The sequence below is a fragment of the Phoxinus phoxinus genome (genome assembly GCF_949152265.1).
Source record: "Phoxinus phoxinus genome assembly, chromosome: 13".
NCBI classification, from domain to species: Eukaryota; Metazoa; Chordata; class Actinopteri; order Cypriniformes; family Leuciscidae; genus Phoxinus; species Phoxinus phoxinus.
The window spans coordinates 12,971,655-13,115,833 of record NC_136888.1 but is presented as its reverse complement, the minus strand read 5'-3'; the positions used below and the strand labels follow the sequence as shown (position 1 = coordinate 13,115,833).

The 144,179-nt window shown below is 39.1% G+C and overlaps 4 protein-coding genes across 8 annotated transcripts; 2 read left to right on the top strand and 2 right to left on the bottom strand.

The window, feature by feature from the left end:
* Positions 1-4,943: 4,943 nt before the first annotated feature.
* gpn1 (GPN-loop GTPase 1) lies at positions 4,944-13,930 on the bottom strand. Its single transcript, XM_079632255.1, has 14 exons — positions 13,715-13,930; positions 13,411-13,504; positions 12,678-12,717; positions 12,215-12,281; positions 12,077-12,114; positions 11,897-11,975; positions 11,718-11,812; positions 11,293-11,338; positions 10,719-10,865; positions 7,122-7,204; positions 6,844-6,883; positions 6,538-6,628; positions 5,578-5,682; positions 4,944-5,473 (listed from the first exon to the last, which is right to left on the bottom strand). The coding sequence occupies exons 1-14, from the start codon at positions 13,898-13,900 to the stop codon at positions 5,382-5,384; spliced, it is 1,203 nt and encodes a 400-aa protein (XP_079488381.1). The 5' UTR covers positions 13,901-13,930; the 3' UTR covers positions 4,944-5,381.
* Positions 13,931-94,632: 80,702 nt separating this feature from the next.
* Positions 94,633-125,633, top strand: emilin1b (elastin microfibril interfacer 1b). Its single transcript, XM_079632508.1, has 8 exons — positions 94,633-95,197; positions 112,615-112,737; positions 118,895-119,109; positions 120,207-122,336; positions 122,731-122,847; positions 123,176-123,193; positions 123,575-123,709; positions 123,804-125,633. Exons 1-8 carry the CDS (start codon positions 95,046-95,048, stop codon positions 124,124-124,126), a joined length of 3,213 nt encoding a protein of 1,070 aa, XP_079488634.1. The 5' UTR covers positions 94,633-95,045; the 3' UTR covers positions 124,127-125,633.
* Positions 125,634-128,434: 2,801 nt separating this feature from the next.
* On the bottom strand, positions 128,435-134,669 carry khk (ketohexokinase). Of its 3 annotated transcripts, none has more exons than XM_079633939.1 (8): positions 134,447-134,669; positions 134,172-134,288; positions 132,772-132,906; positions 130,390-130,462; positions 130,103-130,249; positions 129,157-129,245; positions 128,857-129,014; positions 128,435-128,764 (listed from the first exon to the last, which is right to left on the bottom strand). In XM_079633939.1, the coding sequence occupies exons 1-8, from the start codon at positions 134,536-134,538 to the stop codon at positions 128,676-128,678; spliced, it is 900 nt and encodes a 299-aa protein (XP_079490065.1). In that variant the 5' UTR covers positions 134,539-134,669; the 3' UTR covers positions 128,435-128,675. The 3 variants fall into 3 exon arrangements, with proteins under 3 accessions (XP_079490065.1, XP_079490064.1, XP_079490066.1); XM_079633938.1 differs by lacking the exon at positions 132,772-132,906 and adding an exon at positions 132,415-132,549 and having other exon boundaries at positions 128,442-128,764; positions 134,447-134,668; XM_079633940.1 differs by lacking the exon at positions 132,772-132,906 and having other exon boundaries at positions 128,446-128,764; positions 134,447-134,668.
* On the top strand, positions 134,495-142,610 carry ankef1b (ankyrin repeat and EF-hand domain containing 1b). Of its 3 annotated transcripts, none has more exons than XM_079633934.1 (10): positions 134,495-134,615; positions 135,456-135,849; positions 136,798-136,997; positions 138,963-139,112; positions 139,193-139,316; positions 139,924-140,758; positions 141,095-141,321; positions 141,870-142,018; positions 142,091-142,216; positions 142,436-142,610. In XM_079633934.1, exons 2-10 carry the CDS (start codon positions 135,489-135,491, stop codon positions 142,496-142,498), a joined length of 2,235 nt encoding a protein of 744 aa, XP_079490060.1. In that variant the 5' UTR covers positions 134,495-134,615; positions 135,456-135,488; the 3' UTR covers positions 142,499-142,610. The 3 variants fall into 3 exon arrangements, with proteins under 3 accessions (XP_079490060.1, XP_079490061.1, XP_079490062.1); XM_079633935.1 differs by lacking the exon at positions 134,495-134,615 and adding an exon at positions 134,846-134,905 and having other exon boundaries at positions 142,436-142,608; XM_079633936.1 differs by lacking the exon at positions 134,495-134,615 and having other exon boundaries at positions 135,691-135,849; positions 136,851-136,997; positions 142,436-142,584.
* The last annotated feature ends 1,569 nt before the right edge of the window (positions 142,611-144,179 follow it).

Genomic DNA, 144,179 nt, shown 5'->3' with positions numbered 1-144,179 from the left:
TGTGCCTGCATACAGGGTTTTTCACATGGCAACAGAGCAAGAAATGCAGCAAACGAGGTCCTAAAAGTGAATAACAGAGAAATGAAGGACAGAGGGAAAAGGACGTAGGGTGTATAAAGGGAATTGTTTGCAAATGGTGCACTGAAACCGCACCGGAGCAGTAAAGAGAGACTGAGAAGAGAAAGGTGGGGGGGGATGTAGTGAAGGAAAACAATGCGCCTGCAAGGAAAGCCTGATCATCACATAGTAACCCTGCTATGATGTCATTTCCAGCCAATCAGGAGCGGTGCGCTGGATTCTCTAGTCAGAATGATGCAGTTTCCAGATCACATCTGACCTGACAGGTAATGATGATGATGATGATGAAGCTAATTATGCATACAAGCATAAACCTTACTGATGGTTTCCATGTTATTTTGTAATACATTTTTGTATATTTTTGAAGAAAATGTGTTCTAAACAGTTTTGATCATTAGGGAAATGGCATTATATATATTATATACACACACACTACATTTTTAAAATAAATTAATAGCATGGACATATTACATTGATTAAAAGTGGCAGTAAAGACATTTATAATGTTACAAAAGATTTCTATCTCAAAAAAAAAAAAAACTGTCAACAGTTTTCTCGAAAATATAAAGCAACAAAATTGTTTTCAACATTGGTAAGGATAAAATGTTTCTTGAGCAGCAAATCATCATATTAGAATGACTTCTGAAAGATCATGTGACACTGAAGACTGTAATGATGCTGGAAATTCAGCTTTGATCACAGGAATAAATTAATTACAATATACAACAATTACGTATATTAAATTGGAATATTATTTCACAATATTACTGCTATTTTTCTGTATTTTTGATCACATAAATGCAGTCTTGGAGCACATAAGAGACTTCATTCAAAAACATGTGTATATACATGCATATACTGTATATATACTATGCTGTATACTCTATATATAAAGAACTTTTTTAATATATAATTTAAATTTAAATTATTTTCTACTACATTAAGCCTTTTCCTTTTAATAAGGTACAGTTTGTTGTCATTTTAAAAACTACTTTTGTACATCTACCGGTATACCTAGTATAAAATACACAGTAGCCTAAAGCAGAGCTGCAGTTCAGTGGAAAATGTTCTGACATCAGTTACACATCAGTCTAATGGCTTGTGATACTTGTGGCAGAATGACAAATGGACACACTTTCCTTAAGAGGTACATTACGGCATGCCAGATGATTTATATTAGAACATATTGTGATGAGCTCATTCTGACACACCCCTCCTGAATAATACAGTGCGAAACAGTGAATAATTCATAGACACGCATTGTTTTGAGTCGAAAATACACAAAATGCTTGTTTTTGTCCAGGCAGTGATCTTGTATTTTGGTTTCAAAACTGTCCACAATGCCATACATAAAAGTCAACTAATTTGTAGCTGAACTACAATATGTTGTTTTCATGTCAAGTTGATTTATGTTGTGGCAACGTGTCTTAAATGTTTAAATATTATACAGGTTGGTCAAAACATTGTTTTGTAATTCTTCTATTTTGTGTGTGTGTGAGATTTTGGTTTTGTGAATTCCATGTTTTGTTCACATTTTGATTAAAAACTCTATATTTGTTTGTATACTACATACATTTAGTATACACTAAATAACACTACAATACATTTTAAATAGCATATAATACACATAAAATACCAAAGAAAACCAATAATTAACCACATGCACCCCAAATGTGTAATATCAGTGCCTTAAAGGTTAATGCATGTACAGCAATTGATTTTCAAAATTAAATCTAGCTTGAGAAATATTAACGGCGTGACAGCTACAATTTATTTTTGAGGCACTGAAATGCAACTTTTCATTTGAAGTTCCAACATTCAATGCACGTCCAAACACGTCAATGCATTAGGCACCATTTGTAGCTGTAAAGCATTTAGCATTTAAACCCCTGAGCCAAAGCTTTATGTGATCTGATTGTGTATTCTAGGTGTGAAGCGCTCTGGAGAGTGTGATGTGAGAGAGTAGGTCATACTGTATCTGCAGGCTCTAAACTCAGGACATGACATCACTCTAATGGTCGCGTGCTGCATGACTCATAGCTTTTACCTCTGGTCGTCAGTATCTCTCTGGCCGGGACTTACGGTCAAACCAATCCACATGCTTAGACATGCTGTTTACTAGCAATAAACAGAGAACAAAAGATGACATCACATAAAAAGATAAAAACAACAGCTATGTAGCAAATTGAATTCCATGGTACTGCTTATTGGATACTGCATTATGTAGTATCTACTTTTTCAGTCAGTGAAGAAACATGCAATAACACAATAAATGTTATAATAAATAATTATAATAAACATAATAATGTAATTAAGAGTTGTATGCTACTTGTTTTGTCACATGATCTCACTACATTGCGTGTTTGATGTTCAGTATTGGAAGTCAATAATGTTATTCTGCAAGTCGGTATGAAACTGAAGTTGCTATAGTCTTTTCTCCCCTATTGTGACATACATCTAAGTGGAACGGCTACTCTGACAAGAACAAATGTAGGGCGGGACTTGATTTTGTCCATGGGGAATTGATTGGATGGTTGTTGTTTGCTATTGGTCGATTCAATGTGAGTGACAGGTCACCCCGCCCTTGTGCCAGTAAACGCATCATCAGAGATGTGTTATATGATATGTTGCTGCAAGAGGGAGGGGACGTTTTTTTGGTTAAAGATTTTGAGGGTACATGAACTTTAAACAAAAAAAGATAAATAATTTATATAAATACTGCAATATTTCATAAAATGTTTTGATTGCATGGTGACTTTATTTCAATCAGAACAATGAATTGCTAAGTTTGGAAAAGCAGACTACCTAATCTAATTCAGGATTTGTGGTCTAGTTGTCATATCAGACATAAAATCGGTTGTTTTGTATTTGTAATTTCTGTAAAAATCTTAATTTTGGTAGCCTAATTTGATCAAATAAATAAATATCAAATATACTTAATAGTAAGTATGCACAAAATGAGGACATGCAACAATGTTGGACACGATCTTAATCGTTGCATAGCATGTACCACTTCACATTCGGTTTTCTAAAATATTAGGCAGTATTTGCTGTATACAACAACACCTGCACACTGTGCACCGTATACGTACATACTGCATACTGATAAAATAGTATGGTAGTTTGTCACTCAAATTTTTCAATATGCAACAGTAACAGATTTGGTTATTGTCTAGCTCGGAAAGCATCATTTGTTGGCTATAAAAAGCATACAATTTAAATACTAGCATTCAAGCAGTCCTAGTATGAACAAACAGCTCTTTGACCATTAACATCGATAAAACAACCATAGACCGGTAAAAACCAGTTATGACTGACTTTTGGATCTTGCCAGGCAATGTCCTTCCTCCCAGACATGCAATTATAGTAGGCGTCCTGACACTTCCCGCTTCCATTCAACTCATCCTTTCTCCCTTTATGTTTCAAAAGAGCATTTGTGTGTGTGTGTGTGGCGGCAGCAAGAAAGGGTGTTGAGATGTAGCTCTCGTAAACTCAACCACATAGTGACTCACGCTCTGTGAAAATCCAAAGGCATCTGCCAGTTTGCCACACAACCTACACGCTTCAGAATGTGATGAGTCACCCACACAGGGAAAGCGTGCATGTATCGGTTCACGACTACTCGTTTCATGAAACTTACAGAGTGAAGTTAGAGTCGGCAGGACTTGGATGCAAAGAAAATGTAAACCAAAGCAAACACCAATTTTGGATTTGGCTCCGTGTGAATACTGTGTCCAAACATCCGTATATCCACCCAACCATCCTGATAAAATATTTAGGCTTAAATGTGAGATATATATATTTGAATTGCATAAACTTGAATGTAATGGAAATGTAAACCAATGTGAGCTAACACCAATTTTGGATTCAGTGCATAAAGTGTCTGTATATTGATCCTTCCATCCATCCACCTATCCATCCATCACAAACTAACAAGCTTCATAAGTGCCGCATATTTGTCAGTCGTATACAAATGAAACTGGTAAGAAACATACTGTACCAAAGATTTCTGTAATAGTACGAATAAACAATGCGTTTTAAAATAAACACAATTTTAATTTTCACAATACAAAGATTCAAATCAATTTGAATAAAGGCATTTTGAAACTATGATTATTTACATAAAATAAAATAGATGCAAATTGTTAAACTGTGCCATGATTTATTTTTTAGTTTATGTATGACTGACAAAAATGCATAAGTTTATGTTAAAACCGTGTAATCCAAATAGATGGAAATTGTAAATGCAATTCAAATCCACAAAACTTTAAGATCTGCTAAAATGCATTTAGATAGACAATCAAAATACAAAACATTTTTGACTGCATCCATCTAAACAAATTTAAGCAGACTTTAAAGCAAGTGCTTAAACTCAACAGCTGCATGAAATTTCAGTATGAAAACTGATAAATACAAGTCATTCAAGCACCTATACTGTGAAATGACAGAAAATAAATGTTTGAGTCGTTTCCTCCAAAAGGTGAATCTCAATGACATGCTCGCATTCAACTATTGAAAGCTGAAGGTCTTGCAGAGTGGTATTTCACACATGCGAAGGTCTACAAGAAACATAATTCATGAAACGGAGGGGGCTGAAGGCATGATTTTGAATCCCACAGTCTCACTACACCCACTGGATCCCTCTGCCATATGGCTGCATAACCACTACTGCCCACCCACCATCTCAGCACATGAACACGCTCCACGCTTCTTCAAACCGCATTATGAAAAGACAAAGCAGAAAGTTTCAAACAAGGCCCATTTTGTATACTGTATGTATAAAAATATTTTATTTACCATAATAGAAACACAAACTTTATAGGTATAGGAGTCCATTCCTTAAAGAGAAACTTCAGATTTTCGGCTTCTCTTCCAGGTTGTTATGAAGGTTGTTAAGTTTTTATTAACAGACAAATTAAATTGTAGAATGTACATAAATATATTATGCAAAAGAAAAGCCACACGTTATTTTCTTTGTGCAATAACATGCTCATTGGAGACACAAGACAAAATATGCTGATGTTTTGAACTAATGCAGTTCTTGACCTGTGCATGATGCAACAGTTATTACGCTCTAATACAAATGTACTCATTTTGCAATTCTGTGAAATCTCAGCGCAGGCTTTGTTGATGTGGCAGCAGGACGTGCAGGCAGCTACGACTGTAGCGGATTCATTGAAAACGGTCCGTATTAGCCGCCAAAATCTATTTTGGAGTCTTCCAAAGTTAAGAAAGCGGATACGTCAAAGTTCAGGGGTCAAACTCGAATGTGTGACCGAACACTATGCGGACATTTCCTGCCCTCACTTTGACTCCCTGTTGCGCACCTGCACTACTTCTCTTCTCTCCTTCAGAAAGTTCCCGAAAGCACCGGCCTCTTTACTTTCTTCTGTGACTGTTAAAAGAATCAATGGGGGAAAAGAGACATCATTAACAAGGGTGTACAGAGCGGGATGGTGATTATGGTTCTTTAAGGGCCATTTGAAGTATCCTTCTCACCTGTGTGATCGATATCATCAGTATCGCTGTCTGTGTCTTCCTCAGCTTCATCTGGGTTGCCTCGGTTAAAGATGAGGTCGCTAGGCCCACCAAGATCTGGGGCTTCTAAAAAAACAAAACAAAAAAACAATGCATATACATAATTTTTTTTTTAAACAAAGCTAATGAATGATCACCCTCAAAGTCCAGCTGAATGCATACAAATGATATCCAATTAAAAAAAAAAAAAGCAATTCATGTCAAAAACACAATATCGGTCAAATGTTTTGGAGCCAGTAAGATATTTTTCAGAGAAATTAATACTTTTATTCAGCAAAGGATGCATTTAAATGATCAAAAGTCATAATAAAGACATTTGCATGTAACAATTTATTTCCATTTTAAACAAATGCTGCTTTTTTAAACTTTCTATTCAAAGAATCCTGAAAAAAAGTTTCCACAAAAATATTAAGTTGCACTGTTTTCAACCTTAATAATAATAATAATATAAATAAAAGAGCAGCAAATCATCTTAATAAAATGATTTCTGAAGGATCATGTGACACTAAACACTGGAGTAATGATGCTGAAAATTCAGCTTTGATAAAAGGAACATATTACATTTTTAAAATATATTCAAATAGAAAACAATTACTTTAGATTGTAATAATATTTCGAGATAGTACTCTTTTTAATAAATGTTTGGTGAGCAGCATGCATAAGAGACTTCTTTCAAAAACATTTAAAAAAAAATGTGACTGACCCCAAACTTTTGAACAGTAGTGTTCCCACACATCTTACCTCCCACTCTTTTCGAAACGTATTTAAAATACATACTTCATACATAGAACTATTCAGGGCACAGTCATTGTTTTATTCTCATCTAAAGATCGTTATATGTGAAGAGTTCAAAGTTGATTAATGACTTTCAAATATATTTATTTTTGAATGAACAGACGTGACCGTTCTGAATGAATGTACCGGTAGGAGCTGCAGTTTCCATGGAAACTGCTCCCATGTCTTTCCGAAGGCGGTCCAACTGGTCCTGTTGTTTCCGACTCTGAGCTTCAGACTGTGCATGAGATGAAACAATTAATAACAGTCAGACTTGACCTTTTCTCATGGACGTGCTAGTGCAATTTTTATTTGCCTTTCAAATGAAAAAAACAAAAAACAAAAAAGCATAAAAAAAAAAAAAAGTAGTTTAATCAGTGATGGAAGGATATTTGCGAGACATGACCAGTTGATTCATGACTAGTACATCAGCCCACACCAGTGATTACTCACCAGCTCTCTGTGCAGACGTTCATATTCAGGGCGATACTCGCTGTAAAGACAGTAAAACATATCAAATGTTTGTAGAAAAGCATTCTTTTATCTTTTAACGTAAATCTATATTGCCTATACAACACATGCATCGTAATTCACATTAAAACTAAATCTCTGATGGACTCCCTTCTTCGGTAAACGATAACAACACTGGTAGACAAACTAAAGCCATTTCAGTTCTATAGTCTGAGCTTAAGTTTGAATATCATAATTATACAGAGTGTTGGGATACGTACGTTTCGTACTCTTTAGCAGCATCTGCAACCTGTACGAACAGTTCATCAAGCCCAGAACCTGTCACTGCAGACACACCGACAACCTACAGGACACAAAGAAACGTTCCTGCATTAGCACTGGACTGAGAGGAAAAAACTAAAGTCACAAAAGAGTGATTGCAACTGTCACCTTAAAGCCCAACAATACATTTCAGACACTGAGAAAGCCATAAATCTGCGTTCATGTCTTGCTTTTTTTATTGATGGTTCTAGCCAAGGTAAGCTTCACCATTAGCATGGCTCATACTACCTGTCGATTTTACAGCGAAAAACAAAACAAAACTGGAAGCTGTGGTTGTCAGAATAATTCTGTAAAAATAGTCCAAATGTAAACATATTTACAGAACAACCTGTACATTTTAGAATTCAAAAATAACTGACAAAAAACAAAAACAACATTTTAAACTGGTAAATCCAAAAGCCCCTTTCTGCTGAATTAGCAAGGCCATGCTGTTACTAAAATCTGTTTTGTTTAACATCTGTTTAACATATACTGACAACCACCAAACTACATGCACAAAAAGACATGATGAATCATGGATATTATGTAGCCTAAAATTTATAAAATATATATTTTCAAGAATTATTTTTTTTGGTAGGACTTGAAATATTAAAGCCACAGATGAGAATATAGCGCTGGCCATGTACACATGCATAAAAAAAACAAAAAAACTGTGTATTGGGTGGGATTGTCAAAACATTTGGTAACTAAACAGAATTTTATTAAGTTTAGTAACAACATTTTACAATGTTTACATGGTACAACGACTGCTAGGCTGATGTTTTTATTATTGCTTGTCACAAATTTGACGATTTCAATTCAATTCAATTTTTGTGATTTAAATAGCGATTCATTTGGATAAATATTAGGTACAGTATTCAAGAAAAAATAAATCTCACCTAATGATGTAAACATCCAGATAGCCCTGTCAGCTGGTATTTATTATTAAAGATTAAAAATAACAACTCAACTTAAATATAATGCCGCCAATAATAACAATGTTATAATATTTTCATGAAATAATAACAATATATAATAAATATGTAATATAGTCCACATATTTGGCAAAATACTATTATTTTATATAATATATATACATATTCTGGGCTCATCTGCTTTTCTGTACATAGGTATTCATTATTAGCATGGTGTTTACTGAGTTTGATAATACCATGTATTTCTTTTATTATCACTGTCTCTAATCTAATGCATTAAGCCACGTTCAGAACATCCCAGAGGACGTGGGTTTTTTGACATCATCGTGTACAAAAAAGTCCCATTTCATTGGCTATTATATTATATTCAAATTCATTCAAATATAATTAGAATATTTCAAAAAAGAATGATATTCAAACGAATATTAGGCAGCCTTTAATATTCAAACCTGTTATGGGCATTATTTTTTGTAAATGTGTTTGCTTGTAAACGTTGTTCTCAATTCAGATTCCGAGGCATTTTCATACCTGGTGAAGTTGTGAATCGCGAGCTCATTAGCAAGGTTAAGTATGCATACATTCTCTACATGAATCAAGGAAATGATAGCATATTTTCAATTCGAAAAGGAACATTTCTATTGTAAAAAAGTTGTCAAATATTAAAGGGCACCTATTATGACATTTAAAATGTTCCTAATGTTGTTTAGGGAGTCCCCAACAACAGTTTTACATGCATGCAATGACAAAAAACACTTTAGTTGTCGTATAATATGCATTTATTTTTACCTGATTTGCTCACCGACTCCCAAATGAATCGTTCAACGACTCATTTTTTCAAACCCCTCCTTTGCGCGACGCTAATCTGCGTTGATTGGTCAGATGACCCAGCAGTGTTTACAGAGATAATACTTATTGTTTAACACGGAGTACAATGATGCTTTTATCAATTAAATCGTGTTATAATAATGATTATAGTCCACTGCTTTGTAGTTTGTAGTAAAAAACTAAAAATAAGATAAAGAATTTAATGTTATGTTAGCGAGCATAGCCCAGAGTTCATATTGTAAAAGCACAATCAGTCTTTGTTTGCGTTAGCCCGATGCATAAACAACGTTTTTACAAAAAAAAAAATGCTGTTATGTTACTACGAGGTATTACTCTATCATATAAGACAACTCCGAAAACAACGACAAACACTTCACATATCTCAATACAATTGTCATTGAAGACCTAGAAGCTAAACGGTGCTTACACAACAAACAAAATAATTATTAATCATGCTACATAAAACATAAAAGCAACAATTATTAATAACACTTACAGGTTGTGATACGGAGGAGGAAGCTGATGCAAATACACTTGGAAATGAACCTTCCTTCAATATCAGCCGGCTCGCGAATCCAAGTTTGATTGCATTTAAAGCAATCGTCTTCAAAATGGCGCGAACAAAGCACAGACTATACTTCTGTGGTATAGTTGTATATATGAATTGTAGCCACTTAGTCTTCAAATGCTGACTTCACTTGAGTCGCACTTCAGAACACAGCGTCTCGTCGCCATGATATTTTTCCTGGCCTTGGAGCGCAATAAGTGGGCGTATCGTACTCAAATAACTTGACAAGTTGACGTCATCTAGTCAGAGAAAAAGCTTCGGTCTTCTAACGATTCATAAAAATGACTCAGAGTCGACTCTACTTTTGAAAGACAATAACTTTATATACGGTGCACTTTCATATTTCATACTTTGCAGGATTTTTTTGTTCACTTAGATCTATGTTACACACTACATGAAAGGTAAATTTCAAAATTCCATAATAGGTGCCCTTTAAATGTTTATCTTACATTTTACCAGGTATTCATTCACTGTTAACATCCTTCTGTGAACGGTAAGCCCCGGTTTCTTTAATCATTCTGACATTGATGAGCTAGACCGCTGAACTTTTAGTCATCATAACAACAAACAGAGCGGTGCGTAATGGAGTGCATCAAGCAGGTGAGCAGCATCAAGAATATCAAATACATTGCCGTGAATCTCTTATTTGCATCTTAAGTTTATTGCCAATAATAATGACAGGTTTGCGAAAAGTGTAGAACTCTATGAGATCGCGCAAAACATCTTAAGCACAGCGACTCATTTAAACGCCTCTGATTGGCCGGTGCGTTCAACAGACATGTCTGTGATTGGCTACAATGCTCAACACTGCAAAAGCACGTTGCAAGTACCTTTAATGTAAAGGGAAAAATATAAATAAAACTGTAATATGCACTTTTCATGATTAGGTAATCGCGGCAGCTGTAATCTTATCCACATTTGTTTTTCTGATTAATTGTTTTGCTCTATGAGAAAGACAAGGTAACAAAATATTCGGGGCTTTACTAAAAACATTCAGGGCTTAAGCCCCCTTAGCCCAGCCCTAGCGCCGCCCCTTTAATGGTCAAAATATTATTCATAAATATTTGAATATGTATATTACCGGTAATAAACAAACGAACTTCTAATATGATTTTCGGGCAAAAGTCAAAGCTTTGATACGTGAGAGCATGTGAAAAGTGTCAATTGCCTGAGTCTCACGCTGAATGCGTGTGAGCTGGCAGCTAACTGGACCATGGCTTTAAACTCACCCTCAGGTTGGTGTAGAACTCATCCAGGACGAGACTCATAGAGCGGGTCAGGTTACTAACGTAAGACGTCTCCTGATTCAAAGCGTCCTGGAACACCTCAAAGTCCTGCATCCACTCCACCGCAAAACTGTGATCAATGATGTCAGTCTGATAAAGGTGCAGAAAAACAAACAATAACTGATTTGTTCTATTTAAAACATACTGTATTGAAAAAAATATGCTGATGGGCGAGATTGTGTTATCCACCAATAATGATTTTTTGAACAGTGAATTTATTCATATTACATCTATTTACTAACATAAATAGTACCATTAATATTAACAACTTTATTTAAATGTAAACAATAAATATTAGTAATTATGTGTTAATATTTATTTACATATATACATTTATAATTCTATAATAATTAAGAAAATAACTCGATTTTATTTAAGAAATACTACATGCATCAAATTTGCTTGAATGCATAATACAATGTATACATAATGTCGTTCTTCTAAATATCCGTATTTGCAGTTAAATATCCCTATTGATTGACCACTGAAGATTAGGATTAGGACAGCATTTTCTTACCTTGTTCATGGCAACTATGAATGGTAGCTTGGTCTTGTAGAGAATGCTGGAGGAAAAGAGGACATTTCAGTAATATCTACTGAAATCATGACATCACTTTCATGATGCATAATACAGTGTGAATATAATATAACACTGAGAACTCAGCAAGTACACTGAGCTCTGAACTATTCTGCTTTACATTACATTCATTTATCTCAGAGATATTTATGGGAGCTTGTTTCTGCCAAAATAAGAGAAAAAGTAAATTGCAACTTTTTATCTTTTAAGATTTTAAAGATATCTCACAATTCAGACTTTTTTGAGTTTTGATATGAACTCTGAATTGTGAGATATAAAATATTTGTTTTATTCAGTGGTGGAAACAAGCTTCCATAGATATTGCATAACCAATATATATTATTAAATAAGTCTGAGCTGCTGACCTGCAGGCGTACAACATGTTGGACATGAAGGTGACCGGATTCACACTTCGAGACGTATCCAACACATAAATAACCACACAGGGAAAAGAAGAGGCCTGGAAAAGAAACCTTGTGTTTATATTCAAAATGTCCAGATACAAATGCAATATTATGACTAAGTGTGAAAGACAGTGAGGTACCAGTGTTTCAGTTATAATAGTTCCAGATGCCGACCATGTGAACACCTCTATTTGTCCAGGAGTGTCAATCAAAACATACCTGAATACACACACACACACAAAATGATTAACACATGCAATAATAGCACTGAGAAAAAGACACAGATATCATCACATCTAACGTACTGAACACAAACTTACTGGTGATTACTTTGTTTTTTCTCAATAAACTTCATGACCTAAAAGAGGGCACACAGAAATGGTAAATTAGAACAGAAGAATGTGGAAGTGAAAGTGTAAAACAGTGACATCTATTGGATCCTTCAAATGCAGCTCTACCTGGTCAAATCGTGTTGCAAACAGATTCAGAGATGTGACGATTCCTCCATTTGGACCTAAACCATATCTGTATTAGAGTCAAAGACAATCCACTCAGATGAATTAAATTACCGTAGACACTACTACACTTTTTGACCTTGGAATTATGACAGAATTTTCATTTTTGGGTGAACTATCCCTTTAAGAGCAGTGTCTAGCTAAAATAACATTTTAGAGAAGAATATAACTGCATTCTAACAGAAATCACTATGAAAATGTTAATATACCTAACTTTACCAGGAAACCAAAACATAACCTTTTCTCTAATATTTCAAGTTGTGGACAAGTTTGAATCTGTTGTAAAAGTCTATTGTGAGGTTTAAAGGTTTAGTAAAACACTCCAAATAACAGTCCACGCCTGGTGAAAATATGCACGATAATGATGGTAGACAGCACAAGACATATTTTCACACTGAAAGGATACTGTTTCATTACTTCCTTGTAATTGACAGTGTCTCTGATATCTGTAAGGAAAAGCACAATAAGACTTAATCTTTGATATTAATGTAATTAATAAGATGCTGCTAACCAATCATAAATATTTATTCATAACAATAGCGGCCAGTGTTTTAATAAGTAAAATAACCCTGAGTGAAATTTCACTGCTTTTATATATCATGCGGTGCTGGTTCCAGTGTCCGATCCGGAATTCTGTCTGCAAATCAGGAAGTAAATGTATAAATTTGAAACACTTCTTAAAGTTACATTAAACACAGCTTGCGCTGGCATAAAGGCACTGAAATAAATTAACTTTGGAGCTCATGAGTCTTAAAAGTTTTGAGAATGTATTTAACATCCAAACATTATTAGACAAAAAGTGAAAGTCACAAATATTTAAGTAGGTTCTATTAGGTTATAGTGCTAAATAAACACACATAATACGTGTAAACAGACAAAAGCAAGTTGTAAGATCATTAATTGTGAAATTACATTAGTTTGGATTTTTACATTAGTTTTTAAACACGTAAACAACGTCCGTAATGGTATTTTTATTCGTAGGCAAGTTGTGTACTTGCGTAGTCCGTTACGTCATTACTCGGTTCTGAACACAACGCGACCGGCTCGGTTCTGAGAACAAGTTCCCGCGGCACCTGCTCCGCCTCCGGTACGAGAACCAGCACCGTTTCACGGGAATAATAGGGGCAACAGTGACGCACCAATGTTGGCTGGAAAAGGGACCTCATGAACCGCAGGATCGAGATTGATGACATATGGAGGAGTTTTCTTGGAGTGCAGGTAAGCTGTGAGCCTCTGGTACAACAAGATATAAATAGACATTAGTATTCATTAATTCATAATATCCATCTTAAATTGATTCAAGTTAATGTTCAACGGATTTTTTTTTAATGATTTGGTTTCCTAATCAGAATTATCACATATAACACTGAAATAATCTTAAATGAACCAAGTAAATGGTATAATTATATAATTTACTGATGTCTCAACTCAAGTCAGTCTTACCTGCACAAAAGTTGTTTTTCCTGACCCTGCCATGCCTAGAACTATGAGACACACCGGTTTCGCTTCTGTATTCTGTTCATTAGATGAACTCTGACTCGGTGCTGGTTTATCATCTCGATCTTCTTTACATTTATCATCACTTTCATACGAAGGTCCATCTCCTCTGTCTACTGCTGCAGTCGCCATGCTGCTGCTACTGGACACTTACCGTAAAGTAATGTCTACTGGCGTAAAATGACGAAAAACATCCTGTCGCTATTACTATGATCACTAGATGGCAGCAAAAGATTTGTTTGATTTTATCAAAGTGACTGACTGAGAATAGGATTAGTTACTGAGACATTCAAATAGTTATTTAAAAATATGTTTTTAAATGGGTGAATGTGAAAGTTAAATGTCAAACTTATTATTATTATTTTTTACAATTTTCCTGTTACTGCTTTTGTCATTAGCTGAGATACCTGAGTCAGATCAAAAGCATTTGCTGGCACCATTTGTATATGCCAAAAATAGCCTTCATATATCTTGTCTATATCAACACAAACATGGACTTGTGTTTTTTCCACACGGCTCTGCTCTTCCTCATGTCAGTGCTGCATTAACACACTCAGAGTCTTCTGAGGGCAAACAGCTAGTGCTAGCTAGCGTTCAGGGCCTTCAGATGGTTTATACTAGACATTCCTCAATAAGAACACAGCTGTAGGGAGCCAGGTTAACACAGTCTATGTGTATCATTCAATTGTGTGAGCAATTTCTTTACATGAAGGTGTCATGGCTGGTGGCTCTGTGTAAGCTTGCCTCATATTATAGGAGTATGTTTGCTGATGTTACAGTTTTAGAACAACTAATACCCAACCAATCAGAAGTACTGTAAGTAAAAGAGAGAAAAATATTCCAGTGTTTAGAACTGTTGACATTCTCTTTAACAACTGTTGATGGACGAACTTTGCTCACATTTCAGCTGCTTCCTCAGTAATCTTTCTGTGTTATTCTGATGACAGATTTATTGTTGTTTACTGATCTCACCTTTCAAGAGTGTCGGCTCATAATCGTTGTTATTGGGTCTCATGTTGAGAACTCTGATGAACCTCTTGGCCAACATTCAGTATTCGAGTGAAATGTCAAGAACATGACCTAGCATTATCTATGGGATTGTTTTCGCGCTTCATAAATAACCATGTGTTTTTTGCACAATATCTAGAGATATCATTTTTCATTGTTCATGGAGGACAGTTCAGATAAAGGACATTGTCCATACAATATAATGTTACATTTAATAAAAACCAATACAACGCTTTTTCTCTCAGTGTTTTATCTTGTTTTCCAGTAAAATATATAAATATCCATTACTGAATGATGCTAAATGCTAAATTTGCAAACCTTTTACCCATTCTAGTGTATTATTTAGTACACTTTACAATAAGGTCCCGTTAACGTTAGTTAAAGCATTAGCTAACAATGAGCTATATTTATTATTATTTGTTAACATGAATTATTAAAAGTACAACAATTCATTGTTTGTTCATGTTAGCTCAAACCCATTAAGAAATATTAACAGAGACAACTTTTGATTTTAATAATGTATTAGAAAATGCAGTTAACTAATATTAACAAATAGAACCGTATTGTAAAGTGTTACCATTTATTTATTTCACAATATTCCACTTTATATATATATATATATATATATTTATAAACAGTATAAATATCATTTTTTTTATAAATAGTTTCAGGCCGATTTTGTGCTATATCTTGAATGAAGTTAATTTTTCTTAGCTAATTAGTGAATTGTTTTCTTCTTGTTTTAACCATAACCATCACCAAATTTAGTTTTGTTGATAGCAAATTTGGTTTGTTGTTTTAGAGAGTACATCTTTAATTTGTTGAACACACTGAAATCAATTTCCCTTGCACACAAACATGATCCACATTGCATTCAGTATTGATGGTTTTGGAATATCCTCTCTAAACACACCCTAAAATCATAAATACAATAAATGAACGATAAATTTAGCAAGTAATGCATCAATGGCTTTGTTTAAAAGATAATTTGCACTCCAAATGTGCTTTGCAGATGCGCGCGATTACAGACTGACAGATACGGATGGCTCCGTTCAGAGACCCCCCTGGTCTCCAGCCTCTTCCGTAATGCTCTGAGTAATGGAAAATGAAATTGGGCTTGTGGTTTAGATTCATTATGAGCAATCTGGAGTGGGAAGAAGATCCCTCTCGAGTGAATCTGATACGGAATGTTTTATTCCTTTGTTGCTTGTCCATCTATTTCATTCGAGTCTGCTGCATGTAGATAGGCTATGGAAAATGTTATGTGAATGTGACCTGATATTTTTTTAATTTATGCGCAACATTAGTGTGAGAAATAGTAATAGTGATAATTGCTATTGCAAATCTCATTATTATTTGTAGCACCGATGAAATGTGGTTTGAAAAAACCCTGTAACCCTAAGCATAAGCAATAAATCTCGAGTCCGATGCTGAGATGGGTTTGTGGCTGGCATGGCACTCGTGCTGGGTTGACACTGTGGTTACAGGTCGTGAACTTAAACCCCATTTAGGTTATGTCTATGTCCGTTTGATCTTAGAATGATAGCCTCTGAGGGATTCTTCTCGGTGCTCAAAGGTCTTGTCGGTTTAATCAGATTTTGGAGACAGTGACATGTTGTCTAGCGAAGAATCTAAGGGAAAATGAAAAGCTTCTGCCGGTGACCTTTAACCTGTGATCAAAGACCCTAAAAAGACAACAGACGTATATCAACACGTAGTCCGCTAAATGTAAAAACGTGTCACAGACTCAAGCATATTGTAATATTGAGTTATTTTTCTTGTTTGCCAGTAAAAATATTAAAATATCCTTAAAGTGCCCCATTAATCTTTTTTTTATATATATTTCCTTTCATGTAGTGTGTAATATAGCTGTTTTTTTAATGTAAAAGATCTGTAAAGTTTTAAAGATCAAAGTGCACGATAAATATTAGTGTCAGGCAGCCAATGGAGAGGCTGGCATAATGCAAATTTGCTACATAGGTTCATGCAGGAAGTATGACTGAATTACTGTCGACTCGTTTCAGGCAGTTCAGAATCGATTCTTACTCTTAGGAGACAATAACATTGTCTACTTCGACCCTCTCAAACACTGTAGTTGTAGCTGAGGCCTGGAAGAGTTTGGTTTGTGTTGTCACTTTGCATGAACTTCCATTCCATACCGTATTGATACGGTAAAACCGACGCCATCGTTACTGTTTATTATTTAACTGTGTATACAAATGCTGAGAAAGTGCTCCAGATGTGAAATTCAGAATGGACGTTTAGTTTTTCACATGCACTGTAAGCAGTAGACCAATCACAACACAGACTGGGCCATCTGACCAATCAGAGCAGAGTTGGCTCTCGGAAAGGAGTTTTAGAGAGACCGGATCCTTTATCGAACCGTTTCAGACACTGTGAGAAAAGAAGTGGTGCTGCAATGTATATTATGAGACAATTAAAGTGTTTTATGACCTTGGATACAAGTAAACTGACTGTAGAAGGAAATCTCCAAAACACAATTAAGAACCTTTAAAATAGCATAATAGGTGCACTTTAAAACAAGTTAAATTACATTCACTTTTAGCTTATAAGACATGGTTTCAGAGAATATTTTGCACTTTCAATGGATACAGTACAGTTTGGTGTCCCATGACTTAAAGAGAGGACAAATCCCATGTTTTTGTTGTGAGAACTAGCTACAATGAGAGAACTACATTAGATATGTTAGATAACATTGTCTGGTGGTGAACAAAAAAACACCTATTCATTTATACTGAAGGAAGAGTCATATCAAGAAACCCTGAATATCATACAGACTTGAAGGTGGATTCGTCTGGTTCTAGAAGGAACCGCCTAAAAGCCATCAAGAAAACACCTTACTAATTTTTTTTCCTACTAGTTTATATGAGTTCAGCATATGAGTACATTCAGGAACATCAATATTTTCAAATCCGTATTGTGATTTGTGAATTGTTCCCCCACTGGGTATCGTTCAATAATGATGTCAGAGGGGCGATACCAAAAGAAGGCACAAAAAACACCCATTATTATAACCTCAAATATGCTGTATTGAAACAAGTTCATACTTATGTCTGAGGTAGGGGTTTCCAAACTTTCCCAGATATGATGGAAGCACTGAAGTCATTGTCGGCAAACAGCCAAATGCAACTGTAATAGAACTGCAATGAAAAGAAACTGCGATCATTGTATATAGTTAGGCCCTGCACCTTATATAATGCATTTGTCTTCATAGCAACCCTTGTTTTCTGTATAGTGTGCACTCATTTTGTTTGACCTTGAGCGTTTTGAGAAATCACAGCATAAAATATGTCTAATTGCTTCCTTAAGACGTGCCATTTGATACTGGACTCCCCCTATGGTTGCATATCCTTACATGTAAACACGTAATTTCCTCTTGATGGCGGGAGGCACTCGTCCATGGAACAGTAGGTGTCGGATTCATGAGAAACCTGCTCCATTTGTTTTTCTAAAATGTTGTTTTCACATTTCAGAGCAGCTGTTACATTTTTTGTCGTTACACTAATGGATCTGGGAGCATTACATGTCTTTGTCTTAATTCAGCGGATGATATTACTACGAGGTGCTCCAAGGAAAATATTACTAAAATGTATGTTCTAAATCTTACCCTGTCTGATTTCCCTTTATCGAAGCTCTGAAATCTCATTTACTTCCACATTAAAGTGCCCCGTTATATTTTTCAGATATTACCTTTCCTGAAATATAGTTGTTTGTGAATGGAGAAGTTCTGCAAAGGTCAAAGTGCTCAGCAAATGAAGTTATTGTCTCCTAAAAGAAAGAATTTCAGAAATTCCAGTCTCACTTACATACAAACGTAACAATGTAACAAATATGCATAATGCCAGCCTATATACGGTCTTCATTGGCTGCCTGCGAACAATGTCTACTTTGACCTGTAGTCAAAGTAGACTACAAATACTCTAGTTGTTGCTGAGGCCTGGAAGAGTTTGGTTCGTGTTGTCGACATGTCGCACAGGAACTGATACGGAAAAAGCAGACGCCGGTGTTGCTGTTTGTATAACTGCGTATAGGGGCTGAGGAAACCTCCGGAGCTGAAATTCAGATATGGTAATGAGCATTTCACTTCTGACACACACTGGAAGCGGTAGACCAATCACAACAGACTGGCCATCTGACCAATCAGAGCAGAGTAGGCTCTCAGAGAGGTGGAAAGGTGGTCCAAAACAAAATTAGGAACCCTTAAAATAGCATTATAGGGCATAAAATAGCATAAAAAGCATTTGTTGTCATAGCCAAACATGACAAGTGACGCGAGTATGAATATGCCGAATGAAGAATGAAATTTGAAAGCTTAAAGCGGACACATAACAGAAGATATTCAGTGTATACATTGACTTCAGTTTAGTTTTTTTTTTCTCTACAAAGCTATACAATAGGTTCAGTTGACTTAGTTGCTTAATGCTTAGTTAGCATAGACTACTTTTAAATTGCTTTGTGGTGTCCTATTTGGAGCTTGATAGTGGTGGTCAGTGAACTGTTATTGTCACTATGAAATGTGACAGCTAGGTTTACAAAATCCCTGGACAATGAAAGAACTGCAGACTTTCGCAAGTGCCAGATCTCTTTCTAGCTGACTCAGTGGTTTTGTTTAGCAGTAAGCATTTTAATCGGAAACGGCTACAAGAAAAAAAGACTGTAATGATGACACATTTATAGCTCACTGTAGCGGTTGTCAGTTTCACCACGCAGCGTGATTTTAAAATTCCTGCACACACAGGATACGAAACCATAATTCCTTCGCTTCACACAGTTAACCTTTAATCAAACAGGATATTTACAAGTGGTTTTCATTGAAACTACTGCCCACATGTGATGCACAGATAAGGCATGTTATAGAGAAGCTACATGCTTTTCAACATGGCCCTCTACAGCACCTTCACAACATCTTCACGTTTTGCACAATGACAGACAGGAAGCACTCATGATATCCAGACAGATGGTGAGGCAGGGCTGTGGAGTAATGATGCGAACTTCATACACGAGGACCTTTTGTTATTACCAGGGAATTTCCTCACAGCTGCTAGAGAGGGACTTTCTTCACAGCTTAGTGAAAGAAAAACAAGACACTCACCTCACTTTGCCCTACAAGTTTTTTTTTCTTTCCCAAATGGAGTATGTTTAGCGTTAAATTGAAATGTTTTGACGGAGATTTCCCTCGTTTTCTGTCTCAGGGGTTTCTCGGATCTCGTTCTCTGAGATCGGAAGGGCGGGAAATTTTGATTATAACCTAACCTGCACATAGATGCATTTCCAAAGCTTTTCTCACTTTTACACCAGACCCTGATTTATAAAATGTAATTATCTTAGCCCTGAACACATCTGACATCCATGGAACTCCCTTAAAGGTGGTTCAGATTCAATCATGTTTTTTTATTCTACCATCAGATACGGCGATAAGACTTTGTGTATAGTTATTTAAGACTTTCTAATGGCTCTTAAAGGCATAGGTCAGCCAAAAACTAAAAATTCAACAGTTGAAAATTCTGTGAGGGTTTAATGCCCATTTAGTCCAAGTTAGAAACATCTTTAAAAACTAAAACCTCAGTCTGTTCCTTAGAGTGCACAACGACAGATGTCAGAAATGTATTTTACTGTTGGTGAAGGTGATAGTTTTTGATAGAAGGTGACAGTTCCCCAGGTATGTAAAACCTTTCGGATTGTCAGGGTTATGTTCAATTATGTTCAGTTTCACTGTGTTTGGTTTCATTTTCAGTCAGTAACGTTCCCGTTTTGCCTGTGTTCTGTTTCATTTAGTTTCCTTGGTTATTAATTTACGCACCTGTTCTGCTTCCCGTTGATTACTCTCTGTTTGTATTTAAGCCCTCATGTATTCAGTTCAGATCTATGCAGTTTGCGTTTTCTCCTGTGTTTTCATTGGCGTGTTTATTATTCTGAATAAAATACTTTGTTTGCTGAACTCTATCTTTGAGCATGCTACAGATCCATATCGTTACAAGAATATTACGAATCTTGAAATCAGGAGATGGATTTTTTTTCTTTACTTTTTATTGTGATCTTTTTTAAAGCATTAAAGTCTGTTTTCCCCTTAGTTAGAGAAAAAGAAAGAAGAAGAATAGACACAGAACTCTCTGTGAACTGAGAACCAGTGATCCTGATTCACATATCAAATCAGCAGGTTGTGGGAAGTGATATGCGTGTATATGGAAGTGATAGAGGGATGGCTGCCAGGAGGAATCCGAGAACAATAGTTGCTGAAATGTAAGACATCCTCTTCTGCAAAAAAAAAAAGACCACACCTCTGGTGGGAAAGATGCTCAGGTCAGCAGCACTCACACACATTTACCAGTCAAACCAGTCAGGATTCAGTGTGTCCTTGGATAAAAATACTTAAGTCAAAGAGGTTGTGGAACACGTCAACGGATGTCCTCACACAAACCAGAGATCTTGGGAGTTGCTTCCACTTTGTGAAACAGGCTCTGATAACAAAATACAAGGCAATTAACTTCCATCTGGTGTTTTGTTGTGATTTATCGCAAGCACTTCCTGTTGTTCTGGAAGTAATCGTTCTTGACGCATGGCCCCAAATTGATCTCATATGACTCTTTTCATTGACAATTTAGGGATTCTCATTCATTGCAAAAGGCTTTCTTATTCAAAGTCATTATAGGCATATAATGTCATATATTTCTCTGCCTTACTAAATACCACATCATCCGTGTTTAAGAATAGTTAGTTTAAAAAGTGGCTCGCCATATGAAAGGGATAGTTCGTCCAAAAAAAAGTTCTGTTATCATCATATCATATGACATCCTGTCTTCAGATGAACACAAAAGGACATGTATACGCAAGCGGAATATTCAAAGTTCCAGAAAAGACTAAAAAGCATAATAAAGTAATACAAATGATCAGTGTATTTTATGGCAAGTCTTCTAAAGCCATACTATAGTTGAGGATCAGATGAAATCTAAGTTTTAAATATATCAAAATATATCAGAAAATGCACTTTAAAGGGCAAGAAAATAAATGTCCAATTCCAAAATACATTTTGGGTAAATGCAAAATGTTCTTTTTAAATCATATAAATGTATTTAGATTTGAAGATTTATTTAAAAATGTCTCCAAAATATATTATGAAATATTAGTAAATAAAAGTAATTGAAAATATATTTATGGAAATCGATTTTAAAATGATATATTAGCAATATGTTTTGTCATTTTTTTTGTATTTAAAAATATAACAGAAAATATATATACATATATATTTATTTTACTTTACGTTCATGTAATATTGTTCCTAAGTTAACATCTCCTTTTTTTTTTGCTTCAGGACAGAAAATTATGACTGAAATTAATTTTCAGTTGAACTGTTCCTTAATCCTGATCTTTCACTTTTTGGTAAATCATTCCGAAACGTCGTACACCAAGTGGATGAAGGATGGATAGCTTAGTGGTTAAAAATGTGGGTTGGTGACCCAAAGGTTGTAGGTTCAAACTCCACAAGTGGTAAATCATTATCTGCCACTGTTGTGCCCTTGAGCAAAGTAGGCTACTTAATTTTGGGTCGCTCCAGATGGATGTTGTAAAAATGAACTGTATATACTAAAAACTTAAGTAACCTCAATATGCAATATCAGTGTGGCAACTCTCTTACACACACAGTGTTTTATTTCTATTCAATCGCACCATTGTAGTTGCGCCTCTTAACTGCACACCATCGATTTCCCCTAGACTTCCTTTCTCGAGTGATGATGTCAGCAGACCTCCCGGGTTGCCTCATTGTTTATGAGTGGTGGAAATCTTATACTGCCCATTGACGAAGGTCAAACAAAGGACAGGGTCTGTTTATTTTGCTTCCAGCCAGCCTCTCCACATCATCTCAAGAAGCATGGAAGGCACTCGCCCGCTGGGATAGTCGAGAGCGATGCCCCTCTCTAGCAGCCATATGTGGAAAAGGCATTTTAAGCATTTGATAGATGAACAGTTGGCTATAATAATTTTTCATAAATCCATTTCTGCACAAAACTAACAGTAAATTATCAATGCTCTGGACAAACCAGAAGTGTCCATAAAATGGTGTCTCATTTCCATTTACTGTGTGTGTGTGTGTGTGTGTGTGTGTGTGTGTGTGTGTGTGTGTGCATGCAACAAATCGTGGGCTGTGCATAGTGTCAGATTCATTGCTATTGTCAGAATCATGATGAATGGAAGGTTTAGCACATTGCTGAAGCCTTAATCAAAAGCAGCTTTGCCCACAAGTGGCTACATATGAAAGCAGAAGGAGTTTTATGAGTGTCTTTGTTTAAAGGGATAGTCCACCCAAAAAAATATCACCAAACAGTTTCAGGTTCCCACTGACTTCCATTGTATGGGAAAAATATTAGAAGTCAATGGGAACTCGAAACAGTTTGGTTACCAATATTCTTCAAGATATCTTCACTTATGAAAGTCATACAGGTTTAGAACAACATGAGGGAGAGTAAATGACAGAGTTTTCATTTTTGGGTGAATTATCCCTTTAAGGATGCCTACACACTAAAGAAAGCTCTGACGCAGTGTTTGACACAATTCTTAATAAGTTTGTCGAAAGAGAAAGAAAATCCTTCTCACTGTGACCAGAAATCTCAAGTAAAGTTTAAACTGAGTTGACTATTTCCCAATATAGGCTTTTGTTCTTTTTGGTCACAGCTTTTGCATTTTTTCTTCTTCTATCCAGCTCTCATCACATCAATTGTATAAGTGGTGTAATGTTATACCTGAGATGTTAAGGCCTTCACCAGAAACGGGTTTGAGAGTCACATCTGGAGAATAACTCTCTACAGCGTCTAGTGTGGAGTGTGTGTCTAGTGTCTAGTGGTCTAGTGTGGAGTGTGTGTCTGAGGCACTGCTCTGTCAAAGCTATAGGAAAAAAACAAGACTCAGACGTCAAGAGATCTATTTTGAAAACAGCAGCCGCTACTCAACTCCCTGTCTGTGTTTGACATACTGCAAAGGACTTAATATAACCACCCATCATTCCATAAGGCAAAACATTTTTTTCTGGCCCAGAAATATTCTTAACAGATTTTTATGACATATTTAGCATATATATATTATATATATATGTATGTGTGTGTGTGTGTATATATATATATGCTAAATATGTCATAAAAATCTGTTAAATGTATTTAAGAATATTTCTGGGCCAGAAAAAAAATGTTTGCCTTATGGAATGATGGAAATTGATGAAATTGAATAATACATATATACACACACACATATATATATATGTATGTATGTATGTATGTGTGTGTGTGTGTGTGTGTGTGTGTATATATATATATATATATATATATATATATATATATATATATATATATATATATATATATATATATATATATATATATATATATATATATATATATATATGTGTGTGTATATATGTGTTATTACATTTATTTATATATATAAATTGAATAATACATATATACACACACATATATTATGTAAACACAAACTTTATGTTATTCGATTAATCACAATCAATCGATTTGACAGCACTAATATATATTAGACAGTATGTATATATATATGACCATCAAATGCCAAAATGTATTACAAAATACAGAGGCAATACATTTCCAATGTGAAAATACAATATTGGCATATGTATAATTTATATTATTTTCTTATTATGAAATTAGCTTTGTTCAGTTCTCTGTGTTCCTGGTTCTTGCGTCTATTTCCTGTCTTCCTTAGTTGCCTTATGCTGCGTCCGAAATAGTTTTCATTTGGATTAAAACTGGCTTCACGACAAGTTAAAAAGTACATTCTATATGAATGTGTGTAGTATGAATGAATTTCGGTCATACTACATGTCATTATCATGTGACCTATGGTGTCAGTTGCCTCGCTTCACCTGCATTCACAAACCCTCTCCTGTGGCCTCATGGGATAGTAAATTGTCCATCGAATGTGCCTTCAGAATCTCACTGGAATTATTAGGTCATCTTATACTTTCCAGTACTAATGAATACTATAAATTTGGACATACTACTCGGATCATGTACTGATTTTCACCTTCTATGGAGGCACCATCTAGTTTGAAGGCAGTAGTTAACATTTTGTCCTGAATTCTTAATTTGTTTTAAAAAGAAATATATACGCATGTATGCCTGAATGGTTCAATCTAGGCTAGGGGCTCATAGTAGCAATGATTTCCTTGGAGGAAAATAAAAAGAAATGTTTTCCTTTAGTTTGACTGTGTAAAGTTTAAAGCCATCGCTCATAGTGGTCCCTGGTGAGAACTGCCTATTTATCCAGAGGAGATGAAGCACATGGATACAGAAGCAGAGAGAGCGAGAGCGAGAGAGATGAGAGAGAGAGAGATGAGAGAGAGAGAGAGAGATGAGAGAGAGAGAGAGAGAGAGAGAGAGAGACAGAGAGAGAGACAGAGAGAGAGACAGAGAGACAGAGAGAGAGAGAGAGACTGAGAGAGAGAGAGAGACAGAGAGAGACAGAGAGAGCAAGGGTCAAAGAGTTCATTTACAGGGAATAACACGCAGTATTAACCCCTTCTGAGATCATGTAAAGAAACAGGAGGTGGGCATTGTGGGTAAGAGAGTTGTATGGGTGGAGAAGAGGCAGTAGAGTTTAAGTTTTCTCACCAGAAAAGGAGATTAACACTGGCAGAGTCTCACTGTCAATGCGGAGAGAAAAGAAAGAGCTCCCCACTTTTGGCTGAACTCCATTTCATTGTGCGGTTTCAGATTTTCCCAGAGCATATTTCCACCAGGGATATGGACAGACAGGGCAGTCCGAGGATTTGTATAAAATGTTTCATGTTGCGTGTTTTCCGTTAAAGTTCATGGTTTCTATTTGAATGCATTTAAAAATGTTATTTATTCCTGTGATGTCAAAGCTGCATTTTCAGCATCATTACTCCAGATTTCAGTGTAACATGATCCTTTAGAAATCATCCTAATATCTTGATTTGATGCTCAAATAACATTTCTGATCATTTTCATTGTCAATGTTAAAAACAGGTGTGCTGCTTAATATTTTTATGGAAACGGTGATACTTTTTTTCAGGATTCTTTGATGAATAATAATAATTTGTTACATTTATATAGCGCTTTTTCTGAGACCTCAAAGCGCTTCACATAGAAGGGGGGGAATGTTCTCAACCACCACCAATGTGCAGCATACACCTGGATGATGCGACGGCAGCCATATTGCGCCAGAACGCCCACCACACACCAGCTTACTGGTGGAGAGGAGACAGTGATGAAGCCAATCAGTATGGGGATGATTAGGAGGCCATGATAGACAGAGGCCAAGGGGCAAATTTGGCCGGGGTTACACCCCTACTCTTTTTCGAAGGACATCCTGGGATTTTAAATGACCACAGAGAGTCAGGACCTCGGTTTAACGTCTCATCCGAAGGACGGCGCTCTTTTGGCAGTATAGTGTCCCGGTCACTATACCGGGGCGTTAGGACCCACACAGACCACAGGGTGAGCACCCCCTGCTGGCCTCACTAACACCTCTTCCAGCAGCAACCCTGTTTTCCCAGGAGGTCTCCTATCCAAGTACTAACCAGGCTCAGCACCGCTTAGCTTCAGTGGCCAACCAGTCTTGGGCTACAGGGTGATATGGCTGCTGACAGCCATTAAACTAATAAAGTTTGAAAGAACAACATTTATTTTAAATATAATTAACTAATAATCTTACTGACCCCAAACTTTTGAACTGTAGTGTGTGTATATGTTTATGTAACCCATAATACTTCTAGTCACAATAAAAAAGTTTTTATGGCTTTGACCAAATGAGATCATGAAGTGATAGTTTGCATACAACTCAGCGAATCTTCTATGATATCTTCTATCTGCAAATCTGATACGGGAAAGCTATGGAATTGTTCTTTATGTGTATACTGAATAGATGGTGTAGGAGCCATTTATGTTTATTGTTGGGATAATATTTTATTTTGTTTGGATACATTTTTATTAGTATTTTGGACACTCGGTGGCAGTGATCAGATGCACAGAGTTGTATATAGGGTGCATAGGTGACAGGAAGTGGTAGGTACTGGTAGGGGGAGCACACACAGTTCTCACCAGACCACAGACCAGAACACACGCAAACAACTGGAAACAAGATAAGAAATCAACTGGTATGTTCATCTGTTTGTACTATTACTGTAATAAACCACAAACCTCAACTGCAATAATCTCTGGAAAATCTTTGTGTGTCTGCGTAAAAACTTCACTCCTAGCTGTGCACGATGACAAGTATACAAAAACTAAGGCTAGAGGTACAGCAAAGTAAAGATTGCCATTACAGATGGAAATCATCGGCACTCAGCAGAGACAAGTCCACAATGCAAAATGCATGGGTGCAAAGCAATGTTTAATTGGATTTATTGTTATCCTTATCAAAATATCATATTTTTTGTGTAATGTTTTGTATTGCGATATTCCACTAGTTTCACAATGCAAATCCCCATTGTACAGCATCCCCATAGAACAGCATCCCCATAGAAAAGAGAAATTGAGTTTGCATGTGAATTGAATTTATGAGCAGATTCACTTTATCGCCAAATAAGCCGTTTACTGTTGTTGCCAATGAATCTTTTTCGTCAGCACATATGAACAGTTCTTTTAACTTCCATAATAAGTAGTGTACTGGACATCTGGAGGATGATCTGCCTCTTTATGAGATGGTGTCTTTCAAGTTTTATACACATCCGTGAAAGCTTACATCAGAGTGTGAAGGGTTGTGAGTGTTTCCGTCTGCATTGGTTTACAAACGGCTAGCTGCGCTATGACAGTCAAAGCACTATGAAGCTCCTTTTGCTAATATTTAGTGAAGCTGCCCAATTTAGACTGTCACTGTATAGAAAAGGTCTGTTTACATGTTGTACAGGAGACAAATTGTTGGACTTGTTGTCTTGAAATTCAACATGTGGACAATGGTACAAAATGAGTAGATAAGCAGCCATTACTCCAGTCTTCAGCATCACACGATCCTGCAGAAACAATTCTAATATGGTGATTTGCTGTTCAACAAACATTTCTTATTATCATCATGTGACATTTTTTGTTAGAAACTGTGATACATTTGTTTCAGGATTCTTCGATGAACAGAAGATAAAAAAAAAACAGAATTTATTTAAAATAGAATTATTGTCACGGGATGACAAAGAAAAAAATCAGAATGGGACTAAGTTCCTTGCGAAGGCAGTCTGATTGAGAAATCCCCAGTGAACATCCGTCTCTATACACTACAAATTTGTTGCCATGGCAGCGAGGCCAATTGCCTGAGTGACAGCAGGTGTGGGGCAATTACAGGGAACGCTGCGAGAGGGACACATATTCAGATGGGGCTTTAAAAGCAGAGAGAAAACAGACTGAAGGGTGGTTCTCCTCCCCACCTGGGGGTTCTCCTCCCGTGTGAGACTGTGTTTGACAACGGGTTGTTCCTTTTATTGAGGCTGGGCTATGGAGTGGTGAAGATTGAAGCTGAGGAAGAGAAAGGAAGGATTGAAGGATTTGTCAGCGAAAACCTAAGGAATATCGTCAGCAGTGGGAAAGACGCAAGTGATGAGTATTGGATCCGTTGTTTATATGCACTAACACTGAAGTGGTGTTGAGAGTTTGGAAGTGTGTGGCACGAGTGAACTATTACACCGAGTGAATTGTTGATCTGTCTCCAACTTCAGTCCTTTCTTTGCTGAATGTAACAACCGCTGCACCGTTCTTCTGCTTTTCTTGGAGTGAAGTCAAGTCCTGACCAAAGACGAGATTCGACCTGGTGGGAGAAAGACCGGGGGGTGAGTGCTGGCCCTAATGAGCGGTGTGTGAGTGGAATTACAGTGCCTGAAGTGACGATTCACCCGGTTTGTGCTGTGAAGTGAAACTGTTGTGTGGAGAAGTAATAGAAGTCTGCCGTGCACTCTTCCCATACAGTCTTCCACCCGCTGCCTCCAAAGGAAGGTTTTGATAAAGCAAGTGCCCAACTTCCTCCGTGAGCAGACCCGGCTCTGTCAACACTGAGTGCTTCATATATCGCTGAACTGTTAAAACCGTGCTGTGTTTGTTCCAGTGTCCAGCCAAGTGGAGCGTTTCGTTTAAGTGTCCTCCCCGCCTGGTGGTCTCCACACGCCCCTGTTGGAAGCCGTTGCCCTGTTCAGAAGAAGAGAGAGGTATATCAGTTGAGAGCTTCATGTACTGTTGAACTGTTAACGACCTTGCTGTACTGTTCCAGTGCTCAGCCGAAGTGGAGCGTTTCGCCCAAAGTGTCCTCCCCGCCTGGTGGTCCCCACACGCCCTATGGGAAGTCTCTGCCCTGTTCAGGAAGAGAGAAGTGGTCTCCACACGCCCTATGGGAAGCCTCTGTCCTGTTCAAGAAGAAGAGAAGGGACTCGCTGGCCCCCACACCTGAGTACCTACCGAGTGACTTACCTGGACGGCGCGAGGACCTCCCCTGAGCCCCCTTCAACGAGCCCCTGGCCCGCCACGATCGTTTCTCTCCTCCCATCCCAGGAGGTCCAGAGACGCTTGAACTGCCCTGGCGGCAAGAAGAAGTTTTAATTAGGACTTATCCAATTCACCCCTTTTAATTTAATAAAGAACTGTGATTATTTTTATTCTCTTGTCTGTCTGGTCCTTGACCCGTTCCTCGAGGTGGTTCCCGGTTTTCAGGGGTGGGTGCAGTCTGGCTTGGCCCGCCCCGACCTGTGACATTATTTTGTAACATAAATGTCTTTACAGTCACTTTTGATCAATTAAATTTTGCAGGCGCACGCAACTTGCATGATGGTAAAGGTGATTTCGCAGTCTTCAGAATTTTGTTTCCTGGATCTTGACGGACAATCCACTTTGTCAGATGTCCTTATACCAATGTGTCTTGCCACTATTGATCAAACGGGTATAATCGGTCATTAATTAGCCTGAATAATTTGGGTAAATATGTAAACTATGCCTATTTTTTCACATCTTCATGGACACCACAATGATTTCCCTCGTGTGGTAATATTTTTGCTTATATATGTAATTATATATGGTTTGCAAAAATGGGAACTGCTGCGTCTGTGTAGATGAGAGAACCAAAGTGTATGCGGGTTGTGCACACGCTACATTATGGCCAAGCATGCGCCCTTAAAATAGCATCTGAATATAGCCACTGTCTTTAGACTAGGTTTTTTCGGGTCTGTGGCGGAGTTGTTTTCTCAAACTACAAAATAGCACCAGGGAACGTTTGCGCCGGAACACGCCTCCTCTTTTTACTGAAAAAGTCCGCTGTGCGTCGGGTACAAAATAGGAATGATACATGCGTCGGCGTACAAAGTCAATTGCGCTGGGTGCAAGATAGGGCCCTATTATATCAGAAATGCACAATATAAGCTAAGCTACACAATATTATATATAAGAAATATATGCTGCTGTATAAAATGTTTAGCCAAAAAACTAATGCACATTAAAATATCCACTTAATTTAGAATAAGCAATCCCAAAATACATTGCAACAAGCTCAGTGAAAGATTTTTGAAAAGTATTTTTTTTAGTAAATAAACTAACTTTTTTTTGTACTGTAGATTTTTTTTATTTAAAAAACACATCTAAAATACTTTTATATGCTGAGGTCATTAGCTTAGCAACATACTAACATCAGACAGGAACAAAGCTATAGTGTTTTTATTGAACTAATTTCCAATAATTATAACAGTTTTATAATGTCCTTCATAAATAAACATACCTATAAACTGTATATCACATACTTTGAGACAACATGTCACGCCAAACTACAGAAGCAAAGGCTACATGATCGTATAGAGATGCTTTGAGATGCTAATCATTCTTAACTAGTGTCAACATGCAGCGTTGGAATCAGAAATGTTTGGTTAAAGCAGAGTGAGGAGTGGGAAGTTTGTGCTAAGTGGGAATCTCCACGTCCGGGTTCTACAACAGCCAGCTGATGTTATTGGTTTGCAGCTGCTCTGGCACTAAAGTAGCTATAAACATGGACTAAAAGAGCTTAAAGAGGACAGCAGTTAAGCTGGGTTTATTGAGGTTGTAAGACAGACCTCTCATGTCCATTAGCAACAGTATAAGTGACTCTAACAAAGACCATGGGATGTACTTTTCCAGTCTTATATTTCCAGTAATGGAGGTGCATTTCCTTCACGGCTGGAAGTCACTGGTGAATTGACTCTGCCCACTCTACCATGTAAAAGGCAATTTAAAAACAAAACATCTGTAATTTCCTGTTGCACTCAGTAGATAATGTTTTTGTGTTGTATGAAGGTAATGAATGCCTAAAAGATTTGCATGCACAGGGTAAGATTTATGAAAGTGTACATAAGATTGCAAGCGTGAATTAAATTTAGATTTGCAGCATTTTACTGTTATTCGTAAGTAATTCATGTATTGTGAAACTGCAGTTTCATGCTAGCTTAAACTAAAAATGACCTGTATTCTTCTGACTTTCATTTTTCCGCACTTACTCATTTGGCATGCTTTTTTGTTTGCTGTGTTGAACACAAGAGAAGACATTCTAAAGATTGTTGGCAATCAAACAGTTGACGTAGCCATTGACTTCCATAGGGAAGAAAAACAATATGAATGTCAATGGATACCATCAACTGTTTGATACCAACATTCTTCAAAATATCGTCCTTTGTGTTCAACAGAAGAAAGAAACTCATACAGGTTTGAGAGCGAGTAAGTGATGACAAAATGTTCATTTTTGGGACCTTTAAGTCAAGCCTCAGTAAACAACACGCTAGAATTTTATAGACAGATCATGATGTTTATAAATTTTTTCCCCTTTGCGTGAATTTTAGTTTATAGTGACGTAGCAACTCTTAATGTAGCATTTTAGATGTTTATCAACTTGTTTGTTTTTATTTTGCATCAAAATGTTGTGGTATACAGGTGAACATAGCCTGGGAAAACCCTGACGAACTTCCGGCAAATTTGAGATTTGCTCTGCAAGTCCTTCTGGCCAAGAGCCCATTCAAGCCCATTTCCAATTTTTCCAAATCGAGGCACAAATCACAAACGTTGAGGCGGGCTTTACACAATGATGATCGCTCTGATTGGTTTTAGGTCTATCCAATTGCGCCCAGAGGCATTTGAGCGACGTCCGTTGGTGACGCCCCTTTGGAAATGGACTGTGAATGAACCTTTCCCAGACCCACTCTCAGTTACAACTGAGAAGGGTCTGGTGTCAACCAGGCTAAGGTGAACATGCAAAGTGAGATATTTCAAGCCTTTATTTGTTATAATTTTGATGATTATGGCTTTTAAATTCAAAATTAGAATATTGTGAAAAGGTTTTCATAAGCTGTAAGCCATAATCATCAAAATGAAAACAAATAAAGGCTTGAAATATCTCATTTTGCATGTAATGAGTCTATATAATATATTAGTTTCACCTTTTAAGTTGAATTTCTGAAGTAGATGAACTTTTGCACGATATAATTTTTTTTTCGAGTTTCACCTGTATGGCTTTTGTCTTTAAAATCCTATAAGTCAGAATCCCGAATATATCAAATAAATAGCATTTTAGAAACCGATCATGATATTTCTAGTTGTTTCGTCTCACTTTTGAGTGAAAATGTTAATGTATATACACAGTGGCATTTAGTTGAAACACCCAAACTCGTATTTTTTCACAAGCTTTGAAGAATGTATGGGTTTTCCCTGTGGCTGAATGTTGTTTGCCAATGGGTATGAGTATACTTGCATATTTCCGCTGTTATTTAAACTCGAGCGCTGGTGTGTATGTCAGTGTTATGATCTGAACCGTGTGGGGAACGTAGCCAAGGATATTGTGGGGAATAAGAGAGCTGAAAATGACAAAAACACTGGTAGAGGCAAACCAACATACAGAGTCAAAACAGCTGAGAGGATGGTGTGGCTGATTGAGATGGGATTGTCTGAACCACAGATTGACGGCAACAGTTTATATCATCCGTCGACCGATCAGAACTGGCCTTTTTTTGGAACGATTTAACGCGAGTCTCAGACCTCGTGGTCATCCCGCGCTGTGAGATTTGTAAGGTCACTTCCTTTAGCAAAGCCAGAGGAGTCACTGTCTGACCAAACGCCGCCATAAATTATCGGCTTCTGCGCGTGTATGTGCGGTAAAAGTGCATAACCTTGGGAAAAGTGGCTGATGTCATGGAGTGCAATCTTGAAATGCTCAGCAGTTATGTGAATTTACTGCCAGTTGACTCGTCTAAACATGTTTCTAATAAACCACGACCTGCCACAATAGCCGTCGTAAAAGTTGTCATGTCACTTTGCCCCTCTTTCGAATGTGAAAAGGTTAGCGGTCCTCTATAAAACTTGTAGTGGTCATGTCAGTCTCTTGTCCATTAGTAACCATAAAGAAACCTGAGACTAAAGGAAGTGCATGAATGGCACTTTTTTTGTTACCTTGATAAATGATTTTATAAATGAAAAAGGTAAATCTGGAAACTCACACCCGCAAGCTGAACAAAACTGATGGTTTTAGTAGTCCTCTTAGAGGGAAAGCTCATACGAACATAATTCACAGTTTTTCCGATTAATGGTTTTAATCATTAATTCTTTGGGTACCTTATGGAGTTTAGAGTTCAGTTACTTACACTTCCTATTCAAATGTTAAGGGTCAGTACGATTTTTTTTTTGTTTTTGAAAGAAGTCTCACCAAGGCTGCATTAATGTATACAGTAAAAACAAGTCATATTGTGTGATATATTATTACAATTTAAAAGACCTGTTGTCTAAAAGGTTATTTATTGTTGTGATGGCAAAGCTGAATTAGTCTTCAGTATCACATGATCCTTTGAGAAATCATTCTAATATGCTGATTTGCCGCTCAAGAAACATTTCTTATTGTTATCAATGTTGCTGCTTAATATTTTGTCTAAACTGATACATAAAAAAAAAAACCTAATTTCTTTACAATTTTTTTTGTAACACTATGTTAAGTTTTACTGTCACTTTTTATCAATTTATGCATCCTTGCTGAATAAAACTAGTATTTGCTGTAAAAAAATATTTTACTAACCCTAAACTTTTGAGTGGTAGTTTGTGCGAATTCATATTTTTAGTAATGCATGGCATTAACTGGCATCTTATTTTTTTCTAAATCAATCAAGGATTTGTTTGTTTTATAGATACATAAAGTACAAGCACTTAAAAATGAAATAGCGTGCTGACCTTGTCTTTTTGCTGCCAAGTTTGCATGTATATTTGCAAACTTTAATATTCAACAATATTGATCTGACCGTGCTGATGCTTTTGTATGAGAACTGAACTGAGCTGGATGATGACATCTTTTTTTGCAGAACTGCTTCATAGATGAAATTTAATGAAACTAATTTAATAATCGATGATCTTTACAACGGAACTGAATCACACTGAACTGACTTCAGCTAAAGAACAGCCCAAATGCATCACCAAATGCATTATCACTGTAAAGCTGCATTGAATCTGTATTGGAAAGCACTATATAAATACATAAAATGGTGACTTGACAAACTGAACTTCCATAATGTTGCTCTGTTCCTTATATTCCTTATATTTCGCCCAGTACTGACCTGGGATTTGACCCCGCTGTATATGACCTGGTTTATTTCCAAGCTCAAACTGCACCGTTTATCTGCATTCAGCATTCCTATAGCTCCTAACCGCAAGCACTATCAGGAGAAACAAGAGGTGTTGCCTTCCGAATAATTGTTCCCTTGACCTGCTTTGCTGCTTGTCTTTAATGGGACTGATGGCATTGTAAAAGCAGGGAGGGTGCGATTGCTCTACCTAACAATCGGCGGGCCACATTCCAGATTCTCCATATGACAAACAGATGCGTGAGACGCCGTTTAGAAATAATCTGCTTCTTCAATGCATGTAGGCAGAATTACACACATGCACTCAATGCCAATGGAGTGCAGAGCATAAAGTCAACTTTTTTTCTGTCCTATTTGAAGTGAGAAAAAAACGTCTGTCTTCCAGCTGAGAACACTTGGAATAAATAAACACAAATTATTTGTCAGCCTCAAAGAGAATTTACTGGATGAATTTACTTCAGCATGTTTTCTGCACTGTGCAAAAATGGATGTAAGAAAATAAGAATGGGTTAGGACAGGAGAGGTTTATGCGTAAAACCAATGGGGCGGAAAATCTGGCAATGCAACAAGACTACATAAGATTGCTTTAATCGTTTACTCGCCTTCATGTCTTTCAAAACCTGTATCATTTTTCTTTCTTCCATGAAACACAAGTCGGGGAAGATTTTCAGGGAATTGTGACTCAGCCGTGTGAATCACCTTCCATTTTTGATATATGGAAAAGACTCGAACATCCAGCAAAAACATCCATCTACTTTTGTGTCTCACGGACGAAAGACAATCATGCTGGTTTGGATGGAGTAAAAGCTATATAGCTATGAGTTGCTTTGCAAATACATGTCAACTAACTTTCATTAGAGTATTAGCACTGTCTGCTTAATATCTGCTGACACTTTATTTTGATGCTCCCCAAACAGACATTCAACTGACTTTAACTTTGCAAGAACGTCAACTTAATCTGCTAAACCGAACCCTAGCACCTAACCCTAACCTAGCAGTCTACTACAGTCTACTAATACTCTAATGACTAGTTGCAAAGTTGCTTGTTAGTAGAATGTCTAAAGTGGACTATTGAAAATAAAGTGTTCCTAAATACACATAAGTGTTGTTTGCTGTTAAGACATGTCCTCACTACTACTTAATGAATGGCAGGTTTTGTCCCGACCACTTTATAAAGAAATTAAGTTGGTTTATTATAATTGTAAATGTTGTATTATGGCAGATTAGTATCTGGAATCTCTTGCACTCAGATTTACTGCAATACAAGTCATGGACGAACTGACTGACTGACGGACGGACGGACGGACAGAAGGACTGATGGACTAATAGTATTAATTTCTTGAAGGGTAACTAAACCCTAAACCAACTTTTTTTAGTTAATGATCTGTAAGAATGGGGCTTTATTAGTGCTGTTCATTGATTTGAGTAACTTTTTTGACATTTGGGAATAAAGTGTTTTAATTCTACAATAAATGGTGTAAAAATGTCTGAGTGCTGCCCTTTTCAGGTTGAACGGTGGCTACTGCATTTGAATTTTCCTATTGGATGTTTGCGGTAGTACGTGACGAGGTTCCAGCTCACCATGCCCTTGGCAGTATAAAAACCATCTTGTTTCGTCAAAATCACTGTAGCGAGTCAGGAGTTTGAATTGCGAGTATTGAAAACGTACTCGGTTACTAACGTAACCTCGGTTCTCTCTAGGAGAGGGAACGAGTACTGCGTCGATTTAGCGACGCTACGGGAAAGATATTTCTTTGTCGAGATTGAAGCCTAAAAATTAATCCTTAATTTTGTAATATGTAAAACGCTTTTCTGTAGCATACAACCCTAGGCGGAGCAATATCGCTCGCCCATTGGCTGCTCCGCCAGAAAAGCACAGCCTATGCGAGGCCAGTGACGCTGACCAATGAGGGTGCTTCGCGCCCTTCTGCGTCATCTCCCGCCGAAACAGGCGTGGCCTAGGTCTATAAGTACCAAGCATAGCTGCTTCCACTCCGATTTTCGTCACAGAAGCGACACAGCGTGGGCACGCACGGCATGAGACGCAGTACTCGTTCCCTCTCCTAGAGAGAACCGAGGTTACGTTAGTAACCGAGTACGTTCTCTTACGTAGAGTTCTCTCCTACTGCGTCGATTTAGCGACGCTACGGGAACCCCTGTAAGACGCCGTGCGTGTTCTTGGACCGACACAGACACCCAAGGGCGCGCGCACGCGCCCTGGCATGCCAGAGCCTACACCAAGAGTATATAGGGAGAGCGGCTAGAATAGCATCATCCCTTTATAATAGGGCCCCTAAGGGCATAATAACATATATATGTAAATATAGATATATATGGGGGGGTAATAGCATGCTCATGGGACACATTGTCAGTGAGTGATGCTTAAATATTTTAGTGACCTGGGCCGCCGTGCGGGGCAGGAACACTATACCTGGTCTTAGACCGAGAGCAGTTTAGCCTGCAACGCAGGAACCTCTAGGTTATAGAACCTTATAAATGTAGACGGGGAGGCCCAGCCTGCCGCCATACAAATATCTTGCAACGAGATTCCGCTATACCAAGCCCACGACGAGGCCATGCCTCTCGTAGAATGTGCTCTAATGCCCAGGGGGCATTCCAAACCTCTAGATGCGTAGGCTAGCGCAATGGCATCCACTACCCATCGAGATAGGCTCTGTTTCGTCGCAGCACGTCCTTTAGAGCGCCCACTGAACGAAACGAAGAGCTGCTCCGTCTGTCGAAAAACAGCGGAGCGGGACACGTAAGCTCTTAATGCCCTGACCGGGCAAAGGAAGCTATTTCCGTCCTCAGAGGCCGGCAGAGCCGACAGGGAGATGACCTGAGCCCTGAACGGTGTGTTGAGGGACTTAGATACATACCCATGCCTCGGTTTCAACACGACTATAGAGTCGTTGGGCCCGAACTCCATACAAGAGGCTCTTACTGAGAGCGCTTGCAGATCCCCCATACGCTTCACTGAAGCGAGAGCCAAAAGAAACATGGTCTTGAGAGACAGGTGTTTCATGTCAACTGAGTGAATAGGCTCGAAAGGGGCCCCTTTCATAGCGTTTAACACTGTAGAAAAGTCCCAAACGGGGACTGAAGGAGGCCTTGGAGGATTTAACCTTCTGGCTCCTCTAAGGAAACGTACCACCAGGTCGTTTCTGCCCAGTGCATGGCCAAGCGTCGGATTGACGAACGCTGATATGGCTGCCACATAGACTTTGAGCGTGGATGGGGTCCTACCCTTATCCAACAGCTCCTGCAGGAAGGAGAGAACCTCCGTTTCCCCGCACTGAAGAGGTGATAGACCTTGGTCTGAACACCAGTCAGAGAACACCGACCATTTGGAAGCGTAGAGCCGTCTAGTAGACGGGGCCCTAGCCTGCTCGATCGTGTCTAACACTCCTCTTGGGAGTTTAGCGGGTACCCGTTTATGGCCCACACATGAAGGGACCATAGCTCTGGGTGAGGATGCAAAATCGAGCCCCTGGCCTGCGAGAGAAGGTCCCTCCTCACTGGGATCGGCCACGGAGCAGTACTCTTGAGCTGCATCAAGACTGGGAACCAGGGTTGATTCGTCCAGTATGGTGCGACAAGAAGCACTGAGCATCCGCTTTTCCTGATTCGCTCGAGCACTTGGGGCAGGAGCGAGACAGGGGGAAAAGCATAGAGCGGACGGCGGGGCCAGACTTTGGCCAGCGCGTTCGTGCTCTTTGAAAAGAATTCTGGGCAGTGAGCGTTTTCCTGGTTTGCAAACAGGTCTATCTCCGCTCTGCCGAACTTTTTCCACAGCAGACGCACTGTCTGTGTGTGTAGGGACCATTCTCCTGTCGGAACATTGTTCCGTGAGAGTCTGTCTGGTCCTACATTCAGGCGACCAGGCACATGGATCGCTCTCAGCGAGCGCAGGTTGTGCTGGGCCCATACCAGTATGCGTTCCGTCAACCTGTAAAGGTTTCGGGATCTCACGCCACCCTGGCGGTTTATATAGGCTACTACCGACGTGTTGTCCGAACGGACTAGGACGTGGTGTCCCTTTATCCGAGGACAGAAGCGCCTCAGCGCTAAGTCCACTGCCATCATTTCTAGGCAGTTTAAGTGCGGTAGTTCGACTCGTTCTGCCCATTGGCCAAAGAACGGTCTGCCTTCGAGCAGTGCTCCCCAGCCTGAGGTGGACGCGTCCGTGGACACCACCTTCAGGCTCGAGGAAGTCCCCAGGCTTACACCTGACCGGTACCAGTCTGACGCTCTCCATGGTGTCAGGGCTGAAACGCATTCCTGATTGACCTTGAGGCGATAACGACCGTGAACCCATGCTCGGCGCGGTACACGCGCTTTTAGCCAGAACTGCAGTGGGCGCATGCGCAGCAGGCCCAACTGTAGAGCTGTCGATGCTGCGGCCATGAGGCCTAGCATTTTCTGAAATCTCTTGAGCGGCACTATGTGGCCGCTGCGGAAGGATTTCGCCATCCGCAGGGAATTTCGCCTGCGTTGTGATGACAGTCGAGCTGTCATAGACAGCGAGTTCAGCTCCAGTCCTAAAAAGGAGATCCTTTGACTGGGAAACAGTGAACTTTTCTCCCAATTGACTCTCAGACCTAAGCACTCGAGGTGATCGAGAATTAGGGTCTTGTGGCGGATGAGTTCTGAAGGTGATTGAGCTAGAATCAGCCAATCGTCCAAATAATTCAGAATTCGAATGCCGCGGAGTCTCAGGGGTGCCAGCGCCGCGTCCATGCACACTGTAAATGTACGAGGTGCTAGAGACAGGCCGAATGGCAGGACTGTGTACTGATATGCCTGGCCCTCGAAGGCGAATCTCAAAAATCGCCTGTGACGTGACGCAATTTGTATGTGAAAATACGCGTCTTTCAGATCTATTGCCATAAACCAGTCTCCTCGGCGAACCTGCGCGAGGATAGCTCTGGTCGTGAGCATTCTGAACTTTCGCTTTGTCAGCGCTTTGTTCAGATGCCTGAGATCTAAAATGGGTCTGAGACCCCCGTCTTTTTTCGGTACCAGAAAATATCTGCTGTACAGACCCCCTTCGCTCTGAGCTTGAGATAAAGGCTCTATGGCCCCTTTGCTCAATAGCTTCGCTATTTCGGCTCGAAGTAGATGTGCTACTTCTGTTTTCACCGTAGTTTCGACTTTCTCCGTGAAACGGGGAGGGCGTCGATGAAACTGTAGCGAATAGCCTCTTTTTATAGTCTCTAGCACCCATTCTGAGACCCCGGGAAGTCTTTCCCATGCATCTGCACGTGTGACTAGGGGTTGAATGTAATCTGGGCCCTGGTCGCGAAATGGCGGCGACACGAGAGCAACCGTGTGCTGTGACATGGACGCCGTGGCGTGTGAGGCGGGGGACATGTTTAACACAGTATGCATCCCGCGCGCGCTCGGCTCTCTGTGTCGAGAGAGAGCGCGCGGGACGAGTCCCGTTGGGCTCGTTATGTTTGTGAATAAACGTGGGCGCTTGGTGGCGGGCACATTTATAACACCGGGGACACTGTGTTTGTGTACTGACTGACCGTTCGTTAGTTTCGTTTTTACAGAAACCGCGGAACGTGCAGTGTGTAGTGGTTGTGGGCACTTGGTAGTGGGCACGCTTACTACATGTAAAGCACAATCGATCTGAGTCGATTTTATGTGTGCAAACCCTGTGTTGAACGGGGTTGTGTCTGTGTGAATGAATGGGCACTGGGTGGGCATTGCAGTTACACACATTACACCATCGGCCTTGGCCGGGACACCAGAAAATAAACTCTTTTTTAGATTTATCTGGGTCGCCGTGAAAACGGCGTTTGTGTGCAGGCAAACGGGCTTTACGGCCGGTTTGTTGGCTGCTGAGTACACTGGTACAAACACGGAACTTAGGGCTATACAAGCGGGGATTTTGGGTGGAAGTCCGGCCGCAGCGGGACCCGAACACCGTCTTTTTCCTAGCAGGGCTAGGATGGCGCCGAGGCCTCGGGCTTGAGTACGATCTTAGGCCGAGGACCACGCGGTGGCGGGCGGCGTCCGGCGGAGCGAGACCGTGGTCTCTCTCGGGCCTGTTGCTGCTGGGCCGGTGCGGCGGGCGCGGGGCGCTGCTGAGTTCGGGCAGGCGGCTGTTTTGGGCGGCCTGTTGCGGAACTGGAGCGCTTTGGCAGGAAATGTCTCATGGCCTGCGAAGTCTTCTGCACCTCAGCGAATCGGTCCGCGAAGTCCTTCACGGAGGATCCGAAGAGGCCAGTCGGTGAAATGGGAGCGTCGAGGAACGCAGAGCGCTCTGACTCCGCCATTTCAGAGAGAGTCAGCCACAAATGTCTCTCGGAAACAGTAGCTGAGGCCATAATCCTCCCAATGGCGTGTGCGGCGGACTTTGTAGCACGAAGAGCTAGGTCTGTGGCGCTACGTAAGTCCGGAACACTGATCGCGCCCGGGCCTTCCTCGTCTAGCTTGCGGAGGAGGTTGGCCTGGTGGATTTGGAGGACCGCCATGGTGTGCAGCGCCGATGCAGCTTGTCCGGCGGCGGCGTACACGCGGCCGTTCAAAGCTGATGACGTGCGGCAAGCTTTGGATGGTAGCACTCCCTTAGCCCGCCGTCCAGCAGAGGGTGGGCAAAGGTGAGTCGCTACAGCCTCCTCGACCGGAGGGAGAGCATGGTAGCCTCTGTCTCGAGCACCGTCCAAAACGGAGAATGCTGGCGAGGCAGAAGTACGTACTCTAGCAGAGAAGCAGAGAGAGGAGCTAGCGGCGGCGGCGGCGGCGGCGGCGAGCTCCTCGTGGCGGGGGGTTCCGGAACCCGCTGAGCGCGGCGCTTTTTACGGCGCGGCGCTACAGGGGGTGGGTTAGCAGCTTCGGTGAAAGATGCCAGGCGAGTCCACAGAGTCGCGATGGGCATCATTTCGCAATGATGGCAGCCGCCATCACCGAGAGCGACAGCTGCATGATCCTCGCCCAAGCAGGAAACACACAGCTCGTGGTGGTCCCCGTCGATGAGCGCAGCTCGGCAGGAGCCGCAGGAAACACGAGACATCTTAAAAAAGACGCTCGCTGCTCTTTGTGAGAAAAAGTGTGTGACGCAGTAGGCGAACACACACACAAAACACACACAAAGTGATAAAAGGATATATCCACGCCGGAGAAGCGCAGCAGGGAACGGCGGCTGAAGGCGGCGATGACCAGCGGCTTCAGGTAAGGGCTCGTCCTGCTGAGGTGCTGTATCAGACGGCTGTGGTGGCTCGAATCCGGTCCTACGATGCGTGTAGCTTCGTGAAGTAAAGAAAATCGGAGTGGAAGCAGCTATGCTTGGTATTTATAGACCTAGGCCACGCCTGTTTCGGCGGGAGATGACGCAGAAGGGCGCGAAGCACCCTCATTGGTCAGCGTCACTGGCCTCGCATAGGCTGTGCTTTTCTGGCGGAGCAGCCAATGGGCGAGCGATATTGCTCCGCCTAGGGTTGTATGCTACAGAAAAGCGTTTTACATATTACAAAATTAAGGATTAATTTTTAGGCTTCAATCTCGACAAAGAAATATCTTTCCCGTAGCGTCGCTAAATCGACGCAGTAGGAGAGAACTCTACGTAAGAGAACGATCAGTATTTTAGCATCTATTTAGCATAGCATTTATATAGTTATTTAGATTATTTCATGTAGCCTAGGTAGTTAATTAGCATAGTTGTTAGTGTAGTGTTGTTAGAAGCATAGTATTGCATCAGTTAGGATAGCTTCAAGTTAGCGTAGATTTATCTGTATTTGGATGGTACGTAGGTGTAGTGTTGCTGGTTACAACAGGACTGGTTATGCTGGACTGCATAACTTTCCAGTGGTCGATTATGATTTCACTTTTCTAACTTCAGTTAGTGTGTAAGTGTAATGTTGTTGTTTGAGCATAAACAACATCTGCAAAGTTACAAAGCTCAAAGTTCAAAGCAAAGGGAGATATTTGCTTTTAAAGAAATAATCTTTTTAAGGACTACAACAAACTAAAATTGACATAAACCCCGCCCCCGGGACACAGTCCATGTTGAGAAGAGGAAGAGTTGTTGTTGTCGAGCACATTTGTGAGTCTGCTCAAGCTGTCACATCTGTCTTTTCACATGCAATACAATACAGTAAGTTACTCAAATGCAATAGCATGTCACCCTGTAGGCATCTTACAACAGTTCCCACACGAGTGATTTTATAGATTATCATGACAGAATATGCTAATCAAATACTTGAAGATAGTTAACTCCACATCAGCAACATAAATACATCAACTAACCATTCAGAAACGTCCTGTTGCATTCTACATGTTGTCACTTCTTCTTGAGTCTCTCCATCATTGTCCGACTCCAGTTTAAACATAAAAGGCAGAGAACAGTTTCTGACATTTTAGTGCTTGTCTGCGTGAGGTAATCAGAGCTGCTAACACACACACACACACACACACACACACACACACACACACACACACACACACACACACACACGGTGCATTCAAGTCATCCCGTAAAGATCGATGAAGTTTGCAGTGGCTTCATTAATGTTAAAAACATAAAAAAGCATAGCACACCTTATGCACATTTCTTTGTTCTTCATTTTCCATAGCCTATAGAATTTAAGAACCTTGCTGTATTTTTGTGTAATTAATTAAGAGAAAGTACGCCACCATCTTACTCTTACGAAAGTGACTTGAACGCACCTGCAGTCGTAAATACGAACTTCCCAGGAGGACTTGAACGCACCAAATACACACAGGAGCCCTTAAAGCTCCGCCCTCTGTGCCGGGAGCAGCAGCTCATTTGCATTTAAAGGGACACACACAAAGCGTTTTAATGACACTCAAAAGGGACAATTTTAACATGCTGTAAACATTTTATCTGTGGGGTATTTTGAGCTACAACTTCACATACACACTCTGGGGACAACAGAGACGTATTTTACATATGTATTGTGAAAAGGGGAATTATTCCACCCCTTTAAAAAATCTTACTTACCCCTAACTTTTGAGTGGTAGCTTATGTGTGTATTCATATTTTCAGGAATACATGGCACATTTTATTTTTTTCCTAGATTAATCCAGGATGTTTGCTTTAAATAAAGTACAATCACTTAAAATGTTTAGTTCTGTAATACATGGAAGTTATGCTTGTATGTATTTATCAAACACTTACAGTGATTCTGCTGGGGGTCATTGGGTACATGTTTATTTGAAATTACCCCAGCAATTATAATGAGTTTTTTGTACAAATGCTTGATAAAACATCTGCCAACGTTTAGCTTGACCCTCTCCTCTCTGTAGCATACTTTGAAAATGATCTTATTTTCTCTTTACTCTTGCTAACTATTTTACATCTAATTGCTCTTATATTCCAAACAAAACCACACAAACCACATATTTTGGTTGCAAAGTGATGTTTAAACATCAAGAGAGAGAGAGAGAGAGAGAGAGAAAGAGAGCGTGCCTCTGTCCTTTCTGATATGTGCGTGCTGATGTTTTCGCGTGTGCTCGGTGTGTGTGTGTGTGTGTGTGTGTGACTGTGTGTGGTGGGGGGTGGCTGCTGCTCAGCATCTTGTTTGTCAGGCGTGGCTGGGGAATAAAGTGGGCAGAGCTTTAGCATTCCCCGCTGTAGAGGCAATGCACACAGCAGCCAGGAGTGTGACGCACACCGACTGCATTGGGGAGAGACTATCAAACTCACCGCACACAAGATATCTGAACTAACACAACATGAATGTCAAACAGCAAATATAAAATCACACTTGGATCAGTACTTAATTTTTACTTAAAAAAAATTATAATAATAACTTACCATATGGTACTTACCATAGTAATAACAGTAAACTAACCCTCAACCAAATCCTAATCATACCCTAACCCTATAGTAAGTACATGTTGTTTCTTTTTATTACTTAGATGTATAATTACATTGTAACAATGACTCCTTAAAACTTAGTGTACTTACCCAAGAAAGTAATATAAGGTACATGGGTTAAGGTTAGGTTTAGGGGTAGGTTCAGGATTAGTACCTAGTTATTACCTATAGTCTTTGTTATAACCCAGTTATTGTAATTGGTATAATAAATACATAGTAAGCAGAACAGGGCTGTAAAATAAAGTGCTACCGATTTACTATATTAATGCTGAATTTAAAGGACAAGTGCATGATTTGCAAAAGTTTTTAGGTGAAGTAATTGGATTAAATGGAACTATAAAAATGATCATTGTTTTCAAACAGATTTCAAAAACTCCAACCCACAGCCGTCTTTCATCGCTCTAACAAATAGTTTGTCTTTAAGCTACAATTTGTCGTTGAACCACTCAAACAATGACAACGTTATAAATCTCCGCACTTTTCTAATACTAGCACACTTCAAGGTCACAAATCTGGGAGAGCATTATGGATAAAAGTAATAATTTTGGGCAGAATAATATTTGGAATTATTAACCACCTGTTAAATGTGTAAATCTTTCATGAACAGCTGCACATTTTTAAAGCACGGCATTTTTTTTTACTGCACAAAGCTGCTACTGTTCTCATGTAGTGCTTTTACTCTGAGCTCTGAAACTCAAGTCTCAAGTGGCTATTTTTAGCGTGGAAAACATCCCTAAAGTGTACAACACTTTTACGATTTTTCATTCATCTCCAGCCTGTCAGCTTAAAGTGACCAACAGTTCCCATGACGTCATCTATGAAGGGCCAACGGGTAGTGTGTGTCTGTAATGCCACCATTCTGCCAAGTAGTGTTGCGCTTTTGAAATGCGTCTCATCACATTGTTCCAGCCAGTTCTGCGGATATCCACATGTCGTTCCTCAGAGAACTGCTTGCTTTGGGTATAATGTCTGTGAAACATCCCTAAAGTTAGCATAAAACCCATAGCATAGCAGTAACTTATGCAGGAGCAAACACCCCTCACATTTTCATTTTTCAGTGATCTTTTATTATATGTTCCACATGTGCTTCTTCTGGTCTTCTTAATTCCTGAAGAACACAGTGTAAGAAATATGAGTCAGCTTCATATCTAGTGGCCATATGTTCTATATTTTTGCGATTAAGAGTATGGACTTGACACTTGGCGTCTATGCTTGAGATGATCATAAACTGACCTTATAAATCAAAAGCTGTTGGTATGGGGCAATTCGAATAGCTTGCGTTTTATCCCAAGAATCCACCAATTTTTTGATACAATTTATTATTACCAACTCCTAGGATCAAAAGATTTTTTTTAAATGCAGTATTTTTTGCAAACATAAGAAAGGAAATCACAGGGGCATACAAGTACAATGCTACCGGAACAGTCACTTTGTGCAAAAGCAAGAATATTATTATTTTTGTTTGGTTTTGAGGCTTTTATTGCCATAAAGTTTGTTAAATAACAGTCTGTTTAAAATTGACTTTGCTGTCCATCCATTTTTCTTCAGTCCATTGTTTTATCAGGAAACTAGTTATAGCCTCTCGGTTGAAAAGTAAGGATTGGAGAGGGAAGAGATGGTTGAGATGTTTGTAGTGTGATTTAAGGTAGCTCTGAGATGACCTCAGATCAGTTTCTGTTTATTCTGGATCGCCTCATGGTGAGGGCTGGCGGCCACCCACATGTGTGACAGATTTAGTTTGAGCCTGTAGGAATCTCTCGAATATGAGGCGAGAAATGCCATTATTAAAGGCCCGGTCCTCATCCTTGGCCAGATTTTCAATTACATTCACATCATTGACCGTGGCTGGACACTTTTCATCATTGCGGGTTGAAAAAAAAAAACTGAAAAAAAAGAATGTACATTGAAAACTTTATTTAAATAGACTTTAGTCAGGGTAGATACCATATATAATTTGTTTTTACAAATGAAAACAAGACTATGAAGGACTGATGCGCAGTCTGTTGTACTTTCTTGAGGTCCTACACACTGTCACGGCAATTCACAACTATTTTACGTTTTGGTGAATTGGTAGCTAATTCTAATGAATTCGTAAAATCTGGTTTGTACACTTTCATATGATCTGCTTATGCCTCACAGATGGTTAAGTTTAGGGATGAATCTTCATGCTTCCTTCTGAAAAACAATCGTATGCTTTCTTGCAAATCACATCGTACAAATTAATACGAAATTGGCACCAAATGTATGTTTTCTTATGAGAACGGCTTGTCATGTCATGTCCAATTTTCAAAACACATGGTTTTTAATGGGTTTGTTCATCCAAAAATGAAAATGATATCATAATTTACTCACCCTCAAGCCATCCTAGGTGTATATGCCTTTCTTCTTTCTGCCAAACACAATCGGAGTTACATAAAAAAAAAATATCCTGGCTCTTCCCAGCTTTATAATGGGAGTGAATGGTACCACAGATTTTGAAGCCCAAAAAAGTGCATCCATCCATCATAAAAGTAATCCATACAGCTCCAGTAGGTTAATAAAGGCCTTCTAAAGTGATACGTTTATGTAAAAACGTACTTTATAAACTATAATAACTGGCTTCTGGCAACGGCCATATGCGAGTCTAGTTCCGGCGGAAGGGTGACCTCTGACCTGACGTATGACCTAATGACGAACGCGAAAGCTCAGAGGATAGAGCAAAACAAAACACCGGTCACGAATTAGAAGTCGAGAATTTTTAAAGAGAAATGTCGGAGGAGAATAATTGCCCAGCTATATTTGTTTGAACCGCGAGAGGTGACTACTTTCACCTAAGCTTACGCTATACGCCTACATCATACGTCGGGTCAGAGGTCACGACTGTTACTGGAAGCCAGTGATAATAGTTTATAAAGGTATAAATATGGATATTTCTCTTACAAAAACGCATTGCTTTGCTTCAGAAGGCCTTTATTACCCCCCTGGAGCACTTTTATGATGGATGGATGCGCTTTTTTGGGCTTAAAAGTCTCAGTTACAATTCACTCCCATTATAAAGCTTGGAAGAGCCAGGACATTTTTTAATATACTGTAACTCCGATTGTATTCGTCTAAAAGAAGAATGTCATATAAACCTAGGATGGCTTGAGGGTGAGTCAATTCTGGGATCATTTTTAATTTTTGGGTGAAATTACCCTTTAAGAGCTTTTGGTCACCAATAATTGTTTTGGAATGGCATATTTTCAGTGTTGCGCCATTTCAACAATTGACAGCAAAATTACAACCATTAACAGTTAAAACATTACAAACCATTGAACGGACTGTCTGCAGTGTCTTTCACTTTCATTATCCAAAAAAAGAAATAAAAAAAAGTAGTATCTGCTCTAACTAGGTCCTTAGTCACTAAAACTCTTTATTTTTGTCTTTTGTGGAATAAAAATGGGATATTTTTGATATCCTCACAATTTTCTTCATTAAAGTCTGGCTTTAGAGTTGTGTACCATCCCTAACCATTAACAGACCTGAGGATGCCACATAGAGAACGGCCTTTGGAGTGTGAAAAACCGACTAATGGACTGAAGAGTTTCCTGGACGCAGTGCAGTGAAACGGACCACACTGTAAAAAAAGGAAAGCTGGCCTGACCCCCAGAGTCACATTTAGGCTTTCAGTGAATTATTTTCTGGAGTCCAGTTCCAAATTCCCACATTGGCTCTTAATATTTTACCATTGTTTATCAGAACTGAACTATAGCTGATCCCTTTTGAAGGGCATTCTAAATAAAGTCTTGGAAATGAATTAAAAAAAAAAACTTTACTATTTGGCAGAGAGGTTTGGCAGAGAGGCTGGGATATTGTAGCTTTGTACTGGAACAAATCCATTAGAAAAGTTAGAAAAATAAGACGTTATGGTCTTAAAGGTGAATTTGTTCCTTTACAGATTCCTTGACACATTCATTATAATAATTGTTTTTACGCAAAAAAATAAAAAAAATAAAATGGCTTAAAAAGTTAATTTTTCTGTCCTGTGTTGACACATTTTCTGTGTGATTTAGGAGTACGCTAGCATATAGATGACCTCAGCGCCAACCGACATTTACTCCACAACCGAGGGTTCTAAAAGTCGCAAACCTTTATGCTTTTCACATTTAAACCTCTTCATTATTTTTCTCTCAGAGAAAGTGTGCCTTGGCACAAACCTGCTTGGCAAATCTACAGCCCATTTGACTTCATCTGAATTTCTTTATACTCGTCATACACAGTAGGTCAGTATACATCAATGCTCCCTGGATTTAGCAGTTGAGTACGTTCAGAATGGACAACTGCTTCTCGTAATGCAAATGCGCTCGGCTTGACCTTCCATTTCAATTTTGACAAATGCAAGTGTTATCAGCCGCTATTTTTTTCTGCGTTATTTACCAAAAGTTGAAGATTTATTTCTGAGATGATAACTATTTCACAACATGCTAGTGTTCCATTTTCAATATAACCCTTGTTCTGAGAATGGCCAACTCCTTCCCATAATGCAATGCAACTCATCATACAATGTGCTTGACTGTAACAAATGCAACCGAATTTTTATTTTATTTTTAACATTATTTTATTTTCACAATGAAAAGTTTTTGGTCAGTTGAATTTAACCGGATTTATTTATTTCTAAGACGATAACAGTTTAAACAAGTGCGTACTGTTTCACATTCTATTTTTTATATATATATTGGATGGAAATAGTACAGTATGCACTAAGAAGCATACTTGTGTTGCATTTCCAGTATAACTCTCATTTTGAGCTGTCTTGGAGTTGATAGAGGTGCTGTAGACATATGTGAATGTGGATGTCATTTTTATGGGTTGTATCTGTTTCTCATTTGTCCATATATGTTACTAGTGGACAGCATAAGACACAGTCCTCAGGCAAAGTGCACAATACCTAGTTGTGCTGCCATTTTTCTGGCAAATCACTCAAGTAAATGTTGTGAAACTTTGTTCTAGGCTAGCTGCCCGTTATTGGGTTTTTACTGGGGGGTTGTGTTGGATTAAGTCAAAAACTGTGGTTTTACATTTGAACGGGCAGCCGGTGGGGCAGTTTAGTGATGAGTCGTGGCGGAGGGATCGTTTTTAAAGAGACTGGGATGAAATAGGGTCTGAATCGAGCTAACCCTCCCATGACGACTTATGAAACGGATCAAAGCGATGAGTCATTCATTTCCTCTCTGGATGATTTTTCACTCCCTCATTCCCAGGGGTGTGTTCTAGAAGTTTCGTAATATTAAAAGTCTGTTTGCTGGACCCGCTCAGTTTAAGAAGTATGAATGCAATATGCTGCATGTACTTAAGGTGTTCAGCAAAACATTGTATGACAATGTGCTTGGCCTGTACAGTTGTCTCGCTACAGACATGCATGATACATCAACTCAGGCTGCCTGTTCTGAAGAATCTTGGATAAAGCATGATAGACTGGGTAAGTTTCATATCTGAAGCTCTAAGCAGCGCAGGCATAAACCTTTTTCTGTAAAACTGTGAGCATTTGTGCCAACAGAAACAGTCTGAAGTCTCCTGCCAGCAGAACAGTTTTATAGGCCTCTTCTCTAGGTTAAAGTCTGTTGCTTGAGAGGACGTGAGAATTCACACCTACATTTTTTTTCAGGTTGGTTTTGTACAGTATTGAAATGTAACAATAATGGGATGTATCATCACAGTGATATGACAACATTGTGAATAGCCTAGATCAGTAGTTCTCAGTTGGCTTTGTTTTAGAACCCAGATTTTACATTGGAAATCAAAGCACAAAACAAAACCAAGATTGTTTAGAGTAAAGAAATGTTATATATATATATATATATATATATATATATATATATATATATATATATATATATATACAGTATATATATATATATATATATACAGTATATATATATATATATACAGTATATATATATATATATATATATATATATATATATATATATATATATATATATATATATATATATATATATATATATATATTATGAACTCCATAGGGCCAACATTATTAACATAACACGAGTCATTAACATGGCATAAGCTAAGTAAGGCATTTCGGTTTCTAAGTGTCTCTTAAACGTATTATACTCTCAAAAGTCAATAATTCACTACACAAAACATATTGTGGTCGGCACAAACCATGTTTATCCTGGCGAAGGGAACCCCTATTTAATGTAGCCTGGGTTATATTTTATTTTGAGTAGTTTTGCTCATAATTTTAGAGGATAAGGGCATGTCAGATGAATTTGCACCAAAAAAATATAGAGATTAATTGGCCTTTGACATCAACAAGTATAAAGGGGAAGTGTTTTCTCTTCTCTTTTAGCCTATTTTATTTATTTTTCCATCCAAGCATGATTATAATTTCTCTGCCTTTTATTTTTCACATGTTTTGGGGCTGTGTCTCACCATTTGAAAACTACTTAGTTTTGCTTAAGATTATACATACAGATCATACAAAGTAAGCAAAGATATCCTTAAAATCAAACACTGAAATTAATTTGGACCTGCACAAAGTCTCTAGACCCGACAATGTGCAAAATTACATAGGCCACTGTGTAAGACAATTTCAGTCTCTAAATATCTATTTAAAAACTGAAACTGAACTCAAACTCAAGTTTTAATGTTCTCAGCAGTCAATATTTCAACATATTGTGGTCGGCCCAAACCATGCTTATCCTTGCTGAAGTGAACCCATATTATTTAGTGTAGTCATATTGTATTTTAGTTTGCTTAGTTTTATTTGTTTTTGAGGATAAGGGCATGTCATGCAACCTGCCCATGTTAACCTCCAATTTTCAATCTATTTTTGCCATTTATACATATGGTTGTTGTATGTTATTATTCACATTTAACCCGTTTTAGGTCCTACCAGTTGAGAATATCCAATCAAACTGGTTTCAAAATAGTATTTATGTATTATTTGATGATTAGATTTCTACTAATAGTCAATCTAAGCTCAAAGTGTCCTTAAAAGGTAACTCCCCCCCCCCCCCCTTCAGAGCATCTCCAAAGCCACACCTCCTTCAAAACACATGAACACGTACAGCAGGGAGCAAACAAAAGCTTCATGAGAAACGGCGTTAAACTATGTTATGTCTCAAAGCACATTACAATATTAATGAACATAAACAGCTCTGACCTGTACCACCTGACTGCTGCAGATTCATTTCAGCGTTGATAGTGTTTGGGGAGGTATGAAAAATACATGCTTACAGGCAGGTCATCGTAAAATTGCATTCGGAACAAATACACGGAGTGAACGAACATTTTATTGTCCTACACCTTCCACAGACCATATACATGAATATATAAATACATTTAGACCACTTATGGTGATTGCTATCAGGATGTGAAGAGACTTTCAACCAGTATAACAAAAAAAAATCTGGAACAAATCACATACCTAAATGAAAGAGATTAGAATAAAGTGTATGTGACATTGCTATTTTAGGATCATTGAGATATTATAGTTTTATATTTTTTCAATTCACAAGTAATTCTCATTACCGCTCTCTCAAACAAAATATCATATTATTCAGTGCTCTAGCCTTACATAGTCCCTGGAAGACAAAAATAACAATATTCAGTGCTTGTGTAAAGCAGTGCATGGGAGCAGTGTTTGCCATTTAAACATTAGCACTGGCACCGTTTGAAAGGAATCCAATATTTGTTTAATCTGTTATGCTTTTCACAGTTGCCTATCACTAGGTATGCTTATTACAAGTTTGTTATCTAGATGTGGTCCTTGTTTTGTATTTAGAACGAGTGCTTGCTAAACAGAGCTGTAGAAATATGAAAAATATCGTTTTTTTGTTGTTGTTGTTTTTCTTTCTTTCAGTTATCTGAAGAAATGAAATGCATCCACCATTGCTAGACAGATTTCACTTGAAGTAACAACATTCCAGGCACTTCTTGGCAACAAAGTCACATTCATTGCATAAATGAAATGTTTTTTTCAACAGCCCCCTTGAGGCAAAATTGACTGATTAAGATAGCGATGATGATGATATATTTTCTGTCTTTAAAATAAATATCTTCTGCACCACTTTCAGCTTTTTTTCAATCTAGGTTAGGTGTCTCTTTTCTATTTCTGTCATTTGCTCTAAAACCAGCATCCACACGAGAAGATGAGATGAGATCGTCAAGAGCAAGCGATTTTCCCAGGAGATACTAATCCAGACTTTGGTGTCCTTAAACGTTCTGTGCGCCAGCTACTATAAATCCACATTCATAAACTTTTGAAAAAAGCAGAACGAAAGAAACCAGAAAAATGACACTCTCTTGCCAGAGGAGAAACCACACACAAGTTCTGCTTCATGCTGGAATTTAAACATACCTTGGCAGGACAGTTGCTAATAGAGCCTGCCCCCCCCTCGACACATAGCGGCCCCCTCTGTTCTGGCTTTGCACTCTTCACCGTACTCGAGAGACGCCAGTGTAAGCGCACATAAATACGACAGCGCTCTGATTGCGGCTTGGGCCCACCGTTGAGCTGAAACATGTTGTGTAGCTAATCCTCCTCTCTGAGTTATAGCGCTGGCATGCTTGTGTTATTAGCTAGGCCTGATGACAGCTGAGAATGTGACAGGATTTCAGGTTAATGTTCCAGGCGCCCATGTCACGTCGCTGGGATGGTGAGCGTCGTTGAATGATAAAGGACTGGGAGATGAGACTTAGCGAGTCGTCACGGGCTGTTTTTGGCACATATCTGTCAGCTTTCATGTTGCTGCCGCTCGCTGACACAGTTAGCGCGGAGAACAGGAGATAAATATGCTGATTTGTGTGGAAGCGTATGAGATTCGTTTTTGACACCTTGTCTATCATCTATCACCTTGTGAAGGTGAAAAAAAAGAATGTTTGCACTGTAGGAAAATGTGTGTCATTTTTAAGAAAAAGATTAGACGCATGTATCATTCCTATTTTGCACCCGCGCACAGCGGACTTTTCCCTCCACAGACGCACGTCGGTAAATTAGGGAATGAACTTGCGCTCGCGGGGGCGGTTCAGCGCAAAGAGGAGTGTGTTCCGGCGCAAAACTGCCCTGGTGCTATTTTCCAGTTTTAGAAAGCAATTGCGCCATTGACCAGGATAAAAACAGTCTAAAGACAGTGGCGCGTTGCGCGTTAGTGATATGGTATTTTAAGGGCGCGTGCTTGGCCATAATGTAGTGTGTTAACGCGCATCCACTTTGATTCTCTAATAATTATAAACAGACGCAGCAGTTTTCATTTTTGCAAATCATACATTATTACAAGGAAAAATATTAACACACGAGGGAGGTTGTGTCCGTGAAGATGTGAAAAAGATCTATCTAGATTTTTTTTTTTAAATCTAGATTAGGCTACACATTTACCCAAATTATACGCCTGTTTAACCGAAGCTAATTTGAGTGAGTTTCTCCCATCATCCCCAGAGTCACTTCTCTGTGTTTTACGGCCCTGACGAGAACGTCGGCCTCCTCGGATGTGAACCGCTTCTGGCGTGCGCCGGCAAACCCGCCGTTATAATAGCAATCCGCCGTGGAACAAGCGCGCCGGCTCTTAAAGGGTATGTGAGAGGACGCTCTGATTGGTTTATTTCACGTTACGCCCAAACCACACCTATGAATAATGAAGCTACTTCAGACCAACCCCTTTTAGATTTGCGTCGGGCGCAAGAGTCGTTTATCCGCCGGGAAAATAGCAACAGCGCCCGGATCCGCCCACAAAGTTACTTGCGCTTTGCGCTTTGACACTTGCGTTTCAGATCGTTAAAATAGGGCCCATAATGTTATTGTGTTAGTTTGTCTGTATGAGACTAGCAGTAAGCTAGATCAACATTAGAATAACATACTGATAATATTCTAACATTTCATCATGTTGAGCTATATAACATTGATTAGTTTTATGTACATTTGCTCACCTGTCTAATAAAGTACATGCAAGAGCGGCGTCTCTGTCAAGTCGAAGTTAGCCGCGCACGTGGAGCTCCCGACATCTCATAAACACCACGCTGATATTGATCCTCCTGTTAGTTCTACTTTTGTCCCAAAGTCTGCTTGCCATGGTCCATAATGTTTGAACGAAACAACAACTGCGTGAGCGTGCCGCTAGACGTAACGCTGTTGTCCACGTCTGTCACCATGGTTACTATGGCAGTACGAGCGGAAACCAGGGATAACGCGGATATTACGTCATTGACAGGCGACAATGACCAGGGACAAGCCATTATTTAAAATGGGAATTTCTCTGAAATGAAAAATCTTTGGGAACTTTTGGGATATTGTAAGTACACAACTGCAGGATATATGTCACACTATGCAAGTGATTTTTGGATATTTTATTACAAAAATCTTACATATTGTACCTTTAATAAAGTAAGTAATTTTACTTCTCAAGTAAATCAATGAAACGTACCTTGATTTAAGATTGTGTAGGTATTTGTACTGGGAAACAGAATTCACTACATGAAACATCAAACATGATTATGTTTTACAGCAATAATTTGTTTCTTTTCATTTTTGTTATTGAGAGAAAGTACATTACAGTGTTTTGTGTTACATTCTCTGTTATTTAGTTAATTTTGATCACATTATTCTATTGTGTTTTACCCTGATGTTTTGTCCTTGTGTCTCTACGGGTATTGGTCATGTTTTATGTCTCTCTTTTGTACTTGTATATTAAGGTGGCTAATGCTATTAGTACATTTTTATGCATAAAGCAGAATTTGGTTGTTCAGTTAACTTGGTATATTAACATTACATGATATAAGTTATATCATATCCCGTATCCCGTAAAGTCACAGAAACATTGTTGGTGAATATATGACTACAGCTGTGAATTAATTGTAAAGTAATTGAAGGTAAAACTATAGATGGCTTCATTTAGCTTTTTCTCTGCAATAAAAGTACAATGTTAACAGGCAAATAGCGATGACTTTTGTGAATAAAGTCCAATATATAACGAGCTTAATTTTCATCAGTGTTTCATTAGCACATGTTTGTGCTTCAAATATAAATATGTATGGCACAGGACTATTCCAGCAAAGACAGCATTAAACTAGCAAATAAGAGGATCGGTTTTAGTCTAAACTACTGCACACAAACGTGGTGTGACTTGTTTAGTGAATTTACCCTTTTACGGTTGTAACTTAGAATACACAATATTTTTGTGAACTGTCAAGTCAAGTGACAAGTCAAGTCACCTTTATTTATATATAGCGTTTTATACAGACTTGGACACAATGACGATGTCAGAGTTTGAGGAATAACAAATTGGTACGTTTATTAAATGAAGCAGCAGGGACACTATCCAATGCAGAACTGATGAGATGGATAATTAACAACAATGGAATTTTTGAAGATGTTAACTGGTTTTGTCTTATAGGAAATCCGGGCACACACTTGGATGACTTGGAATCGACTTGGAATGAGTAACTGCGTTGCAGAAGATAACTGAAGCTTACGGTAGGATATTCCCTGGTAAGTTTCTAGGTAAGAGAGTCTGTGTTCTCTATGAGGCCAGACAACTTGTGTGTGTATGTGTATGTGTGTGTGTGTGTGATGATGATGATGAGTGGAAGCTATGATTAGGTACTCTGGTGACTGTGAAGACTGAGTGAGTGAGGGAGAGCCTGGCGTGATCGTGACAAACAATACAACACAGATTGTTTCAAAGCAGCTTTACAGTGCATAAACTGGAAAATAATGATCAACTATGGCAGCCATTATAGTTTCTAAATGTTTTTAGGCTGCTAATTTTCATGGCAAATACCATAGTGTGTTTTATAGAAATTAAATGCTGTTTGTGTGCACTATATAATGATCATGGCACCAGTGATTCATAAAACGATGGAGTAAAGCATCATAAAAAGTTGCACACTATACATTGTATGTGCGGTATAGACTACTTCAGCATTTCAGCATGAAACTGAAGTTGCAAAGTTTTCTTCATTATTGTGATGTATATCTAAGTGAAACTGCTTCTTGAACAAGAACAATGTAGGGCGGGTCTTGATTTTATCCACCAGAATTGATTGGATTGTTGGATGGTTCTGGTTTGCTATTGGTCGATCTCATGTGACGTGAGTGACAGGTTGCCACACCAGTAAACGTCATCAGAGACAAGAGAAGTCGCTGTAAGAGGGAGGGAAGTTATGTTTAAAGGGCATATGAAGTGCACAGATACTTTATAATAAATATTGCAATATTCCATTAAAAAAAGACAATCGGAGGCGCATTTCACTCTTAGTGTTACTATACATTTGTGGATGGGTATTTAAATCACATGTAACAGAACACTTAGTTTTAAAGTGAAGTTCTCTGAGTCATCTTTATCTGAACGTTCAGAAAAATAAATTCTGTCTGTCAGTGAAAAGAAAGGGAATTCATCCAGTCTAAACATCTGTCTTGGTGTCGGTGATAAATTCAGAGCGGTGTAACTGCCCCTCAGTTAAATAACTGACGTGGGCCAACTTTTCCAGACAAAAACACTCCGAGCAACCGTGGATATGGAATAAAGATAGTAGCCATCTGGACAGTGTTCAGAAATTCTAATGTGTAACCAGCAAAACTTCCCAAACCAAACACAAATCTTTAGGAGTGTTGGACACGAGTCAGTTCATTATCTCAGCTCTTGAGTTCATACTTATCTACTGGTCTTCCACAAATAGAACTTAATGAAGCAGTTTTTAATGAATATATTTGAACCTGATCAGCATATGTGGAATACATTTAGGCACGTTTACACTGTCTGACCTAAAACTCATTTCCTCCAGAGAGAAGCTCCAGCGTTTAAGGTCTCGGTCGTTCTAACACCAATGGGCGTCCTTGTGATGGATGCCAAACATTTGGAGTGGTTTAACCATCCCGGCTAGAATAACTAATGCTATGCCTATCCGATTCTAACAGAGTGTTTTGGATAGGCTTTATTCCAGATAAGCAGCCAAGATAATGGAACATGTTGCTCAGCTCCAGTATGGGCAGGCTTGAAAAATCTGTTATGACCTGAGAGACTCTATGAAATTATTATACAAATTTAAATGTATGCATACTCTATCTGATCTTGGGAAAAGAAAATGTAATGTACAGATAGTCTTATTTTAAAAAAAACATTTGTGGTAGTAATTTAATAATAATAAAAAAGTTGTTAATTGATTATTAATGTACTTTTTTTAAATTTTAATAAACATTTTGTTTTGTGCTGTTTACAAAAAAATTATAATATATTGTTATATTATACTCCCTATATATACATATATTATTATTTATAATTAAATACAACATATTTCATATACTGTATACGCATATTTAAGATATGTTCATTTCATTTTTCTGGGAACATTTTTTTTTGCTGTCAACAAAAGCTAAAATATATATTTATATATTCGATATTTATATTATATATTATATTATACTCTCTCTATATACACACATATTATGTGTATATGATATATAATATATTACCTAAATGTAATTTAATATTTGTTTACTTTTCTGATTTTGTTGTTGTTGCTGTTAACAAAAAGATGAGTAAATGTTAAAATATTATATTATATAAATAATATTATAGCATAATATATTATACAATTATTTTTAGATTTGTTTCTATTTACTTTTATAAATATAAAAATTTACTTTTTGCTGTTAACTAAAAAACGTATTTTTATGTTTTAAATACCGGTACTGTACAATTTTATATTCCCCATAACACATATAGTTATGTGGTTTATAATTATGAAATAATAATAATAATAAATTCCATTTGCTAAATCATCCTGACAAATAGCTGCTTCCCATTAAATCTTTGTAAAAACATTGCTTATTCACTGCTCGCTTGTTTCTGTGGTGGAATGAGGTGTGGACAGTCTTAAATGTGAGAATGTTTTCCGGAGGGTCTAGGGTAGGTGAGTGTGCTCATGGAGTGCAGGTGCAGTCCTGGGGAAGGTTTGCTGTGGTGATTGATGCTGTGCCGGTGTGCGTGTGTGAAGTGTCAGTCGAGGGTTTTGCTGGGGGTTGTCGGGCTTGCCAGTCTAGTATGGAGGAAATGAAATCCCATAAGTGCCGCAGTGGAGCAGTCACCCAACTGAAGTGCTGGTTCTGCTTTTGGTCAATAAGGAGCAGCTGTGGCCTGATGAACATGCGCCTATGTTGTGGTGGTTACCCAGGGTGAAGTTAATGCGTGCTCAGAGGACTGCCTCATGGTCTCTTTAGATTAAATCAGAGTTGGGCTGTATCTAAAGAAAAGTTCTGGCACATTTGTTGATCTATGAATATTATACTACATAGAATGCATTATCATTTGTAAAACTTTTGTTTTCTTGCATAGGCCTATCTATATTTTTCTGAGAGTATTTATGTTTATATTCTATATATTACCGTGCTTCCCTCCCTCATATCCCCCTGAGACAAGAGATTTATGTATTTTTTGTCTGGAATAAATCCTCAGATGACGCAAAAATCGTCATTTTGCGTCATCGGAGGATATATTGGCCAGAGGCTAGAGACTACAGCCAGTAGAAGGCGCTAGATCCGCATGTTTTCAACCCGCCCATAGAGGGAGGGATCTCACTCACAGAATGTACAAATAGTGTCAGCCACCTTTTATTTGGAAGCTACCATACATCCTTTTTCCCGTACTTGTCCGGCCGTCGAGATCGTCCAAAATGTCCGGGATTCGGCTTTTGTTTTCTGCAGTCGCCATTCATTGTTTACATGCACACCTTTTGTTTCAATCTAACTGAATTCATTACGATTGGTGAATCTGAATGTAGTGTTTACATGAACGCTAAATAAGTGATGGGTTAATGTGCGTTTTAACATTGCTAAGAAAATTCCCGCTCCTCCGTGAGAGATACGAGACTTGTACGTCTCACAGGTGCCGCTCATCAGTAATCACGCCACCGGCCTCACGTCGTTCTCCCGCGTCCGTCAGTCTCGTCCTGCTCGCCACAGTAAACATAATGAATGGCGTCTGTAGAACGCAAAAGCCGAATCCCGGACATTTTGGGCGGTCTCAAAATTTGGGCGGTCTCACAGAGACTCACTAGTAGCCTAGCCTTGTTGTTTAACTGCGCTCTGTTACCGGTAGGCGCGGCCTCGTAGGGCAGTGAAGCAAGTGCATTCTGGGAGTTGTTGTCTTTCATCCACATGAGCCACAAATACATGTTCTGGCTTTTCTCAGTCTAGAAGGCTCCAAATTCAAAAATAATTTCACATTTCTACTACATAAATGACCCATTTTAAATACACATTCATCTTTACAGAGGTGAAGTATCCCTTTAAAGGAACACTCCGACTTTTTGGGACTTTAGCCTATTCACCTTATCCCCCAGAGTTAGATAAGTCCATACATACCTTTTTCATCTCCGTGCGTGCTATAAGTCTGTTTGACGCACCCACCGCTAGCCTAGCTTAGCACAAAGACTGGATGTAAATGGTTGCAGCTAGCATACTAATCCAAATAAGTGACAAAATAACGCAAACATTTTCCTATCTACATGTTGTGATTTGTATAGTCACAGAGTGTACAAAAAACAAAGTCACATGAGACACAGACATATTTTAACTGTATAAATACTGGGAACTATATTATCTGAAGGCGAAGCACTGCTGCTTGGGCGGAGTGATAACCGCAGCACCTGAGACGCGCTCTGAACGAACTCTCTGCTCCTCACCACGGCGCGTCTCAGGTGCTGCGGTTATCAAGTCGGAGTGTTCCTTTAAGGGAGTGTTTACACTTGGCATGTTTGGTTATATTAAAACGAACCCTGGTGCGATTACTAACCCCTAACCCTAACCTGATTTGAATGAGTATGAACCATCTGAACCCTGGTGCGCACCAAACAAGCGGACTGTGACACACATTTTCTTCTCCCCAAATTAACTCGGGAGTAGCTCGAAAATACAAATTTAACATGGACCAAAGAGATCTAAATGAACCAAAACAGGACGTGATGTCACAAGACGCAACCTTAAAGAGTATTGAATACTCAAGCATACCTGGTTCCTCTCGTCAGGAGCTACGTTGCCCATTACAGTTCAGTACAGGCGTCAGAATCATGCAGTCTACTTGCAGGCAGATATTCGTGTGTGTGAGTGTGACGGAGGAATTTCTGCTGCTGTTTTGAATCATTTACACATTTTATAAACTGCTTGTACGCAAATACACCGAGCACATTTTGCCCAGCACACAGCATTGTTTTGGATGTTCGACAAATTCCGTCGCAAAATATACGTCATAAAAGCTGTTTTAGTTCTGTTTTGTATATTTAGGTTCAGAGTTTAAAATGACAGTGTGACACTGAGAGATGATGACAAAGTAAATGTAGGCTATCATTGTTTTTTAGGGGGGGTTCCGGTTAGACCAAATCTGATCCAATTGAAATCAGATTAAGCATGTGTGAACAGCAAAAAATCAAATGAAATGCGTTTTTTTTTTTTTTTTTTTACAAATCCGTTTCGAGCTTCAAAGGCTACTGTCAGGGTTATGTTTGTTTTTGATCTGTTTCCATGTTTTGTTCATGTCTGAGTTTCACATGTTCCTTTGTTCAGTTTCCCGCCTTTGTTCAGTTTCCATGGTTACGTCATTATTAGTTCATTGGTTTCAGCTGTGTGTCATTTATTAGCTTGTTTCAGTTTGTTATTTAAGCCTTACCCCTGCCTTCTCTCTTTTTCCAGTCTCTGTTATGTTGAGATGTGTTCGCACTGCCTGTTTGCTTGCTTTTTGAGTAAGAATTAAACGTATTCGTTTTTTGTGCGAACCTGAGTCTTCTGTCTTCAGCTTCCCTGCATGCATTGTTACAGCTACGTTCAGACTGTCAGTTCAAATACGATTTTTGTGCATATCCGATTGAAATTCGATCAGATTTAGCAAGTGTGAACGGCAAAAAAAAATATCACATGAAATGCTATTTTTACAAAATCCGTTTCAAGCTACATCCATATGGGGTGTGGGGAATGAAACCTTATTCAAATCACATTTCTGGAAATTAATTTCAGTCTGACAGCTCTGATCGGATTTCGCGTAGTTTATGTGACTTTCTTAAACCACTTAAAAGGTATACACGTCAGACGTCGTTATAGGAAACATGCTGAAAGTCACTGCAGAAACAAGGCGGACGATCAAAATTATTAAAGGGGTCATGACATGAGAAACCAAATTTGCCTTGATCTTTTGGTATATAAGAGGTCTTTGTACCATTAAAACGTCCTGCAAGTTTCATAGCTTAAGACGTCCTCCCCATTATAAACGAATCATTTATTTAATCAAGCTCTAAATACAGCTCGTTCTGGATCCATGGTAAGAAGTGACGTCACGGTACGAAGTGACGTACCAGCCTTTGCATATGACCGCCTCCCGCACAAGACAACGTCTCCGGTTACTTTCGTAACCTCGGTTCCCTGAAAGGCAAGGAACGAGACATTACGGATGTCGTATATGGGAACTCCTCTCCTCCTTCACTTCCGCTGAAATCTTATAGGCTAACGCCAGCAAAGCTGGCCAATTGACGCAAATATGCAAATACTGAAACACCGTTGCAGATATAATGCAAGAGCAGCGTCAATTACATCAGAATCGAACAAACGCTAAAATCAATAGCGAACACGGCGGCGAGCGTAATGTCTCGTTCCTTGCCTTTCAGGGAACCGAGGTTACGAAAGTAACCGGAGACGTTCCCTATCAAGGCTACGGAACTCGACATTACGGATGTCGTATATGGGAACTGTATAAAATCCCGCCGTGGTAGCACAGCGACCACTACAACAGAACAACAGAACCCAATACAGAGACCGCCCCCCCCAGAATGCGAGCATCTGATAGGCCGAGATTGACCAATAGCGAATCTCAAACCTCTGATTGGTCCAAAGAGACCAATCACAAGCTCACAAAACACTGCCGGAATTTGCATATCCCGAGCAATTTAAACTAGGGGAAGTTTGCACTGTCGAGCAACAGGGCAACAACAACAGTAATAGAGATCAACGCATGGCGGTGACAACTGCAAAACATACACAATAGCACAAAGAACAACTCATGAGCAAAACGCAGAGCAGCTCATCCAATGCTATAAAAAAATCAACTCACTGAAAGCACCCGAGACGCTACAGAGGGCAAATCCAACTTGTAAAACCTGGCAAACGTGTTCTGAGAAGACCAGCCAGCTGCAAGGCATAAATCCTGGATAGACATACCCTTAGTCCATGCCCATGAGGAAGCGATCGCCCTAGTAGAATGGGCTTTCACGTTAAGGGGGCATTCCTGCCCCAGGCAATCATAAGCCAAAACAATAGCGTCCACAATCCAGTGAGAAAGCCTCTGTTTAGAGACCCCCTGTCCTTTGTTGCACCCACCAAAGCACACAAACAACTGGTCGGACCGTCGAAAAGCGGCCGAGCGAGAAATGTATTCCCGGAGCGCTCTGACTGGGCAAACAGAACCTTGAGCATCCGATCCCTGAGAGGATGAAGGCTCCGCGGACAGGGCAGGCAGTGAAACGATCTGCGCTCTGAACGGGGTATTGAGCGACTTAGGAACGTAACCCGGCCTCGGTCTGAGAGTTACATTACAGTTTCCCGGTCCAAAGCGAATACAATCTTCACTTACAGAGAAAGCCTGTAAATCTCCAACCCGCTTCGCCGAAGCGAGAGCGAGAAGCAGTGCCGTTTTAACCGATAGCTCTTTAATGGCAATCGAGGCTAAAGGCTCGAAAGGCGGTCGTGACAAAGCCTCCAAGACCAAAGCTAAATCCCACGGCGGCACCGAAGGCGGCCGTGCAGGGCATAACCTCCTAGCTCCCTTGAGGAACCGTGTCACCGACGCATGTCTACCGATAGACTGTCCGTCAACAGGGGGGTGAAACGCGGCAATAGCGGCCACATATACCTTCAGAGTGGATGGTAGGCTCCCTTCATCCATCCTGTACTGAAGGAAGCGTAGAATATCCGACACAGAACAGTTCGCTGGGTCTATACCGACATCCTGACACCATTTTGAGAACACACCCCACTTCAGCGCATACAGGCGCCTGGTGGACGGAGCTCGCGCCTCCGCGATGGTATTCAAAACTCGCGAGTGCAGCGCGTCCCGCCCGCTCAGCGACCCTGCAGCGGCCACACATGGAGGCTCCACAGCCCGGGGCTGGGATGCCAGATCGTTCCGCTCGCCTGAGACAGAAGGTCCTTCCTGAGCGGGATCTCCCATGGCTGTCCCGCTAGTAACTCTATCAAATCCGCGAACCAGGGCTGATTCGGCCAGTTCGGGGCTACCAGAGTCACCGCCGCCTTCTCCTCCCTGATTTTGCACAACACTCTGGGCAAAATTTTTACCGGAGGAAAAGCATAGAGACAGACTCTCGGCCATCGTGCAGTCAGCGCGTCCACCTCCCGGGGTGAACGGGACAGCGAGAAGAACATCTGACAATGTGCGTTCTCGCTCGTCGCAAAGAGGTCTACCTCCGCTCTGCCGAAATGTTTCCATATCAGCTGAACCGTCCCGGGGTGAAGTCTCCATTCCCCCTGAGGAATCCCGCCCCTCGAGAGCATATCCGCTCCGCGATTTAGAACACCGGGGATGTGAGCTGCTCTCACCGAGAGGAAAAACCGGTCCGCCCACAGCAGAAGGGATTCCGCCTGTCTGAATAGGGCTCTGGAATGTACACCGCCTTGGCGATTTATGTACGAGACTACGGAAGTGTTGTCTGTCCGAATCAACACATGCCGCTGCTCCAGCTGAGACCGAAAGGTTTCGAGAGCTAGAGAGACCGCTTCCAGTTCCAAGCGATTTATGTGCCACTCCATCTGCTTCTCTGACCACTGGCCCGAGGCGGGCTTGCCCAAGCAGACCGCTCCCCATCCGGTGGACGACGCGTCTGTCAGGACCTCCACTCGCCGCGTCACTATGCCCATAGGGACACCTGAGCTGAAGAGATCCGGGTTCTTCCACGGGGCCAGGGCGCGGGCGCATCCGTGGGTGACCATAATGCGCTTGTGGCCGGAATACCACGCACTCGGGGGGACGCGCGCTTTCAGCCAGTGTTGAAGCGGTCTCATATGTAGCAGCCCCAGATGACACACTGAAGAAGCCGCTGCCATCCGTCCCAACAACCTCTGAAACTCTTTCAGTGGGACGAGCCTGCCAGGTCTGAAGAGACCGAGAGAAGAACTCAGAGCCTCCGCTCGCTCGGGGGAGAGGCGCGCTCTCATTCTCACCGAATCCAAGCACACTCCCAGGAATGTGGTAGTCTGACTCGGTGTGAGCACACTTTTCTGAACGTTCACCCTCAAACCGAGCATCTCTAAGTGTCGAAGGAGGGTTTCCACATGGCTGATTAGCGTTTCTCTCGACTGAGCGAGAATCAGCCAGTCGTCCAGATAGTTCAAGACGCGCATCCCGTTCGACCTGAGGGGTGAAAGTGCCGCGTCTACACATTTTGAAAATGTCCGGGGAGCGAGAGCTAGTCCAAACGGAAGCACCGTGTATTGGTAGACCGAGTTCTCGAACGCAAACCTCAGGAATCGCCTGTGACGCTTTACTATCTGGATGTGAAAGTACGCGTCCTTTAAATCCACCGAAGCGAACCAATCCCCGGGGCGAATTTGCGCCAGGATTTGCTTCAGTGTAGTCATCCTGAAAGCGCGCTTGTGAAGCGCTCTGTTGACAGGTCTCAGATCCAGAATGGGGCGGAGACCCCCTCCCTTCTTCGGTACAACGAAGTAGCGGCTGTAGAACCCGCTCTCCCGCTCGCTCGGGGGGACTGGTTCTATAGCCTTCTTTTCGAGCAAGCTGCACACTTCTTGCCTCAGTACATGGGCGTTTTGGGGCAAAGTTAATGACTGAATTACGCCGCGGAAGCGGGGTGGTCTGCGTTTGAACTGAAGTGTGTACCCGTGCCGAATTATATTCAACACCCACGGCGAAATGCCCGGAATAGCTTCCCACGCTGCCTGAAAACGACTGAGCGTGGGCTGATCTAAACCTGCGGTCATCGCCGCTATGTGAGTGCTGGGAACATTTATTGACCGTGACTCTGCGCTGCTCGAAGGCAGGGCGGGTAACACAGTGTGTGGTGCAAGAGGAGAAAAAAGCTCTATTTGTGAAGTAGTGATTTGTTTTATTTTTGACACATTGACAACATTCACAAAACAACAACTGCACGCGTCGCTCGCAGAACGCTGAGGGACCAAGTGCACTAGAGCGCGCCGCTTGGACGCCGGGCCGACCTGGCGCTCTCTCCTCCTCTTGCCCGAGCGGTCAGGACGACTGCTTGGGCCTCGCAGGGGACGCGGTGGGCTTTCTGCGCGGGCTCCTCTGCGTCCTCTTGCTACCCGCTCCCTGCCACTGGCCGCTACGGCCTCTACGAGCATCCGGTCCCGGGCGGGGCGCTGTCTGTCGTCTGGCAGCAGCCTGGGGTTGGCGGCCTGAAGCTGAAGACGAGCGAGAGCGAGGCTGCTGCGGTGGCGGTGGTGGCGGCGCCCTCCGAGGGATCACGTGGCTCATAGCCTTCGCTTTCTTCTGCGTCTCGGAGTAACGCTCGGTGACCTTCTCCACGGCGTCTCCGAACAGGCCTGCAGGGGAGATCGGTGCATTCAGCAGCGTCTTCCTGTCGGCCTCCTGCACGTCCGATAGGGTGAGCCACAGGTGTCTGTGGAGGACCACCAGGAAACCCATCGAACGGCCAATCGCCTGGGCCGAGCGCTTCGTGGCCAGGAGCGCGAGGTCCGTGGCCGAACGGAGATCCCGGATGGCGTCAGCGTCGATAGAGGCGGCGTCATCCAAAGACTTCAGCTGTTTAGCCTGCAGCACTTGGAGAACGGCCATGGCATGCATCGCAGATACCGCCTCCCCCGCGGCACCGAAGGCCTTGTTAGCCTGGTGGGCCGTAAATCTGCAGGCTCGGGACGGCAGGCTGCGGTCCGAGCCCAGGGCGGGAGCCGACGGGCAGAGGTGTGCGGCGACGGTCTCCTCGACGGGGGGGATGCGGAGGTAGCCGTGGTCCCCCGCCTCGTCCACGGGGGCAAACATGGCCTGGGTGGAAGTGAGGGTGCGCGCCGATTGCGGGGCCGCCCACGACTTCACCACGTGCTCATGCACGTCAGGAAAAAACGGTGTTCCTCTTTTCGAAGCGGCCTGACGGCGGCTCGATTGGAGGAACCACGTATCCAGCTTGCTCTTTGAAGGTTCATCGGGAGCTTTCCACGAGAGGTCCAGTTCCTCGACGGCCTTCGAGAGAATACGGAAGAGCTCGTCCTGTAGGTCCGCCGGGGTGTCTTGCTCCGCGGCCGCCAGAGGTGCGGCCTCCGCACCCCAGTCGTTCTCGGAGGCCGACAGAGACATGGAGTCGTCTTCCTCGCTGGCCCCGAAGGACACGAAGTCAGCGACCTCGCGAGGGGGTTGAAAGGTGGGGTCGGGGAAGCTCACCGGGGGACGGACCTCGACTCTGCGGTTGGGGGGGGCTACCAGCGGCTCGGTGGCGGCGGCAGGCCCAATCCCCGCTGCTGCGCGAGCTTCCTCTCTCCTGGCTTGGAGGGCTCGGAGAGACATATCCGCGCAGAGGTCGCAGGACCCTCCGTCCCTGAGGGCTGACTCAGCATGGGCCAGCCCCATGCACGCGACGCAAAACAGGTGCGTGTCGGGAGGGACGATGGGGCCCAAGCACAAGTTGCAAATAGTTGCCATCGGATGCAGGAGACAGTGCGAGTATCTCCGATGCAACTTCAACGACGGCGAAAAAATCCAAGTTGTAGTATCAGCTTTCTAGCACACGATTTGAGCGTGAAGAGAGAGATTCTGATGTAATTGACGCTGCTCTTGCATTATATCTGCAACGGTGTTTCAGTATTTGCATATTTGCGTCAATTGGCCAGCTTTGCTGGCGTTAGCCTATAAGATTTCAGCGGAAGTGAAGGAGGAGAGGAGTTCCCATATACGACATCCGTAATGTCGAGTTCCGTAGCCTTGATAGGGAACTACGCTTTCAGCGCAAGGCAGCTACGCTCATTTCGTATCATCGTCGCGCCCGCGCGCTGCGCGCCTCACAAGTGTTCAGTCGACGGACAGCGAGTGTGGGTCTGTGTACAGGGAAAGTACGATGCCGCAGATGTGCTGTTCCTGGCTGTGGACAAACAACATCTTTGAATACGCTGCGAAAGATCCAGTCGTCAGGGGAAAATGGATGCACTTTATTTTTTGCGGACGTCTCAGTCACGGCAGTGTTAGTTTAAGCGTTTGTTCTGTACATTTTAAGGATGACTGTTTTGAGCTTTGCCAGAAAACTGTTGCTCAAAGATAAGTCCGTGCCGACTATTCTTGGCTCAACATCGACGACGCAAACTGTAAGTAATGTATTTAAAACTTTAAACTACTTTTTAAATACGCTGAAAGATCCAGTCGTCAGGGAAAAATGGATGCACTTTATTTTTTGCGGACGTCCCAGTCACGACAGTGTTCTATACATTATAAGGATGACTGTTTTGAGGAAAAAATCCCAATATGATGCTTGGCTTTGCCAGAAAACTGTTGCTCAAAGATAAGTCCGTGCCGAATATTCTGGGCTCAACAACGACGACGCAAACTTACTTTTTACCATGGCTAATATAAACACATTTGTATAAGAGAATCTTGAAAATATGTCGCCTTTCTAGTAGGCCTACATGTGATAGAAAATTAAAAATGTTGCCTTTATCAATGCTGCATCTTCAAATATGGCCTGTGCATGCATTTTTGTCCGTGGTACACCCTATCATTTCATTGTTAGTATTAATTAGTTAAATAATGTTAAACTGTTAGCAAATTAAGCTATAGGAAAATTATGTAACAATAATCCGTTTTCAAGTGTCTCGGGTTAATTTTTTTTTATTAATTCAAAATAGTTTCACTTTCCATGTGGACACTGGCTGATCCAGTCTTCGTTGTTGTGGTGATCGTTCATTTTCCTCTGATTCCGGCTCAAACATAATAAGGTTTTATCATTGCAAGAGCCATTGCTTCGCATGCATCACCCGCTATTAAACAGTTGCGCCGAATCCGCACAGGTTCTGGCTGGGGGCGTTAATAATTGATGCATAGGCACTGACGTTAGCCAATCATAACAGTGGGCGTTAACACTGAACTCTTAAAGGGGAAACACCCCCCAAACAGACTGTTTGAATCAGAGGATGAAAAACAGGGTGGGAAAAGGTCATAAATCACTACATTTTAAAAGTTTTTTGTAAAAAAAACTATAGTAATACTATATTTGCACCTAAGGGAACATAATAATAAAATAAAATAAACCATGTCATGACCCCTTTAATATAACAGATCATTTTTTTTTAAATGGCAGAGACGAAAGCACGGAATAAAGCCACTCATACCAGCCTCCTGTTCTACCTCTACCTCAGAAGATGCAGTAGTCCAGCGTGGAGGTTACAAATTGTCATGTTGTAAATAAGACAACTTCTGTACTGCAAACCCCTCTATTGTGCGGTTGTTGTTTTTGCGGTATACCTACCAAAGCAACATCATTGCCATAGAAACCAATGCAGATATTCCAGAAAATGAAAGAGCGGAATGAGACACAAATCGGATCTGAACAGTCGCTATTCGCAAAGTGTGAACAGTCAATCTTTTTTAGATCACATTCCAATTGGATATACACAAATAATCGGATTTGGCCTGACAGTGTGAACCTAAGTCCTAGAATGCGCCTTCTGACACCAAATTGTACAGTGTTGTATCAGCTGTTAGTAATTATGTGCACAACAAAAGTGGTTTCTCGCCAAACTCTGACAGCGTCTACAATACATTGTGAATTTCGGAAGAAATGTTTAGCAAGAATGAATGAATTCCATTTGTCCAACTTATCATCATATAAAACATCTGATGAACAACTCTTTTGTTTCCTAGCCTAGTCATTTCAAGTTCTTACACGATTTTTTTTAACTGAATAATTCCTGGTATGTTGACTATTGTCATAATGAAAATATCAGAGAACCAACTTTGGTTTTGGACTTATGACAGAGCCTCCAGTTACACATATTGATGTCACTGTTTGATTGGAATTGTATAAATAGACTACACACTTCCTCTGTGGCTTCAACAGCGTTCTTAGAGATCAGCTATAGAAAACTGTCCCACAGTTCTCTAAGTTATTTCACTGGCCTACAGGACCTTTAGTTCTACTGTGCTCCTGCACAACTCAAGAATCAGCAGAAAAAGAAAACATCCGTTGAGCCAGTAAATGTTTTTAAGGGGTGCTGGTTCCTTTTGCTGGACTTGAATGTCAATATGGGTGTCAGGTTTCATTGTAAAGTCCTTCCTGTGAACCTCTTCACCTATTTAGAAAGGAGTTTGAAGAGTGGATTGTGCATCTATAGAACACAATCCCAAAGTTATCACATGGCTCTCTGGAATACTGGATTCTGAATTATCAATATTAGAAAACTACAGTCAGATATGTTTATATAATGAAACTGTTGTTGTCCAGTTGTCCCGTCTCTCTTTAAAAACTAAAATAAGTTCAGCTAAAAATTTATATTTACTGTCCAATTAATTATTATTATTATTTGTGTAAGCAGTCATGCAATAAGTGGGAGTCAGTGACCATTATCACAAAATAGGTTGACTTCAGGGTGACTCAAAACCCTGCTGACTTTATTTTATCCCTTACTTCAAAACTAAACAGCGCCTTGTCAATTACTAACAATGTCTTTCCATTTCATAACTAAGAAGTTCTGTGTTTATGCCATCTTTCTTTCATTAGTACAGCCTGTATGATCTCTCTTGTGGACAGAAGAGAAAAACCTCTAAAGGTAATCATCAGCCAACATCCTGAGTCAATTAGCTGTGACAGGACAGCATAATAGGAGATTACATTAGAGCGGTGAAACACGACTCCACCTCCAGGATTCGGGAGCCCCAGGTTTTTTTTATGGGCATCTCCATTCTAGGATGTAGTAGGTAGCATGCATGGATTCACGTTTGTTTAACAGGCGGATATACTTTATAAGCAGGCGAGGAATACCATACAAGCTTACAATACATCATTTCAGGGTGGCATGCAAATATTGATAAAATAAGATTGAACAAACTTCCAACTCCAAGTATGAAATTCAGCGCTCAATAGTGTTTTTTTTAGGATCACAGAGATACTTTCATAGTTTTTGTTAATAGTTTGAATTCGTTTTTATGTTTATATTTTCCATTTCGTTTTAATTTTAGTTTGAGTTAGTAATTTTGTTGTTTTTTCATTTTTATTTAAGTTTTATTTATTTCAGTACCTCACGTTAAACTACATGAAATGAGAAGTCTTTGCAAACTAGCTAATTTTTTATATATTTGTTTTAGGTTTTAGTTGTAGTTTTAACCACATTGAACACACAAGCAACCACATAGCAACACCCTGGCAACCACGCAGAACACCCTAGTAACTAACCAGAACACCCAAGCAACCACATATCAACACCTTGAAAACCACCAAGAACACCCTACTACCGGGAGCTACCCAGAACACCCTAGCTAACAAATAGCAATGCCATGGCAACTACACAGAACACCCAAGCAATCACATAACAACACCCTGGCAACCACATAGAACATCCTAGCAAAAAATAGCAATGCCCTGGCAATTAACCAGAACACCCAACAACCACATAACAATCCCCTGGCAACCACCCAAAACACCCTAGCAACTACCCTGAACAACCTAGCTAGCCAACAAATAGCAAGCAACACCCTGGCAACTACCCAGAACACCCAAGCAATCACATAGCAACACCCTGGCAACCATGCAGAACACCCTAGAAACTACCCAGAACTCCCTAGCAACCACATAGCAATGCCCTGACAACTACCCAGAACACCCAAGCAACCACCCAAAACACCCTAACAACTACCTAGAACAACCTGTAAAAAACCCAGAACACCCTAGCAACTACCCTGAACAACCTAGCAAACAAATAGCAAGCAACACTGGGGCAACTACACAGAACACCCAATCAATCACATAGCAACACCCTGGCAACCACCCAGAACTCCCTTGTAACAACATAACAATGCCCTGGTAACTACCCAGAACGCCCTTGCCAACACATAGCATTGCCCTGGCAAACTGTATAAAAAGTATTTAATTTGAGTCACAATTTGATATTTTCTTACTAGTCGTTTTAGATAAAAGCTGGTAAATAAATCAATGTAAATTATCTCTGTTATTTAGTTTCATTCTGCTTTGTTGTGATGGATCTGTATGGTTTCAGTGTATCTTCTCAGGACACGACAGACTCTTTGCTGATGCTCTTTGACAAATTTAGGCCAACGTGTTTTCACAAGGCAGCAGAATTCCATCTGGATCCAATCGTAGCCCCGAGGTGCCTCTAATGCAAAGCCTTCTGAAGGTGGGTGACGGGTTTTGGCGTGAAGCCCAAACTAGCTGATAAAACCAGATAAGGTTTTGTTCAAGATTAGGGCCAGGGCTCTTATTTTAGCCTAACTGGAAAATAGCTCTTGGAGACGGCATGCATTCAAGCTGTGGTTTGAGAAAGAAGGCAAAATGATAGTTTGGTTTTAAGGTAGTTCTCAAACGAGTTTTGATGCTGCTAACATTAACATGAACTGTTTTGGAGAATGTGCTAACAAAACTTCTATCTATCCATGTTAACCATTTTTACTTTTTTGTGTTTGCATATTATACAGTGATTCTCTCTACCCTGCATTCTTGCCTCAGTTTTCCCACTGTATGACTTTGCCACTCTGGTCCAAACCCAAGCCAAACATCTGCTTTAATGCTGGAGGAAGTCGACAAAGCCTCTTTTCAGGTCTGTAGATCACGTGACTCGATGTGAAACGGTCTTGGACGCCAGATCTCTTCCACCCTTTTCCTCCATGGAGTAAAGGGAAAGAAAAGGAAGAGGCATGATTTGTTTTAAATATACAGTAATTCGTTTACGATCACCTGCCAACCACCCAACATGGCTGTAGGCTGAAGGGTGATGCTCTCCTGTGTTTCTAATTAAGTTGGAGAATTGGCTCCCCATGAGCAAAGGTTTTTGTCAGCTTTAATCCTGTGCTTGGATCAAACGAACGACTGCATTATTAACTTTGAGTGTGACTGAGGTCCGGAAGCAATGGGGGTCTGGTTTCCAGTCACGTGCACGTGGAAACTGTTTGGCGCGGCCCCTGCTGGTTTACTGAAGGTCTTCTTAGTAGCAGTTCTTTTTCCCTAATGAGCAAAATTTAAGAATCTCTCTCCAAATATGGGAAACCTGGCAAATTTCAGTTCAGATTTTAGGCATCACGCTCTTTAAAAAAAATAAAGGTTCCTAAAGGAGGTTTTTGCAATGGAGCCATAGAAGAACCATTTTGAGTCAGAGGTGTAAAGAATACCTGAAAACCATACTTGAGTAAAAGTACTGATACCTTAGTCAAAATGACTCCATTACAAGTTACAATGGTACGACTCGGTATGACTTTTATAGTACCACCTTGGTTGAGGCCGCATTACCCTCAGGTGTGCATTATTTTCTAATATTTCATACGACCGTCGTTAATTATTCCTTACGTTCTTCACACTAAGAAACAAAAGTTATTTTAAGAATTGTTTACTTAAAGGACCTTTGGGGAACCCTAAAGGGGTTCTTCTATGGTAACTGCTTATACGTTACCACACCTCAATACATTGTTCAGATGTTGTATTTAGAGACATGTCAGGTTTTTGTCCTTAAAACACTCTTGTGTGTAGGATTAATTTCTTACGGATCTCATACCACGCCTCTGTTGCTAATTCCAAAACGTTATTTTAGAGCTAGTAACGGAGGCTTGAGGCATTGATAGCAGACTAATGCAGAGAGGGAGAGAGAGAGAGAGAGAGAACATCCAGTGAAACTGTAAGTTTATCTGCTTTAAAAACAGCGCCGTTATTACCTTGCTAGTGAGAAATGTCATGTAGCTTTTAAGTTGCTAAACTATTTTACTGAAAAAATCATCAGAGCAGCACTGACAACACGTTTCTGTGCGAGTGGGTGTCCGTACTGTATGTGTGTGCATTTGAGTAATAGAGAGATCATGTGCTTTCCGTACAAAATAAAACTTTTGTGGCAAAAAAAACTCATAACAATTTCAACAAATAATTTGTTGTTTTTATCCTATTGTTTACTATATGTATTAGCTCGGTCAGTGTCGTTGTGGGTTTTAGTTATTTGGGCTGTAGAGACCTTTGAAATAACTGAAATCATTTAGCGAAGTGATATTGAACTGTAATGTGGTCAAGACCAGCCTGGAACTATAGTTTAGCCATGCGTTATTTTCCCAGAAAATAATTGCACACCTGACTACGTTCGTCATCTAATCAGATGCAAGCATTCAACAGCATTCAATAGAACACTTTTCCACAATAAAGAACCTAATGTGCAATGGAAAAAGTTTCCATATTTCTTCATGGAAGCGCAGATGCTAATAAAGAGCCTTTATTTTTTTTTTAGAGCGGCTGAAGTCTTTTAACGTATTATTTGTATACACTGTCTGGTTTGTAAAGCAACAGTTTGCAATCGGTTGTGTTGGCCACTCAATAATAAAATAGTGCAGACGAAAGACAAAATCGTGCAGATGTCACCTTGGGACAGATTGCTCATCCTTAGCAATATTGCATTGCATTTTGACCCAGATTCTTGAACCGTTGGCAGTGTGGTACTACAGTTTTTCAAACACATTTGAAACTTTGAGATGGAACTGTATATTTTTTCCCCTCTGTGTTTAGTCTTAGACTTACTTTTCACCTCAAGGTGAGCAGACCTAACTATTCACAGATGTTTTTTCTTTTTAGCTTCAAGAGTTGTAGAAGAGAAGTCTATACAGTAGGTGTGGTAGAGCCGCCTGTCATTTGTTTGCTGTCCTCACTAGTCCTCACGCAACAACAAAAATTCAGCATGAGTAGTTCGACTTGTTTTGAGATGGTTATTAAGGAATCATTCTCAAACTTACTGCTTTAAAGTAATAAAAGATTTGTTATGGAAACAGAACTGTTAAATGGGAATATAAATGGTATGATTTCCATCCCTAGATGTAACCACTCAATTTAAAATCAGTGAAACTGAAATGAGAAGACGTTAAGATAATTATTGTATTGAAATATCTCATTAATGATTGCATTAGTTGAATAGTTGCTGTAAAGTACAACGGCAACAGCTTAAGGCATTGCCTTATCTCTTAAACACTATGATTTGGACAAATGGGAGAATAATGCTTGAGTCTTAGTCTGTGTCTGGACGTTTTTAAGCATCAGAACCTTTGCTCTGTTTACATTCAGCTGGGTCCACAGTGGTGACTGATGAACTGGGGTAGAAAACCTGCTGATAGAAGCAAATGCTGAACTTAGCTATCAGTTACATTTTCCAACCACTTCATGGCCCCTTTAACACAATGTTTGCATTATTTAATTGTGAAGACAATGTATGCATGTGCATGTGCATTTTAGACAGGAAAACTACACAGTTTCAGGCAGATCATGACATGCATGTGCCACATTCAGGACAGTATTTTACAATTTATTATTTTTTATTAACATTTCTTCACATCTTGTCAATTTAGAATCAAACAATCCAATCATTGAGGATGCTTTTTGAAGAGGTAGAGATTTGTTCATTATAAGCTGATTACCAAGATTAAAAGTTGGGCAATACTGTTTTCTACACTGTTGTTGTTGAATACCGATGCACAATTCTCTGTTGCCTTATTCGTGTTATGAACTTGTTGACAGCAATGTAACTCAGCCATAAACTCCCACAGGTGTATGTTTAGTGGTCAGGACTAAACAGGGGAACATCAGCAATGACAGTTTACTTTATTCAGGTTAGTTTACTCAGGCTTGGCATGGATTCTTTTTGGGGGGATCTGGATGTGTATTGCTGTATTTGTCCAGAAGGATTTTTTTTACCATTCAAAGAGAACATCAACATTTACAAGATTTATATATGAAGTGTATGAGTAGCTAGTTTGCAGTTTTTTGGGGGGGGCTTGCAAAGTTTGCTTTTGCAAGTTACAAAGATTTCATAAGAGATTTTTTTTTTTATGATAAAAAAGCAGAAGGCAGATTTCAACAAACAATTTAGCATACAATACAAAGTTGTTGTTCAATATACAGGATTTGAATCCAATGTATTACATTTCAGATGCAATACAAACAGAAAAAGATGGATGGATGGATGGGTTGGTGAATGGTTGGATGATATAGGTAGGTGGATGGATACATGGATGGATGGATGGATGGATGGATGGATGGATGGATGGATGGATGGATGGATGGATGGATGGATGGATGGATGGATGGATGGATGGATGGATGGATGGATGGATATACGTGGATGGATGGAATGGGTAGGTAGGTAGGTGGATGGATGGATGGATACGCAGGTGGATGGATGGGATGGGTAGGTAGGTGGATGGATGGAAGGATGGATGGACACTTAGGTGGATGGATGGATGGATGGATATATGGATGGGTAGATGGGTTGATGGATATGTAGGTAGGTTAATGAATAAGGATAGTATCTAAGGATGGTAGGTATGGATGGTATATAGGTGGATGGATGGATGGATGCACAGGTAGGCGGATGGATGGGTAGGTAGGTGGGTGGGTGGATGAATGGATGGATAGGTAGGTAGGTGGATGGAGTGATCGCTGGATGGATGGATGGGTAGGTATGTAGGTAGGTTGATGGATGATAAATAGATGGGTAGGTAGGTATGTAGGTAGGTGGATGGATGATAGATGGATGGGTACTAGGTAGGTGGATGGATGGATGGATGATAGACGGATGGATGGGTAGCTAGGTGAATGGATGGTAGGTGGATGGATGGATGGATGGATGTGTAAGTGGATGGATGGATGGATGGATGGATGGATGAATGGGTAGGTATGTACAGTAGGTAGGTGGATGGATGATAGATGGATAGGTAGGTATGTAGGTAGGTGGATGGATGATAGATGGATGGGTAGGTAGGTGGATGGATGGATGGATGGATGGATGGATGGATGGATGGATGGATGGATGGATGGATGGATGGATGATAGACGGATGGATGGGTAGGTACGTGAATGGATGGTAGGTGGATGGATGGATGGATGGATGTGTAAGTGGATGGATGGATGGATGGATGAATGGGTAGGTATTTAGGTTGGTGGATGGATGGGTAGGTGGATAGATGGATGGATGGGTAGGCGGATGGATGGATGGGATGGATGGATGATAGACTGATTTGTTTTATTTGTTTTATTCAAAATATATCATGAACATGTTTTTAATCAATTAATCAAGTTGTATTGAGAGCAATATAGGTCTGATGTAAAAAATCTAAATTGATGTTAATCTGAGCAAAGGTATCACGTTTCTTTCATACATGTAGTCTGTGTATCTTGGCTTGTGATCTACCTACTTTTTCTTTTCATTTTCATGCGGATGCCAAAGAAAAGATATGCCAGAAGTGTCTGGAATCTGTTGTAATCAGTCATGATCCAGTGCCAGATAGCAGAGAGTTCATTAATCAATGTATGGGGATCAAATGCTGCTTATAGTGGACTACTTTTTAAGATAGACTTTCTAATTTTAAGATGTTGTGGTTGGTTGCCATATGGTTGCTAAGGTGCTCTGAGTGGTTTTAGCTTATAGCACACCCGGTTTTATTGTTATGCACTTTTTTTTCCAAAAGCTTTTTAGTCTGCCAAGCCTGATCACTTGCCAAGTCTGATCACAAGAATGATAGCACACCTAGAAAGCGACACTAATTATAGTATTTTATATGAAACAACTACTGAATGCAAAATAAATATTAAACACAATGGGTTGGAATACAACACATGCAGCAACAAACTCTTAACTGTTGAGTAAACGCATAAACAATCAAAGTTTATTTACACAGTGAAACTGGGTTTTGGCTTGGTTAGTGAGCAGTATAATGGTTTCAGACCTCCTTGTATCCATTCTGTCAGGACTTTGGTATGTGGACTAGTAATTAACCGGATGCTGACTGCAAATGATTGATTTTTTGTGGACAGTTTTTGTTGTGAGTGACACAGCAGGTTCTCTGAATTTTGGCAGTGGACCTCTATATGGTGGAACTTATTTGTTAAAGCTGCAGTCCGTCGTTTTTCCTCTTTGTCGCCATCTCTGTTAGAAATCTGCAATTGCAGTTATTCGCGGAATTATTAACTGTGCGTGGGTAGTAAATCGGCATGAAACAGCGCGGATGAACACAATGTATTGAGGCTGCCGCGTCGCTGTGGATACTGTACTGTCATCAGCAATCTCAGAGTATACTTTTTGAAAGTGTCAACATTAGAATTTTCATCGGAAAATGTCATCTGAACAAGTAAGTAACATTCACTTTTGTTCTGACCAAATTCGGGGGGTGGGGGGAAGCATTGCAGTAGGCTATATCATGCTGATTAAATCTAACGATTGCTTATATCACGTCAAAACGTGAAAAATATATATTTTTTAAGTCTTTGGGTTTTACAACTGGTGAATCTCCAGTTGTCACTGGTGATTGTCGCTTTAAACTTTCGGGATCCGCCATACCAAGTGCTAAGCTAAATCTCCACCTCCATCATCCACACACGCTAGCCGGGGACTCCTTCTCTCTGTGTACAGAAGTGACGTAATGACGCAAAGACATGCTCGAAATTCCCGCGGAAATCCACCAGTACCACTGGAATTAAAATCATTATTACAAGCTTACCGTTTTGAATCGAGGTAAGGCAAGCAGATCGTTTTGAACACTGGCTGGTTACGTTTTTTTTCAAAAATGTCTTTTTTGATATTTTTAAACCCAAAAAAGTGCCGGACTGCAGCTTTAAGTTACTACAACTAAAAAACATTTTTTTTAAGAAAATTCAATTAACAAGGAAAAATTCATGCATTTATTTAAGTTGTGGTAGATCCAATGAATTACTTTTTAAAGTGTACTGTATATCAGCACAACTAAGCAAATTTCCCCCCAAAATTTGTCATTACGCCTATGCATAAAAGCAAACAACAACAACAAAACACATACGTAAATGAACTGTGTGTGTGTGTGTGTGTGTGTGTGTGTGTGTGTGTCATCATGTGACACTCAAGACTGGAATAATGGTGGCTGAAAATTCACAATATGTCTGTTCTCAATTAATCCAAACTTTTGACCGGTAATGTGTGTAATATTCTCATGTATAATATAATATTCTCAGAACTGGATCAAATAGTCCACAGCTGTATATATATATCATATATGTATATAAATATAATATTTGATACAGCAATGAGAATATTATATTATACAGTCATGAGAATATTGCGCAAAATTATCATTGACACTGACAGAGAGTTATGTTGAGAAACCTCAAAGAATGTCAGCATGAATGCCAGCCCACATTAGAGTAATTCGATTTTTAAAAGAAAATATGCTTAATTGTCATACAAAATACTACCACTGCAAAACATTCTGAAATGGGCCTCTTATTTCTTCTTCTTCTTTTTTTTAATTTTTTTTTATGCAAATGGTAGTTTGCATACATGGAATATTTTAACTTTTTGTCAGAAAATAATGTGTCATACCACAAGAACATTTCAAATGAACTAGATGTGATTAAAAATGTTGAAACTGTGGGGGGGAAAGGAGCTTATGGACATACCCAAATACACAATTTCTTTGGATTTTCCTTCGAATTTGGAGGTGAAATGTGACCTGGACAAGTTCTTGACAGGTTTTCGTGAGATTCACCCGATAACTCTCCCCCATCGCTCCTAAATGAATAACATCTTTGCTGAAACGTTTTCAAGAACGCACCCCCTGCAGCGAGTTACAAATGAACCACTGAAAAGATACAAACGCGTACGGCCGAGACTGGTGCCCCCTTTTCACTTATACTGAGAGAGATGCTTGTCAAACAAAGCCTTTTTCATGGGGGAGGGGGGCTTTTACCTTTGCCTCAAAATGGAAACAGAAGTTGAGCATGTTTGACTTGTATGGAATTACAGTGCTGGTGTCCCAGTGGACCCTGTGGTCAGGAGCTGAGTTGTAGAGGAGGAGGTGGATGGGGAATCGTTGAGGCCAAACGCACTCTCATACACAAAGAAAAGCTTTCTTCCAAACCCCTTTGCTTTCTTTGCTCTTTCACCCATTAAACTGACTCCCTCCTCCACGGCACAAATCAGCGAGGACCCTTGGAGTCGGTCAGGAGGCGAAGCTACTGCAGAGGGAGTTTGCCGCACGCTCGCTAGATCAATCTGACATGAACGAGTGCTGTGTCAGCCACATCTACAGATGACAGACTTATAACAGTGCTGGAGCGTGATCAATCACAGGCCATAGATGTATTTATCATAGTGTTTTAGTCCAGATCCAGATAAATAAATAAAAAGCAGTTAATTAGATTTTTATATAAACACTCTGCCTTGTTTCTGCATAAAAGTTTCAGCCGTGTTGTATTTTATGTGGTAACTCTGCACCTTGCTGCTATTTATGGACATTGCATCTGTAAACTTTTCCACGGTCGGCAAAGCATGAGCTCTCTCAAACACGTAGTTTATACCCGTCTGCATTTCTGTCGAGTCAGACCTCTCAACTGCTTTGTGATGGGTCATTAAAGATCTATCTATCTATCTATCTATCTATCTATCTATCTATCTATCTATCTATCTATCTATCTGTCTGTCTGTCTGTCTGTCTGTCTGTCTGTCTGTCTGTCTGTCTGTCTGTCTGTCTGTCTGTCTGTCTGTCTGTCTGTCTGTCTTATTTATGAATTTGCGTATTTATATATTTGTGTATTATTTATTATTGTTTTGTTTATTTTTATTTTAATGCATTATTTTTTATTTAATCTTTATTTATTTTAAATAAATTTTAATTAATTAATTATTCCTATTTATTCTTTTTTTTTGCTTTGCTTAAGTTTTACTTTATTTATTAATTCGTTCAATCATTTTTGTGCTTTTTTTGCTTATTTTATTTTATTATTATTTTTATTTAGTATTTTTCTTCTTATTTTATTATCCATTTAGATTAAGCTTTGTTTATTTATGATTTACTTTATTCATTTATTCATTCATTCATTCATTTATTTTTGTGATTTTTATTCACTTAAGTATTGATTCCTTTTTATTTTTTTATTTTTTTAAATTCACAGATTCAGAAGGCTGAATTAAAAGAAAAAATTAACAGTACAATATCTTGACAGCACAAATAATTCCTATATATGAAAGCATGACAAAATATGCTTTTTATTGTGGTTATTTCGTCAAAATACCATTGGAATCAGTAAACTATACCATTAATCGTCCTTTAACATCAAACAAAATAAAACACTTATTTTGAACTATAGGCATTTTTCTCAATGTCTTTGTTCAGTATCCCACAGGACCACAACTCAAACCAGAGTTAAAACCACCAGACCAACCAACATGGCCATTACGCTTCCCTGCACCAGTGAGAGACTCCAGCAGAACACAGCTGGGAAACATTACACTGCAATATGGTCATACAACAAATTAGATCTAAGCACGTGTTGTGTTTTTCCATGTTAAAACCTCATTCATTTGTTCATATACATGTGGGTATGAATATAGCGCGTCAAAACCAAACTAATGGTATTTGCAGTAACCAAAAGAGCAGAACAGGGATCCATGACTGACTGACTGCTTGGACTCGATAATCCGGGAGTTTTAGTGAGTGAGAGTCACTCCCAGAAAACATCAGTGGAACTTCTCATGTTGGCTATATTTTAGTTTCATTGAGGCACAATCCATTGGGAGCACTTGTTTGCCTGTTGCTTTCAAATACCATGGGAACATTTGTGATAGTCTAGAAAATCATAATTCACTCCACTTGCAAACCAGGTGGTTGCAATAGAACCTGAGATTGACGGACGGCGTAGTTCACAGACACGGCCGAGGCGACTCAAATAGCATTTTTTTGCTTCATCTGAAATTGCAATAACTCCAGAGATGTTCCTGTTGGAGCAGACCAGAGCTGAATAGCAGAGCAGTCAACATGGAAAGTTCCCTGGAGGACACAGTGAGGGTCTGCTACTCTCATTTTTGCAACAGTGTGTTGTAACACTTGCAGTAAGGACATGGACCCCCTTGGGGTGCAGGCAACCGACAGGAAATGCATGTTTGTGGGTATTCTGGGTAGTGAAAAACCAGAGGACGTGCTTGTTTTGTTGATTCCGTATCCATGTCAGGGCCGGGGTAAGATACTCCTCTCATCTTTGTCAGATCCGCTGAGTCAGGCCAAGAAACATGCTCTGATTCTGCGCCGGTCGCTGGCCACGGCCGCCGTGTTTGCTTGTATGCTCTCTAGATATCAATTACCTTGGAAATACATCCTGTAATTAACCACAGGATTAAAGGGGCAGTTTGTAGGTCATCTTTCACCCAAATACAATTACTTAATAATATATTTATTCTGCTAAATCAAGGCAGATGCATTATAATAAAGGGCAAAGTTGGGCAATCAATTCTCGTTAATGTATTCAAGTTAAAACTTTAACAAGTTAAAACTAAAAAATATATATTTAAGTACAACAAATGCAAACACAATGTCTAAATACTTTAAACATTGTTTATTTAAACATTATTCATTGTATACTTTTTGTATTTTTTATTTTTGTTAATAGATGCATTGTTTATTATTTCTTTATTTTGTGTATACTTTATTTAATGTTCTATCATTTTTTAATAATTTATTATTTATTTATTTATAATTTTATTTTATAATATATAGGAAGGAAGGAAGGAAGGAAGGAAGGAAGGAAGGAAGGAAGGAAGGAAGGAAGGAAGGAAGGAAGGAAGGAAGGAAAAGATAGGAAGGAGAGAAGGAAGGAAGGAGAGAAGGAAGGAATGAAGGAAGGAAGGAAGGAGAGAAGGAAGGAAGGAAGGAAGGAAGGAAGGAAGGAAGGAAGGAAGGAAGGAAGGAAGGAAGGAAGGAAGGAAGGAAGGAAGGAAGGAAGGAAGGAAGGAAGGAAGGAAAAGATAGGAAGGAGAGAAGGAATGAATGAAGGAAGGAAGGAAGGAAGGAAGGAGAGAAGGAAGGAAGGAAGGAAGGAAGGAAGGAAGGAAGGAAGGAAGGAAGGAAGGAAGGAAGGAAGGAAGGAAGGAAAAGATAGGAAGGAGAGAAGATAGGAAGGAATGAAGGAATAAAGGAAGGAAGAAAGGAAGAAAGGAAGAAAGGAAGAAAGGAAGGAAGAAAGAAAGAAAGAAAGAAAGAAAGAAAGAAAGAAAGAAAGAAAGAAAGAAAGAAAGAAAGAAAGAAAGAAAGAAAGAAAGAAAGAAAGAGAAAGAAAGAAAGAAAGAAAAATGCAGTATACTGACATGGCAAAAACTTTGGTGTGTTTCACTTTGAAGTTACACATCTACAGTAGGGCTGCTCTGTATGTTCCAGTTTTAAGGGTTATTAATCTGTGTTTTCATTTACTTTTCCTCATACTGTGCCTCTACAAACCCAGAAAGAGATGAGGGCCACCTACTGCACAGAAATCGTCTTAAAGTGTGTCATAAAAACAAGCCACACAGCAGATTGCTGGTATAATGCGCTGCAGATAATTGTCCTGTTGAATGAGACCAGCGTCTTTTGAAAGAACTGCAGCATGTTGAAGCAGGGCCGCTGAGTTGAAACATGCTTAGAGATGTCCAATAAAACGGCACTGCCTCCAGAACTCCAGCTGTGGTCCTCTGTAATGGGCATATAAAGAAAGCCTTTATTAAAACATGCCTCGGTCGGTATGCGCTGTCAGTCATGAAAGGCCAGGCTCTTGTGCCCTTGTATATTTATCTAGATCTAGGTCCCATCGTCATGATGTTATCCTGATATTGATAAAACAAACAGATGAGGTCGGGAAGTTTGTTTATGGAAATTAATTCTGTCATTGAGTGTTTGAATCTCATCGAATTAGGTGGATAATGAATGATAATGCATTTGTTTAATTCACCTTTGTTGGGACATCAGCTGATGTAATACCTCAAAGTCCTTGAATTATAAATCTACGTAATTATTGATATTATTGGAAATAAACAGTCTCAGATTCTATCACAGACCACCCACAGTCCACTCACTGACTGTTTGATGTTACACACAAAAAATAAAAGGGCTGGATGAAATATGATGAGAGCATATTTCTGAATGTCTGGTTTAATTTTTGAATTTCGATGTAAACATTTGCATAAAAAAAAAGAAAAAGTTGCTTGTATAGCCTACTCTATTGTTCAAAAGTTATGGATTCATAAGATTTATTTAATGTTTTTGAAAGAAGTCTTATCATGGCTGCGTTTATTTGATCAAAATACAGTAAAAGCAGTAATATTGTGAAATATGTTTACAATTTAAAAGAACTGTTTTCTATTTGAATATATTTTAATTAAAATGTAATTTATTGCTGTGATGGCAAAGCATCATTACTCCAGTCGTCAGTGTCACATGATCTTTCATAAATCATTCTAATATGATGATTTGCTGCTCAAGAAACATTTCTTATTATTATTAATGTTAAAAACAGTGCTGATTAATATTTTTGTGGAAAACTTGATTTTTTTAACAGGATTCTTTGAATAGAAAGTTCAAAAGAACAGCATTTATTTGAAATATAAATCTCTGTAACATTACAAATGTCTTTACTGTCACTTTAATAAAAGTATTACATAATTATATAAAAAAAAGTTAAGCCAAAGATTTTTGAACGGTAGTGTAAATGTACAGGTGAAACTCGAACATTTTTAATATTGTGCAAAAGTTCATTTATTTCAGTAATTCAACTTAAAAGGTGAAACTAATATATTATATAGACTCAATACATGCAAAGTGAGATATTTCAAGCCTTTATTTGTTATAATTTTGATGATTATGGCTTACAGCAAATTCAAAATTAGAATATTGTGAAAGGTTTTCACAGCTGTAAGCCATAATCATCAAAATTATAACACATAAAGGCTTGAAATATCTCACTTTGCATGTAATGAGTCTATATAATATACTGTATTAGTTTCACATTTTAAGTTGAATCACTGAAATAAATGAACTTATGCACGATATTCAAATTTTTCGAGTTTCACCTGTATATACTGTATAAAAGGAATGATTCTCCTACAGAAGCAACTGGTTCAGCAACACTGCTTATATAAACACACTTATACTTAGTAGAAAACAAAATCTTGGAAATGGGTCTTCTCAGACAATACAACTCAAATCAGCACCTATGACTTTCTGTTTAATTCTCTTTCTGCCCATTCCAGGGACCGACTTAAGTCCACAGCTGTGCGGCACAAAGGAAGGTCAGCCAACATTACTGAAAGCTTTACCTTCGAATTCAACATGTAAGCAGAAAAAGAGACTCGTTCCTCATCCTTCACAACCGCTCTGACTGACTGAATCCACTGGGCAGACCATCAGAGACAGGAAAATAAACATCCAGAGAACTGGAACATTCAACTATCAGAAGACATGGTGACTTTCCCGGCGTTTGCTTCCTTTCTCTTTTCTTTGATGTATTGTACTGGCAGTTGGAATTAAGAATGCACTAGGCTTTTTCCACAGATGGATTTGTTAAATCGGTGTCATTTGAGGCCTAGACTATCTTGTTCCATGTCAAATTTGTAGAAGAAGTCAATTGACCAAATCAATGAGGAAATTAGAAGATGGCACGGATCTGCTTAGTATTTAAAGTGACTCAAAAGGGGAAATGAGGACCTTCCCCGCTATTTAACGGGACGTTTCAGCCTTTTTCTCCAAAAGTCCATTGGGAGTAACTTGTTGAAGAATGTAATGAATTTCCTTTCCCTGCCTCTGCATTGTTAACCTACCTCCATCTCCCCGAAGGCTTGTGACAGGGAGCAGGTGAGAGACCTATAAATCACAGCTCCATAAATCCACTGCCCTCTCCGGTTGCACGTTTTCCACTGATAACTTCTAATGCGCCACTGAATATGACACGCACGCATAAGTTCAATCATTTAATCCCAGCAAGCCGCTCCACTGAAACTCATATGTGCTGTCAGCAAGCCTAAAACAACAATGGGTTAACCCTAATATGGGATGGACTTCAAGAAATGTTGAATAATAAGACTGGGTAATATTATGCATCAGGTCTAGCTTGTCAGATTGGATTGATTAACTATATTTGCTTTAGGTTTTTGGAACGTGCAACAGAGGTCCCATTACTCTTCGGTTACACGGTTGACATGGTAGAGGTAGCGTCACTGGGAATTCATAAAAATGGAGACTAGAAAATGAGGATTGCAGCACCAACATCAAAGGCTATAGTTGTGCGCGTCTTTGTTTTATATGATTTGTGCTGTTAGCATGTGGTTTTATTTTAACTTATCTTATTTTAAACCTACTTTTGTTCACTTGCACAAAAGAAAAATATGTTTTTGGCATAAAATTATAACCTTGGTCATCATATACTGTACACATTAATACCCAAAACCTCTGGTGGCAAATGGTACCGATGAAACATTCAACTAATTTGATAAGTGCCTCCATTTTTCCATACCGCCGACCAAAACATTCTGTTATAATTTAAGACATCTGTTGGTCATCAAGAGTATGATATTTACACCTACATGATAATTACTGGAACAAAACACACTTCTGAATGTGGTATCTGAATAATCGCCACACAAATCTTGATCTTCCAGTCCTGTGATCACGTTACATGCACCAAATTGCTCTCAGAGTTTCTACTCCCGAGTGAAATGCAGCTTGTCAGCGATTAATTATAGTCAAGATTATTGTATACCTGGAACAAGTGAGTTTTGAGAAATGTGGGAAACAAACGGAGCAAATTCCAGTGATCATGTTTAAGTGGTTTATTGGTGGGATTCAAAAAAGTATTATTTCTTTGGCATCAGGTGAACGTGTATCATATAGCGAGAATAAAGTAGAGAATTTAGTCCAATTGTCAGAAGTTTTGTTGGTTCTCATGAGGAACATATAACTTGAGCTGTTCACCCTAAGTCTGACACACACGTGACCTGTGACCGTGAGGTCACGGTGTCCAGTCCTCCAAGGATTTTATCACTGAGCCCTCAGGGTAAAAAACACTTCCCTGTAATTGGAGTAAGGAAGTCTTTGGGAAAATCACAGGTCAAAGTATTGAGTGCGGCACAAACCTGTATTTGGAAGTCGTAAAATTCTTGGCAACTCAAGCTGATGTTGTTAGATTTCATCACAGACCAAATTGTATTTGACAGAGGACGGAATGAAAAAAAATCTGGCATGCAAAAAAAACTAAAAACAAAACAATTATAGCTAGTTTAAGGCTATGTTCAGACTGTCAGCAGAAATCAGATTGTTTGCATATCCAGATTAGACTTTTTTCCCAATCTGATTCAAACCACATTTAGAGGTGGTTTGAAATGAGACTCCAATCAGATTTTTAAAGATGTGTCTCAGTTTGGACGCTCTGGCAACTCAAATCGGCACTCTTAACGTGTCACACAACGGTAACGTCAAAACCAGTATTCAAACTGTATGTCCAATGATTTCGGCCATGACTACAGCAAGGAACATCAAAAATATATACCAGTCTCCTCCGTCACACAAGAAAAACACAGCGATGGAGGAGACTGGTATATATTGTGATATTGTGGTCTTCCGCGTGCTGCCAAAAAAGCGCCGGCCCGCAGAGGCATGGACTCCACAGAACCCCTGAAGGTATCCTGTGGTATCTGGTACCAAGACGTTAGCAGCAGATCCATTAGGTTGCGAGGTGGAGCCGAACTTGAACTTGTTGGTCCAGCACATCCAACAGATGCTCAATTGGATTGAGATCTGGGGAATTTGGTGGCCAGAGCAACACCTTGAACTCTTCATCATGTTCCTCATGCATTATCCTGCTAAAAAGATGCCACTTCCACCAGGGAACACCATTTTCTTGAAGGGGTTTACCTGGTCAACAGTGTTTAGGTTGGTAGAACTTGTCAAATTTGTGTCCACATGAATTGGGTTTCCCAGCAGAACATTACCCAGAGCATCACACTCCCTCCACTGTCCCACATCGTCGTACCACAGAGATCCTAGTGCCATCACTTCCCCAGGTAATCAGTGCAAACTTACAAGGCCATTCACGTAATGTAAAAGAAAACGGGAGTTATCGGATCGACGACCTTCTTCCACTGCCCAAGTTCCAGTTCTGATGTCCACGTGCCCATTGTAGCAGCTTTCGACAGTGTGGGCAGGGATCATAACCACATAGGCACTGATTTGTCTGCGGCTGCAGCCCCATAAGCATTATAGTGTGACGCACTGTGTGTTGTGACACATTCCTCCCATAACCATCATTAAAATGTTGTGTGACTTGTGCCACGGTAGACCTTCTGTTGGTTTGGACCTGACAGGATAGCCTATATGTATATACACGAAAACATCCAACTCAATCAACTCAAATCAAAATCAGAGATTCATTATAAACCAATTCTTACAAAAAATATATAAATATATGGACTATTTCACCCACTTTAACTTTGTAGCTCTATAATCTTACTGTATGTCAACACTTGTATCTATATTTATGTCTCCATTTTAGGAACTGCATCTAAGACAATGTTGATGCTTGAGTAAAACCCATTTTCCACTGGGATCCACAGTATGTCTTGGCTACTGCAGCGCTGCTTATTGTCTGTAATTTGTGCTCTATAATCAGTTTCCAAGCATTTAGTCTTTTATTTACCTGGGCACAGCCCATGTGGAAGTGACACACTCTGTTAAATGTGTGGCCCGATCCTAGAGGCGCAGCTATAAAACAATGATTAGCATTAATTGCAATGCGTGGGTGGGCCTTCATTATACTTTCACAAATGCACAAGCTGAATTACAGAGAGATTTGAGAGAGCAAGCGAGTACTGATTGCAAATCTCATGCTGTCTGTATACTAAAAACACAGCCTATATCTGAACCTGTAGCATTCCCAGCTGCTCTGGAGCATATTTTCGTGCGTCTCTAAACTCCAGTCCACACTGAGTGTGACTTGTTGACGCTGCTGTTTTGGGATCTTTCATCCTGTGTTTTGCTGTTGTAGGAATTTAAGTATCTGATCCAAGTGTTATTCGAAAGGATGAAAAAAAATATGTAGCTTGTAAATGAAGCGTGAATGAGCAGATCATAAAGGTATTCAGGGGACATAAAGGTATCGTATGTCATTTTGAAAATGTTAAAATACTGTCTCCTGTTACAACTTAATGTGCAGAGACAACTATTAGTAATCTAAGTTGATTTTTTTTCTTCTTCAGGAAACCTGTAGAACCAGTCATTATTTTTGCATTTCTATTTGGTGATATTATGGCCAACACACTGAATGGGATCAAATCTGCGCAGACATGTTCCAACATCTAACGGAAAACTTAGATGGGTGGAAACTGTTAGGGAGGACCGACTGCTTATTAACGCTCATAATTAAATGTTCAACAAGCACATGTGGGTGTGATATTCGGGTATCTTATTTTTTAACGCTATACTCTGAAGCATAAACTTTGCTCCTTCTATCATGACTATCCAACACGTTTACACTCCATGGGCTTTTTCAACTTACAGCATGCCCCTAAGTTGTGGAATTTACCTCCAGTTGAGATTTGTAAGGGAATTAATACCCAGCGAGCAATAGCCGTAATTTCACCGTCTCGGTTAACTATAGACCCGATATAGTCCGGCTATGAGTTACCCACTTCTAGCCAAAATAACCTTGAATTTGATTACATGTTTTTTTTTTTTGCCAAAATAACTTAAGTTGCGAGATGTATGATATTCCATCATATAAGCAAAATCAACAGTGATTACAAGATGTTTGGTTTAATTTCTTTGACATGTTCTATGCGTAGCCTGTGCATCTATTCTTGGGCTATGGTTAGACATCTATGAAATTTTCATAGCCAATGTTTGAGCCTAGATGTCTGGGGCTGTGTTTGGATGACTATTACAAAATTGCTTGCTGGGTATTTTTAAGGGTGTGCTGACGCTTGACAGGTTTGGTTTGATTAAAACAAACTGGTGCGATTGCTCTGTTAGTGCGGTTCATTTGAATAAGTCTGAACGCTGCCATCTGAACCCTGGTGCGCTCCAAACAAGTGGACCGAGAAAAGATGCGTCTCTTTCCACGTTTTTTAAACAATCTCTGGTACGGTTTGACTGAAATATGAACACAACATGGACCAAACACATGTACTGTAAATTAACTAAAAACGGGACATTATGTCACAAGATGTGACCCTAATAAGGACAGAATGCTAAAGAATACCTGTTTTTTCTTGTCATAGTCGCGAGTTTGCCCGTCACAGTTCAGTACAAATATCAGAACTGAGTCTCCTCGAAGCACATCTTTGTCTGTGTGTGATGGAGGGATTCCTGCCGTTGTTTTGACTCCTTTACACATTTTATAAGCTCTTCGCAAGTTTTCAGCTGGTCAAAATATTATCATATGCACACACAACGAGCGCATTAATCCTAGAACACAGCATTGTTTTGGATGTTCGGTAAGTTCCATCTCAAAATAGGCAATATATCATAATAGGCAATACATTTTATTTTTGGTCTGGACCAAACGAACCAAGCGAACCGAACTAAGTGTGAACACACCTTTAAATGAGTTTGGTTCTTTTAAAGAGGACTCAAGTGTGAAAACACCTGTTGTATTCACTTTTGGAAGGTTTGGTTCGAAAACGAACTCTGGTGCGATTGCTCTGTTAGTGTGGTTAGTACGTGTGAACGCTATCATCCGAACCCTGATGCGCACCAAACAAGCCAAAAGAGAAGATGAAAAGATGGGTCTCGGTCCGCTTCCAAATGAACTCTGGTGGGGTTCGACGGAAATATGAACGCAACATGGGCCAAAGACATGAAAACAAACCAAAAACAGGAGATGATGTCACAAGATGCGACCCTAAAAACGTGCTTTGCAAGATTGAAGATTTCAGTGCAGTACAGGCATCAGAACAGCATCTCCTCTCAGCAGATCTACGTTTGTGTGTGTGACACAAACAAAGCTTATGAAACATGTGCTTACACATTTTATATGCTCTTCACGAGTTCTCAGCTGGTCAACATACCATCAAATGTACACACTTACAACGAGCGCATTTATCCCAACAGCATTGTTTTGGATTTTAGGTGGTTCAGTCACGAAATATACGTAATTTTCTTTTGACACATTTCATGAGATCAGGCTAATAATTTTTATTTTTTGAACCAAGAGAACTGAACTACAAGTGTGAACACTTCCTAAATCTTACCTAAAAAAAGGGTGAGGTTTTTGTTGATTTAGGGTACGTTTAGTACATGTAATTTTTTTTTATATATTTTTTTTGCAGTTTATATGTTTTATGTTTGTAGGCCTAATTGCAAAGGCTGTTTTACTGTGAAGCTCTTTGAGGCTTATTTTAAAGGCACTATATAAGATAAAGTTTATTATTATTATCTACAGCATACTTTTGTCCATATAACATATATACACTCTAGCGTGCAGATTGTGAGTTTGTGGACTAAACTGAGATAAAACAGAAGCCCAGAAGGAAGAATCTGCACAGTTTTGCCCTGTAAGCTTATCTATGTTTTCTAGGAAGTTCTGAGGAAGTACGGTCATTTGGTTTCACTTGTCTAAGAGAGAGAAAGCTCATTGAAAAAAAGCTCATTGGCATTATTTTGTGCTAATGATCTGTTTTGTATTTTCTCCTTGTGGGTTGTTGCTGTGGTGATTTTGTGGTGTGGCAACCCCACATACACAGGATACAGTTTCCATACGCACTTCTGCATATTAAAATACTTGGAAATGTAATATTACTTTTCAGGGTGATGGATGATTCACAAGAGGGGAAAAAGCAACTCAGTGTACGTCCTCAGTTTATGGGGATTTTTCACAATAACCATTTTACATCATTTTACTTTGATAAATGAAATTGATGTATTGTCTTTGGCAAGATGAAATTAATTTTGAGATCTTTCACTAATATAAAAGCATCACTGTTCAATATCTCAGCAGTGCACTGAGGCCGTTGCTCCAACAGTTGCCAGTATTTTCTGATTGAAAAAGCAGAACTGAGAATCATATGTGATAGCGATCACAGTAGCAGGCGCTCGTCCCCATCTGTGGTTTAGCGTATCAACCGATGCTGGGTTGTGCGGTGACTGGCTGTGGAGGAGACCAGAGGCAGCCGCCAGATGAATAGCCCACAGTGGTTTAGGACTGGGGGAAACAGAGGGAATGGTAGGGTGCCGGGGATGATGGTGGAGGGAGACCCCTAATTACACTGTAAACACAGCTGTTGATGTGACTGTAAGTGTAGGGCAGCGATCGTTTTCCACATGTGCCTGGTTGTCTAGCACAGCTGGTTGCGCTCAAAAATGTTTTGGTCAAGTGTTTTGGTGTGACGCAGTTTCACCGTGGACTAAAAGTTGTATGAATTCTCGCCAGTTACGAGCATACTTGAGGTTTTTAGTGGCATTTAACTTAAAGTGCAATAAATAACTGGTGTAACTGGCAGGTTGTCTGTATCTTGTGCATAGATTAGTACTGATTAGTATTAGTCAGGGTTGACGCCATTTTGCCACAGCATGCACTGTATAAAGTTCCTTAAGCAGATCTAATGAAAGTTTTTTGTCTACTGAAATTTTTTGGAAAGATGGTTCGTCAGCTGAACAATTGGCAAGTACAATCCATAAAACAGTACAATCCATAAAAATATTTGTATGTAGATTAATAATGCTCCCCTGACTAATGTCAACAGCACATTGTTTTATGCTAAACTTCTGGTATCCATTGTGACTAAATATGTTTAATCTCACCTAGTCCCTTGTACTTATGGAAATATCTAAATAAAAAATAAAATAGAAATTGTGATACATTTTATGTATTAAATTTGATATATGTAAATACACACATTGAATAATACAACAATACAATTAATGATACATAAGATAGATAATTTAAATATTATTATATTATATATATGTATATATATATATATATATATATATATATATATATATATATATATGTCATGTTTACATTTTGTTTTTGTTTTATAAAATGTTAAATATATGATCAATCTTATGTATTATTTAATGTATTATTATTTCATGTAAATATAAGGGTGTGTGTGTGTGTGTGTGTGTGTGTGTGTGTGTGTGTGTGTGTGTGTGTGTGTGTGTGTGTGTGTGTGTGTGTGTGTAAATTACATTTGAAATATTACACTACATACAATAATACATTAGGCTGATCATTTATATATATTATATTATATTATATTATATTATATTATATTATATTATATTATACAATTTTATTTTATTTGCATAAGAATATTTTAATTTCCATTCTAAACTTCAGTACTGCTGCTGGAGGTGGTGATCTTTTGGAGCAAGGTATTTGTTTTTCAATTGGACAGCCATGCACTTTTATTGGGAAAATAAAAGAGCTCAGCAAGTATATCTTTGCTCTTTAAGAAACATGTGTTTCTGTTTAATGATTACAGTCTTTAACTGCCACCACACAGAATCTCCCGCTCACCAGATCTCCCTGACTAAGTTTAACCGGCTGTATCATCAGCTGAGCCTTTTCTTATTGACACTTCAATGACCCTCACGGCCGCTACCACCCTGAGGCAGGGCTTCTTTTTATTGCTGAGGAGCCTGTCGAATTATTCTGACAGAGGAGCACAAAAGACTGACTGTGGATTCATGCTGAAGCGGATGTAACGCTGGTACAAAGACAGCCAGGATTTCCCAAATGCATTTTAATCTTCACTTATTTATCAAATAAGACTATCTGTTGGCTCTGCATGCCTGAACATGCATGACATAGCTGGGTGGTGGTAAATTAGGCGAGTTGGGGGTCTGTTTGGTGCCTGAGGTCAAACCAGGGCACCGTTACAGGTGGTTGTGGCAGAACAGAGAGCATTACTGAAATGCTTCACATCTCTGCCTTATACTGTCTGCACAATCTGTGAGTGACAGCAGAAAAGCTCTGCTTACAGCCTGCTGCGCTGCCCCTTACCTCCGTCTGTATGCCTTTTTCCTTTCACACAGACGTTATGGTTCGCTCCTCTGTGTGGGCATATTCAGTTTCCTCATTTTTAATGCAGTTTACCATTGTCTTCAAAACCACAGATGTTTGGTTTACATTCCTGTATTGAAGAACAGCAGGCTGCTTTTGCTATTTTCTCTCGCTTTTTTTGGCCCCAAAGCCATCCCACTTTTGGAAAGTGTAACAAATAGTTTTTCACAGCTGTAGGGCTTCAAAGGAGTGGAAAAGATAGATCTTTCAGAGATAAACCAGTGAGAAACATTCTTTAAACATTCATCTGAGATCTGTTTTAAAATAGAGGCCATTAACATTTTTTTAAATAGCACACAGTTGGCTGACATTTACGGCGAATGAGAACTATTTTTGAAATCCTCTAATCGGCATAAACATTACAGATAAGTCAGAAAAAGGGGGTAAAATAGGCAAAATTGTGTCTGTCTTAAAACTTAGAGAGCTGCATACATGTGTAATCCAATTTTTTGCTCATATTTCATGCTACAAACAATACATAATATTTTAGTTTAATAAGTGTTTTATTTTGTAACAGTGTTGTAATGTATATTTTCATGGCTGTCAAGCACATTTTTGCACAAATTACCATTGTTTCATATTTTAAGCATTCAATATTTAATCAGCATAAATTACAGTACAACAATACCAACTGCATGTATAAATAGTTTACAATTTCAGTGTTTCCCCATGCATTATAGTAATAATAAAGTGCTTAATTGTCATGAAAATATAACAGAATTTCTTATTTTTCTTACTTTTAACTTGTAGGTGAAATATATAAAAAAAATTGTTGGTTTAACTTAAAAAAAAAGTAAGATATCTTGTTGCCTTCATTTTTAGTTAGTTGAAATACAACAATTGAGTTAATGCAATGAAGGTGATTTAATCGACAGACATTTAAAATGTTATATTATCTGAACCATATTAATTGTCTTAAGTTGATTTGACAAAAAAAAATTGTGATAAATCGTGATTTTTTTTTTTTTTTTTTTTTTTTAGTGTGGGAATGTTGCTGATATATTTTAGTGAGATTCACTCATGTAAGCATGTGACTGAACATCAATAAAACTTATAAGAATTATTAGAACCACTGGACAAAAAAGTGAAACATTCTGTAGTGGGCTCTCAACAGCACAAAAGCTGCTCTCTTCACCTAAGGTAACCACAAGAAAGATCAGATGTGGGACATCAGCCATACTATCAAGAGGCCATATGGTTTCAATCGCTGCTGTTCAAAATGTCACTGAGACTTCATAATCACCCCTAGTATTCACACACGTGGTCCTGTTGGTTTTTAAGCATAGATGGCTGTGATTCTGTCATCAGTGCACTGGAGGGAGGGTTTCTAGAGGGGAGGGAGGTGAAGAGAGAAAGAGAGAGAGAGCGCGCGCGCGCGTGTGTGTGTTGGGGACGTTGGAGTGCGTCAGAGCGCACTGGGTCCCCTCAATCCAAACTCACTGCATCTCCTTTCCAAGAAAACTCCTCCAGATTTCAGGAAGCCTCCGGATTGCTTTGTTTGGATGTACCGACAAATATTACAAACCATTCAAAAGAAGGATAGAGGGAGTTTAGGTTGTTTTATCAGCGCAACAGGAGGGAAAGCGCCGTTACGCGTCGATTTGAGAGATTTATCCGACACTTCTGGAAGCAGCGCTCTGGACGCGCGTAATGGATCGATAGTACGAACTTCTGGGAGTGTAAAGAAGCTCCTCTAGACACCGCGAACGCGCTATTTTTGGTGGAATAAAAGCTCGTTCGAGAGAATTCATTAGTTATATAGTGTTCGACACTGTTGCAGACCGACGTGCGCTGTGATGGATGGAGCAGTTCTTTTGATATCGATGCTGGTGTTGGTTTTCTCTGGAGATGTTTGGAGCGCGTCGTATCCTCAGCGGTATAACCTGTACGCAGGGACCCAGACTCAGACTCAGCCTTTAAACGGGGCGAGAGCATCGAGCAGACACAGGTATGACACTTTTATTTCAGACACTAATATGATGAGGGAAAGTAATAGTGAAAAATAGATAGATAGATAGATAGATAGATAGATAGATAGATAGATAGATAGATAGATAGATAGATAGATAGATTTTCCAATTCTCATATTGTAACTAACTATTAACTACGACTTTTGCCTCAGTAAACTCTTAGTTGCTGCTTATTAATAGTTGGTAAGGTAGTTTAGGTATTGGGTTGGATTAGGTAAATAGAATATGGTCATGCAGAATAAGGCATTAATATCTGCTTTATATGTATAAACAGCCAATATCCTAGTAATATGCATGCTAATCAGCAACTAGTTAATGGTGAGAACTGGACCCTAAACTAAAATGTTACTGGCACGGTATGACCTTTAATGATACCCATCATACCACCAAGATCATCACCTTTAGATAAATAGATCTAATCTAGCAAAATCCATTTTTTGTTCTATTAGATAAGATGAATCAAACGTTGCATTGCACAGAGATGATGACAGTTCATAGACAGACAGACAAAATGTTTTATAAGTCCCTTTCAGGACAGTTACAGATGTTATGCATTTTTCTGTAATCCATTTATTGAGGGGAAACATAACCTGAGGGGACTTTAAAAAAGCAAACGTGCTTTTAAATGTGTGGCACAGATGACTACATGAAAGGAAAAGCCTCCCTTTATCCTACAGTGAAACGACAGGAGGTGCATTGCCGTCCATCCGAACAGCTAATTATCACTTACTGAATGCAAGGTTCGGCTTAGAAGGACGTTTTGTGGGACCCCTGTGATTTCCAAAGCTTTTCAGAATATGGTTATACATGTCACCACCCTGGTAATAATTACACTAAAAGCCCCTTCCTTTACTTCTTTATCTGTCAATCAGGTGATTCCACAATGCAATGCTCACTCTCAGCCACACACACACCCACTCTGACATTGTTGTTTTGTCTGTGATTGTTGGGGTGTGAACGACGGGAGAGGTTGTCCCAGCTCTGACGTGCAGACCGGGGCTTCCCCCTTCATCTGACGCAATGCTTTCTTAAGGGTGGATGGCCCATACGCTGATGGTCAGAGCTAGGAGGCATGGATTATGGCCTCAAATCCATCTAATAAAGATCAGTCAAAGAAATTATTAGTATACAGCTATTTTAGTCCATCTAAACAAGTTTGGACTTATGAATAGCTCTCAGAGTCAGAGAATTGAGGTAGTGAAGGGTGATGTCTATGATGTGAGGACCCTCAGTGCCAGCGGGATGAAGTGTGTAGTGAAGTATGCACTGCCTGCTTGAGAAATCTGAGTCGAGTTACTGGGGATCAGCAGCCTGTTTGAACTTTTACTTACAACAGATGTAAAAAGCATTCTCCGTTTTGTGTATTTATTTTATGGAAAGTGAAAAAGTAGTAGGGAGGAGGGGGGGGGGGGGGTGGAAGTGTGAGACTGAAATCAAGGGAAGGACTTGTTCTTTTTCGCTTAGTGTGGAGAACTCATCTTCCCTCTTGTGGCTTTTTCTCCTTTAGTCTACTAAATGAACGGATTGATGGATTTTGACTCGTGTTGCTTTGCATCAAATGCGCATTTCCAGGGAAAACCGCAGCCCCTAATCAAATTTATCAGGGAATGTGTGCCTCAAATTTAGCAGCAATTTTATGCTAAAAGATTCTGATGAACTTCGCAAGAACTGGATCTGCAGCTGCCAAATATGCGAGCAACTAAATCACCTCTTTCCTCTAAATTGTAAGCATTTGGTAAGAAACGCTGCCAGGTTTTTGCGTGTTGGAATACATGTCCTAATATTATTATTTTTGTGTGTGTGTGTGTGTGGTGTGTTTATGTACAAAATCCATTGAAAATCTAGCAAAATATGTGAACACGTGATAAGAAAATGCTGGTTTGTATTCAGAAAATATGATACTGAAATGCTCCAGTGTAAGTTAGTGTGTCAAATCTGATTGTAGCTGTGGATTAGCTCGCATTTTCAGCAAAGTTTTGATCTGGATCCAGGCCTTGAGCGATCTAGTCTTGGTCTTGAGGAGGGTGCGGTCTTGACTCCAACTATATGGTCTTCAGGTGATCTTGTATAGTTATTTTTATATAGTTATGTTGATTTTATCATCCCTGGTTCATGTGTACATCATTATTTGGGCATGCTATTAGCTGTTTAGCTAGCTTAGCTAACATGGCTACTGGATACGTATCTTCTAATTTGTTAACAGTACTGCTTATTATAACTAAATTCAATTTAAGTTGTAATTTTACAAAAATCACAGTTTCAAAAATGAGTCATATTTTGAAATTAAACTCACTCAAAAAATCCAGCTTTGTGAAATCAGACTTGAACTTTGCACTGCATCTAAAAGGGAATGACAGAAGCTAATCAGCTTTGAAGTAATCTCATTTTCAACACATATTTTGCATACTAACATAGCATATACTTTAAGTGAATTATTTATGTCAAATCTCACATTTTACCTTCAATTATTTGGTTTCAAGTGTGAGAATGTTGCCTTGCAGTGCTGAAAGCATGCTGAACTGTGTTGTGAGACATGAACTTTGAACTTGTTCTATCAAACTGTCAGCTTAAGAGAATTGAATAAAAAGTATTCCTTGAGAAAGAAGAAATAATGTCTGTAGAAAGAGACATAAAATGCTTTGGGTTGTGCTGTGGTGTCACACACAGCTATAAAATTGAGCCCTTTTCTGCCAAACCAGAAGTCAAAAGTCCACGCCTAAATGTTGTGTCGACTGCTATTCAGGAAATCATGCTGGACAAGCTTTGATGAATGCCCTGAAGACTGGACGCTCATGTTCATGTTTGCCATCTTTCATTTATTTCTTGAAACCATTTATGCTGACAGACAAACAGACAGTGCTGGCATGGTATCAGAATAATAAAAATGGCTTAGTCTTGGATTGGCTCCATTATATGTGACTTATAAGGAATAGTTTACCTCTACTGAGGGTAAGGTCCAGTGAATAGTAATTCCTCAATAACATGCCCGCACGCAATCTGTGCCCATAGAACTTGGCAGAAAAGTCCTCGTATTTTAGCAAAATTGGACCAGCCGTCATTCATACATTTATACACCCTGCAGGTTCATTTAGACTAGAGTACTTGACTTATTAAAAGGCTGAATTTCACAATAGTCACCCCAAAATCAAAAAGGGAATTTTTATTTTATTTTTATTTGCATTAATGAAAATTTGGAGGAGGAAATGTACAGTACTATTATGAAAATGTCAAAGCAAAAAATATTATTTTTTTTTTTCTTTATACAAAATGTCATTTCTTAACCTGGACATTTCTCATATTTCTCACCCCAGCCTGTGCACACTACCCAATGGAAACTGTACCATGCAATCTTCATCAGACAGTCTGTAGGCGTCCCGTCTAAAGACGGTTCTGTGGTCAGTCAGGTCCAGTTATCAGTTTGCCCTCTGTAAAGGGACGGTGTTCAAAGCTCCGTTGATATCACTATTCCCAAATGGCTGATTAGATGCAGACAGAAGTAAGGATCCCTCTCAACAGGATAATGGAAAAGTGGTTTTCGTTTGATCTGTTTAGACTAATGGAGGCTTTAAATGAAAGACTGTTCATTAGCCATTTTATGAGTTTCAACATTTGGGCTTATATTGTAAGATCCAATTTAACTTGGCCACCCACCTACATTTCAGAAGCATTTCTCTTGCAACCCAATTGCCTTTGAATGTGTTCTTCATGTGCACTTCAAAATTCATTGTTGAAGTGCCCATCGTTTCTCTCTTTTTATTCGGTTAAGTCTTATTTGATGCTGTTTCATCCTTAGTATTTTGTAGCTGTTTATTTTTGCCTTTTGTCCTGGTATGTAAAGAGGGTTAAAGTAAAGCCCTCTGTGAAAAGAAAGTTCTTGGCCCTTGACCTGGGCTTTTTTTTTTTGAAGATGTGGCAGTGGTTGTGAAGCCAAGAGCTGCCTGTGACGGTGCCTGTCAGTCTCGGGTCTCATCCAGACCACCCCACGCCGTCACACGCTGACAGGAAGCCCTCGCTCACACAGCGGCCCCTTCACACCAAGAGGAACTTCCTGTAGTGGATGATCAGGACTCTGGCCTCGTTCTGAAAAAACACCTCTGATATGCAAAGTGCTTCCTGTGAACAAGAATGTGTTTGACAAGGGAAGCAGTTAGTGAATATTAATGGATGTTCAGACATGCCAAAATGTCTGTCATGAATGATTGCTTCTGGAAAACAAAGCTTGAATAGGATTGTATCGCTTTTCTTTCTGTGAGTGGTACGGTTTAAAGGGATGGTTCGGAGTAAATTCAACCTGGGGTCCTTTGCACCATGACCTCGAGCCAAACACCCCTCCAGAAGCTTTTTTTTCCCCTTGATCGAATATTATTAAAGTTAAAGCTTATTTAGAGATATCAGCCGAATGGTTTAGTGCAGGCGCTAATGGATCCAAGGTTGTATCTCGTAAATTCCCCCACTAATAATGCCCGGAATGGTACCAAACTTCTACAGTAGTACAAATAGGTTCTGTACTCATAAAACAAGGCATTGGAAAGTTTGTAAGTACATCAGGAGTTTATTTAAATAACTTATTTTACTTCTTGTGAAAAGGACATTATACCACCCCTTTATTTAATAGCTTATCATATAGCTGACTTGTGATTACAGCAGCTTTACAAGCAATATCAGACACACAGTCTTCTGTAATCAAGAGAGGATAGACTGTATCATGATGCCAGGGTGTTAAGGGTAGTTACCAGGGTGGTTACCAGTTGCTATGCAGTTGCTAGGGTGTTTCGATTGGTTCTTAGCATGTTGCAATGTAGGCTGCTGTTTTTGCCATGGACATGAATGATACATTTAAGGGTACCAATTGACCGTTCGCAAAGGCCCGCCCCCTTTAGTTACTGTTGCTGTGTCCGACAAGCCACGCCTCTCTCATGCACACACACCATGTTCTCACACAGTGAAAAATACATCGCGGAGAAGAGGACACTGACAGACACAGACCAGGTTACTTTGGATATGAAACAAAGTCTCAACTTTAAAATTTGGTAATTTTTTTAATAAATGTAAACAATAAATATCGTTTTGTGGCTCTTTAATGTGTCTGGCAGATCGCTGTAGAGCCTCAGTTAAAGCTGCTCGTGAACCGATCATCTCTTCCTTCTAGTTAATTTATAGCATCAAATAAACATGAATGAACATCAGAAGGAATGTTGTTTTAACCGCGGAAAGATGTCAGTACACCACGCTTCTCAAGTTCAAATCCTCCAACGTTAATCTACTAACTCTCCTGACTGCTTTGTCGGACAAAATGGCGGATGGCGAAGTATAATTGGTCAGATCACCTGTCAATCAAGCTCCCAGCGAAGGGTCAATTATGCAAACTTCTTTTTTACAAGGTGTTTGAACATAAATTTGAGTCAGCAGTGTGTGTACACAACCACCCTAAAATGGTAAAAATACACATATTCACAGTCATAACCGACTGTGTTTGTGCGAACTTTGTGTGTTTTTGACAGTTTAAGAGCAATAACACATGAAAGAGAATTGAGTTTAATACCCACGGGACTCTTCGTCTGACAGCCAGCTTTCTGTGTGTGTGCATTGGATGTGTGCGCTCAGAAAACCATATATCAGAAGTTTAGACTGGTATGGCTTTAAAACGCATGCAGATAATAAACTTTCATGGTGATGAAGAACTGCAATGTCACGTGAGCGTGACCACAATAGAGATGATAATCAAAATCAAACAGATGTGAGTATCGGAGGCATGAGCTGTAAAGGCTTCGCCCTCTTCTAGAAAGCCTGAGACTTATAGTACATCTTGTAAAAAGAGGCATAATAGGTCCCCTTTAAACCGTGGTGCTTGGTGTTTGTTTACTTGCTCAAGTCAAAAAAGCCCATGTAAGTCCGGCCTAGCTGGTTTCACAGAGAGAGCTTAGATTAAGCCAGGAGTAAGCTTTAGTTAAATTAGAACCAGTGGCGTAGCGAACGTGGGTTTGCGCTATGCCACTGATTGGGACATATAAGTAACTTTTATAAACTTGCTTATAAAAACAACATTATTGGTGTGCATCTTGAGACAAAACAATGGCACTGACATATGTTGAGATATATCAGTGCAAGTTGCTTTCAGTTAAGACAGCTCAAACATGCCTTTTAGTCTGGGATAGGCTCAAGATTTGACTGTAAAACCCGGAATATATGATATTCTGGTTCTTAGATATAACTTTCGTCAACTTCAAGAGTATGGGATTTTTTTTATAGTCTACCAGGTGAAAATAGTACATCTGTGAAGAAATGTGATAAAGCACCTCTACTCAACAAGCTGCTCAAATTGAGGTATATGTCCATTGCGGGATAACGGTGCGGGATGCGTTATGCATCAAAGTTTAATACTACACTGCAGAAAAACCTATTCTAAATTAGTTTTAGTTTTTTTTTACTTGATATACAGTATCTTGCCTATATATATATATTTTAACCAGTATATTTTTGTCTTATGTTCCAGTTATAGAGATTTTTTTTAAATATCTAAAAATCCTTGAAACAACATTATGTTTTAAGTGCAAACAAGTTATACTTATTAAAGATGCTCTACTGTTCAAAAGTTTTGGGTCAGTAGGATTTTTCTTTAAACAAATGTAACTTTCATTCAGCATGGGTGCATTAGAAGTGACAGTAAAGATATTTGTCACAAAATGTTAGTTTTTAGTTCAAATAAAGATACACTTCTGTTGACCAAAGAATCCTGAAGAAATGTGACAGTGTTTCCACAATAAATATTAAACAACACCTGAATTATTTCTGACGGATCATGTGACACTGAATACTACGGAGCCCCTAAAGGGACCTGGTGATGAAAAAAATGACATAGGGAAAAAATATATTTCAATGCTTTTGCGTTCCCTCACAAACTTAACATTTCCTCTCAAACTTTGCGTTCAATAGCAAAGAGACTCAAAAGAACTTAAAAGAAGGTTTCTGACGTCACAAACTACCTTGTCATCAAACGAGTGGATCTCTGAGCTGGTGTGAGTGAGTGGAGGCGGGACTAATTTGCATATTCATAGACCGCGTATACTAAACGAGGCAAGGGTGTAGTGAAATTCAAGTTATTTTAAGGCATGACAAATAAAATTCAAGGAAAAAACTTTTAAATATGTAATTTTGGTGATCAAAGATGGGTTTTAAGGGATACAATTATTGACTACAGGGGGACTTTAACAGTTTTGCTTATTGGGTAAATTTAAATTTTGTTTAAAGGACTAGTCAAAAACAAGAAAAAAAACCTTATTACAGTAAAAACTCAAGAAGGAGTCTCAAGAAGTTTCTGCAGTGTAGAGGTTTGTCAAATAACCAAAACAGGCCCTTTGGAGTAAATTCCATTAGCAGATATGATTCATCTGATATCATGTAATTCCTGAGAAACCACACAGATAAGTGTTTTTATAGAGATGATGCGAAGATGGATGTTAAATCTATTCATATCCTCAGTGGAATTCATTCAGAAGTGATCATCTGACTGCAAAGTCGATTATGACAAAGAAGAATGAAAGGTCAAACTTGCTGTTTGAAAACATTGAGTGGGCTACATTAAAATCTTAAATGAGAAGTGTGTCAATAATGATGAAGTTAATTTAGCTAGCCCTGAAATGAGAATGTATCTCATAGGTTTGAGCGTTTGAGGATAGATCCAATCCAAGAATGGCATGAATGTCTAAATGTCTTTAGATAAAGAATCTCTCCTGGCTTGTGTGAGCCACATCTGTGGTACGTCTGCTCATAAGGCATGTTCCTTCTCCTCTTGCTTTAGTGTAGTTCCAAGCTGAGATGCCACAGATGTGCTGCTGCGGTCAAACCCCTGCAGAAACCGCTTTCCTGCAACGGGAGCAAGTTACAGTATAACCACAAGGAAACATTTTTCCCACGAGCTTGCCCTTCCAGCATCAAATATGTGGCTTGTTCGCTAAAAGAGTGCCCTGACATTTACTAGTGCATTAGCCTACTTATAAGGGTAATCATAACAGTGCGGCTTATCTGGAAATCAGAATGAGAAATAAAATTGGATGTGAACACCGAGAATATCTAAATATTGTCCTGAGCAGATAAGAGTGGGGTTAATAGGACATCTGTTAGTGGTGGTGTTGGATGTTGTGGAGGCTGAAATCTCGTTGCTTATTCTGGCACAGCGCGTGATTTTTCCCGACCTCTGCTTTATTTCAGGAGGTCATGAAAAAAGCATTTCGCTCCAGATATTTAATACATTCTGGAAGATTTGAGTCGCAAATGGATCTTGTAGACATCCGTCTTCTTTGTGTACTCCGGATCAAATAAAGCATGACTTTTTCTTTCCTTGCCTTAGCACACGATTATGGCTATTATAGCTGTTTCATAAAGATAAAGTGCTTTTTTTGTAACTTCTCATGCTTTCTTTATCCTAGATTGATGTGCGTAGACTTCAAGACAAGCTCTTTTGATGTATATTTCTCTGAAAAGTGGCATTGTCATGTGACCTACCATACAAGCAGCATCAGTGTTATGCGCTATTAACGAAGATAATAACGATTTCCTGAGGCCTTACAGGACAGTATATTTAAATCTTATCTTAAGACAGATTTGATTTGACATATTATAATTCATAAGTTGGTGTCATTAAGACTCTTTTTTTTGAAAGAAAATAATTTATTCAGCATGTACATTAAAAGTTATAGTAAAGACATTTATAATGTTACACAATATTTATATTTCAAATAAAAGCTATTATTTTTAACTTTTGTAATTCGTCAAAGAATCCTGAAAAAATATGTATTACAGATCCCACAAAAATATTAATCAGCACAACTATTTTTAACATTAATAATAATAATAAAAATAAATCTTTCTTGAGCAGAAAATCAGCATAAATAGAATGCTTTCTGTGGGATCATGTGACACCGAAGACTGGAGTAATGATGCTGGAAATTCAGCTTTACATGAATGGAATACATTACATGTTAAAATAAAATTTAAATTTAAAAATATTACTGTTTTTACTGTATTTTTAATTAAGTAAATCCAGCCTTGGCAAGCACAAGATAATTATTTTAAAAAACAGTAAAACATATATTTAAAAAAAGGTTTGAACATTAATGTTTATACGTATAGTCTGATTTTATGCTTTATGTGTATATATATACTTCCAAGAAAGTATCAAATAATTTTTAGTTGTTAATCTTGCATAAGCGTAGTGTTGAGTTGGTTTGTGTGCACGCAGCAGTCTAATCTTAAATTGCTGTGTTGGAAAGAACTGCTTCACCGTTTGCAAAAACAGCCATAATGAGCGAGGGCAGTTTCCACATGATACGGCATGATTGCATTTTGGTGATGTTTGTAAACGGAGCTGGAAACCATTGGCAACAACTGCATGGTGCAAATTCATGCTATGCCTAACAATATCAGTATTGTGCCTGAGGGTTAGTCTTGATATTGTATCTCTGTATCAGTGTTTTGGTGTGGACACAGTCGGGGTGGAACTGGGAGTGGACACGCGTTCCAGCCCGGTGCCCTCTCGGACAGTCAGACGAGCATGTGTCCCCTCCTAGGGAGAGACAAATAAGCAAGGCTGTAAAAACAGGCAGACCCTGCAGCCACAGCTGCTCTGACCACTTCCTGTTGCAAAGGTCAGAGGTCACGGTGTGCGGCGCACTGCCCGAGCAGCACGCAGGGTCGCTCGGAGGGGAAGATGTGTGGGTAGAAACAGAAAAGAAAGGAAGAGCTGAAGAAAAGAAAAGCGCATGATGATTGAGCCTTTGTGCGAAGCGCCGGAGCACAGGAAGTGAAAATGGCCAGGCTATTAAGAGGGAGTTTTATGTCATTGTGTGTTTTCATGGAGTTCAATATCAAAAGAATTCCTTCACTGAGAGTCGCATTTTCCCGCTCATCTGTGTTCGCTCTCTCGCGCATACACTGTCCCTTTCTTTATTTGTGTAACTTGATAGTGTGTTTCATTATGCATTCAATCTCAAGTATGCAGAGGCACGATACTGATGGATGTGCAATTGCATTGTATAATCTCCAAAACCGCAATTATCATTTCTTAAAGGAGTAGTTCACCCACAGATGAAACTTCTGTAATCATTTACTCGCCCTCACGTCAGTCTTAACTCGTATCTATGGTTCCGAAAAGGACAAAAATAAAACACTATAAAAGTAGTTGGTCACACTTTAGTTTAGGGTCCAATTCTCACTATTAACTAACTATGAACTACGACCTCACCTCAGTAAACCTCTAACTAATGCTTATTAAGAGTTAGTAAAGTAGTTGTTAAGTTTAGGTATCGAGTAGGATTCGGGATATAGAATATGGTCATGCAGAATAAGGCATTAATATGTGCTTTATAAGTACTAATAAACAGCCAATATCCTATAGGCATGCTAATAAGCAACTAGCTAATAGTGAGAATTGGACCCTAAACTAAATTGTTACCAAGTAGTTTATATGTCTTGTCTGCTATATTCAGTATACGTCCTCTGAAGTCATATCATAGCTTTGTGTGAAAAACAGATGGAATTTTAATTAGTTTTTTACTGAAAATCTTCAAATCTGCTTTTTATTATGAATAAAGACACACATGATTTCAGAGCTACAGCAGAAGGAAAGATTATCAGAAAAACCCAACCCTGGTCCATTGGAAAAATGCGTCTGTGGCGATATTTTTGCAAAATGACATTGCTTATTGCACGTTTCGCGACACTTTCAAAGTGAAATGTGCAGTGAGTGGCGCTAAAAGCATGTTCAGTTTTATCCAAAACACAAGAATCTGGCAATGTTTTATTATGATGGTTGTTGTATGCATCGCGGAAGCTCCGAAATTAAATGTCCGATGTGTCGCTAAAAGGTTAATGCTATCGCGTAAGAAAATAGCGTACCACCTACACTAAACGCAACCCTAAACCATAACCAATAGTGTTAACAACAAACATGCCATTTGAGCTGATTATGAGATGCAAATGTCAAAATGTATTAGTTTACAAATCATTCACTAAGGTCATAACATAGTATTATGCATGGAACCTCATGAAAATAAATCTTTATTATTCAATAATCTGTCACCGCAATCATAATTTGTGTGAAAGGAATAAATGTCGTTGGTGTTTTACTGGCACTAGAATTAATTTCAGCTATAAACTGCAGTGAAGTAGATGTAAAGATGTCGAGTTTTGGAAAAATGTAGTAGAGACACGTTTTTCCAATGAGCCTATATGTTGGAAAAACTGCTCCTGTGAGGTCTTGGGGTCTGATCTTCACACAAAGCTAGCATGCAGCATAAGAAGACATGAAATATTGCACATAAGCCATAAGGACTTAAGGGGCCCTATTTTAACGATCTGAAACGCAAGTGTCAAAGCGCAAAGCGCAAGTAACTTTGTGGGCGGATCCCGGCGCTGTTGCTATATTCCCGGCGGGATAAATGACTCTTGCGCCCGACGCAAATCTAAAAGGGGTTGGTCTGAAGTAGCTTCATTATTCATAGGTGTGGTTTGGGCGTAACGTGAAATAAACCAATCAGAGCGTCCTCTCACATTCCCTTTAAGAGCAGACGCGCTTGTTACATGGCGGATCGCTATAATAACGGCGGATTTGCCAGCGCACGCCAGGAGCGGTTCACAGCCGAGGAAAGCGACGTACTCGTCAGGGCCGTAAAACACAGAGAAGTGACATTGGGGATGATGGGAGATACCCACCCAAATTAGCTTCGGTTAAACAGGCGTATAATTTGGGTAGTAAATGTGTAGCCTAGTTTTTTTTTTTTTTTTTATCTAGATAGATCTTTTTCACATCTTCACGGACACAACAATGATTTCCCTCGTGTGTTAATATTTTTCCTTGTAATAATGTATGATTTGCAAAAATGAAAACTGCTGCATCTGTTTATATTAGAGAATCAAAGTGGATGCGCGTTAACATTATGGCCAAGCACGCGCCCTTAAAATACCATATCACTAACGCGCAACGCGCCACTGTCTTTAGACTGTTTTTTTCCTGGTCAATGGCGCAATTTCTTTCTAAACCTGGAAAATAGCACCATGGAAGTTTTGCGCCGGAACACGCCTCCTCTTTTCGCTGAACCGCCCCCGCGAGCGCAAGTTCATTTCCTAATTTACCGACGTGCGTCTGTGGAGGGAAAAGTCCGCTGTGCGCGGGTGCAAAATAGGAATGATACATGCGTCGGTGTACAAAGTCAATTGCGCTGGGTGCAAGATAGGGCCCAAGGTGTTTTTATGGTGTTTTTGTCTTCTTTTTTGCCCTTTTTGGAGCTTAACATAAACGCTCACTAAATTGTTCTTGTATTAAAAAGAGCTATTTAGAGATTCTTCAGCCTTGTGTTTTCCTCAGAAGAGAAATCATGCAAGTTCGGCAAGACATGAGGGTGAGTAAATGACTGGGTAAACTACTTCTTTAAAATTGGAGTCTCGTGTAAAGACTGTTTCTAGAGGCTATTGTTGTTCTTGTTGTTGTTCTTGTGACTTTTCCGTGAAGCCAAAAGGTGGTTCGGTGGACAGATTCCAAGCATGTTTGGACAATTAGAAGCTGAACTTTGCATGATGTCCTGCATCTCACACACCATGGGAATAAGAACCGTCCAGCCTCTGTTAGTAGCCACTATAGCCTCTACACGTGTTAATCATTGTCGTTTTGCTCTATGACTCTGTGTAAACATATCAGTATCAATCAGTAGGCCGGGTGGGAGAGGAGGCCTCATGGTTTCTAAATGGGTGGGGGACATCGTCTTGGCACTAGCTCCAGGATTACAGTTCATATATGAACCGTCAAGACCCTGAATTGAGGAATATCTGAGGTGACGTGTATATAAAACTTTCCGTGAAACAAGCCAAAACTGAAGGTGTTCATGTAGGGCAGCACTCAAAGAGAGTTTGGAAAGTTATTGCATACTTGTATACACTACCGTTCAAAAGTTTGGTGTCAGTAAGATATATATTTTTCACAATTTCCACAAGGATGTGTTAAATTTATCAAAAGTGATGGTAAAGATAAAGGTTAATGTTACAAAAGATTTATATTTCAAATAAATGCTGTTCTTTTGAACTTTCTATTCATTAAAGAGTCCTGAAAAAAAATCATCAAACTTATTCAGCTGCACAACTGTTTTCAACATTGATAATGTTTTTTTGTGGGGTTTTTTTTGGATCAAATAAATGCACCTTTGGTGAGCATAATATACTTCTTTCAAAAACATAAATAAAACATCTTACAGACCCCAAACTGTTGAACGATAATGTAAATATAATTTAGCTTTGTCACAGTCACAGGCATAAAGCGTCAGTTTAACAGATTGCATACTATGATTTATGAATAAACTTTACTAACAAAGACATGAACAAGATATCCATCAGTGTACATAATGCAAGATCCATATTATCATACATGAGTATACTTCTTGGTTTTGGTGCAGTTAAATACATTTTAAATTACTTAAATTTGTTTCCTCCTGGTTAAATTGCTCCCTGGGTAACAGACAATTTCTGCAGTCCGTTCTGCTCCATTGTTTTAGGTTTATTGGGTAAGGTCCAGAAAGTGATATCATAGGATTCTGGAGCCTGTTGCACACATGTATATTCATGTACTAATTTATTTAAAACACATTTATCAACACATAGATGCTGTACACCATTAAACGTGCCAAATGTGCAGTTGGACAAATTGTTATGTCCATATTGTGAATCCCTTGGGAGGTTCATCAACTGAAAGAGTAAGAAGGCGGATATTCTTCGAATGAATGCTCCTCCGAAACGCTACATTCATCTGATGTAATTTCTGTCCTGGGAGAAGCAATTACGGCCTTTATTGAGGGAAAGAATCGGAGAGGACTTTTTTCAGCAGTGCTGAGGAACAAAGAGAAGATTGTATTTTTATGCCAGATACCCTACATGGATTATGTCACATTTATGACACATAATTAATAGTGTGTGAGTGTGAAATCATAGTGTGCGTGTGTGTGTGTGTGTGTGTGTGTGTGTGTGTGTGTGTGTGTGTGTGTGTGTGTGTGTGTGTGTGTCAGAGGGACAGGGATAGAAACAGAGAGATAGTAAGTTCCAAATGTCATTTATATAATGTTGAAGGGCTCTGCAAGAGGAAAATTCTATTCATAAGTTTTTATGTGTACTTTGAAGCATTTGGCAGAGACAAAGTGACTTAAATGTGATCTGTTCCTGTATACCCTGGGAATCTAACCCATGACCTTGGCATTGCTAGCGCCATTCTCTGCTGTTTGAGCTACAGGAATGCTCACTAACAGCGTTACAGAAAAGTGTGGGATTACAGATTATCTGGTCACTTTAAAACTGCAGTCCGTAATTTTTTGGCGCTCTAGCGGTTAATAAACAGAACTGCATGCTTCTTGCGGAAGAACATTGTAGCCGAAGTTACTTCTCTCTGTTTATGTCTATGACGAGTCACGCAGGTACTGGGCTACTCCGTAGTGGTACGACTCTAACCAGTCTAAAATAGTCCCAATATAAACACTTATCAAAGGTGCATTTATCGAGGCGTAGTGATTCAGGATAAGACAAAAACATGGCTTGGAAAATGGATTCATGATGTACTCGCTTATTATATACCCAAACCAGTTCAGCGGAAATCCCGCCCTGCAGCCGATTCTAAAGATTTCATTGGTCATGTCAATCACTGTACTGATTGCCTACACCAAACACTGATCCCTAAACCTACCCGTCACTGTAACCTTAACCAATGAGATTAGCTGCAGGGCGGGATTTCCGCTAAACTGGTTTGGGTGTAAGCCAGTACATCATTAATCCATTTTCCAAACCGTGTTTTTTACTATTGGGGAAAAATCCAATCACACTTATGTTAGACCTTATACATGGTCCTTGTTTTTAATGCTTTGTAAGTAGTTCGATCCAAGTAGGTGACATAATATCAGGATAACATTACTTTCTTACTCTGAAATGTGCTTCTGTTTTAGCTATTTCATTTATTTTGTTAAGTTAGTTTTTAAGCCATGACGTTTCTACATGACTTTTTAAATACACCCATTAATTTCAGTCACTTGGGACTGTAAAGTCATTTATTTTTAGAAAACAGAAATGATGTAATGGAAAAATATGAAAACATCCTCATGACGGGGATTAATATCAATTTTGTATATTGGAATAAGCTCTCATTGGTTCAAAGGGAGGCTACACACACTGCCAAATTAACTTTATTTTGTCTGCTTTTCTTGTCTTCTCTCATATTTTCCATTCTTTTTGGAGCTGAAACATGTTGAGAGTCTCTGTAAAGTCGTGAGCTGCAAGAGTGTTTGATGAAAGCGAGCCTGAAATGAAAATTCTGCATGACAAATCTGCTAAGAATGTGGATCATTCACGGCTGGCCGTAGCAGCCTGGAAATACTGTGGTCGGGTTCACTCCAATCAACAGTTGAAAAACAAATACTGGTGGGCTGAAGCAGCATGACAACTTTGCTAAATCTTTAAACCTAGAAAGCTCCTCCCATACACAGCTAGCATTACATGTGATATTATTATGAGGGTATTGAGTAATGGATTGCCCACCGCTTAACACCATAAATTACATACGGGTCCCTGAATTTAAAACCTTGTCATGTTACGATTAAGGATGGAAGAAGTTTTTTTTTTTTTTTTTTTGGAAAAAGGATATTAGCAATGAGATATAAAAGTCAATGAGAAATCTGTTGAAACGTTAAGTTTGGCTGGGACATATTAAAGGGATCTTTCCCTTTAAAGGTGCTCTAAGCGATGTCACGCATTTTTTAGGCCAAACATTTTTTTGTCACATACAGCAAATATCTCCTCACTATCCGCTAGCTGTCTGTCTCCTGAACACACTCTAAAAAAACGCGGTCTCTGTAGACACCCCAGGCTCCACAAACAGCAACAAAAACAAACTGGGCTAACCCGCACCACAACATAACAAATAGTGTTCCAGCCAATAACCGACAAGAAGGATTTGGGGGTGGGGTTTGGGTTGTTAGTGCGCGGATGAGGAGGAGGGAGGGTCTAGCTAGCCTCCGTTTTGTTTGGCAATAGTTCGAACGTCAACAAGAAGTGACATCACCCAGGATCGCTTAGAGAACCTTTAAGAAAAAGCCAATAGTTATTTGCAGATGCTATGAGGGGAGGAGCTTTCTTACTGTAGAGGGCATTTGATTGGACGAAAATCTGTGTAGTTCAACATGAGCCGTGACTATTTATGATCTGTTTTCATTGTGTATATCTATTAAAAGTTATTTTTGTCATTGTTTAGGAGCACACTGAGCATACATAGATGACCTCAACGCCACAAACCTATAACTTTGTTCTTTGAAACGTGATTCTGATTAGTACTTGTTGGTCAAAACACTGCATTTTCTCTTGTAATTCATTCTAAACATCCTTTCATTTAGCCAGCACAGATTATATTGTGATGTCATTACTCTGATCTAGCACCATCTGTGTTTAATATCGAAGGCCAAAACATGAAATTGTGCTGGCAATATGTGCGAGTGTCTCGAGCAGCTGTGGAGGCAGGAAATCCACCATAGGTCATTGATAAACCATGAGCAATCAAAGCAGGAGTCAGGTGGTCAAATGCGTCCACATGTCTTGGGAAAATTAAGTGCTTTTTCCGTGACAAGCCATTTATTGGGTAACTTCCTTTTATTACATAATGCGTGTTAAATACTGCTTTGCAAGGCACTCATGGTTGTCTGGTTTAACATGATTCAGATGCATTGTAAATCACATGTTTAGGTGGCCTCTGAGAAGACATTATTGTTTTGTTTTTTCTTTAGAGACACAACACAAATCCAATCTTTATTCCAACCGTCTGAGGTGTAACTTAAACTTAATTCATGAGGGCTTAGCGAATAACCACAGAAGACAAACTGCTTCTGCATTACACACAGCAGACAATCACGTAGTTTGTTGCCCTTACTAGTAGACTAAAACAAAACAGGGGTGAAACCAAAGATGAGATAAGTGATGCAACCCGCTTTTACTGTAGTCAGCGTGAAGCTCAACAGATGTTTGAATTCCCATTGCATGCAGCAGAGAGATTGTAACAACTTGATTCCTGAGCTTGTTGACATTGGTTTGAGGAACAGTGTCCACTAAGAGAGGCGAGAGACTGTTTATTTGCAGATTTCTACTAATTTATGAGGCCAGAGGACATGAGGAACATTTAGACTGTGGCGAATCACTGTAAATCTAACACATAAGGTTCACATAATGGGAGATGTGCTTTAAAACCGCTACTATCTTTGGAGACCTCCATTAGTTCATGTTTTAATTGGTGTGCTATGAGTCACAGTTGTGGAATTATTCATTTTTCATTTTTAAAGGTCCATTCCTACAATAAAATGCTAACTACATGTGTATTTTTTTCTTACAGAAACTGGTGTGCGTATGTGGTGACCAAGACAGTGAGCTGTGTGGTGGAAGATGGAGTGGAGACTTACGTGAAGCCTGACTATCAGCCATGTTCATGGGGCGCTCAGTGTGCCCGTGTTGTAGTGTAAGTATGTCCTTTTGTCACGTATAGCTTGTTTTGGTTTAGTTTTTTTGTGTTCGGTTTTCGTTTTGCCTGCCTGATTTAGGAGGTTAGTTTCCATGGTTCTTAAAGGGATAGTTCACCCAAAAATTTAAATGAGCCCATGATTTACTCACCCTCAAGTCATTCTTGGTGTATATGACATTCTTCTTTCAGACGAATACAATCAGAGTTATATAAAAAAATGTCCTGACTCTTCCTGGCTTTATTCTTCTGGCTTTATAATGGCTGTATATTTTTTTGAAGTCCATCAAAGTGCATCCATCCATGATAAAAGTCCTCTACACGGCTCATGGGGGTTAATAAAAGCCTTCTGAAGTGAAGCGATGTGTTCGTGTAAGAAAAATAAAACTTTATCGAGTAAAATACCTATCTTCCGCCAGACGGCCTGCACAAGTGGACTTGCGCCAAAAAAGTAACACTTGACGATGTATGATGTAGGAGAAGCGCAAGCTTTGACGCCTCTCGCAGATCAAACAAACAGGTCTGGGCAACAAACTTAAGCTCCTCGGACATTTCTCTTTAAAAATTGTCGTCTTAGACTTCTAATTCATGACTAGTGTTTTGTTTTGCTTTATCCTCTGCGCTTCCGCGTTCGCCATTACATTGTGCGACAAGTTCAAGGGTCTCTCTTTCGCCGTCAATCGATGCGAACTGCCGTCTGCCGGAAGCTAGTTATTTTAGATAAAGTTTTAAATATGGATATTTGTCTTACATGAATGCATGGCTTCACTTCAGAAGGACTTTATCAACCTCCTAGAGCCGTGTGGAGCACTTTTATCATGGATGGATGCCCTTTGATGGACTTCAAAACTTAAACAGCCATTTTTGTCAGTCAAAAGTAGTCGATCTCCGAATGCAACGTAATGAATCGACTCCATATGAGGAAATGTCATGAACTTCTAATTCCAATGAAAACATGATACCTTAGACACTTAGAATTTTTTGCATTCGGAGATCGACTACTTTTGACTGACATAATTCCTGCCACCAGAAACACTAACTGATAAAGTGATTTGTACAAAACCTTTCTTTTTAGTGAACTTTGTGTACACAAATACAATGTAGTCAATGCTCAAGTTCATGTGTAGAGCCCTTGGTGATACTTCGAGCACAGTTTTATGTTGTGTCGAGCCTTCTTAGTGTTTTAAAAACAGCGATTTTTGCTATCATAGAAGTGCCCCTAGCACTCCCATTCAAAAGGTCAATCTTAAAAGTGGCGTTTCCATTCTAATTATGCTTTTACATGAAAGTTTGACTCGGGTAGATTAATAAAAAGAGCCTAGGTTCAATTTTGGCGACAGTTACCCTTTAAGTAGTTGTTTTAAGTCATTTCTCTTGCAAACTGTTTTCTGTTTCTGATTCTGATTCTAATCATTTGTTGTGAGCTATGTATACAACTACCACGCCTGACAACTTTTTTCATCTCTCCAGAATTCTTATTGTTTCGTTTTTTAATAACTTCCCTAAATGATGAAATGATTATCGGTATATTCAGTATAGATTTACTGAATAGAAAGTGTTGTTTGTGTGCCTGTCAGAGCATCAAGCCCAACAGATGTCTTTTTCCAAACAGTGAGTAATTTGCTCCATTTTATGTTGCTTCATAAAAGGCTTATAGCTGGAAAATCCATGTTAGCTATTTTTTGAAACATGGTAGCAGGTTTCTAGCTGGTCCAAAATGATAAAAAGTTAGTTAAGCTGGAACACCATGTGAAACTGTTGTCTCTATGCTTCTGCTATTCACCTCTGGCTGGTTGCACCAGCTGTAAGTAACTCTGAGTATAAACTAAATATTTACAGAAGCCTTCGACCAGGACTAATGGATGAAATTAAACAGAATATTGATTGAATTGCATCAATAAACATATTGTTTACCTGACAAACTTAAATTCTTTAGACATATATGAGGATGTTCACATTTACCGTTTAAGAGAGCGAATAGTATGTGAATTAATGACTTGTTGGCTCTTCAACATAAACCTGATCTTAGCAGTGCACCTCCATTTGCATTTAATAAATCAAATCAATCATAATAAATAATAAATACATGCCATTTGTTATGTTTTTGTATCAGTTTTGATCTATTCTTCTTATTAACTCAGAATGTTATTATTCTATAAAAAATACTTGTGTTATTTCATGATTAAGTATCGTATTTCAGTGGAAACTTAGCCTATTTTTTTGTTACATGAGGCAAGATAAGTTACAATCAACCTTAAAGGAGAACTCCGGTCAATTTTAACACTGAGCTAATTTTTTTGTAAATTTGGAGTGCTGTCAATACAGAGAACAACGACAAAAATCGGTGTTGCCTCGCTGTTATCCTCTTTTTAAAATGTGCACCCTGTTGACTTCAATGGGGCAAGTTTTAAACCTGATTTTAGCCTTTAGAGTGAACACGAGTGAATCTGACTGCAGTAGATGTGAAAGATATTAATAAAAATTATGTTATTTCAGCCAGCGCAAATACCTGTATTTACATCCTGTTTTCGGTCGAAGTCCAAAGTAGTCGATTGTCGAGTTCACGCGCATAGGTTTAGTTACCTATGATCACGCCCGTAAACACGACAATCGACTACTTTGGACTTCGACCGAAAACAGGATGTAAATACAGGTATTTGCGCTGGCTGAAATAACATAATTTTTATTCATATCTTTCACATCTACTGCAGTCAGATTCACTCGTGTTCACTCTGAAGGAATCACTCAACATGGCTGGGCACTTGTAATGACACATCAAAGATGTTAAGAGGATAAAAGCAGGTTTAAAACTTGCCCCATTGAAGTCAACAGGGTGCAAATTTTAAAAATAGGATAACACAGTGTAGGCAACACCGATTTTTGTCGTTGTTCTCTGTATTGACAGCACTCCAAATTTACAAAAAAATGAGCTCAATGTTAAAATTGACCGGAGTTCTCCTTTAACAGAATAAACAGAAATTTGCTGCATTTCAATACAACTTTTGATCACAAATTTGAAGGCTGCTATTGGATCATTGGAGGTAAACGTAATTTTATGCAACTGTGCATTAGTTTACAAAGAGCTTATGACCTACTAGCTTCGTTCTGCCTTAAGAACAAATGATGCGATCAAGCAGCGTTAGTTGCAATCTAGTTACCAAGCCTCTAGTGTGGACGCTGTGTTCCAATTTAAGTGTGAACTTACGAACAGCAGTTGCAACCCTACCCTAAGGTTTGCGCACGCAGTATTAATGATCATCATTATACATCATAATACATCATTGATGTAACTTGCTAATGTAGTCATGACTTTCTATATTTTCTGCCGTTTATATTGCTTAATATAATTTAATCATCACAATATATCTGATATTATCTAATATTGTTTGTCACATTGATCTGACATCGCTAGCTTTCGCCTTTCGCTTGCCTGGTAACCTGCCACACGTGCTTACCGTCTTTTTTCTCTCACGGTCTCTTGCCTTTTACGAGTCTATCAAACTGTGTTGAGTTGGGTCAGTCAACAAACACGCTGAGTCACTGTCACTTGCACTGCCTGGCGCATGTATAGGATAGCATTCTCTGTCAGCGGTTATGGTTACACATGTGATAAATGTAGAAATTTCAGAACTAGAGACACGCTTCCAAACTTTAATGGAGGATAGTAAGAATGCAAGGGCTTTAGATACTGCTTTATGTGGCTAGCTTGGTGAAGTCTGTACATTGTTCGGTTCCGGCTGTAGAGCCCGTGAGGCAGGGCAACTGGGTGACCGTGAGATGGCATAGTCGTGGGTCAAAATACGCTCTTCCGTTCTGATTAGAACATGACGCACCCAATGAGAATTCTGTAGATAGAGCCCTATAGTGATTGCCGATTCTATTACACTGAACATAGAATAACTAGAAAATAGAGACACCAGTCACACATACAGTAGTCACATGTTTGAGGAGCCAGAGCACACCTGACATCAAAGCCAATTTAAAAGTGCTGGCTAATGCTAATCGTAAATTCTCTAAGATTATTATTTGCGTCGGCACTAATGATGTTCGACTTCGTCAGTCCTAGATCACTAAAATTAACGTTAAGGAGGTGTGTGAACTCGCAACGCTGTCAGCACAGTAACATGCTCTTGCCCACTTCCTGATCGCCAGAGTGATAAGATACTAAGAAGAGTATCCTCACTCAATGGCTGGCTGTCTAAGTGGTGTTGCAGAATAATATAGGTTCATAGACAATTGGGGAAAAAATTTGGGGCAGAGCTGACCTGTTGAAAAGAGATCCCTCCTGGGGTGGTGCCACTCTTCTCTCTAGTAATATGGCATGTATATACACACTGTTTTCTTCTAGATCTGCTGTACAGCCAAAACAAACTTTGTTGCATTATTTTCCTGTTATCACTGTAAAGCTGCTTTGAAACACTCTGTATTGTAAAAGTATTGCGCTATATAAATAAAGGTGACTTGACTTGACATGCACCTATCGGACTTCAAATCAGTCAGAGGATTTAAAGTAAAAGCAAGTCTGTTTTTCTGGCCGTTATTTAGTGCACTTTAAATAAGTGGAACCATTATGTACTACATCAGCTAACTTTAGACAGGAAACAGATGTTGAAAGCTATCAGATCATCATAACATGCATAGACACTAGCATACAGTATATAACACACCACATTTTACTGGAAATCTGAGTCATTAAAACATAAGAAATACTAAAAACATTGTGTTTACATTGTAAACCTAATGTCAACAAATGGGGAGATAAACAGAATGTGGTTTGAGGACACCAGGATTAGAAAGTTTGTGCAGTTGCGAGGTGGTTTCCAGTTGTTGGCAACGTACTGAACTCCAGCTGGAAAAGCTTAATCCAACCCCTTTAGATTCAGTACACACACACACACACACACACACACACACACACACACACACACACACACACACACACACACACACACACACACACACACACACACACACACACACACACACACACACACACTAATATGTATGGAATGAGGTGGCATGTCATTCCAAACTCTACAACCAGTGCACCACAGGAATTAGGCTTAAAACCTACTAAAATACCACCACTTATTTTTGCACTCGCTCTGTAGAGTAGGGTGACCCCTTTTTCTCCTCTTTTTCTTCTCACGGGGGTCATGGAACAAACAGAGCGTGGAGACAAGAATTTAGTGGCTTAAGAACTATAACCAAAAGTCCTGGGAAAAAATAAATGCTGAAATTGTTTCCTATTCCACCTTTTTATGGTGCTGATGTTCGGGTTCAAGGCTAACCGTAATGTTTTACTTGATACTTTAGTTTATTTGAATGACACTGTGAATTCAGACCTAGACAACTGGTCAGAATTATGACGTAAATAAAATGGCTCCGATGAGATTGTCTTGTACCACAATTCTCTATTAGAAATGTTTTTCAAAACCCCATAGCCATAATTATTACACTTCCACAAGTAGATTTATGGTTTCTGGATGATAAAACGTACAAAAAGATCCCATACATTAAAGGAGTGGTCCATGCCATATCGAAGGATACACACTGTTTCTACCATTGCTACCATTTACCCAGCCCTTCATTGAACAACAGATTATACAGCGTTTATACAGCTGGCCAGCATATGTCTGTGCAGCAACTAGCTCAAATCATATGAATGTGCGGAGACATAATTTTGAAACAGACATGGTATGCCTTCCTCCATTCTTAGGCCAAAAATCGAATTCAATCCAGGCTGTATTCTTCAAGTGTAAGTCTGAATGTGTTGGTTTCGCTCTAACAGAAATGGGCAGAAACTAATTTGTTGAGTAGAGAGTCTTGCAACACAACATCCCAGAAGGGATCAGTTTGTTTAATGTGAGAGGTCTGTTTAATGTGGAATGTATTAAACAATATACAGAATGGTGACTTGTAAGGTAATGCGTGTACTAGGCCTAGTTGTTTTAGATTGTACTGATTGTATTCTTTCTTTGTGGTTCGTATTAGCATATCATTTGTCTTGTTTCTTTCTTTCTCGTCCCACGTATTTCACAATTTAAACTAAACATTGCAAGTCAGGAAATACTGAGACATGGCTAAATTTTTTAAAACAGTGTACAAACTAGAAAATGTCAAGCTTTTATTTATATGGTTTTTATTTGTCTTACAGGTACAGAACCTACATGAGGCCCAGATACAAGGTGGCTTACAAAATGGTAACAGAAATGGAGTGGAAGTGCTGCCATGGATACAGTGGCGAAGACTGTAATGATGGACCAAACGGGGGATCTGATACTCAGATCTCAACAAGCAGACCTTGGCCGAGACCTTCACAGCCAGGACAAACTGGAACTGGTACTGGTCATGGACAGGGTGGAGGGAATGGTAAGTCAATGTTTTATCGGTTTGAGAGGGGAGAGGGGCGGAAAGACAAGGAGGATGGTTAGTATGCGCCAACAGCGGGAAACTTTGTATATTCGTGCAGTGTGCGCATGTCAAAAGATAAAATCCGATTTTGAAGCTTATGACAAACACGCACATCAACCCGATCACTTTATCTAGAGTTCATTAGGCTTGCTGCGATAGTCTGTGTTACCGGTATTACACGTGTTTAGCCACACACTGATTACATCACTTGCCCCCCGCGGCACCGCCCCCACCGTCGTTTTGATTTTTTTATAGTAATAAAAACAATTTAGTTCAGTTGGAGAACAGATACTACAATTAAAAACTGAACTCAATTCAGAGTGAGCCGAAGGAGAGTCGCAGCACTCAGATTTAATTTATCATGTGACGAGAGTGAGGCGAGCTGACTGACAAGATGATGGTGGAATATTTGGTTTCAAAGCGAAATGTAAAAGTGCCTATTTGGCAATATTTTGAATTTAAACCCAATGCTAATTGGGAACCTGCAAACATTAATGAGGCAATCTGTAAACTTTGCCTGATGAAGGTGGCAGCATCCGGAGGTAACACTTCTAATTTACACACACACCTTCAGGCGCACCACAAGAATGAGGCTGCCGTGCTTATTCGTTTTGTTAATAAAGCTGTCTTATTCGTTTTGTTAATAAAAGTTGTTTTAAGTTTGTCATTGTACTGTTTTGTTGTTTTGTTTTTCATTAAGAATAATAATGAACCCATCATTCAAGCAATTGCCATTGATTCGAAAGCTGAAATAAAATGCTCACTTTTTATTTAATTCCGATTGAAACAAAAAGTGTCCATGTAAACGTGGCTAGTGTCTGGCCATATAGATGTTCTTGTTACTTCTGCGTCTTCTGCATTTTTCAAACACTTGATAACATCTAAATATAACTGAGGCTTCATGGAAATAAAACATTAGAGCAAAGGAAAACTTTTAGAGTAATTTTCATTGCTAGAGTTTGACAGAACTGTGAATTCTGGGTCTGCCAAACTATTTGTAATCTACTTAACTACTCACTGTCTAAAAATAAGCATTTTGTTTGATCTTTGCCTAGGGAGAGGTGACAATGACAAGATGAAACAACTGGAGGACAAAATCCAGAGGTTGACCAAAGACCTAAATGACCTGCAGTCAACTCTGCGTGGAATGAACGAGAAATTCCAGGAGGAAATGCGCAAACCCGGTTTTAATGGTGGCAAAACACCAGCTGATGCAGCCCAGCCTGAAATGAACGAGACCATCCATAACATTCAGACCAAGCTTGATCAGTTGGACAACCGTACTCAAGCTCACGACAAGACTCTAGTCAGCATCAATAACCACCTTGTGAATGGGAAGGGTGGAAGCAATGATCTAGACATTGGGGAAGTAGGAGGAAACAACTTCAACACCTTGAAGGAGGAAATCCTCAGAGAGCTTGAACGTCGAGTGACGCTTTCTTGTTCTGCCTGCCAGTCTGGAGTGGAAGACCTAAGACGGCAACAGCAACAAGATCGGGAGAGGATCTTGGCTCTGGAAAAGCGGATTAATGCCATGGACCAGCGTCACCGCCAGACTCTTGATGATTTGCGCCGAGACTTCAGCCGGTCTCAAGGCTGCTGTGACACTGTGACGGACATCAGAGGACGACTAAATGAAATGGACAGGAAGATAAGCTCCACATCGGAAGCCTATGACAAGCTTAATAATCGTTTGAACGGGGAACAAGTAGTAACTGGAGGTGGTGGAAGTTTGGGAGGAGAAATAGGTGGACCAGGACAAGATCCTAAAATGCAAGAAGACCTGGAGAGACGCCTCAACAATACTGTCCAGAGGGCAGAGGAATACTGCGCTTATATGGAGACTAACATACGGGACTCGTTCCAGCAGGATCTCAGAAATCTTCGTAATGAATTCAATAATCGTATTCTTAACCAGGGCGACAGAATTAACTACATGGACGTTGATATAGGAAACGTTAAAGAAACTGTATTTGATCTTGATAAGCGCCTGTCTCGCCTCGAGAATACAACATTGTTTATAGACAGGAGGTTAAGCGAATGCTCTGGGTGCTCAGGCTCAACTTCTGGTTCAAGTCCGGGCAGTAGTGGTAGTTCGAACTCTGGCAACACAGTGAAGTCTTTGGAGTGGAGAGTCGTTGCAAATGAAGATGAGATCAAGAGGTTTGACACCCGACTCAAGGATCTCTCTGTGTCCGGTGACTCACTTGAGGATAAGGTCATCAACCTCAGCCATGATGTTCGCAAGATCAAAGCTCTAACTGGAGACAATGGGGAACACTTCAACAGGATTGTTATGGAGATTGAGAACTGTGATGTGTGCAGCTCTGTGGAAGATGATCTGAAGAAACTCAAGAACATCACAAGCCATGCCATGGACAGATGGCAGAAGGAAATGAACTACATTAAAGGGAAATTTGACTCTGGTCAGACGGGTTGTGTGGACGTGTGTTCTGGATTACAGGATGAGATGGATCAGTTGAGAGAGGAGGTACAGAAATGCAGTGGTCAATGCAAGATCACCCTGAATACTCCTACTGGAACCGAATCAGAAACAGGTCACCTGGATGACCCACAAAAACCACTGGATGGACACAGTGTCATCAGCAGTAATACCGGTGACCTCAGGTCAATCCAGGGAGAACTGTCTGAGGTCATCTTAACCTTCAGCTCCATCAATGACACACTAAAAGGTCTAGAGCATGTGGTCCAGAAACACGACAGCGTTATCACCGACCTTGGGAACACCAAAGACAAAATAATTTCTGAAATCGACAAGATCCAGCAGGAAATGACCGAGCATATAGAAGATAGTAGGGTACGCTTTGATAACGTTGATCAGGATGTACGCCGCTTTGGGAACAACTTTGTGGTTGAGATGGGCGACTGCAAGAGGACTGGTGATGGTCTGGATAAGAGGCTCTCTAAACTCGAAGTGGTTTGTGGCCGGTTTGACTCTGTCTCAGACAATATCCAGAAGATCAAAGAAGGCCTGAACAAACATGTGTCTAGCCTGTGGAACTGTGTCACTGGGCTAAATGACACAGTGATTTCACACAGCGGGTTCATTGAGATCCTCCAGAACACACATCTGGATGATATCCACGGCAAGATCAAGAGACTCAATTCCTCAATGGTCCATGTCCTCAAGGAGTTCCAGAGCTTTACTGAGAATGACTTAACAGGTCTGACTTTATTTATTTTTTATTTGCTATCATCTTAAAATACATGTCAAGATTAATTACAATTTGACAGCATCTAAGAATATATAAAAAAAATTCCAGCATAGCTCCTGTATTTTAATGGTTATCAGGGTTGTGCATTATTCAGAATTGAACTCAGAATGGATTCTAGTTAATTTTGCGTAGAATGCATTTTCCAGATTGCATTACTTTGTGTTGAATGTCTTTGAATTGCAATTCAGTAAATTCCGTTTCAAATTCAAATTCAGCTTGTTGTGGCCAATTCAATTCAAATTCACTCTCATGATTTGAAAGTGACCAAATTCTTGAGTCATGCACAACCCTGATGGATATGAAAAGAGAAAAAACTCAAAAATAAATTCACTTCTGATTGTAGGTTTACCCGGACCACCGGGTCCTCAAGGAGAAAGAGGGTTCCATGGTCCACAGGGGCCTCCGGGTAATGACGGACCACCAGGTGCTCAGGGATTACCAGGGCCAAAAGGACCTCCTGGTGAGAAATCTTTTTTTGGTCCATTTCTTTGTCATGTGGATAATAACCAAAAAAAAATGGAAAGATTTTTTCATCATTACTTTATTTTACTTTACTATACTTAATTTGGAGGTCGGCTGTATACTGTACTTTTCTTACATGGAAAGTTGGACTTCAAATTTTTATATGATCTCTTTTTGTGTCACATGGATTAAAATAGCAATGGAATGACATGAGGATAAGTAATTTCAAAATTACATAATTAAAAAAAATTGTGTGAACTACAAACGACACATTTCATGTTATATGTCATTGCACGTGACTCACATTTTGCCTTCTCCTATTTTAGGTCTCAGAGGAGAGCGAGGTATGTATTCAATTTTCCTTTAATTTTTTAGCAGCCATATCTTAGTCAAGCACTGACGTTATTTTGATGTGTGCTAATCAATGTCTGGAATGAAGGCAAGAATTCACTGAGATATGTCTGAAGTGTCTGTTTGTATGAGAGTCAGCGATTTATTCTTTCTGTCTTGAGTGTTGCAGCATGTGTTCAGTTGTTATTGTCAGTACTGGGTCAGTAGTTGAGCCAAAGGTCAGCAGCTGATCACTAAAACTGGTTGTGTAAAGCAAGTCTATATGAGACTGAGAATATAGGGATACATTTAGGGTTAGGAATAGTGGATGTCAACGATTTAAAAATGCATTTTAGGGCTTCCTTTTAAAAATACTGTTGTTATCTTCATTTCAGGCATGGCCGGTGCAGATCCCAACATACCACGTCTTTCCTTCTCAGCAGCTCTCACAAATCCCATGGTTACATCTGGAACGATCATTTTTGATAAGACCTTTGTAAATGAAGGAGACTTTTATAATCCAAGAACAGGTAATCTTGGCACTGCCTATAAACAGTCTATTTGCATTTACACTTTTGCATGCATCAAAAATAATGTATATGTATATCTTTCTCTTAAATACAGGTATCTTTACTGCACCACTGGATGGACGCTACTTCTTTAGTGCTATTCTGACGGGCCACAAAAATGAGAAGATCGAAGCTGTGCTGTCCAGGTCTAACTATGGCATGGCTCGGGTAGACTCGGCGGGTTACCAACCGGAAGGGTTGGAAAACAAACCAATGGCCGAAGCCAAACCAACACCAGGTTCTCTGGCTGTCTTTAACATCATCCTGCCCCTTCAGCGAGATGACACAGTCTGCATAGACCTGGTCATGGGCAAACTAGCCCATTCAGTGGAGCCTCTAACTATCTTCAGTGGTATGCTTCTATATGAAGATGTGTAGGGGTCTTTTAACTGATTAGCACTGGGACTAATCAGACTCTAAGAACCAGCAAAACGACGGGGCTAGAAAAAGACACTCTAAATGACGTTTATCCGCCTGGGATGGCGATGCATTGATTTTTCCTTCGGTATTGTTTCCAATATTGTTAGACCTCCCATGAACTCCTTGAACAGAGAATATAGTTTTTAAATGGAGGAACGGTTGCCCTTGATATGTAATCCTAACCCGCATTTTTGGAGAAGTGTTGTAACCAATACTACTGCAGGTTTGTGCGACCGATGTTGACGATGTTCCTATTGAGATATTTCCATGTTATATGAATCGCAGACATGAGTTATGAATAATTTCTCATGCACCGAAGATGACCGTGAGGTCTGTTCGACTTCTTATGTATGCAACTGCACGGTAAATACTCTGCCAAAGAGCTTGACTCACAGTCAGGGTTAAAGGTTAGCCTGATGGGTGTGGAATTCGGGGAGATTTGATGAAAGGAATTCATATTTTTGCTGTGAATGTTTAAATCCTGTGCTCCTTTTTTTCTGCTTAGAGTCAAGGGATGATTTTTAAATCTACAGTATGTGACTTAATTTCAATTATTTCTATTTTGCTTCATTATAAGTGCCAAGTTTCCCAGGAATAACATCCTGCTCTTTCCAAAGATGCTTTTACTTAATGAAATATGTGGTTGGTAGTTAATGATTTCAGGAAACATTCAATGTTATCCAACCTGACAATCAGTGATGTATATCATTGCGTTCCATACAAACTCTCCAAGTGCCTCTGGAAAATTGCAAAGAGATGAATGCAATGAGATTTTCATAACTCAGGCACACATTCTGCAATGGCTTCTAATCAACAAGAAATGGGCTTTTTTGTACATGCATCGTTCCGCATTTTGTGATCCCGTTGAAGCGTTTACAAAAACATCAGTTCTACTGGAGTGGTGGACCGTTGCATTTTGCTCCATATTCATATTCCAATCTCACAGCCTGAGCTTTCAATGGAGATTATTATCAAACAGAGCCTGTCCTTAATGTGGTTCAACAAAGTGCCTTTGAAGAAAAACAACACTGAGGATTCAGAGGGTGTCCTTCATCAACCGATTCTGTCTGTGTGGTCTCGCTTGAACGTTTACTGTACGACAGCCCAAAGAATTTCGAACTACGCGGCTTTTGCTTTTTCTCGTTTGAAACGTGCTTGTGCAATTTTACAGATGGTTGGGAGGAAAGATCTCTGTGTAACGCTATGAAATTCATATGCTCAAGAATGTTGAAAATTAAGGCTGCTATCTTTTATGTGCTATGTTTCATTTATTATTTTTAGTTATAAAAAGATTCCCCAGCTCATAAAGTGGACGTTACGGCAGCAACGTAAGCATTAAAACATCCATTTACATGTAAAAGAGACCAGATCTAAAAAATGTATAGTTCCCTCTCATGGTTTAACCTGTTACCTTGAATGTGTACATTGGCAACACGTGTGTTTCAAATAAAGATATTTAATTTTACACATATTAATCTCTGCTCAGCTTAGTATTACAGGCTTCTGTCAGGTATATTTGGATTACTGGAATAGTACATAGGCCTACCATTTAATTTAGCACCGGCATTGTGCAAAACTATAAGCAAACTACTGTTCATTGTCTCAAACACAATGGAAAGCATTCTGGTACTCAACAACCAGCACGATCTCATGAAAATGCGTATCTATACTACGAATGTTAATTCCAGTCAGTGATTGATGGTGCACGTTTTGTCACTGTCTATGACTTTTTTTCTCTATTCAACATAGAAAATACCAATAGCCTACTGGAGTTGCTGGGTCATTTGTCAAAGCAAAATTTGATTGAAAACATGTTCTCAAATAGAAAACACCCACTGTTTCTAAAAAATATTTTTAGAAGCATGTGCACAGAAACGGTGTGATTAAGGAGGGGAGTGCACAATGCATTTCATTTTCCACGTCGCAAGCCAGAGAAGTCGTTTGGAGATTGGATTGTGATTTAATGGAAAGAAAAACATTTCTAGGTGTCCATCCATAGTCATACTGGGATGTAGTTCGCAATGAATAATGCCTTGTGCTGGTAAGTGAATCTCATGCCCTCTCTCTGATATGTGCCACCATGGGGAGTTTCCATGTTTTTCCACTTCTTTATAATATTGTATTTCTGTATTGCTTTTCATACTTTAACAATTCTAAATCCAGGGTGTACCGAAGGCCAAACATATGTTTTTTTCCTCTCTCTCTCTCTCTCTCTCTCTGTTAAAGTCAACATGAAACGCCATTCACAACCCATTTTACGTCTGTAATGTAACATTTCCGTATGAAACAGAATATTCAACAAGTAAATGTAGGGTGAAACATGATTGTATCCATCAGGAATTGAATCGTCCGAAGTACAGAATGGAGGCTATTCAATGGATTGTGGATGAAATGAATTGGCATGTAGGCTACATTAGAGGCTTTTTGACTAAAGTTTACGTCTTCACCCCTGAGAGCATTTCGACATATCCAAATGGTAATGCTTTTTCCTCTTTTTTAACAGATCTATAGTATTTTACTGATCTAACTATTGTCATCATTTTAGAAAAGATGCATAACTTTCAACAATATAGCCTATTGATTATTTGGCTATTGATTATTTGGTCACACTTTAGATGGTCCAATTCTCACTATTAACTACGACTTTTGCCTCAAATCCTTACTGCTTATTAATAGTTAGTAAAGTTTAGGTATTGGTTATGATTAAGGGATGAAGAATATGGTCATGCAGAATAAGGCATTAATATGTGCTTTATAAGCACTAATAAACAGTCAATATCCTAGTTATAATATATATGCTAATAAGCAACTAGTTAATAGTGAAAACTGGACCCTAAACTACAGGCAGAGTAAGTTATTGCATTCTGATGAAATATGATAAAGACTTTTTTTCCCCTTTGGAATAATGTGCACTGATGAATCTTTGCTAATGGGGGTCATGTTTGAGGCTGGAAAGTAAGAACTACTATAACAACAATCAACAAATTATTTAAACATGACTATGTCAGTGATTACTACAGATTTCTAGGCATTTGATAGTTCATATTTCCACAAATTTGAGAAAAGGGTGCATTTTTTATCCATGCCTGAATGAAAGAAGTTTTGTTTGTGTAATGTTTTCCTAAGTAACGATCAGACAGATACTGTCAGACAGACAGGGTGTCATTATTGCACATTGGGTGTGGTGAAAGAATCCGTGTAGTGCTGGCCAGCTGTGTCTAAATGGGATTGGGTGGGAAAATGTCACGTATCCTGTTTGTCTTTCATCTTTGTGCACTTACATTCAGCTGTCTTCCTCCTTCTCTTGTTCTCTGCATACAGTGCAAACACACAGGCCTGTGCTCCCTACTGCTGTAGAGATGCTTTGCCAACTCTTCAGTATCAATCAGGAAACAATATCACTGAACTCCTCATAACTCATAAGAATTATCAAAGCACTGCTGAATACTATACTCACTCATTTACTCTTCAATACAGGACATTTGTAGCAATTTCCTCATTCTAATTTGCCTGCACAAATTGCTTATTTGACATGCAGTTAGGCTGGTTCAATATAACTCAAAACAATTTTTTTTAAAGAAGTCTTACCAAGGCTGCATTTATTTGATCAAAAATAAAGTTAAAACAGTACTATTGTGAAATATTTTTCAGTTGACTTTGATACTGATTTGGTACTCAGTTATTATCAATTATAATTGGTGCTCAATTATTTAAAATGGTTCTTATTATCAATGTAACTTATTTAAACGTAATTATCAAGTACATTTTTTTCAGGACTCTTTAATTAATATAAAGATCAAAATCTATGTATACATTTTATGTATCCTTTTTTAATAAAAGTATTAATTAGAAAAACAAATGTTTAACTTACCCCAAACTGCCAGTGTATCATCCACGAAAATATTAAGCAGCACAACTTTTTTTCAACATTGATAAAAAATAATAAATGTTTCTTGAGCAGCAAATCAGCAAATTAGAATGATTTCTGAAGGATCATGTGACACTGAAGACTGGCGTAATGATGCTGAAAATTCAGCTTTGCCCTCACAGGAATACATTTAAATTATTTAAATTATTATAATATTTCACAATATTGTTAAATAAATAAACAAATAAACAAAGCCTTGGTGAGCATAACAGTCTCCTATATGTTTTTTTTTTTTTTTAAGGCAAACTTTTGACTGGTAGTGTTACTAGTGTACACAGAAACCTTCAGTGATCCTTATGGTAAATTATAATATTTTTTTGTTTGAAAGCATCAATGAAGAGTTTTAAAACAAGTTTAAAACTTGAATTTAATCATGCTAATACAGAGGTATCAGTAGAATATCCCATCATTATTTAGTCTTATCCTTCGCTTTTACATTAGTCTTTTCTATGTGAAGCAACACTATTCAGTCTATCATTATGCCTTGACAATGACTAGTGTCTAACAACACTTGTTAAGTTCCAGCAGAGCGTGCTTCATGTCTGTACTACATTCCAGCTGTGCACCTCTCCGCCATGTTCAGTGTAAAATTCCATCATATCCATGGACACCGCATTTTTTGCCAGCAATCTGGCAGCCAAATGTGAGAGCATCCTGTAGGCTGTTCCCTGCAGAAAAGAGAACCAAACCGGCTTGAACTGATTTACACAACTTACAAAAACCCAGTGTTTGTGTTTCAGAATCAGACTTGCATTCATACCATTTGAAAGGGAATACATCACAGAGGCATTGAACGTATCCCCTGCTCCGAGTGTGTCCACAAGCTTCTCAGGTGGGAATGCATCTGAATGGATGACTACCCCGTCGGGACCAATGGCATCAGCTCCCTTTTCCGCCCAGGCACAAATGAGGGTAGCTCTAGACACACAACCGAACTCACGTAAACGCAAGTAATGGCAGATATTTGAAAAGAACATACCCTTAAGCAGTTGTTATGATTATACACAGTCAGTCAGCAGTTTATAGAACACTAGTGACACCTAGTGGTCGTTTTACTCACCCCTTCCTCAGACGACCGCTGAAACCCTTCAGTGCAGCAGAGGCCGAGTCAAACCCAAAGTGCTGGGCCACGTCCTTACTTACAAAGACCTGAGTGAAAGCGGTCACAGATAAACAGGTTGTATAGACGTTCAAGCATGTCTCAAAGCTTGTCAGCAAGCCTGCAAAAAAATCTGCAAACTCAATTTAAATGCACTTCTCCTTAAACTCTTATGCTTCTTGTGTATTAAATATTTTGTCTAATATATATATATATATATATATATATATATATATATATAATGTCATTATATACACAACGTTTAAAATTTGGGGTCGGTAGGATTTTATTTGATTAAATACAGTTAAAACAGTAATACTGTGAAATATTATTACAATTTAAAATATTTTTTAATCGAATATATTTACATTTTTAATTTATTCCTTAAAAAGGTAAAGCTTTTTTTTAACATCATTGTTTTAACATCAGTCTTCAGTGTCACATGATCCTTAAATCATAACATTCTGATTTGCTGCTCAAGAAACATTTCTTATTATTATCATCAATATTGAAAACAGTTGTGCTGCTTAACATTTTTGTGGAAAATGTGATGATACATATTTTATGGATCCTTTGATGAATAGAAAGTTGACAAGAACAGCATTTCTTTAAAATAGAAATCTTTTGTAAAATGATGTCTTCATAAACACTTTTGATGAATTGAATGCATCCTTGCTGAAAAATAATTGTACTGACCCCAAAAATGTAAATGGCTGTGTGTGTGTGTGTGTGTGTGTGTGTGTGTGTGTGTGTGTGTGTGTGTGTGTGTGTGTGTGTGTGTGTGTGTGTGTGTGTGTGTGTGTGTGTGTGTGTGTGTGTGTGTGTGTGTGTGGTTTTTATCTTAATATTTTATGTGATCTTCTAGCCTGAACTATTCCATAATGAGCACTTGATTATGTAGTCATACCAAATCACCAAGAGGGAAAAGCTGGTAGAGGGGTTCCTTGGTCTTTTCGATTTCCACAGAGATGGTTATTCTGTTCTTCTCTTCCTGTTGTCTGTTATACTCTCTCACCCTCTCGATCATCTTCACTTGTTCGTCAGCATTACGGCCCTGAAAATGCATTCATAAAACGATCAGCTCTCTACTTGTGGAATGACGTGTTTCTCAAACACAGATCGGAAGGAACTAAATAGTGTGAACTTGGACTGTTACTATGAAGCAAGTCAAAGATATTTGGCAGAAACTCTCACCTCCCAGTGGACCCACTTGTACTGGCCCAGGTCCACCTTTGAAAAGTCTTCTACAGAAACATCTGGCAAGTTTCTGATTAAACAGAGAATAGCTGATGAAAGTTCTCTAGTATGTTAGACTACAACAATCAGTGTTTAAAGAATGATTAGTAAATAATAAGTAATGACTGCACTTTGTGTACATGATAGGTTACTATTACTATTGATTATTGTGGCATGATCTGCTGTAATTATATAATACAAAACTGTTTACAGTCACAAACTGAATCAGTGATGGTCTGTATAATGGGAAAAACCCTAGCTTGTTCCCTTAGACCGGATCCCTGTCAGTTTGTATACAGTACAACATTTGATAACAGTCATCAGCACAGACAAATAGTCAGCTTTGGGCTGTTATTATAGGATTATTATGATTATAAACCAAAGTCTGTCTCTCAGCACAGAAGGAAAAGGTTTGGAAAGTTTCTCAAAACAGGTTTTAGAGACAAGAAATATTACCCAAGGCAAAGATGAGAATAAATGTTGTTCTATAAATTACTTTGCTACAAACAAAGCAAATATAAGTAAATGATAATGTTCAGTCAGCCAGTCTTAACCACAAATATAAACCTCACCAGGCCGGTCAGGACCTTGACCTGAAGTGGAGAGGTTTTGTATCATTCTGCTGGGGTTTCATTTTGTGATAATGAACGGATGATTGAACTTTATCTCACTTATTACACGGCTACTCGTCGAATAAATACATAGACATGTTGATTTGAGGTGAAATTATATTATTATGTGACGTGACACTACTACAGCTATGTAGTAAAATCAGTTGCCAGCAGGGACATTGGCCAGTTATATAGTTTAGTGGTCACTATACACAAATATTTGGCCATGCAATGTTGAAACTGATCAATCAGAATCCAGTATTTCAGAGAGCCGTGGAATAAGTTAGGTAGTTAGTAAGCTTTGACATTGTGTGCTGTTGTGTGTTGTTTAAAACAATTGATTCAAATAATCTTGGACAAAACGGAAATATAAAAAGAAAACAAATTAATGACAATTACAAATCCCCCACAAAAATAAGCACTCAAATTAACACATGCAATGTCGAATTGTCATGATTTCTTCAAAGCATCTGATACTTTAAGACTAAGGGTACGTTTACACGACAATGACACTAAAACGACTAAAAACGAATAAGTTATTTTCTTTGTCGTACAGACGACAATGGCAAAACGATGCCCGTTCACACGGATCCGAGAAAATGATAAAACAAAAACGCTGTATTATTCATGCCAGGCCAGTAGTTGGCGATGTCACTTTGTAAAAAAAGAATAAGCGCCAATCGACTGAACACGTAATACGCTTTCCCCACCAGTGTTTTAAAAAAAAAGTTGGTAGCCAACATTTTTGGTCATTTTCACAAAAATAAAGTTTTCCAGATCGGATTCAGAACGATGATCAAAACACACACGGAGTAGATCGAGTCCATCAACACTCCTAATGCTTGCACAGTTATAGCTCGTCCTGGGTCGACATTTCATTCAGTAACATTAGGCAGTTTTGATTTATATGCGGTTTAATGTTAGGGATTGCGTTATTTTGCACATGTATACGATTACATATGATATCGCTTATTCCTGCATCTTCCTCGCACGTGTTTTGATCAGGAGTTTCATTACTTTTTCAGAAGATGTGTAATAGCGCCCCCCTACCGTATTACAGTGAAAACACGAAATGGCAGGGAAGCCATTTCCTTCAGGCGGCACCCTGAAACCCGCTTTCAAAAGTTTGCGTTTTCAGGCTCCTTAAATGCCGTTGTCGTGTACATGGAACGGTCAAAAACGCATAAAAAGTTTTGTTTTTAGTTGAAAATGGTGTCGTGTAAACGGCCCCTAAATTACTGTCAATTACGGCAGTGCCACTTAATAAAGACTTTCTCAGATTATGTTTGAGAATGGGAATGGTCATTTACCAGGTACCCCTCTAATTTTGACTGTATGTTATGATTACTGTGACTTTGGATGATACTCTTACGTGTCTGAGAGCACGACAGTGCGAGAGCCATTGGTGGCACACACCACACAACAGGCACACGGGGTCTCACCCCACTGCTGCCAAGACACACCAGATATGTCCACCCCACGCCGTGCAAAATCCCCCACGATGAAACTAGTAGCAAACAGAGAGGCATTGCAGATTTGAGCAGGAAACATTTAGCAGGCTCACGATGCTTGCCTAACTGATCTTCAAACCTTGCACCTTCAGTGCACCCTTTGATAGGTAACAAGCAACAGTGCATTTTCACTTGGTGTTTTGATGCATCAGGAATGTTTCAGCTGTCCTGTGAGGAAAGAGTTTTCATAATACTTACGCACACACTCACACACAAACCTGTTCATATGCAGAATTGTACGGCTTCCTGTCGCCACGCTGCTGATTACTACAGAGGCTGGAAAGGAGCATTCAGCATGCTCCAGAAGAAGAGAGATGTCAATCTTGTACATTTGAAAATCATTCAAGATGAAGCTAGAAGAACAAATTAGCAAGGAAATGTATGCATACAGAACAGAACGTATGTGTGCAGATAATGTAAAATAAGAAAAGAAGCACGTATGGGAAGATGTGTGAGGGATAGGGTATATTTCTGCTGATATAAAACTTGCAGGAGTAAGAAAGCATGATACAAATATCAGTCGTAGGGTACAACGGGGTAATAGGCGCATTTGACTATATTCTCTATTAAAGGGCACCTATTATGACATTTAAAATGTTCCTAATGTTGTTTTGGGACAGCAATGCAAAGTTGATTCTGCGCTAATTTGATCTAATATTTTATGTTTTTTACATTGTTGTAGATTCATGTAGCAAATGAGAATCATAAAATAATCGAATTATTTTGAGACAAAGATATTATTAAAGTTTTTTAGTTTTGTTCAAGGTAAATAAAACAAAGTATTTCAATAACTGAAGAATATGTAAAAGTATGGAATTTGGGGCAAACAGCACCCCTGCTGTTGGGGTGAAAGGCACAATAATTAACATGATAATAAATAACTGGCTGACTTTTCCATTTCTATACATTACATGGTTAGATTCAGATGGTAAGTAAGTATCATATATTAAGTTGGGTGTCCACCTTAGAGATAATCACAATATTTATAATGAAACCATCATACTTAAAAATATTATATTCATCATATCATATAATAAATAGGCTATCATATTTATTGTTACTACTGTAAAGCTAAATTATTGTGGGATCTCATCTCATTCAATTCTTTCAGAAACTTTACTTATTTAAATACTTTTGTTTCTGTATTTTTAAAAATGAGCATGTTTTAATGACAGGATATTTATTGAACAAAAATGAATACAATTTATTACAATAAACAGAGAATAATAGTGCGGACAGTGATTGTTTTGAACAAGTAGTAACTTAGACATTATTAAAAACACTTTTTAACTAAAGTATTTGTATGTATAAAATAATAATGTGTGCCATTTTGCCCCATGCTGGTGAGCCTTTTACCCTGTGTGTGGGCTAAAATGCCCACCTTGCCACCTCACACATTCAAACAAAATCTGTTGCTCCATCAATGTTCAATAAAAACAACATATATATATTTTCTGCAATCATACACTTTATTTCTTAAGGTGTGCCATTAGTCCCGTTGTACCCAATATCTTGGTATGTTATATAGCCTTTATAGGCTATACTTTTAGAAATGTACACACACACACACACGCACGCACACAGAAATTTAACATAATAGTAGGCAGAAAACACTTACTCAGCTACTGGTCCAGGAGCCAAAGACCCCATAAATGCACACGGGGCCCCAAGTAGAGACAAAACAGTGCACGTGTTTGATGCGTTTCCTCCTCTCTGCCATCTCTGAGACAAACACCTACAAACCAGTTGCGTTATTTTATGACACCTGTGATGCAACATTGACTGCAGGGTATAGCAGAATAGGCTACTGTATGTTTAGACTGGTTATGCTTTTGAAATGCTAACGAAAAGGTGCATCAATAGTAATTGTAGAATGTTATCAGAATTTCCCACCTGGTATCAGTATCTTCTTCCGGGTATTTATCCACAACATTTATGATATCCAGACACACCAAACCAATGCTGAGTATCTTTTTGTCCCCCATATTCTCTGCAGAACGAAATCCTGAACTATGGACTTTGGAGGAAAGGTCATAACGTCACATTATTCCGAAGCTGCCGGGTGAGCGTTTCTCTTTCACAGTGAATGGGACACACTGTAAACATTGGACACGAAGTCTACCGGTTTTTGCCGAGTGTGGCCGAAACTGCCAGCGCGAGTGCAGCGCAAGGACACGACGTTTGCCGACTTTAATCGAGGGCAGCCGAAATTTGCTTGAGCGCTTTCCGTTATGTTTTTGGTGTTAAGCTCTGAAATTATGCATTTTGCTGTTTAAAAAACACAGAAATTGCATATTCTTTGGTTATTCATAATTTGATACTTTATAAACATACAAATATAACTGCATTTTAGTAAGTATTACCTAAGTAAGATAAAACAGCCCATAAAATCTCAGTAGGTCGTTCCCCCAGAGTGGTTGCTAGGTGACAAGAGGGCTTCGGTTATCACAATAGCTAACGTTACATGTTGACTTTCTTCCAGTTAACTTATATTCAAAGGCAGCTATTTGTGTAATGTATGAATATTTATTTTCATGTATGGTCGTCAAACGGATATTTGATAGAGACTTTTTTAAATTATTCGGCCTATTATTAACCATACTGTGCGTTTGTATAGGCTATTATATGCGCAATTTTGTAACGTTACTCCAAAATACGGTTAACAGTTAGCTGCTAACTTAACGTTACCTCTATTTTGTACGCTCTCTTTTCTATTTTGCTAATAATAGCCAATACAATTATAAAGGCTATTGATAAATATATTGTATATTGCTATATTCAAAAATATGAATATGCTATTTGAATGAAAGTTTCATTACATTTCTTAATATTTGTAACGTTATGTAACTTTACACATGATCTTTCAGTTGGCTTATTGAATGTTTTTAATGTTGTTTATTAGTTCTCAAGACCAGGAAAACACAGAGTTGAGAGAATGGAGATGACTTCAAAAAGTGTGGCGAAAGGCAACGTGGAGGTCCTCCAGATCTATAAACTCCTGCAATATGTACGGGAGAAGAACAGACCACAGATAAAAAAGATGGTCCAAATGGGGTTTTCCAACCTGATAAATATGACTGAACCCAAACAGGGACTCAGTGCCTTGTATCAGGCATCTGTGGACCACGATGAAGACCTTGTACAGTTCCTTCTGTCCCTCAAAGCCCACCCTGACATACAGGACATGAAGGGCTGCACACCAATGATGCTGGCTGCACAGTTGGGCTACTACAAGATTGTGTATCTCTTAATCAAACACAGTGCAAATGTGACACTCACAGATGAAGAAGGGAAAGGTAAAGAACGTCTTTTTAGAAACGCATGTTATGTATCCTTACGTATTCTAAAGTTAGATCTTAACAGGCCTGGGTGAGTTTGGCTTCATGAACTTGTCATAATATCCCTTGCGAAAAAGACGCGCACTTAATTGTATTGAATGGCACTTGCTTCAAATCTTTAAAGAAAGTATGCTTTTAAAAAAACTGTACTTGCAAATAAAAATATTAATGAAATATGCCAACTTAAGTGTACTTAGAGAGAGTGTACCCCGGTTTCACAGACAAGTGAAATGCTATTAAAGCTATTAAAAATGTCCCAATTGAACTAAGGCCTAGGTCTAATCCTGGCTTAATCCCAGTTTGTGAAACCAGACCGAAAAGTATATTTGATTATCATTTTTACTTTATTGTGTTCATTGATATTACAATTGAAGGTAAAATATTTTGAATGTACTAAATAAAATTAAAAATTACAAAAGTGGAATTGCAAATATGTTTAAATATGTGACATACAAGTTTCAATATAAATGGCATTAAAGTCTATTTTTGACAATAAGTGATTATGAAATTACATCAAATTATGTGCTTAAGCACTCTTAAATTCAGCTAATTACATTTCAAATAATGTAAATTATAATAGCCTACATTTAATAAAAATAAAAATAAACGTGTAATTAACTGTCAGAAAACAAGTGCGGTACTTATAGTATACAGTCAGACATATACTATATCTTTTAAAGTATATTATTTCTTAATGAGCACTTTTAAAGTGTACTTTTTCTCAAGGGATATAACCCAGCCATTACAATTAATGCATAGATACAAAATATGTTTTATTTTATTTTATTCTTTTATATAACATTTCTATTAATTTCCTTGGTTTTATACCTGTTCATACATGCTTGACGGGGGGAAATGTGTTTATAATATGCAAAACTCCAGTGACTTGTGTTGTTTCATTTGTAGGGGTGCTGTTCTACTGTATCTCTCCATCTAAAGAACATGCTCTCTGCCTGCAGATGGCGCTCAGCAGCAATGCAAATGTCAACAATGTTTCTAACTCAGGGAAGCCACTGCTTGTGTTCGCTTGTGATAATGCAAAGGACTGTCAAGACTTGTGCATTCGCATTTTGGAGAAAGGAGCTGATCCAAATGCAGTAGATCAGGTCTAAGATCAAAGTTCAAATTAATGTTCCCTATACAAAAAAAGTTATACACAATACAGATGATTCAAAGATCTCTTTTTACAAAGATATAATACAGAATGGAATGGAACAGTTTATTGAACCTTTAGTCAAACGAATTGATAGGCATTTATAGCTTATATAGTGTGATATGAGAGAATATGGAGCTAATACTTGAGGAGGAGAAACACACATATTTTATTCAAAGGCCAAAACTGCATTTATGCATTTTGGAGCAGTTGCGTATATGGCAAAAAGTTATATAACATTCTGAAGCTTTTAATGTAAATCAATGAGATCTCCTACAGCCAACCCGATCTCACGGCAATTCATACGAATTTTACGAGGTGGCTAATTCGTACCAATTCATACCAATTCATTTGTACGATTCTTGCTAAATCGTACATATTTTACGAGTAGCCAAATTCGTATGAATTCGTTCGAATGACCTACCCCTGATCCCGCCCCTAAACCTACCCATCACGTGGGCTTAGACAAATGTACGAATTAGCCACCTTTTAATCACTCGTACAAATTCGTACGAATTGGTCGTGAGATAGCGTTGGTACAGCAGACTGCTATTGGTTGTCACTTGATATCTCCCAATAATATGTCTTAGTAAGATTATGTTTAAATGCCTATAAATGATCACATCTCTGTATTATTTATTGTGGGGGTAAAACCAAACCAGTGTTGGGGGAAATGCATTACAAGTAACTTGAGTTACGTAATCAGATTACTTTTTCAAGTAACTAGTAAAGTAACGCATTACTTTAAAAATTCACAACAAAATATCTGAGTTACTTTTTCAAATAAGTAACGCAAGTTCCTTTGTTTTCCCATTTATTGACTGACAGCTCTCCTGTCCTCATGTTGAGACAAATCAAAGTGCAGAGGCGTTCGTGTGTGTGTGTGTGTGTGTGTGTGTGTGTGTGTGTGTGTGTGTGTGTGTGTGTGTGTGTGTGTGATGTTTATTGTAGTTCTAGACTAAATGTGAACATTTACTCATCTCACTTGCACAAAAAAATATTCAATATTCCTCAAAATGAATAAAATCAGTGAAATGCAGAATCAGAATACTATACAAACCTCCAAATAACTAAATATGTTACATAAAACATAATTTTTTATGCATTTAATCTCACTTTATTGACCAATGTACTTGCTTCTGACCTTCGATGATTCAGTTAAATAAGCAAAAATTCGATAGATAGAAAGATTTGCTTGTTTGCTTTCTGTACACATTTCCTCCAGCCTGAGGATTATTATTTCACTTTTGGTGTGAAAGGGTCTTTACATTTGCCCAAAAATATAACTTTTGTGTTATAAAAAAACAAGCCCAGCCCAGGTAAAAAAAAGTAACGCAAAAGTAACGTAACGCATTACTTTTCTAAAAAAGTAACTAATTAACACAATTAGTTACTTTTTACGGGAGTAAAGCAATATTGTAATGCATTACTTTTAAAAGTAACTTTCCCCAACACTGGTTAAAACATATAATGCAATTTATTATGCATTATTATAAAATGATTGATAGATGATTGAGAGCCTGTTTGATAGCCTATAATATGAGTAACATATTATGTTAACATGATTTTGAAATATTTCTAACAATATTAATATAATATAGTAAAGATTTCACAGCAAGAAGAAATGTGTACCACGACTAGAAGAGGGACATTTTTACTACATTTTGCATATTTACATATTTACTTTTCCCTTTACTTGCTAAAAAAAGTATAAACTATCAATCAGAGTAACTTGCGCGGCAAGTCGTAGATTGTGTACAACAGGATTTTGAGCAAAGTTTTGATCATGTCGATAATCTAGAGGCTTTCGAAATGTGTATATCAAATATGATACAGTAGTCTTTATAATAGGTCAGCAAAAGAATGGATTTTGATGGAGTTGAATCATTATAATGTGTCATGTTTCGGCTCCCCAAAGGTGACACGGTGCTCTGCACTCATGGAGGCATCTAAAGCTGGTGCTGTGAAGCTCGTCAGAGCCATTTTACAAAAAGGAGGGAATCCTAACTTACTTGATGGAGAAGGACGGTGCGCTGCCCACTTTGCTGCAGAACGGGGTTTCCTTGAGGTGATGCCATGGCATTCTGAATAACACAACATTTGCCATTGTTTAACTTTGGAGAATATTACTATCTCTTCTTTATACAGGTTTTACAGGTGCTGTCTGCATACTCTTCTGACTTGGGTATCAGCACGACAAAGGGTGACACACCATTGCACTTGGCTGCTGCTGGCGGCTTCAATGAGTGCTGTAGATTTCTGGCACAAAGAGGTAGGCTGGATCGAATGTCTTTCCATTATTCACAAGAGCAAGTATGACTTCATTAAACGGGTCATGAAATTTAACTTCCCGGTTTAAAATGGGAAGATTTGTTTTCCAAACTTCTGAAATGCCAGATTTATAATTGCATGTTAAAGGATTAGTTCACTTTTAAAGTGAAAATTCTGTCATCATATACTCACCCTTAAGTTGTTTCAAACCTGTATGAATTTCTTTCCTCTGCTGAACACAAAGGAAGATATTTAGAAGAATGTCAGTAACCAAAGTTTTTGGTTCCCATTGACTTCCATAGTAGGAAAAAAATATACTATGGAAGTCAATGGGAACCAAAAACTGTCTGGTTACTGACATTCTTCTAAATATCTTCCTTTGTGTTCAGCAGAGGAAAGAAATTCATACAGGTTTGAAACAACTTAAGGGTGAGTAAATGATGACAGAATTTTCACTTTAAAAGTGAACTAATCCTTTAAAAGAAAAACGTTTGTTTGTGCCATTTCACACTGGACAGTATTAAACTATACATCAGAAAACTCATTTATTCAAAATACTAAAAATACTTTGCTGCCTTATTCATAGTGCTCTTTCTTATCTGCTACAGGATGCAGTCCCAAACTGAAGAATCTGGAAGGTCTTCTTCCAAGCCAGGTCGCCAAAAACAATGGCTTCAAAGCTGCACTCAAGGAGCTCAAGAAAGCAGAGAAAATGTACGTGAAGCTTTCTGCGCCTGATGCCGTAAACCCTAATGAACCCTGGGCCGTCACCCTTCACGACTGGTCCTGTGAACACGAGGCAACCTTGCGCAAAGTCTTTGAAACTGCTGAGGGACTGGATAAACCTGTTGAAAAAGTTCCTCTGGAGACATTTGTGTCTTCACTGCTTGAGCTTCGAGCTCCTGTAAGTAGCGAGAATCTGCAAAGGATCATCAAGGAACATGACAAAAACCATGAAAGTGTCATCAATTTAAATGAGTTTTTCAAAGGCCTCAAGTACCTCCAGAAGGCCTTTGTCATCTCATCCTACGCTCCTAAGCCAGGTAAGAAGGAAAAGGGTGGAAAGGAAAAGAAGAGTGCCAAATCTGCCACGCCATTGCCCATATGCACAATGCCACCTGAACTGATTTCCAGAAGAGAGGACAGTGGATTACCTTACTACATGATCGAGAACTACCAGCCGTTCGCTGACACCAAACGTTTCAACCGAGACCGGCCGCCAGTTCACCCCATTGAGAATGACTCTGCTTGGTATATTGATGATCCTGAAAAGATCTATACCAACATCAATTACTGTGTGAAGACTGGAGATCTAGATTCTCTTAGTCTGGCATTTACCCAACAAGTGCCTGTTGATATCAAAGATCAGTTTTTTAAGACGCCACTCATGACAGCATGCAACTGTGGCAACTACCAAGTTGCTAAATTCCTAATTTCACTGAGGTAATGCTACTAGAAAAAATTAAGAAATATCTTCTTTTGTTGACACTTTTAGGGCCCTATCCTATCATACACCCGGCGCAATGCAGCGCCAGCACGACGCAAGTGTGTTTTTCTAGTTGCAGCCCGACGCAGTTTCACGTCCTGCTGTTGTTTAAATAGCAAATGCAAATTTTAAAAAAAATGTCCCATTGTTAAACTAGCAAAAGTGGATTCGGACACTCTTTAAGTACACTTGCGCCGTGCAATCTAAACTATGTGTTTAGATCATTAAAATAGGTCCCTTCATGTGAAAAGATGTGTCATTTGAAGAACATTTTGTTTTTTTTGACTCTATAGGGCTGATGTCAATGCAGTTGACCAGTTTAACTGGACGCCCCTCCATCATGCTTGCCATGCAGGTCATGTAGACATTATCAAGATGCTGGTGCAATCTAGAGCCGTGGTGGATGCAGTGGCAATGAACGGAGCAACTCCACTCATGAGAGCTATTGAAAGCTGTCGGTTCAGCTGTGTAGAGTATCTCATCAAAGCTGGAGCCAAAGTCATGGCAGAAAACAAGAGAGGTACTGGTTTTGATATTGAAATGTCTGTCTCTGCACTATAGTTTAGTAAAATGTTTAGGGTTGTAATATTTTTTTAAAGCAATCATTGTGTAATGCTACTGTTGTTATTATTTTAAGTCATTGTTTTAAAAGTGTGTTTGTTTGGTTGACAACGGATCCTGTTGTGGAAGAAAGAGTTGATTTGAGACGTATGAAATGTTTTGGGAGTTTTGAAAAGTTGGTATGGAGAATCGTGTGAAGAATTTTAAAAAAGTGATCTAATTATTGAGAAAAAAAAAAACTGTTTTCTATTTTAATAGATTTTAAATTGTCATTTATTCCTCCGATGGAAAAGCTGAATTCAATCTTCAGTGTCATTTGAAAATTAAAATTTTTGTAGAAACCATTATCATTTTTGTCAGGATTCTGTGATGAAGAAATAAATTAATCTGTTTCTTTAATTTAAAGTATACTCTTACCTTCTTATAACTCTTACCCCAAACTTTTGAACAGTACTGTATTATTTTCCCACTTATTTGAACAACAATGCATTTCTTCTGTGCTCACAGGGCAAAACTGCTTGGACATTGCTATAAAGTATGGTGATGCTAGAATCATTGCGTTGGTCATTGCCAAATCCAACATTCTTCGAAATGAAAGGAAACCAGAACCAACTTTGAAGCCGGCATCAAAACCAGCTTCTTCAGGACAAGGAAAGGTGAAATTAAATATCTGCCTTTCTTCTTAGGCATAGTTGGGATGTTTAATAAGTTGTCTTTGTCTTCTGCAGATTCGATCATCATCAGTTTCAGCAGCTGTGAAATTAGAGCTGAGAGACAATATCATAGTTAAGAACCCAAAGTTCGACATTCGAAGTGGGACCAACAAGACTGACATCAGCTTTGTCCCCAAAACCGTGAGACAAACTCTTTGACAGATAGATAGATAGATAGATAGATAGATAGATAGATAGATAGATAGATAGATAGATAGATAGATAGATAGATAGATAGATAGATAGATAGATAGATAGATAGATAGATAGATAGATAGATAGGCAGACACTGAATATAGATATAAATAACTGTGGTTTTGCATGTGTTATTTTTAATTTCTGATGTTTTCTGCATTATAGCTTTGGGGAAAACAGCTCACCGACAGCCCACAGCACACTGATAAAGAGAAGGCAACGCTTTGATGAAAAGATGATTCTCGAGGACTTCATACACCTTTAACAAGAGTATCTCAGACCTGAATAGGGCGTCTGGGAAGGGAATAAATTAAATGTGTAATAGCTGATTTCCATTCAGAGCGACTGTCTGTCTTTTTATTTCTGACAAATTAGTATTTCCCAGACTTGTTTGACTTTTGTCAATTGAGCAAAAATGAAAGATGGGTAAAGAAAGACCACAGAAAAACCCTATAAATCCTCCCCTTTTTTGACATTGGATAAAAATAGCCTTTCTTAGTCAGCCATTGAGATGCACAGTGGTCACCTTAGTGTGCTGCCATTTGGGATACTGCTATACAAGCCCCTGACCGAGAGCACCACCTGCTCTATAAGCCCTTTTCCTTTACGCTTCTCCTGTGACTGGCTTTATTCACCAACCCCCACTGAACACAGGAAAATGAGATGACTCATATATTTCAAGGTAACACATTAATCAGTGCAGATGATTGTGTAATGTACACATGCATGTTTTAAGACATTAAATTGGCCTGTAGGGGGCGGCCAGACACAATAATATAATTTACAGTTTTTCACAATTGCTAAGACGCTATAGCCTACAATAGAAGGCCTAAACCCATCTGTCGAATAAATCACTCACTAAAACACATTTTGCGCTTTGATTCACTTGTGTCGCAAAACAGTAAACACAAGTGGCAAAAGTTAAACAGCTACAACACAGTTGTCATCTTTTACACGCAACGACTCAAAATTGTTCACACTTGTTTCTAATGATGTGACCAAACCAACTGTACAAACACAGAGTGCACAGGTGCATTGAATGTTAATACGAACAATGAATAGAAACAATCTGAGAGGAGGAAGAGTATGTGTAGGAGGTCTGGTGGACGAGGAGGAAGAGGAAGGTGTCCAGCACACCAAGAGACAAGAGACAACATTGCCTTTTCTGTGATTTGGACAAAGTCCTCGGGCCGGAGCCAACGTGAAGACGTGTGTCAGAGGCACAATGAATCTCTCATTGACTTTGATTTTGCACTCTTTTCAGTGTACTGAGTTTTTTTGGGCTTTAGCATTTTGACTACTGTATCTTTACAGTATGCACGTGCTGAATAAACAGACATTAATTTTTATAATATGCAATACTATACTATACTAGCAGGATATATATACAATATGTTCAGCTTAGCTGCAATTACTATACTTTTTTACAAAATTGCTCATTTTGTTTACTGTGTACAAATATACTTTTTTTCTGTAACGTTTCTCTGGATGTTGTGTTCTCCATTTTTTACGTAGTGTCTAATGAATGCTCTGTTGTGTTTATATATTGACTGATGTGTGTATGATCTGAAAGCATTGTTTGATTTACAGGTGAAATGGGTTTGAGCCAGAAGAGTCAGGGGTTTTGTGAATGTAGTTTGGAAATTTGGTTTTGTGTTTATTGTTGTAAAAAATAATAATAATAATATATATATATATAAATGGAAACCTCTGGAGGCAGTCATATGCAAATACATTTTCTTATATGACGTCATAGGTCACCCAATATCAAAACGAGACGTTTGGAGCTTGATTAAATAATGATTTGTTTATAATGAGGACGACGTTTTAAGCAATGCATGTTTTAATGGTACAAATACCTATTATACTATGTAAAAAGATCAAGGCAAATCTTGTTTTCTCCTGTCAT

What these genes read in the sequence shown, in the direction of transcription:
- gpn1 (XM_079632255.1), bottom strand. Translation starts at nt 13,900, where the DNA reads ATGGCGACTGCAGCAGTAGACAGAGGAGATGGACCTTCGTATGAAAGT. An exon ending in TACAAGGAAGTAATGAAACA is followed by an intron (nt 12,282 to 12,677) that starts GTATCCTTTCAG and finishes ACTCTAATACAG; the next exon opens with ATATGGTTTAGGTCCAAATG. An exon ending in TCATAGTTGCCATGAACAAG is followed by an intron (nt 10,866 to 11,292) that starts GTAAGAAAATGC and finishes CACCTTTATCAG; the next exon opens with ACTGACATCATTGATCACAG.
- emilin1b (XM_079632508.1), top strand. Translation starts at nt 95,046, where the DNA reads ATGGATGGAGCAGTTCTTTTGATATCGATGCTGGTGTTGGTTTTCTCT. An exon ending in AGAGCATCGAGCAGACACAG is followed by an intron (nt 95,198 to 112,614) that starts GTATGACACTTT and finishes TTTTTCTTACAG; the next exon opens with AAACTGGTGTGCGTATGTGG. An exon ending in TGGACAGGGTGGAGGGAATG is followed by an intron (nt 119,110 to 120,206) that starts GTAAGTCAATGT and finishes ATCTTTGCCTAG; the next exon opens with GGAGAGGTGACAATGACAAG.
- khk (XM_079633939.1), bottom strand. Translation starts at nt 134,538, where the DNA reads ATGGGGGACAAAAAGATACTCAGCATTGGTTTGGTGTGTCTGGATATC. An exon ending in GCTCCTGGACCAGTAGCTGA is followed by an intron (nt 132,907 to 134,171) that starts GTAAGTGTTTTC and finishes TTGTTCTTCTAG; the next exon opens with CTTCATCTTGAATGATTTTC. An exon ending in GATGTATTCCCTTTCAAATG is followed by an intron (nt 128,765 to 128,856) that starts GTATGAATGCAA and finishes TCTTTTCTGCAG; the next exon opens with GGAACAGCCTACAGGATGCT.
- ankef1b (XM_079633934.1), top strand. Translation starts at nt 135,489, where the DNA reads ATGGAGATGACTTCAAAAAGTGTGGCGAAAGGCAACGTGGAGGTCCTC. An exon ending in TAGATTTCTGGCACAAAGAG is followed by an intron (nt 139,317 to 139,923) that starts GTAGGCTGGATC and finishes TATCTGCTACAG; the next exon opens with GATGCAGTCCCAAACTGAAG. An exon ending in CTTCTTCAGGACAAGGAAAG is followed by an intron (nt 142,019 to 142,090) that starts GTGAAATTAAAT and finishes TGTCTTCTGCAG; the next exon opens with ATTCGATCATCATCAGTTTC.